This window comes from Punica granatum, chromosome 6, assembly GCF_007655135.1.
Source record: "Punica granatum isolate Tunisia-2019 chromosome 6, ASM765513v2, whole genome shotgun sequence".
In the NCBI taxonomy this organism is placed as follows: domain Eukaryota; kingdom Viridiplantae; phylum Streptophyta; class Magnoliopsida; order Myrtales; family Lythraceae; genus Punica; species Punica granatum.
Window position 1 is genome coordinate 7,272,016 of NC_045132.1, and position 144,179 is coordinate 7,416,194.

A 144,179-nucleotide genomic window follows, 5' to 3' on the forward strand; every position below is an offset into this window, starting at 1 on the left:
TTTTTCAAAATTTGTATCTTTCAAGGATCAATTTGTATGTTTTGTCCTTAATCCGCTCATCAGGTGCAGAATTTTTTTTTCCTCGGTGTACCTTGGTTTTTAGAAGTCATTTAGACTTAGACTAATTTAGTTCGAGCTGAATCGGCCCATTAAGGAGTAAAGTTCTCCCAATCATAGATTTTCTACATTAATAAGGACTCGAATCCTGAGACTTTGTTTAAGTGGAACAAACGTCGAATCATTTGAACCGACCAACATTGGTACCTGGTGCAGAATTTTTACTAACCAGAATCGGATACCTAAGAGCTCCCGAATGAAAGATCCATATACGTCCGAAAGCAACATCTTCAAAATACAAGTTTTCGGATGTATTGGCTTGCCATGATATTTTATAATTACAACATCAGAACTTGACACACTCATATAATTAACTTTTGAGTGCGAAAGAATGTGGATTTACTGTATTCACGGTATTACTTACTCAGGATTTTACGGTTGGAGCATTCACAATAAAGACCCAATTTGCTTAGTCACGAGCCCAGTTCTGTTGAATAGGTAAATTGGGTCGGCCCGTTTTGTGTTCCTCAAAAAAAAAAATCATGGGGGGACATCTCGCGCACCAGGTGGTAGGCGTGGTGCTACGCCTGTCATCCCAAATCTCCTTTAATTTTTTTAGGTTATTGTATGCAAAGAGACGTCGGCTCTGCGTTTTTTTTTTCAAAAGAAAAAACTAGCAGTTTTATTTTAAAATTTTTATATAAATATATGCGAAGAGCCGTTGGCTCATTTTTTAATCCGAAGTTAAGTTATAAAATTAAAAATAATTAAAAGATTATTTATTAAATATATAAAAAAACACGTGGGGCCACAAATGAGTCAAAAAAATGGGTCTTCCGATTGTGAGAGAGGGATTATTTTTCCTCTGGAAAAATTCAGGTGAAGTGCCACCGTGTGGCACCCTTCAAATTGGCAATTATTATTCGAATTGTCCCTCTCTATCGTGAATGCTCTTAGGCCACCAGCGCAATTGTTGATAGCCAATCAAGCAATGGCCTGTTCACCTGCTCAGGAAGCTCATCGTGGGGATGTGACCTGACTTCAAGTTGACGACGATGTCCCCATTTCCCCGATGACCTTTCTTTTTTATTTTTCTCTCTGAGTTTTTAATTTCAGAATAAGAAATTGTAAATATTAAAGTACATTAAAATGATTTAGAATACAATATTATATTTTAAAAATTAACTGAAATTTTCAGAAGATGGAAAAACTTAAAACTAATAAAAGTTTTATAAAATTACAACATATAAAAATTACATAGAAGACACTTATTGGAAAAAAAAATAACATAGAAATTTTTTAAAAATTAAAACATTCTTTCTTTTAATTTATTTGATCTTAATTTTTAGATAATTATAAGAAAATTTGGCAACAAATAAAATAATAGAGAAAGTTTGAAAAAGTACATTCAAAGTTTTAAGAACTTACAACATAGGTTTTTCTTAATTTTATTTCACCTTTCAATAGAATAAGAAAACTTTGAAACAAATAAAAATTGCAAAAGTTAAGAATACAGAAAACGAAAAACTAGATAAAAAACTTTTGAAAAGTTATACCAAATAAAAGTGATAAAAATAAGAATTATCCCGATAACTTTCTAAATAAATATATATATAATATGTACTGCAATAGAACCAAAATTTTCAGTAAAGTTAATATTTGAATAAAATACTAATATGAAAATTTTCACTACTTTGAATAATAATGAAATACCGAAATTAGACTATTTTAATGTATTTTATTTTTTAGATTAGTGTTTATATGTACTGACAAAATCCAAAATGTTTGAATGGACATACTCTATATATGAAAATTTCAGTACTTCAAGTAATAATGAAAGTACTAAAATTATACTGAGCTAAGTATTTTGCAACAAAAAATAGTACAAAATTTTCACATTTTAACAATTCTAGCACGAATTTTTTTTTCTTAACCTAAAAATGCACAAACTTTTGGTAACAATTCTAATACGGCATCAAATTTTCATTAATTTGGACGGAATCGAATAGAGGGCGCTGGCAATCCCAATCGGGGGAGAGGGCGTTGACGACCCCAATCCGGGGGGTGGTGGCCGAAGTCGAGGCCTCTACCTCCCAGAATCGAGAGAACCCTCATATTGGGGACTCTCCCAATTTTGATGGATGGAGCCGCGACCCGACCATCACCCCAACCCCTCCCCCCGGATTGGGGTAGCTAGCGCCCTCTGAGGACTCGATTCCATTCAAATTAATGAAAAATTTAATGTCGTGCTAGAATTGTTATCAAATCAAAAGTTTGTGCATTTTTAGGTTAAGAAAAAAAGTTCATGCTAAAATTGTTAAAATGTAAAAAGTTTGTGGTTTTTTATTTTGGTTAAAGCCCTAGTATTTTTAGTTATTGACCTTAGTATTCACATGTATGCACAATATACTAAACATCTGATTACAGTATCAAATATTCGAAAATTTTAAGTATTAATGAAGCATTGAGAGATTATAGTATGTTTATTGTTTAAATGTTAAGGTCAGTATTCACTTTCAAAATACTAAACGTTTGTTCCAAAATACTATATATTTAAAAATTCCACTACTTCAACTACTAAGTAGTATTGAAACTATAACAACTTTAGTATTTCTAGTTATCAAGTTTAGTATTGCATCTACCTAAAAGGTAGTAAGCATTTAGATTAAAATGCTATATTTTTTAATATTTCAGTACTTCAAGTATTAACAAAGTAACTAAAATTAGATCGATTTCCAAACTTTTAGTTGCAACGTGGAACTATAAGAAATACTGGCCTTAACTACAAGTGTTGAAATCGATCTAAGTTCAGTACTAAATTTCCCGAAATTTCAGTACTTCAAGTATTAATATAGTACTTAAATTAGGAAGTTGTTGTACTTCAAGAGTAATATATGCATACACTTTAAAGTATTAATTATTTTAACTAAAATACTAAATATTTGATAATTTTAGTACTTGAAGTATTAATAAAGTGCTGAAATTAGGCCAATTTCGCATGTTTAGTTGTGAAGCTCAGTACTAAATACCTTGTACTTTTAAAGTACTAAATATTTGAATCAAGATACTAAAATACGAGATATTTTAGAAATTTTGTACTTAAAGTACTTATACAGTACTAAATTGAAATACCAAATAATTAATAATTTCAGTACTCAAAGCACTAATACAGTACTAAAACTAAAATGATTTTAGTACTTCTCGTTATCAAGGTTAATACATATATATATCTACTTTGGAAGGGCTATATTAAACATAAGAAAAAGAGTATAATGCAATGGCATACGCCATTGCCTAGTAAATAAGAGATTCCAGTTTCCGACTTCGACTCTTATGCTGGGATTATTCATGTCACTTATTAGTTAGATTTATATTTTCTCATACTAGTGTCACAGGCCTCCTTATGACCGAAAAAGTTACTAAAAACTTGATCCAGTATACTGTATATCTAAACATTTCAGTATTTCAAATACTAAGAAAGTATTGAAATTTGACCGATTCTAGTACTTTTAGTTGCTAAAGTCAGTATCATATATATATATATATATGTATATATAAGCAGACAAGTGGAGTTCATAGAGTCGCATTCTGAAACCCTCAGCTCCTTATCAAATCTTGAAAATTCTCAGCTCATGGTGCAATGTCCCTTCGCGTTTCCTATACATCTATTGTATTTTTGGTACTTAAACAATTAATTTAAAATAATTAATTTCATTCATGATGATTCCAATGAGTCAAGGACATTGACTTCCACAATCCAAGATGGAGAAAGAAGAGGACATAAGGACTAATATAGATTACCTTCACGAACAAGTTTACAAATAATGACTTTTCGATGAAAACAAAGGGATAAAAATGTATTTTTTTTTTTACGCACAAATCAATCAGTCTCATTTCTGCCTCTTCCAACGTGTGGCCTCTCCCCTGCGAGTTTTAATTCACTCCGTCTCCACACATTATGCTTCAACGAGGTACGTCTCTCTCTAGATGTCTCTGTTTCTCTGTTTTTGGATTTTATGATCTGGTGGGTTTTGCTTAGATTTCAATGGTGTTTTCTATCTGATCGGGTAATAAAGAGAGGGAGAGGGAGAGGAGTTGGTTCTTTTGTTCAATCATGCTATTTATCAGTTGGTTTCAAATGCTTTGAAAAATCAGTGCGAGAGTCGGAGTTGGAGGAGTAGTATCTTTTCGAAGCCCCAGCCTCTGTAACCTCACTCTCTCTCTCCACTCTCAAACTCTTCAACTATGTGGAATTCATCCCACAGTTTGAAGTCTGCATTCTCACCGAAGAATATGTTTTATTGCTCATCAATTTACACAACCTTTGACAAATTGGCCACAAAAAACCTCTGATAAAAATTTGACAGTCAGCCCATCAACTTTACATTGGCATAGTTAAATTCATTAAGAATTGGTTTGTTTTTGAGCAAATTTTCGGATAGAAAATCATGATAATGAAAATCAGCTGCTTAGTATGATTGATTGCCGAACTTTGTGGAGTTTCACACTGATTGTTTCCGGCCAAATTAAGCCGAATCAATGTACGAGTGATTGAGTTGAACACAATACTAGAAGTTTGTGACGCCATGGAGGAAGAAGATGGAGTCGGGGCGTAAGAGCCAATCTTCCTCCTCCCTCATATCCCACACCAACATGCGCTAACACCATCCCAGAAAAAGAGAAATTAGGATTCTTGATGTCCACGGTGCATCAAATCAAAGAAAAGAAGAAGATGTTAGAATGATGTGTGGGCTTTGACCTCCGGTACTTGCAAAGCTGTTGGCTTTAATCATCATTATCTTTTTTCATTATGAATTATGGTATCTCAAAGTCCAATTGAACCCCAACTAATCCAATCGAGCCGGGTTGATCCACTAAGGGTAAAACTCTCACAGCGTGAATTTTCTACAATCACAAAGACCCGAGATCTTGCTTAAGCAGAACAAGTGACGAACCGCTTGAACCAATCAAACGTTAGTCTTTAATCATCATTATTGTTATTATTGTGTTTTTGCAAATTTACTTTTCTTTTGATCATATTTAAAATTCAAAGTAAATTTTCATGTGGCAGGGTTATTATATGTGACAGCATTGTGGCTCCAATCCAGTGATAGTTAACGGTGTTAAATTGTTAATATCATATGTACATAAATAGAAAGCATCTAAATGTAACGTATAAAAATTGTTCAAAAAAAAATAAACAAACCAAAATAGAAAAGTATTTAAATTTATATGATCAAAAGTATATTTTTCCCTTTATTTATTTATACAATATATACACGCATATATATCACTTTCAATCATCTTAGTCTATTTAAGATTTTTAAATTTTCATCAATTTAGAAAGTTATTTAGCAAAAATTATAATTATATGCTTTTTAAAATAAAATATGAAGTATGTAAATATATCTTTTCAAACCTATATTAAAATTCTAATAACTGTTAGCGCTTGCGCAACGCGCGGGCTTCAAAACTGGTTTATTTATAATTTCAAAATATTTAGTATTTATACTAAATTGCTAAATATTTTAAAGTCTTAAGTATTTTGAGATAAAGTACTAAAATTAGTTGTAATTTATTACTATTAGGTAAAGATTATTTCCATATATATATACTTTCCAAATACTAAATATATAGCTTAAAATACTAAATATTTAAAAATCTCAGTATTCCACGTGAAAGATTTCTTAATCGAAGTATTAAATGGTTGAAAATAGAAATAAATGTTTGGTTCTTATACTTTGAATCGAACTTTTAAATTTTATTTCTATTTTTGATGGAAAAAAAAGAAAAATTAAGGTTGAATTACATTTTAATTAAAAAAGTAATATCAATTTTTCTTTTTTTAAAGATGCAGGAGGATGCGGAGAAGGAGAGTGGGTGGGGTCGTCGCAGGCAGCCACCACCCCCACATCCGGGGTGGTCGCCAGTGACCCCAGTAATCATCTTGACGGACCATTGATTTATACATCTTCGAAATAATGTCGTGTGACATCTTCAGTTCATATATTTAATTTTACTCTTTCTCCTAGTTGGATATTAAGGCAATGACAGTAAGAAGCATATTCAATAGAGGTCTTATCGGGATCCTGCAACAAAAAAACTAAACTAGTCATGTGGCTCCCCCTAATTTACGGGTGCCTACATTATTTTACTTATAACTAATATATAATGAAAATCATATTATTAGGGTGTTTAACTTATTCTAAGCAAAAGAAATACACTAAAAATTAGTAGAAATTTACATTATATTTTTTTGTTAGATGGAGTGAATTTTTTATAGTAGAATTTTATGTTATATTTAGCACTAGAATATGTTAAACTCACTAATGTGAACCACTGGAACAGAAATCCAGTGATAATAGAGAAGATTAACATGAATATTTGTCATTATGGCTTACTATGTACAAATCATGTATTTTAGTCATGTATAGATAGCTTCCATACTTAGAACTAGTTTACATACTTCGAATTCTGTACAACGCTATTTATTCTAATGAATTTCACCTCACACAGTAAGTGAGGATTCAGCCAATACACTGTCCTTTCTTCATGGTATCAAAGCTTTTATAGGATAACTCCGATTAGCTCATCTGCTTCCGCTCTACTCTACTCTTTCTCTTCTTCTTCAATTAGTGACCATGGCAGGTACTGCATCCTCACTTGTTTCTTCCTCTTCATCCTCACCCCCCATTATTCAGACACCAACCACTATTCCAACAATTCCAATCAAGCTCAATGGCCAAAATTACCTATACTGGAGAGGTGTCATGACACCTTTACTGGCTACCTACGGTCTGCTAGACCATGTTGAGGGTTGGGCCACCGCCCCGAGCAAGACAATTGCTGGAGCAGATGGTGTCCAAGTCACTAATCATGACTACCTAAGATGGGAGTCAAGAGACAATTTTGCCCTCACCTGTGTAATGTTGGCAGTCACCGAGGCAATTGGGGTGACTATCCTCGCTGCCAAAACATCTCATGAGGCATGGACATCTCTGGAACGGGCTTTTGTTAATCAGACAGCTGCACAGGAGGATTTGCTCGATCAACAGTGGCATGATTTGAAGAAAGGCTCAAAATTGATGGCTGCATTTATCAATTCCGTGAAGGAACATGCTTTGAGGTATGCTCAAATCGGGAAGCCCAAGACCATGGCTGAGATTAATCGCCAGATTTACACCGGGCTCGGTCCCGAATGGGAACCCATCATGCTTGCTCAATTCGAACGCATGCTCACCATTAGCACGGATGAGCTTCAATCGCTGCTTGTTGGACACGAAGAGCGGCGTCTGTATGCAGCCACCCACGAAGCTCAGACGGTAAACTCGGCTTCCTCTGCTACCACTCCTCTCTCCGGGATCCTCGATGCTCCTCCGATCGAAGCTCACTATGTTGATGGCCGGAACAATCAAAATGGCCGCAACAAAGGTAAAAGTAAGGGAGGAAAAGGAAATGGAAAAGGAGGAGGCTCGGGCTCTTCCGGGGGTTCGTCTGATCGCGGAAACGGGAGAAAAATCCCTAATCAGGGACCGGGTGGAGAAGAAAGGTTCAGCTGGTCGGGTTATGTCAGTTTGGATGAGACCCACCCGCGTGTTCGCCCAATCACTCATGGGCCTTATTTCGGTGGTCGGCCCAGTCCAATCACTCCCTCCACCCGTGGGTCCTTTTTTCTTGGGCCGAATCAGCAGCTCGATCCAATACAACATCTCAAGCCCAGTTTTTCTGTTGTCTGTCAAATTTGCAACCAAGCTGGTCACACCGCGCCATCCTGTCAGTTTTCTGGGGCTCAGGCTCATCTAGCCTATGGATCCTCGCCGACACTTTATGATCCAGACTGGTATATGGACTCAGAAGCCACACATCATGTGACTTCAGATATTTCTAATCTCAGTATTCGTGATGATAATCAAAGTTTTGATCATTTTTTTGTTGGTAATGGTAAATCTCTCCCAGTTTTAGCCTCTGGTTCTTCTACCATCAAACTTCTTTCACGACCTTTACATTTGAATCACATACTTTATGCTCATGCTATTTCCAAAAATCTAATTTCCATTTCCAAATTTGCCAAAGATAATACTTGTTCCTTTGAGCTTCAGCCAAATTGTTTCATTGTGAAGGATCGTCATACGCGCCACCAGCTTCTGCGTGGCCCAGTTAAAGATGGATTCTACTGCTTCCACCCGAGAGGCAGGCGCATCAACCGTCCTCAAGCTCATCTCTTTGTGTCCAAGTCCAGCGTCTTATGCATCAACGCCTTGGTCACTCATCTTTTCCCATAATTTGTCGTGCTTTACGTACTTCTTGTTCTCTTAATAATGATCATATTGGTCATATTTGTTCTGCTTGTCAAGAAGGAAAATTAATAAATAACTCTTTTCCACCAACTTTTCATGCAAGCACATCTCTTTTTGAGCTTGTTCATACTTATATTTGGGATCCTGCACCAATCACTTCGCATACTGGTCATCATTATTATATTCACTTCCTTGATGATTACAGTAAATACTCTTGGTTTTACATTCTTTAATCTTGATCTGATGCACTTAGTGTTTTTCGAGCATTTCGTCTTCAAATTGAGAATCTTCATGGACATCGAATCAAGTATTTTCAATCAGATGGTGCAAAAAAGTTTCTCTTTGCAAATTTCCAGTCTGAATTGCAGAACAACGGTATCTTTCACCGTATCTCATGCCCTCATGTTCCTCAACAAAACAACTCTGCTGAACGTAAACACCGTTATATCATTAATATGGGACTCACATTACTTTCTCACTCTTCCATTCCACCTAAATTTTGGGATTTTGCCTTTGAAACAGTAGTATACCTTATTAACAGGTTACCTACAAAATCTCTTGGTTTCAAATCTCCTTTCGAGGTACTTCATGGTAGTCCACCTGATTACTCTAATTTACGGGTATTTAGGTGTCTCTGTTATCCTTACTTACGACCTTACACACATCATAAGTTAGAACCTCGATCCGTCCTGTGTCTTCCTTGGATATCCTTACCATTATCAAGGATATCGATGTTCGAATCCTATCACTGGTCGCATCTTTCTATCCACTCAAGTTATTTTCGATGAGCGTTCCTTTCCTTTCAAGACAGGTGGGCCTATCTCGGTGGATGCCAGTCGGTCCTCTTCTGGCCCTGCACTTGCTACTGGTATGTCTATCCCTTCCTCTTCAAGTAACACTTCCACTTATATTCCCATTCCTACATCTGTTTCTATGCCATTTCATGAGCCTAGTGGTTCTGCCACCCTACCTCTTGAGTTGCATGTTCCTGCTCCTGAAATTCATGACCAGTCCACTGAGTCTGGAGTTCCAGCTGAGGATACTGTGGGTAACGATGTTGCACCTGCTACTCAGAATACTCACGGGATGATGACACGGTCTAAAGATGGTACTTTGCCTCCTCCTCGATTTACCGTATCTCGCCATCCTTCTGCTTTCTCTATTTCCGCTGCCATGCAGGAACCTCAAACTTTTGCACTGGCTCGTAAACACTTTGTTTGGCGGGCAGCAATGGAGGAACAATATATGGCACTACTCCATAATCATACATGGGATCTTGTCCCACCATCTCCTGCGCAAAATGTAGTTAGCTGCAAATGGGTTTATCGCATTAAACAGAAGGCCGATGGCACAATCGATCGTTATAAGGCTCGACTGGTGGCAAGGGGTTTTAATCAGAGAAAAGGAGTAGACTATTGAGAGACGTTTAGTCCAGTCATCAAACTGGTCACCATTCCAGTTCTCTCTATTGCTGTCTCTCCCAGTGGCCGATTCGACAATTGGACGAGAAAAATGCATTTCTTCATGGGCATCTCACTGAGGAGGTTTATATATCTCAACCTCCCGGCTTCATCAATGCTTCTCGTCCTAATCATGTCTGTCGACTCCGCCGATCTCTATATGGACTCAAGCAAGCTCCCCGAGCATGGTTCCAGCGTCTCAATACCTATCTTCAGAGACTTGGTTTTTCAGATTCCAGAGCTAATCCCTCGCTGTTTATTCTCCGGGGACCTAATTATCTTGTCTATCTTCTCGTCTATGTTGATGATATCATCCTAACGGGAACACCAGGTGCACCTTTTCATTCCATAATTACTGCTTTACAACAGGAATTTGCCATGAAGGACCTCGGTCCTCTTCACTTCTTTCTTGGGATGGAGGCTCGCATTAATGATACTGGACTCTATCTCACACAGTCCAAGTACATTCATGATATCCTAACTCGCACTTCTATGTTGGAGTGCAAGCCTATCAGCTCTCCAGTCTCCTCAGGATCCTGGCTTTCTCTTCATAATGGGGATCCTTTTCAGGATCCTTCTCTCTACAGGAGTGTGGTCGGCAGCCTTTAGTATCTCTCGCTCACCGGACCTGACATTGCCTATGCGGTAAATCAGGTTTGTCAATTTATCACTGTCCAACTACTGCTCACTGGATGGCTGTGAAACGTATCCTACGATATCTCAAGGGTACAATCATCTACGGTCTTTATATTCATCCAGGTCCTATCTCATCTATTCATGGCTTTTCTGATGCTGATTAGGCCGGTAACCCTGATGTTCGTCGCTCTGTCAGTGGCTTCATTGTTTTTCTTGGCTCCAATCCCATCTCTTGGAGCTCTAAAAAGCAAAGGACAGTCGCCCGGTCAAGTACTGAATCTAAGTACAAGAGTCTCGCCAATGCTACTGTTGAGATTCTATGGCTCCAGTCTCTCCTTCAGGAACTCGGGATTTCGCAGTGTCACCCTCCGACTCTTTGGTGTGACAATATCTCTGCGATTTATCTTACGGCGATTCCCATCTTTCATGCTCGGACAAAGCACATTTAGATTGACTATTACTTTGTGCGGGAGCGTTTCATGCGAAAGCAACTATCTGTTCGCTTCATTAATTTTGATGACCAACTAGCTAATGTACTCACCAAAGGCTTATCTTCTTCTCACTTTGCCGACATTCGCTCCAAGCTTCACGTGGCCAAGTCCCCGTTCAGCTTGCGGAGGAGTAATAGAGAAGATTAGCATGAATATTTGTCATTATGGCTTACCATGAATAAATCATGTATTTTAGTCATGTATAGATAGCTTCCATACTTTGAACTAGTTTACATACTTAGAATTATGTACAATGCTATTTATTCTAATGAATTTCACCTCACACAGTAAGTGATGATTCAGCCAATACACTATCCTTTCTTCAGATTGGAGTGTTCCTTCCCTCGTAATTGATGCACATTAAATTGTACATGAGTATGAGAAAATAATAAATATATGAATAGTTCAAACGGACATTTACAATAACCGATATATATGATTAATAGAAGATACTCAAGTAGTCATCGATCGTGAGCTGAGCAGTTGAATATGCTGCAAACTGATCACATTATACTTTTATTTCTTGTTATTAGTCGAAAGAATCATCAATTATTATTCCAATCGATTTAGCTTTATCCTTGCCTTGTATTGGGGGAAAAATGTTAATTTCGATTCCTTAAGAAGGGTGCCAAATTTTTCAAAATGATCTGCATGAAATTCATAAACTGAAGGAAATAAAATGTTGATTTGTCCTACACGAAAGAGAAGTAGAGAATTAATGACTATTATTAATGAATTTCTTTATCATGTGCTTGTTCATCTTCGACAAGTATAATTGGGAGAGGGGGCTTGCTGCAAGTAAAATAGGATCATCAGAGATAATGCATGGGAAAGAGAAAGTCTGGTAATTTATTTATTTATTTTGATCAGTAGAAAGTTTGATAATTAAAGAATACAATAGAACACCTCCTTTTTACGTACCTTATAGATGATTTGTTTCAATTGTCTTCCTCTACCTCAGGATATACTTGTACTACCTACAATAATCTATCCTTTTTTTTTTCGATATGTAATAATCCATTGACTTGGTCTAGATAAATAGCATAAAAACTACAAGAAGTTTAGTAAATATCTTATCTTTTATATCTTCTCAGAAAAGAGATCATATATATGGAAACTTTTTTGCTCTAAACTTTTATTCAACAGAAATTGAATGACTGTGAGAAGAAACGTGTGCTGACCATCATTTTGCGGCACATTAGTTAGCCTTTTCAAGGGTTTGAATGTATTGGTCCGACAGATAGCAACAGAAGAAGATATAATATAGGGTAAGCATAAACTCCCAAGTAAAATGAAAATGAAACGTATTCTAAGTTGAATAAAAGTACATGAATTCAAGGCTGGAAGTGATAGATGAGGAACAATCTCCATATATATTTTAAGTGTATATATAGATATTGCATTTATCGTATTTGTTGTTGCGTGCCAAGGACCTCGAGAAGTCGTATTGCAAGAAGAAGATTCTTTGGGGGCTCTTATCGGTATTTCAAAGGGAGAGGTAAATGGTGAGAGGTTGAGAAAATGAGTCAAGCGCAATAGGAATACGACTGATTTTCAGACTAAGAGAGAGGGAGGCTTCATTAGATGAGGGGATTTGGAAGAAGTGAAGAGGAAAATCGCAGTCAGGCAATGGCATGGAGAATGAGCAGAAATCGTATATATTCATATTACTGAGAAATTATTTGATTATCATTATGGGGAAACGAATTTATTATAAAGATGAGTTAATTATAAAACTAGACTTGAGGCTCGAGCGTTGTGCGACTGCTTGTGATTTTTTTTTTTGTTAATTCGTCATAAATAAGTAAATAAAATCTTTATGTTTCTATGACTTATTATGTTTATAACTTATATGTAGTATTATATATTAGTAAATGTAACATTAATTGAGAGTATAGATTTGTTATTGTTATATGTTATGTTTTTTATAGAAACTTTTTTAATTTATTTATAATATATTTGTATAGATTTATTTATTTATATTTTTATAGAAACTTATTCAGAAATAATATACAGTATAATGCTAAATCCGATACAACTTTCCATATGAATAGTTATATTAAATAATACATATTTCATGTATCGATATTATAAAAATCGGATAATTTATATATTTTGTAGTAATATGAGTTATAAATTTGCAACTCTTATTTTAAAAGTTTGATATCCATATAACATATTGGATATATATATATATATATATCTCACTTTGCAGGAGCCCAGAAGGAGGAGCTCTGATTTGGTGTTTTTATTTTAAGGTTTAATTAATTAATTTTATTTTAATTTCTTATTTTTGTTTTACTCTTTAAATAATTTTAATTTGCAACCTATGAATTACCACTTAGGTTAAATTAAGGTGTCAAGTTCACATTAAAAATGTATTTTTTTGAAAAATAAAATATAAAAAAAAGCATAATAAAAATAAAAAAGTTGGATGGAAAATTTCAAACACAAGACAATTGACACAACTAATCATGTTTCTACCACTACAATATGCTCATCTCTCACATTCTTTATTTCTTTTATTAATTACTTTCGATGGATTACTAAATTAAAGAAAATGAATGTAAAGAAATTCAATTAGGATTTGAAAAATTACTCAAAAATTATACGTGGCAAACTCACATCACACGTACGAAGACTCCTCATCGCACAAACTCTAGGTGCCTAATTTAAATACCTATAATAATATATTCTTCCAATGAAAAATCAAATTCTTAACCATTCTTCTGGTCACGTGTCTTCTCAAGATAATATATTTACTGACTTGTTTTCTAGCTTCAAATTCCATGAGAGGCTCCCGAAGGTACACCAAGAGTCGATCAACAAGGAGTTGAGGAATTGCCCAAAAACCCGACATTGCTAACTCACATCGCACGAATGGAAGCTTCTATTGCGCAAATTAACCTTCTCAACTCCGAAGAATCAAAACCCTCTTTTACTATGTTCTTCCAGCTATCACAAGGGTTTTATGAGAAATTTTTATATATTGCCACTAGCAGAATCCTTCAACTGAAAAAAGTACAAACAAGCCAGATCACAAAATTATCGAGGTAACTCCTAAGATACCGCTCACTCCATGATCACTTTCGCTCCGATAGCTTTCATCTTCTCTATAATCTTCTCGCCTTCTTCCTTCGAGACACCTTTCTTGAACACTGACGGCGTCTTCTCCACTAAATCCTTGGCTTCTTTGAGACCCAGATCAGTGAAACCCCTCACTTCTTTAATAACCTTGATCTTTGCAGATGCTTCGTATGACTCCAATTTCACCTCGAAAACCGTCTTTTCGGGCTTCTTCTCCTCCTTTGCTGCTGCTGTGGCCTTCGTGGCCATCCCAGCAAGCCCCGCAGCTGCACCACCTTTCATGACCCCGATAGTGGGTGGTTCAGTCATACCCAGTCTTTTCATCATAATTGAAGAAAGCTCCGCAACTTCAACTAGTGTGAGTCCTGATATTTCGTCTACGAGCCTAAACACCCTATCTGTAGGAGGACTTCGATGCTCTGTCGGATCAAATGTTGCGGGGTCATAGTCAGCGGGAAGCTTCCTCTGGTCAATTTCCACCTCCTCTTCTTCTTCCTCTTCTTTCCTAGCTGGTTGAGAAAATCCTCGAGCAAATCGCCATGAGTATGAATTTTGCAGAACTCCCGGAAGAAGATTGGGACCCCCGTGCAACCCGTTTGCTAGATTGAGCCTTAGTCTTAACAAGAGGCTCATCTTTTTCATAAATGCAATCCCCAACTTCCACAGTAGAAAAATGATTTATGCTGACCGCATCCTGCAAGCTATCACATGGAGAGATCTAATGACCTGAGACACATTGCAGACTACAGGAAGATTAGGTACTCCGGCATAGAAATGACAAAGGAAACCCACGTTATAAGGTGCTACGACAGTATGGAGGCAATTACCAATCGAACAAAACAGCTAAGAAGTTCATTAATAAGCAATCCCTTTTTGGAAAATATTCGCCCTAAGTAACAGGAAATACAAATATCAGTTCTAGCAGTTACTTTGTTCATCAATGTAAAAACAAGAAAAGCATACAACAGCCAAAACAAGAAACCGAAACCAAGGATCATATCAGTAGCAAGAAAAGCACAACAAAAGGAGATAACAGGGACAAATTTGTTTTCTTTCACATTCGATAGCAAACAATTCGATGAGCCACCTACTCGAACATTGAGCTAATCCCCTAACTCAAATTCATGCCTATTTCCAAAACATCGCAGCTTCATTCTACATATGCACGGCATTCTTATTACACCATAACTAACACTAATGCTCATCCCAAAAATTCAAAGTAATGAATAAAGGAAAAGGCCAGATCCGATGTTCAAGTATTAATAATAAACGTCCTTTTCATTGTGTCCAGATTGCCCATAAAGTTGGGGATCAAAGGGAATTGCTTACATTCAATATGCAATACCTGAATCTGCATCAAGGTACTACATTCTTGCTTCCTACTGTTACCCGATTTATGCATTATACTTTTGGCGATTCTCAATGGTTATATTAACCTTCATTATCAATTCCTAATGCAGAGCTTTAGAAGAAGTCAACAATTCAATTTTCAAGGGCAGATTGCTGCATGTTATGCCTGCTCAGCGAAAAGGCCAACCTGAAAAACAGAAGTGAGTAGTGGTGGGCCGTCTTTTGTTTTCTTATCCATCTTTTCCCTTATTCTTTTTTTCCTTTTTTTTTTGTTGGTTAGGAGTGTCTGGTTCGTGGTTGTTTGGGTAAATATTATTGGAGGTGGACTGGGCTGTCCAGTAATTATAAAAATTTTATTTGGTTTTTCCCTGCTCTATAATGCAACTGCTCTGGACTATAGTGGTTGAGTTACTATTAACTTGATATTACTACTATACAGTGATCACTCTTCAAACCAAGCAGCAAAAACTTTCAAGCAACAGAGGGAAGAAGAAAGAAAGGCTTCTGAAGCTAGTGGATACAAGAGCATGGAATACATTGTTCATGCGCTCCGATACGATAAGTTTTTGTCTTACAACAGAATTGGTGCGTATATATCATCTCAAAGTATTGATTGTGTCATTTCAACTGAGCGCTGTTATTGACCTGGAGAAGTCATCTAACATTTGTCCTGTTTTGGTTCTGTTATTTGGGGCATAATGCCATTATAATTGTTAAATGCTTCTGTCTAGCTGCTTAGTCTTTTCTTCTAAAGTAATCATTTAAGAAATGAGTGTACTCAGCATAGCCTTTGATATGATGGGTTACAGAAAAATTTAGCGATCAAAAGATGCTCAAAGATTGCAAAAGAACCAAATTATGACATAATCTCTTTTATAGACTCCCCCGTCAAGCAGAAAACTTTAATGATGAAACTGATATGCAGCTAATTAGTATCTCCAAGCAACAGATTTCAAGTCAGGCAGCTATTCAATCCTTGTAGAAGGCTAGCTGGCCAGATTTAGTGTTATAGAGATTGCACTTATTTCTGGTCTGTTGCGATTTATTGCCTTGTAGCATTCACTACCTTAAGTTAAAGGTGAACTTGTCCTTTCAGATCTTGTTGATCCATAACTTCTGCAGCAAAAATAGATGTGTTTAGTTGCTTATATTATATATACTATTTAAAAGAGGCCAGGGTTTAAAGGTTTTATGTTGATTGTTGACAATAATGCATCCTGCTGTTATACTGGTTGAATTGATGTAGAGTTGAGACCATCATTGTTGGTGGCTCATCCATGAAATGTATTGTTCTTTCATGGTGTCATGCTTACAAATTTTTCTGCAAAATTTTATTCTAGGTTGTTGAAAACATAGCAAGGAAATTCAGTGTGAGCAAGAGTGATTTCCTCAAGCGGAGGCCGATGATCTTGCAGTGTGCATTGCCTTTGGGGAGACACAAGTAATTAATGAAACTAAGAAGGCTTTAGCAGAAGCAGGAGTTAACGTAGCAGCTCTGGAGGAGTTTGCTGCTAACAGAAGTGATTCTGCCAAAAGAAGCAATCGTGTTTTGTTGGTGAAGAACTTGCCCTATGGTTGTTCTGGAGCTGAACTGGCTAATATGTTCGGCAAATACGGTAGTCTGGACAAGGTCATTCTGCCTCCGACAAAGACGATGGCTTCGGTATGTAGTCCCCTGTTTGCTAATTTTTATCACGTTGAACTTCCATTGTAATTAGCAATGTAGTGGTTATTCTCTGGTGTGAGATTTCTTTCTTCTGTTCACTCATTACTCAACTGAATATTAAGTTTGCTTTTTATCTATGTTTTGCAAAAATATATTTCTGGACTTTTGTTGATTATTCATCGGTCTCCAATAGGCGGAAGATAACCCTCTTTCACTTGCATGGTATGTCTTTCAACGTGTGCATGAAATTTTAAACGGTATAGTGTATGCAGTTGCAAAAAACCGGGGTGGGGGTGGATTGGGCTTCGGAAAGTTTAGCCGTTGGAGAGTAGCTATGTCTTAATGAAAAGTGATGAGGACTCATTGTGCATTTGGACATACAATTCTAACTCCCATTGATACCCAAGCTTCTATCTTGCTCAATCTTAGAGAAGAATTAGCAATTCACCAGCATAAGCTGCTGTTCCTCCTTTGTTTCTATGAATAGTCTGTTAATCTCAAACCGGCAATTACAACAAAATAAATGGTACGTGATGCAACCTTAGCAAGATTTATATGCTTTGTCAGTAGAACAAATGCCGCATTTCTGTTTTATTTATAATGATAGAACATCTTTTCCTCTTAAATCCCCTGTTTATCAGAACTCTAATCTATTTTATTTTCCTTCATGATTACTTGACCTGCCTTCATCTCTGAAACCTCAACTAATATACGAGGGTGGTTTGCCTGCCAACCTTGATTTTATCTTACTTTCCTCGATTCCTCTTTTACTTGAGCAGATAAAGCAGCACAAGATATCTCTATTGCCGCTAATAGAGGATGATACGAAATCAACTTTGCCCTTACCTGCATAATGCTGGCGGTCACGGAAGAAATTGGTGTAACCATCCTCTCTGCTAAGACGTCCTATGAAGCCTGGACATCTCTTGCCACTGCCTTCCTCACCCAGACTGCTGCACAAGAAGATCTCCTTGATCAAAAATGGCGTGAATGGAAAAGGAAATGGCAAAGGAGGGAAAGGGAAAGGGAAAAGCGGCTCTGGGAAGAATTTTAACCGGTGAAGGATCGAGCAGTAACGCAGGAGGCTACCCTAATCAGGTGTCGGGTGGACAAGGAGAAGTGCTCGGGTCGGACAGGCAGTATAATCAGACTTTCGGGTCGGCTGTGTATTGCGGACCGGGTCGGCTGTTGTCTCACGTCTCTCATACTGCCCATAATGCCTCTATTATGAATTCTAGTTCTGCATACAGGCAGTGAGTCTTTTCATAGAGGATTCCCGAGGGTTCATGTTTTGCTTCGAGAATTTATTGTTTTTAAATTGTGGGTCAAGCTTAAACCTGTTATGGTACTCTAAATTCTTTTGATCAAGAGCTTGAGACTCCCGATGAAATTTGGAAGTCACACCGAGGATTTGCATTCGTGGAATTCGTCACAAAACAAGAGGCGAGGCGCAGAACGCTGTCAAGGCCCTGTCCAACACTCGCCTTTACGGCCGTCATCTGGTAACATTGCTAGTCCTCGTTCCTTGAAGATCGCCTCTGCTATGGCTTAGGCTTTTGTGGTATTATTAAATCGGGGATTATCCACAGTAGACGTCACTTACCTATTAGAAATTATGAAAAACACAAACTGTGAGATACTCTTTGAAAAGGGAAAAAAAAAATAAAAACATAAACTGTGAGATGATGTGATCGATAATTAGTGGAAGGCAAATGGTGTTTATTACTTCCTCTTGCATTCAAAAGAAACTCGTCTTACCTTTTTCAGTGAAATGATAAGGTGTCCTCACGCACCTATTGCTTAAGACTAGTCCCTCACTCCGACATATAACTTCCCTAACCATGAGTTTGAGTCCTTTCTACTGATGGATCAGATGATGGCTCTTCATCGTGATGGACCCAATATGTCCACCCTCCGATTCATCCATAGGATAAAAGTTTGACTCTCCGGGATTTGTGCTCAATTTCCCTGCATGACAATCTTGCTCGTTCCTACAGGTGAGCTCTTTCATGAGGGACTCATCCTCCCTCGCTTCTTTGGCAACGCGAAGGCCAGTGGGAAAGACGGAGTCTAAGCCCGGATATCATACGCACCTAAACTATCGGCAAGAAGCAACCCCAACCCCACACCCAGAAGGCAGAGAGGACAATCATCGAGATCGGTAGGATTACTCTCGAAGCGCTTCCATTTTCTGAGGTTGCTGTATCGATCAACAAGGAGCTTGATGTGAGCTTGATGTCTCCCAAAGCTTGATCCACGAGGCATTTATGCATCGCAAGAGATCCTTGTCTAATTCCAACTAGATGAATACAAAATGAAATCTCCTTTCGTAGTCCATTTAGTTGGAAAAATGAAATATTTTTCGTGAGGAGTCAATCTTCATTCTCTTGTTGAGTTAGTCACTGTTGTCATGATTGCAACTTCTAAACATCGAAAGCGAACCAGGAAAAAGCAGTGATGAGTAACACGAACAGCAGCGCTAGGGGCAGTATTACTGCTAGCCAGCTCGGAACCAGCATTTAGCAAATGCGATCACAGAACAGCAAGCATTTTGAGAACTCGAACGTTATTCATTGTTGTTTGACAGCAGAAAAAACAACAAACACAACACAAAATCTCCTTCTCCTACCCCGAGAACTCGAAAACTAAACAGTCCTTCTCTCACGAAGCAAAGAGAGAAACAAAGAGGAGATGCGTAACCCTGTCAATAGGAACGAAAATCTGATACTGGTCCTTCCCTCCCAGAATCCTGGGGCTCGTGTTGGATTACTTCCCGTCCAAGAAAACTGGCAAAGCAGAGAAGATAACCGTGTGACCTAATTAGAAACCGTTCTCTGAAATCAAGATATCCAAGAAAACCTTTCAAATGAACAGAGCGAGGTGTAACCAACGTGGAGCAACAACAATGAACCGTGATGAAATTTGTATCGAAGTGAAACGATGACAGATGGTTGGGGAACCATAGAATTGAAACTAAACCGTAGGAATTCGAGGAAACATCAGAGATACTAAGTACCACGATCAAACCACGAAGCTCTGCGTTCTTTTAGTATTTTGAATTACAAAACAAATGAATGCAACAAAATTACCGTAGAGCGAAACTAGTGGAAGAAACGGACAGTACCCAGAGCCACACATCAGAAAATCCTTCAACCAACGAACAGAATATGAATTAAAAACAGAAGACACGCAATGGAACCACTAAGAACTCTCCGCTTTGAACTTCGAAATCCAAAAACATAATCGAACAAATCTGAAGGAAATGCGAGCAAAGATTTCTGGAAATCAGAAGCATGCTAACCTCTGCCTCTCTCCCTCCCTCTCTCTCTCTCTCTCTCTCTCTCTCTCTCTCTCTCTCTCTCTCTCTCTCTCTCTCTCGCTCTTGATATATCTATCTCTGGGCGAAATGCGGCATGAGGGCAATAATGGTGAATGTGGGAGAAACTGCTGATTGGGTTTTGGAGATTATATAAGAAAGAGACGGGAGGGCTGAATTTGAGTGAAAACCGCAGGCAGGCAGGCTAACGAAGGAGATTCTCTTTTGGCTTTGAAATTCAAATTTCAGTTATTTATTAGCCGTTACGTCACATTAAGGAGGGAGAGGCGGTCGGTTAACTGCGCTTAATTCAGTTTGATTAGTTGATTTTGTTTTTATTAATTTTTTTTGCTGGTTCATTTTTTGGGTTGGCAACATATCAGATTCCGAGTTTGTAAATGTAAATGTAAATAAACTGGAGAGCAAAGAATTTTCAAATGCTGAGTTATCTATTCTACTTTTTGAACTCAATAAATTCTTACATCTTAAAGAGGAATTCTTAACAAATTAAAAGGATAATAATATTGATAGACTAAATTTGGTACAAAAATATATGAATGTTATTATATGGAAGAGGTAATATTTGGCCTTCTTAAAGTGATTGTATAGATATTGGTTTAAGAAAAATATGAATGTGATATTTAGAAAAAAGAAAAATGAGGTAAGTGTCGAAATTGTGATATTATAGAAAATTAAAAATGAAAAATTTGATAGAATAGGGAGACGCTGCAGACTACAGGAAGATTAGGTACTTCGGCATAGAAATGACAAAGGAAACCCATGTTATAAGGTGCTACGACATATGGAGGCAATTACCAATCGAACAAAACGACTAAGAAGTTCGTTAATAAGGATTAGGGATAGTAACTCTTTATATTGATAATCAAAAAATCAAAAGCCAGCAACCCCTTTTCGTAAAACATTCGTCCTAAATAACAGGAATACGAATATCCGTTCTAGCAGTTACTTTGTTCATCAATGTGAAAAAAAAAAGGCATACAACGGCCAAAACAAGAAACCGAAACCGAGGATCATATCAGCAGTAAGAAAAGCACAACAAAATGAGATAATAAGGACAAATTTGTTTGCTTTCACATTCAATATCAAACAGTTTGATGGGCCACCTACTCGAACATTGAGCTAATCCCCGAACTCAAATTCACACCTATTTCCAAAACATCGCAGCTTCATTCTACATATTCATGGCATTCTCATTACACCATAACTAACGCTAATGCTCATCTCAAAAATTCAAATTAATGAATAAAGGAAAAAGCCAGATCCGACGTTCAAGAACGGGAGTTAGCTGAGATTTTGGAGGTTCCTTCCATTGTATATCATCTAGCTAACTATCTATGTATCCATCTAATTTAAAACAATCATATCAATGTGTGAAATCCTCACCTCTTACGCTTCAAGTAGCAATAACAACGGCTATACAGAAGCTGGAGTGGTACTGGTAGCATACCTAGATGATGATGGCAGGATGGGAACGAGGTAGCAACAATGGTGGCAGCAGCAGGGTGGAAGACGAAGAGCATTCGATGTTTTGGACAGCCTATGAGATGAGTCTCTTATTGGCCTTGAAAATGTCGAAAGTTTGAAGTGGAACACCTGGACCGAATCTCGACCAGGTTCAAGTGAAGGTCGAAAATCAAATCGAACCGGATGGGAGCGCCTCTCTCTTCCCCTCCACCTCCATTGTTGCTCGATGGCTACTTCCGTTCCTTCTCTCTCGTCAGTGTTTACTGCTTCCGCCGCTCTTTCTCTCTCTCTGTTTCTCCCAAGCGGTCTTCTCAACCAAGGTTATAATTTTTCGATTGGGGTTGTCAGTCTGACAATTATAGGGAACGACTACGACATGTTCCGACCTCCAACGTGTAAGCAATGTATCTGTTGTTTGGTCTGCTGAGGATTGCATGTTGTTCTATGCTGCTTCTCTATGTTGTCTTTGTGCTACTTCTCTGTGCTATCTTTGTGCTGCTTCTCTGTGTTGTCTTTGTGTTGTTCAGTCCATTTTCATGGTTGTGCTGAGTTTGGGTTGCATTGTAACTTGTATCAGAGATGGCTTATGCAAGTGGATCTAGGAGTGCATCGGCTTGTAATACCGGAGTGGCCCAATCTAGAAAAAATGAAAGTGGAATTAGAGATGAACTGGCATAGGCACTCGGTTATGAAGTTTCGGGTGAGAGGCTAAAGTTTAAATGTAATACCGTGACAAGATAGTTTTTGGATGTCCCTATGGATTGAAGCATCACTTGGGATGTACCAAGATTAACGTGATACCTCATCCTGTTGTTCATGATGACGTGAAGAATAATATACTCACGATTTGTATGCGTTTAGATGATCTTGCAATGAAGAAAAAATAAGCTAGTAGTTGTGGATTGGAAAATGATGATGTTGTAGTAGACCTTGATAATGATGATGAAGATGCAAAGGCTGGTGCAAAGAGGAAGGTAAACAAAATAACTAGAATTTTTAGTTTGTTTAATAAGAGAAGTTTGAATAATCAAAGCAAACTAAAGCAACTAACAATTAATCAGATGATGAAGAAAGATTTGAAAGAGGATGTGTGCATGCAGATTGCCTTTTTTTTTTCTATACAAGTGCAATTCCATTTAATTGTGTGAAAAATCTTGAGTTTAATAAGATGTGTCATTAGATTGGGAAGTATGGCATTGGATTGAAACTTCTATCTTATCACGAGATTAGAGATAAATATTTGAGGAAAGAGGTTGATAATACTATGTCATTACTTGAGGAGCATAAAGTTGTGTGGAGAAAGTTAGGGTGTTCCATAATGTCATATGGTTAGACTGGTAAGAAAAAGAGGTCCATATACAATTTCGTAATGAATAACCCCAGGGGAACATTTTTTTTTTTTACTTCCATTGACACATTAGACGTCTCCAAGACTGCAAATAAAGTATTTGAGATGATAGATGGTATAGTGGAGAAAGTTGGGGAAGAGAATATAGTTCAAATTGTCACAGATAATGTTGTCAATTACAAAGTTGTAGGTGATATGTTAATGGAGAAAATGAAGAAGTTATTTTGGACTCTATGTGTAGCTCATTGCATAGATCTTATGTTGGAGGATTTGGAGAAGAAGATAGGTACATGAGCTGATGATAATGAAGGGTAGGAAGATCACGACCTTCATTTACTTGAGAACACTCATCATCACGATGCTGAAGCATTTCACCAAGGGCAAAGATTTGATTAGACCGGCCATGACTCACTTTACTACTACTTATCTGACTTTGAGATGCCTCTTCGATAATAGAAACGCTCTAAGGACTATGATTGCATACAAGGAAAGGTAGTCGATTTGCGAAGTTAGAAGGTGGAAAGTATGTGGAACGTGCTATTATGGATAACATATTTTGGAATAATATTAATACATGTTTGAATGCTGCATATCCTCTCATTAAGATGCTCCGCATGGTGGACTTGGATGAAAAGCGTGCGATGGGCTTTATTAAAATGAGATGGATAAAACCAAGCAAAAAATCGAAGCAAGCTTCAAGGATGATCGGAAGAGAGAAATTTATTTATAAGCTACTACATGCTTAGTCTTTAATTACTTATTCACCATTATATTTGAAATTTATAAGTATCCAATAATGGCTTGTTTCATGCTTTCGATTATGATCCTATTTGGAAGGTTATTGATGAAATATGGGAGGTTCAACTTCATAGGCCATTGCATGTTGCTGCTTATTATTTGAATCCTCAATTGCATTTCTCTTCTAAATTTAGAACTGATAGAAAAGCCATGCGTGGATTATATAAGGTTATACATAGATGCTAGACGATAAAGAGAAGGAGAAGGTTGATTTGCAGCTAGAGGAATTTAAACATGAAAGAGAGCTCTTTGGATTCTCATATGATAAGTCTAAGAGGCTCAAAAAGACACCGGCAGATTGGTGGGAGTCATATGGTGCCGATACCCCAGAGTTACGAAGATTTAGTATAAGGATTTTGGGTTTGACTTGTAGCTCTTATGGATGTGAGTTTAATTGGCTCATCGATATGTGTGTTTAATCGAATTCGGTGACCAGGCTGCTTTACTTGACTCCATGTTTGCCTAATGGAACTCCGCGGTGGCATAGTTAGCTTGTGAATATTGGAGGATGTCAATAAGCTAAGCTAGGAGCCACAAAAAGTTCTTCACGTCTCTTCGCTTGGAGGATGCTCTCTCAGTGATGGACATTATCGTGCCGGTGTCACTCACGCAGGGGGATTTGTCTTTGCACCAATCCAATCTTTGAAGCTTTTGTATTTATACCACTTGGAGGATTCTACTTTGAGGAAAATTGAGATCTCTGGGTTATGTGGGCACGTAGATGCTCTGAGTCGTGATCATTATGACTGGTTGATGGTTGGTTCCCATGTGGAAAGTCTGCAATCACTACAAGACCTTCGTATCGACCAGTAAGACACAACCCGCTTTTGTGCATTCGGTGTTTAGGCCGGATTTGAAGCTTGGAGTTCCGGGGCAGATAGATGGCAAAGACGGGGAATGGGACAACCTTCTTTTGATGTCAAAAGGAGCTATATAATGGAAACATGAGGATTTGGTACTTTTCTTCTTGGTCTTTTTTGGGCTTTAGAGAAAGAATGGAAGGGAAGGATTTGTCTGCAGATATTTATGCATATCAAATATGCTTGTTGTTTGAGCTTCTTGATTTGTTCCTGTGCGTCCTCTCTATCGTAAAAACAAATTTGTGTGCATCTTTTGATCGTGTATTGCGCATAATAACCTCGGCCTTTCCGGTTCTGACATCTACATTCTGGAGTTCAACATATATAGCCGCCAACCTTCATTCAGATCTATATATTATTTTCCCTCATCTATCGTTTTAGTTCGAGCAGTCGATCTTTGGCATTCTTCTGAACATAAGTCCCATGTAGTGTTTCATTTGGCCTGTTCGTAGTTTCATTAGAAAGTCACAGGATTGTTTTCTGATGCAAATTAACAGAGGCAGTGGATGCCGTGAATGAGAAAACGCTCCCCACCCCCCCCCCCCCCCCCCCCAAATCTATTGAGTTGTGTTCAATATCCAGATTCCATTCATTTTAAAGGGTCATTTCCTCCCATCCTCTTACTATAAGGCGGTGTTCAATGTGATCACCTAAATTAAGTATTTAAATTAATTCGTCAGCATCATAAGTTAAAGCATATCCTGACTTGAGTAAGAATCGGATGCCTAAAGAGAGCTATCGAACAAGGGATCTCTACATCCGATAGCAACTGCAACATACAAAATTACAGATGTATCAGCTTGCTATGATAATTTATATTGTTACAGCATTAGAACTTGACACACTTGTTGATTTTTGAGTCCGAAAGAATGTATCTACAGTAAAGTCTACTCAGTGTTTTCTAATTAGGCCTCCGGTGCAATTGTTGATAGCCAATCAAGCAATGCCCTGTTCACTTGCTCGGGAATTTCATCATGGGGACAGTGACCTGCCTGCAAGTTCACGACCGACGTATTCGGGTAGAACTCCTTGATTCGGGCCGCCTTAGCGGGGCCGACCCAAGGGTCAAGGTCGCCCCACAGCAGCAGCAGTGGGCAAGAGAGCTTGCTGAGGACACTGTCTAGGGTGTACCTGGTCTGATTCATCATGAACCGAGTCATTAATCTGCAAGGGGGGGGAAAAAAAAAAAAAAAAAAGGGCCAGGTCAAGTTCATAGTTTGAAAAAAAGAAATACTACGACAAAATCTTAAGCGTGATCGTCACATATACCTGTAGTATACTTCTCCTGCATTAGGGTCAGCTGCTGGCCTTGTAATCGATTCGACGAGGTAGTCATCTACATTTGAGGGGTTTATATAAACCTGAACAAGTAAAAAAAAAAAACTCCCTTATAACATGAAATACAGAAAAGAGCCAAGCATTAGATTAGTACTGTCAAGAACAGTTATTCAACTGGACCAGCCCGACTGGTGGTCCCGTTCATTCTGATTTTTCTATTCAATTGATGAGACTAGTTGGCCTGTAGCTTGGACCACTATGCCTTCGAATATTATTTACCTCCCAATTCCAGTTTAAAGTTCCTAACAGCCTAGGACATCTCTTGTTAGGCGATTCATTGGGGTCTCCATACCCCCTCTTTGTATGCTTTAATTTCTGTTCAGGCTTCAGTCTCTTTCTCCACCGAAAAAAAAAATAAAAAAAAGCAAGCTCAAATAGTTGAGTCAAATAGGAAAGTAGTGAACTTACACTTTTTAGGACAGATTCAATACGAGCAGGTTGTTTTGCTTGCCAAAAAAGAAACCCAAGGACGATCCGCTGGAAAATTTCCTTCAAAGGCTTCACTATCACCTTCTGTAGGACAGTTTCTTTGGGATCAGAGACCTTTGCATTAGGGTCCCCGAATTGGCCCGCAGAGTTTAATAGTACGACTCCTGCGACTTGCTCAGGCAGAGCAGCAGCAGAGACCAGAGCAGTAAAACCTCCAAGACTGAAATATTATATATCAACATGTAAGGGAAAATGTCATACTCATCTTACCATAATTATCTGAAAATTTCAAACCTATGCATGGTAGTTCCGGTTAAGTAACCAAGCCCAATTGATCCAAAAGTTAAACAAATCAACAGAGGTGCTTCATGGTGTGGTTATTATCAAGGGAAAAGACACCTCTTGCAGTTTCTGTGGCATTTTTTGTTATCTTCCTTGGCTCATGAAGCTGGACAATTGGCGGTTATCCTATTTGAAAAGCAGGAGGTGACTCGCACCCTTTGGGCAAATGACAGGAGATGCAAGTCAATTCAAGTGTCTATCTAAAGCTTCAAATCACATCTGAGTGTGAGCTATAAAAATTGAATGGATATGAGCAGATTAACCGGAAAAGAGATTTCAAACTTGAGATCTAATACCCACTCAAATTATGGTGGACAGAAAAATATTCCTGTTCTAAAAAGTAATAGGCCCAGACAAGCACGCTTAATTGTATTAAGAAGTGATATGTAGCCAAATTTTATCGAGACATTGTCAAAAGAGCGACTGAGAAGAGGAGAAAAACTGAGATAATGCAAGAAGCGGGTACTTGCAGTTAGCATATTACCTGTTGCCCACTAGAACTGCGGGCTCTCTCACTATCTCCTTCAGAAAATCCAGTACTTGGTCCTTCCATATCATTGCATCATACTCAATGATCGCTTTCTCGCTCCAACCAAATCCTAACAAGTCTATCGCGTAAACCTTGTATCGCTTAGCCAGTTCAGGGATGTTGTACCTGCATATATAAAGGGAAAAACTATACCGTGAACTGAGGATTGACAAAAAGTGTTACTCATTGAGGATTGACAATGCGGAAAAAAAGAATGGCACAGTATTAAGTTGCTTTTGTCTTCATCAACTGATAATAATTGTCTACAAAAAATTAAAGGTATTCCAGTAATATCCTAGAAAGTTTGCATTACATGGTTTTGCCAGAGAGTTTGATCAAACTACAATGGTTTTGTAATTCAGCAAAAGTAGAATTGCCACATATTTTGTTTTATAATTTTCATATCCCATTCTTAACCATAATTTCACGAAAAAGCGCAACATTTTCAGGATTATCAAAAAACTGGAACGGGTTAAAATTCCTTTTTCAAGTGATCTGCAACGGTTGAAGAGATCATTCAAACAAAGGTGAAGCTTGCAAAATTCCTTTTGTAGTAAATGTGCTAGTAGCATCACTTACTAGCTCCTACAACATGTAAGACTTACAGATCACGAACAATAGAGATTACTATCCTCTGCCCCGAAAATTTGCAGGAATCAGGGAATGAACAGACATTATAAAACTGCTTCATGAGAATGACCCATTTATTATTGTTCTTTGCAGTTTGCAGTGACGAAAAGAGAAAGAACGATGGCCTTAAATGTAACAACAAATCAAGAACTGCAAATCATGTTCAAATTGAAAGACAGGCTTAAACATACCTCCAGTGAAATGCCGAAGCTCCAAATCCATGAATCAGGACAATTGGAAAGCCTTCTCCTTGTACCACATAGTGGATCTTGTGTCCGCGCCATGTCCAGAAATTGTACCCCTCCGGCTTAAATGGTAACCTATCAACTCCTACAGAGCAAGTACACCTATATCTCAAGTTTCGTTTTAACCCAAATTCAACCATCTGAAGCTATCTAGTGAAACATGAACACATCTCCTGATTAGAAGATGCTCAAAACAAATTATCTGCTATACTCACACATTACTTGGCTAATTATCCATATCCACTCAGAAGAGGAAAAACAAGAACTAGGATTTTTCATCTGAACAAGGAAGCGGTATGATTCTCTAGTTCTCATATCAGGTGGCAGAACCACATGCGATACTTGTACTATAGTGGTAATCCAGTCAAAATTTTAATGCGACGGAAAGAAGATTAGAGCCAAAGAGTCATTTTTTTATTCAATGGCAACAGAGTGCAATAGCAAGAAATAGGAAAAGTCTGCTAATCCAAAAGCTGCCATATCATTTTCGCAGCACATCTGTGAGAACCGTATGTAATAAAATTGCATAATCAAACAAACCTTGTCCCACGTGAGAACCGTATGTAATAAAAATTGCAAATCCAAACGCTGCCATATCATCTTGCTAATCCAAAAGCTGCCATATCATTTTCGCAGCACATCTGTGAGAACCGTAAGTAATAAAATTGCATAATCAAACAAACCTTGTCCCGCGCTTCAAACTGCAGAGTGGAACTTAACGCTCGGTGTTACAAGATGATATCAACACGAAGAGCATCACCAAAGTAGTGAGCTTGGGCTCGCATTGTTCAGAGATCACTTAGGCAGCATTCTCACGCTGTGAAGCACTTAATAATCTTTCTTACCACTTCTATTTACGAACCGTGCTTGAGAAACTCATGTTACATTCGAACTAATGGGGCCCGTTCAAGTCACATAGACTCAACTAATGGGTATAGCCTGTATTCTTCGAGACAACTTCAACAGTTGAATTACATAACAAGACGGGAATGAGAGAGCTCGAACCTTTGGCGGGCTCGGTCATCACGGAAGAGCCACCGCCGGCCACTGTAACTCCCGAAGCAACAATTCCCTTGAACGTGAATCCCCTTCTACCCAACTGGCATTTGCCCCCTACCGAAGAAAACAAAGAAACGGTGAGGCCAGAACACCCACAAACAGTAACTTGGAATATCGCAGAGCACGAAGCTTACTCGGCTCGTGAACGGACGAGGTGGGCACGATGAACCTATGGGCAGCTGGACTCAAGAACTCCGTCGGTCTTGTGGAGGGCAGCAGAGAGCATGAAAAAGACATCGAATCTCGAAAACCCTTTAAACCTCGGAAGGCTTCTCAGGCGGTCTCGTGAGGCGGGCTGACCCTCGAGAAGCCGAATTGGAATGTTACACATTGGACTTTTTTCCTCTCCCCCGGGCCGATAGATTTATGAGAAGAAGTGGAGCTCTTGTGGCCGTGTGGGTTTCTGAAAGGTGTGGAGGGCTCCAAACCAGAGGAAAGATATGCGTAAGGGAAAAAATAATAATAATAATAATAATATTCACCCAAAGAAAAACAGAAAACGAAAAAAAAACAAAAAATGCATATTCTAGGAGTTTGTTTGTCCGACAGCAGGAAAGGAAACGGGAAATCTAAAGTCCCACATGTAGTTGTCATCTGAGGCACGATAACTGATCTCGAGCATGCATGAATATTAAATCAATGAATATTTTATTGATTTGCATGTGCCTATCGATGTTGAGAAGATATTCGGTGGATATTGCACAATCATGTGATTACGTAAAATTCAATCAACAATTGACACGTATAAGAAAGAAATATTTTTTTCTAAATTGTAAGTTTATAAGTGTTACTTTTATACATGTCAATTATTGATTGAGTGTCACCTGATTGACTAATAATATTCACTTGATATTTATGGTTGATATCATACACAAAGCTACTAGCTATTGGGTGACTGTAGACTCTACACAGGAAAACAAACGTGTATGTTTTTCAACCTAAAAAAAAAACAAAAAGAAAAGAAAAAGAACAAATCCTTGTCCACTCCTCACCATCTTCTTCGTGTTCACGAACGAAAATGTTCGTGCTGGCCTTGGAGCTCAATTCTCTGTCAGGATGTTTGCCTCAACATTGTAAAATAAGAGCACAAAAAATGGCTCCAGTTATTGTAACTGCGGCATGGGCACCAGTTCGATCACCTGTGTCTGTGCCCGCATCAATGCAATCCTAACATCTCCAATGTAAGGTAGTCTGTCTCATAGGAGGATAAATGTGTGCTACTATTATTTAGGGAAGAAAAAAAACATTGAGCAACTATAAGCTCCAACATTTTTAATCCTCAAGAACAAAGACACGGCTCTAGATTATATTCTAAGCATAGCGTTCCCTGCATATGCTGAGGACCTTAGCTTGTGCTTCTTCCCAGTTGGATAATTGGGGACGCAAAACTGCTGGCGATCCAGAGATGGCAGTCGGATTCCGTGGTTTTAAGGTCGAAGGACTCGTGAGTGGCAGGATTGCGTATTCTAATTACATAATCGTGCATGGAAGTCAAAGGCAATAAAATAAAAAGGCGGCCGATCGACCGGCTGAAAAATATTGCAATTTTCTGGGTTACGGATTGTGTCGTGTTAGGCCAAAGTTTTACCCCTCGGGGGATTCGGTTGATGTACAACTTTTATCTCAACATAATTAAGAACGACCAAACACCATTAGGGGATTCCCCCTTCCCCATCAGTACTGAACTTCTTCAATTCAGGGAAGAAGATTGCAACTTTGGATGAGATTTGTAGCGTGCACCGAGGGCCGGCCCAATCTCCTTCTGACAGAAACTACGTGGGCCGGGCCCAACAGAATCTCCGCCTCCGCCTTACAAGTTCTCCCTCCCAATCCCACCCGTTCGTTGGGATGGCAAAAAAGGCCCGATCCAGCCCGAGCCGTTTGGGGCGAAGCTTCATCATTTGCTTTGAACGCCTTTATTATAACCGATATTTCATATATTAAGTTTTATAAATTTCAGGCAAAATAATACAGTCATTTGGATGAGAATTTTACTTAATTAAGAATTTATAAGATTAGCTATAGTGCTTAATTTTTTTAAAATTAATTTTAAGTTTATAAGTATCAATGATTTTTTTATTTTCTTAAAATGATGAATATATTTGTTTGTTAATGATGTGATAATAATTGTTAAAATATTTTTTATATATTTTTTTATTATTTTATTTACAATATATACAAGATATTAACATATGAATTGACATTTTCTTTTATACCCCTATTTAATACATTAGATACAACTTTATCTAGATATATATGCATAGGGGTAAATAATCAAACATTGATTATTTTTTACGCATTGATTTTAGAAAATTAAATATAAGAGCAGGAGAGGAGTTAGAGACTTTGAGATTATATAGTAACTATCGGGAGAAGCAACATATTGTACTGAAGGTAAAACATCGAGAGGAATTAAACAATTTGAATTCCCAAATAAAGTATCGGGAAACTACTTTTAGTATATACTTATATCCCACATTTTACATAACTTCTAATTTATTTTCAGTAACCTTACAAGTAATGGAAATACGTTCTCTTCTGTATTATAATAAAATATGGTGGATCAATAGTAGAGATGTGTGATTAGTCTGTGTAACGTCGACAATGTGTTGATTTAGTGCAGCCACGGGTGTATGGATTTGCCTGCACCATAGGTGCTTTCGGGTTTGGATGGCAGCCCTTATGTAGCCCACCTGGCCGCTTGCATGGATTCAAGACTCCATAGTCCACATATCGACTCGCCGCAGCCTGTTGAAGCTCGGCCGCACCGAGGAGGACGAAGAAGAAGATGCAGAGGCATAAGCGTGTTGGAAGTTTGACCATAGCCATGGCTAATTAATTTTTCGCTAGTGTCCCTCTCTTTTCTTTATTTTGGGTTTCTTTGCATAGATGTTTGATTTTATATAATACCATCGTACGCTAATTTTGGAGAAATATTCGGTTTCAGTTTTCGTGGGACATCAAATTTGGCAAAATTTTGGTTCTAATTACGCGGTGAGAAATATTCAGTTTGCAACTACTCACATTTTTTTTTCTGGAGGGGATCCCCAACATTTATGACAAGAAGTCTGTCTAGAAAGCAGTTTAGTTGTTGGAGGATTATCTTTTGTACTCGAATCCTTTGACAGCTGTAATAGTTCTCACGCGATGTAGGAGTAAATGGTTCAAATTCTACTCAACTAGGTAACGAAGTCACACCTTGGATTAGCATATAGGTGATTGTGTGGCTATACATGACCAGAAGAAGTGACACATTTTAGGTACCTCATTTATCCACCAAATTCAATTATTTTCGATCTAGGACTTATTCGCCAAGAAACTTCTCATTAGAAAAAAAAAAAAATAATAATAATAAAATAATTCCTCATCGAATGATCTCCTCCGTGTTTGGGTAAAAGCGGCTAAGAATACCTTGAATATTTGACAAATAAGAATACATGTTGGCAATTTCTGTATATTAAGGGATAATGATACGGTACAAGAGGAGGCCAATTTATAGATCGAGCCTCAGAGATAGAATAGGAAAGAAAAGTATATTTTACAGTATCTATCTGTTGCCAAGTTTTCCACCCCATGCCATGTGACATGAATATAATGGGTCAACACATACGGGGTCACTAGTGTAATAAATAAAAGTCATGGACTTCTTTGCAATAACCAATAGGTTCATGACTTGAGCACCCCGTGTCGTCCAGCATAGAGGGATGATACGCTGCATTTTGAAGATGGGCCGAATGATATGCTCGGTCGAGCCATCTACGAGTAAGGGGTGACCGAATGGCACATTCGACCAAATTATTCTAAGTTAGAGAAGAGCAATCTGGCGAGAATTTTGAGTGGATAAAGATGAGAAAATGACACCTCAAGGATAAGAACACGTGGAAAATGTGCGTGGTAGACATGACCCAAACGGTTATTAACATATTTGCTTGGAGTGGGAAGCATACAAAGACTTTTCATAATCAGTAAGGAAGTTTGTTTCAACCACTTTGCACACAATCTCCACCTTAGAGGAAACCAACATAACAACAATGAGAGCTTGAAGGCCTATAAATTCCAGTTGATCTCCTGGGACTAACGCAACTCAACATACAACTATCGACATATTGCAGCTAAGCTGAGCTCAGCTCGGGAGCATCTTCCGTCTTATCTTAGGATTAGAGTAATGCAGATAACATAACTTGTAGTGATAGGGTTTATCCCTCAACGATTCAGGTTCAAAGTCTATGGTTGCAGAGTATTTCTCAATGATACGATCACGATTCCATCAGTCATGGTTCAAGAAGGTTGTGACCATCCCACGGTGTTTGCTTTCAAGCATCTCACTTGGTCACAATTCTTCCAAATCTTTGAACTTGGACAAGCTTGAGTCAAGGTTTTCAGAGCCTAAACTATCTTTGTCGATGGAAAGCAGAGTAGGCCATACTATGTAACTTTATTTTGAGTCTATTGTCTTTTGATATTCTAATTGTAATCTCCATATTGTTATTGAAAATTGCAATCCATTCTCGTTTAATTGCTTTGCAATTGTGTGTCTCTCTATCGTCACAAAGTTCTTGGACGCAAAGCATTACTTAAAAGAATCCGTAAGGTTTGGACAGGAAATAAGTTTTTTTATTGTTCCAAAAAAATTGAAAAATTAGAAACTGCATTCTCTAGTCTATTAAAATCCGGAAACAGTTTTTCTAGCAATCACAATGGGAGGTAAATCTTTAAGTCTTTAGAGAGATGCCACCTAGAAAGCACAATCGTAGCTCAGGCATGTAATAGGAGGATCACATTAATCCCCTCGGACCGCAGGAGACTGTAGCCTTAACTATAGATTGGGGAACCAATGTCCTTGTTAACCTTGATAGTGAAAAAGAACCGGAGAATTACCTTACTGTTTCTCAACTAAGGGTTGACCTTCAGTCAAAACAAGCTCCTCGAGGATCCATTCCCCAGGTTGATGTTGAAATTTCACCTTGTCACCGAGCAAAACAGTCTAGCGATAACCCGCGCCGCGGACTGAATCATCGGTTCCACATAATGAAATACGAGATTTACTAGAAAAATATAAATCTATGTATGATCAAACTTATCAAAGTATCTTGCAAGAGAAGAGTATTTCTCAAGATGAGATGCAAAATGTGTTGCGACACGTTCATTCAATGATCACATCCTAAATAGGTGGGGTCAGATTAGATCAGATCTAAATGAAGCGCTAGCTAATTTAACTAGAGAAATTGCCCAGCAAGGCTTTGGACAACCCACTGTTGGGCAAAACTCAATGGCTAGGGGGAAAGAACCTATGTTCGATCCCAGGTCTGTTAGTGCTTCATATCCCCCTCAAAGGATAGGAAATTCTAGTAATAATGGTCCTACAGTCAACAGTCGCCGAGTTCACTGCTCGAAATTTGCTCCGAGAGAGCTAGAGGCTTCATTTAGGAATAGTGGCAGTAGAGGGAGCATTTTGCCAAATCATTCTGCCTCATTCTATTTTGGTGGTGCAGACCTTTAATTTAGACCATTTGAGCCGACATACCCTCATAATGTTGGGTCCAACAGATAAGCTTATTCTCATGATGTCAAAACTACCTATGGTGATTTCAGACCTACCGATTACAAGGCTTGTAATAGGAATGGACTTTACACAATTCCAAAAGAGAGAATGCCAAACATTAGGGTTGATGCTAGGAATGAGATTCCTAGAGCAAAACAAACTACCATTATTTAAAGTTGCAACGTTTAAATTCTACGATTGCTTTATTATTTTATAAAGGGATTTTTACCTAAAATGGCCTATGATTTGTCCGTTTTGTCAAATATATCCTATGTTTTTTTTGTCAAATCTATCATATGGTTTACTTTTTGTATAAAATCTATCCCGGCATTATCTTTTTCGTCCACATCTAATGGTCGTGCTGACGTGGCACGTGGAGAGATAGTGGGCCACACTTGCCACGTAGGCGCCACGTCAGCACGCCGTTAGATGTCGACGGAAAAGATAACGCCGGGATAGATTTAATGCAAAAAGTAAAGCATATGATAGATTTGACAAAAAAAACATAGGAGAGATTTGACAAAACGGACAAACGATGGGTCATTTTAGGTAAATACCCCTTTTATAAAAGATGCAAATAAAAATAACTTCTACAATTTCGATATTGAAAATAAAAAATTTTCTTATAAACTAAAAGAATTTAATTAATTATTAATTTTAATTAAAATAATTTTGTTTATCAGATTTTAGTAATATTATTTTTAAAATATATAAATTGATTTTTTTTCAGTGAATAATTTGGTATTTTTATGTTAATAAAGTATTTAATATAGCAAATCAAATACGATGAATTTAATATTTTATGTTCAACATTATATTGACGATTATCAAAGAATTAATTTTATAACTATAAATTAATTAATATATTTAAAGGCTCTGTATAATTAAATATACAAATTTTCTCTCACAAATAACAATCACGTATAATGCGCGGGTGAAATGATTAGTTAAAGTAAATTAATGGCAAGAGCCCATATTTGGAGTAAATAGTTTGAATCCTAATGGAATGAAGGTTAAATGACCTATAAACTTAATAACGCTCGTTATGTCAAATACTTAAGATGCATAACATACTAGCCAAAGAGATATGTATGGGTAACTAGCTACAGGTTAGTCGTAGTTGAAAAAGACAAATAAAACAAAAATTGCTTTTAAAATTATGCTCACGAGTTTTGTACAATTAATCGATGCTCGATTTTCGGGCTTCAGACAAGATATCGTGGGGATTAGATGGGAATTTTAGTCCTAATGATTTTGAGTATCTCAATCTTATGTTTGTCGTAGATTTAGGTTTAGAATTAGAAAATTTACATGAAATGACCAGTATTTACATTAAAATAAATATTTTTAAATTTCAAAAATAAAATAAATTTTGAAAATACTAAAAATTGAAAAATAAGCACTGAGCAAGCAAGCAAGTAATGCAAGGAAGGACAAATTGAGGAAGGCGAGGCAACGACTTGATATGAGCTTCCACCTTCTCGATGAGGGTTGCCGACAAACTGTTAGGTCACCGGCGACCTTGCCGAGGCAGGCTAACCCGACGACAACCACCATTGCCCTAATCAAGGTTGTCGTTGATCTCTGTGACCACCGGCGACGTTATTGCAGCTATGGTCGCTGGAGACAGCTATCACAACCCCAATTTCTTTTCCTTCTCTCTCTTGAGGGACGACTTTGTGGCAAATGGTGAATTGACGTCAGCCACCACTACCTCAGGTGAGGTTGCTAGTGACCCATGAGGCTGTTGACCACCTCACTTGGGGCGGTAAAAGGCTATGTTATGCCACCGCCGCCCCTCTCTCTTCTTCATGAGTTCATTGGCAATTTTGGTAAGTTAAAGACAGTAATAAGGGTATTTTTATTTTTTTGGTTTCAAAATATTATCCCAATCCACCTAAACCCACTTAATATTTATATTGTGGAAAATCCCAATCCTAATTCCTGTCCCCTCATTATTAAGTATAGGTTTGGGGTTCAAAAATCTTATTCCCATCTTTATCTGGCCTACTAAATGTGGCTTCAAGGTAATTTATCTTTAATTGCTCAATTGAGGAGTACATTGTTCGAATACTCATCAGCGAGATGACAAAGTCCAATCTCGAACTATCACATATATAAAAGGCTAACAAGACCACAAGAAAGTGACACACTCTGGGTACCACATTTATCTGGCAAAAATAAATAAATACAATATTTATCTTCCAAATTAAATCATTTTTCACTTTGGTTTTGGTCCCTAAAAGATCACTTTGCCATTGTTTTGGTCCCTTAAAGATTTTTGCTACTATTTTCGTCCCTTAATCTCCAGTCCGTCTATTGTTTTAGGCATGTCGTCTTCTACGCGTGCAAAATTTTACGGAAATCCCATGTGGCGTATGAGTTGGACTTAACTCTGTTAACCGCCCCCTCCCCCCCAATTGGCTTGAATGGCGTCGTTCTCTTCCTTGCCTACTTGCTCGCCCTAAGATCGAACAAGTTCATCCATTCGCACCAAAATTAAGCCACAAACGTTGTCGTTTAGGGTTTTAGGACAAACAGAGAGCCCTAAATGATGAAATCGTTCTATAATTTGATTTAGGTTTGTTGAAATTAGGCAGACAAGTTCTGTTAATTGCACATTGAAGAGGTGGAAATTGCAATTGTGAAGGTAATATACTTGATCCAAGTAATTTGCTCTAGATTTCGTTTTGCTCCCTGCCAATCGGTCAGTCAAGATCCCTTCTCTTTTCACTTTTTGTTGCAGAAGTGCAATTGGAATATTTGGGACTGGCAAAAAGCCGACTTTGGTTGTTGTTCCATACCATTATGGAAGCAAATGTTGTCGAATGGCAATTTGAAACATCTAATTGTTGTCTGCTTTTGGTTCCTCTTTATTGTTACTGTTTCGATGTGATCCAATGATGTCGTTACTCTTTGTTGTTGTTTCTTTGTGGTCCTTTCTTATGGTCTTTTTTGTGGCTCATTGTTAATTTTTTCAATATTAAAACAACACATAGTATTGACAGAGCAATATGGCTATTTTTTTAATACATGTACAAATTATGAATGATGACTTGCACACATTGATTTTTCACCATGGGGGTGAGTTAGTCTCTGAACTCGGCGTGCAATATGTCGGTGGAGAAATTGATGTATGGGGGAGGGTAGATATTGATAGATATCATATCCAAATATTGAGGACTTATATGTTAAGCACGAATATAAGAAACCAAAGAAGATGTTCTAGTTGGTTATCGGGTTAGAAGTGCATGAAGGGCTGATGAATTTTCAAACAGACCAAGATGCTCACATATTGTATCCATCTGCTAGAAATGTGAGAGAAATCGAGTTCTACTTCATCCAAAATAAAGAGGAGACTATTGTTATAGCACTTGTAGATAAAGCTACTGAGGTTCTGCATTTTGAAGTTTCTGATGAAGATGATAATGACGGTGAAGGTGAAGATGAAGAACAAGATGAAGATGCATGATAGTTTGAGTATGATGGATATGAGGATGGTTTGATGAGTTTAATGAGGATGATTTATATGATGGAGATGAAGATGACGACTCTATTGATGATGATGATGATGATGTAGGGAAAGCTAGAGGGGGTGCATCAGAGGAAGTTGCAGGGGAAGTTGCAGTTTAAGAAGTAGTGGAAGAAGCAAGGGAAAAAGGTGGAGAATGAACTAACAAGGCTGAATCTTCTTGTGTGAGAAGACCTAAATGGAGAGCTTACAATGTAGTGAAGAAAATAGCAAGGGAAGAACTATCTCAACAAGTTGTTGATGAATTTATAGAGGAAACTAAGTATTATTTTGAAGATTTAGAAAGTTTGAAGGGAAGTGATGATGAAGAATGTGATAAGAGGCTTGCATATTTTAACCAGAATGCAGAATATGGTTAAATGCAGCTTCAATTGGATATGTTATTTTCTAACTTGCAAGTTTTCAAAGAGGCTATGAAAAATTACACAATTTCAATTGGGAGGGAAGTGGTTATGAAGAAGAATGATAAGATCATCTGTAGATTCAAGTGTCCACCTGGTTGTGTGTGAGAGGCATTTTGTCCTTAGGTAGAACCTTATGGGGCTTTTCAACTGAAAAAAGTTGATTCCCAATCACAACTGCTCTAGGAAGTTGCAGAATAAACAAGCAGACAATAAATGATTGTTCAAAAGCTGGTACAACAACTGAGAATGATGCCTAACATGACTGCAAGGGATGCATATAAATATTTATCTTATTTATTCTCCATTAAAGTGAGTAGAAGATATACAATGCCTTGCGCATTTCAAGAAAGCTTGTTGAAGGCTGTGAACGGAAGCAATATGCCAGATTAAGAGATTATTGTGGAGAGATTAGAGCAAGCAACCCTGGTTCCAATGCAATAATTGGACTTGACAGACCAAACTCGAGCTTCCCTCTTGTATTTGATAAGATATACATATGCTTTGATGCAAGTAAGAGGGGATTTCGAGCTGGGTGCAGACCACTCATAGGGTTAGATGGATGCTTCTTGATAGGCTACTATGGAAGCACTCTATTAGTTGCTGTCACTTAGGACCCTAACAATTCCTTCTATATAAATAGCATATGCAATTGTGGAACATGAGACTAAGGACACTAGGAGTTGGTTCTTGAGAAGGCTATTTGAATACATTGAAGATCCAAGGTTATGAGTTTATATTAGACATGCAAAAGGTGATTGTCTTTTGGTTCATATTGCAGTTTCATTTTCTATATCTTTGAGTATGGATCTAACTATTACTCTTTATGTTTTCTTTGACAGGGCCTTAGGGAGACAATTAAGGAATTATGGCCATACTCAATTTACAGGTTATGTGTTAAACATCTGGAAGCAAATATTTGAAAAAACGAGAACCGTATTGATCTTAGAAAAAAGCTATGGCAATGTGCTAGATCAAACACCATGGGAGAGTTTGAAAGGCATTTTAAGGAGTTTAGATATATTAGTGATGAAGCTTATAAATACCTAGGCTTGTTGGATAAGCATAATTGGACCAGGGCAGCATTCAAATCACATATCAAGAATAAGAGCTTGTGCAATAACTCGTCTGAGCAGTTCAATGCTGCTATTGTGAAGTATCGAGGAAAACCTATCATCACATTGTTAGAGGGGATTATGTTATATTTGATGAGAAAGATAAACTATAGTAGGAATCAGATTACAAGATACCGAGGTCTAATCACACCGACTACCCAGTCAAAGTTAGAAATAGCAAAGAAAGATAGTCACAAATGGCATGCTCTTCGGGCTGGAGACACACTGACCTTGCAAGGTTTCAGGTCCAACATATATACAGCAACAACCATTAGCATGTTGTTGATTTGAAGATGTCCACCAATTCATGTAGCGAGTGAGATTTGTGTGGAATCCCTTGTAAGTATGCAGTAGCATGTATGCAGTTTGTTGGCATTGATACAGAGAAGTACGTCGATCATTTATGTTCAAAGGCAACATGGGAAAAGATTTATGCTCCATATAATGCTCCAATAAGAGGTGAAGATCAATAGATGAAGCTTGGTCTAGAACCTATTGAGGCTCCAAGATTTGGCAAGGGTAGTGGTCATTCAAAAAAAGAAAAGGTCCAAGGTCAATGATGTGCCTCAAAACCCATATAAGTCTAAAAGAAAGTACAAACAAATAGAATGTGGAAGGTGTGGTGGGAAAGGACACAATGTGAAGACATGTAAGGGTACAATTATGAAAGATAAGCAAAGGAAGAAAGCTATGACTGATACCAGCCCAAGTGCATTAGCTTTGCCCTCTAAGACTCAGCTTATAGGACTTGAAGTGCAGGTATACTGACTTTAACTCATAATTGTCATATTTTTTATTGTTGGTCTATTAAATTGACTAACTATTACTTATAGGGAATGACATCAAGCATGGTTGAACAATCACATATCATGTCTCAAATATACCTCAACCTACCATCTCAGACTCGCACTCAATTGCACCAACAATGTTAGTTCATAATATTCTTGTGCATGTGGGTTTTTGCTCTTAGGTCCATTTGTGCTAGCGTGTTTTGGTGAAATGATGTACTTGTGCTGGTGTGTTTTGGTTAAATGATGGAGTTAGTTAGATTATGTACTTGAACTTTGCAATGAATGTCACCATCAATGTGTCAGTAGTTGACTTGTTGCACCTTTATTGTTCATGTTGATTCAACACCAAGTGGACCTAACAAGCCAGCAAACAAGTCTAAAAAGGTTTCAAGAAAGCCAAAGAAGTAATTTCAGGGGTTGGAGCGCTAGGTAGTCAAAGCTATGAATCATTTTGTTTGAAGATATGTCATTTTTGGAAGTATTTTTGAGACGTTTGTACTGAAAAGATAAGTTATTTGTGGCCATTGGCTTTTGAGAACCAATTTGGACCATACCTGCATTTTCGCCACCATTTTGGTGACTTTGAATATTGGCAAATGTTATATATGATAAGGTATATGCTATATGGCGTAATTCATCCTTTATGGCTTTCGGTTCCTCTTTTTTTTTTTTTAATTGTCGTATGGACTCCATTTTGGTGCATATGGTATAAAAACCATCACGAAATAGTTGCATATATAGATGGAGACGAACAATAAATTGCAAAAATTTCCAACTCATTCCTCTAAAATTAGGTGTGCTCCTAAATTCATTACCAGCAACATCTTGTAAAACAAATGGCCAAGAACCTGCTAATACATATGGACAAGAACTTGCTAAAATTTTCAAAGAAAGTTCATTACCACCCATAAATACACAACCAATGTTCATTACTTACACGAAATAAGTTGCATACACATACAGAGATGGGCAGTAAATTGCAAAAATTTCCAACTCATTCCTCTAAAACACAACCAAATTACCAACATATTTCAAGGTGAAAGCCTACAAAAAAACAACCCATAATCCAAGCTCAGAATCATTCTATTCCTAAGCTGAAAAACCACCCATAACAATCCTTACAACTAACAAATCCATTACAATGGTCAAAATCCATCACAGCCGAGCCAGCTTCTTCAGTTGAATCTCACACTCCACAATCTTGCTTTTTATCAACATCACATTCCTTTGATCTTGAGATATTCTTGAAGTTTTATGAAGTTGGTCTTCTCACCCGAAATACCCGCAGGCATGTGCTTCATCCTTCCATAAAGAATACCTATAAAATGGTCGATCAGGATTTGCAATGGTCTTGGATATCATTCGACGTGTTCTTCGCCCACAATAACAAAGAATCGACCCAGCTCCGGAGATTCTCGAACTGTAATTGGAGTGGCAGCTCATGCTTGATTTGCGTTCTTTCATCTCTTTCCTTTGCAATTGAACTGTAATTGGAGTGGCAATTGAGCCCCAACATCGAACTTTTTCCTTCTTCTACAAATGAGTGCTAATTGAGCATTAAGGTTTCAAGCTGGGGGTGCCGATTGTTGGGGCTTCAAATTGGGGATTTCTGATAAGAAGGGAGGGAACAATGAGAAGGGCAGCAAAATTGGGCAATTGTACGAGAAGGGCAGCAAAATGGTGCGTTTTCGGGGGTGTGCGGTGCAAGAACCAATTAAAAAATTCACGTTTTAACGGAGTTACATCCAGCTCATACTCCAAATGAGATTTCCGTCAAATTTTGCACACATAGAAGATGGCATGAGTAAAACAATAGATGGAATGGAGATTAAGGGACGAAAATTGTGGCAAAAATCTTTGAAGGACCAAAACAATGGCAAAGTGATCTTTCAGAGACCAAAACGAAAGTCTTCTCTTTAATTTGTCAAGAAACTTCTAACTAGAAAAAGAATTTCCGCAGTGAATGATCCTCCAAGTCAAGGTGAATGCCGCTAAGAGCACCAAACATCCCGTCCAAGATTTTCCTAGAAAGGGAAGGAGAAAGCAGTCATATCCAAAACCATCGCTAGTAGGACCCTTGCTGTCCAACTATCACACAAATATATTATAACCCCTCCCCCCACACCCCCCAATTCCCCCCTTCCTTTATAGATCTTATGAATATTGTTAAATCTAACAAGACTCATATATTGATCTATATGCGATAATGAAATATATAATTATTTTCTCTATAATTTTATTGAGATTTGTATAAAACTAAATATAAGAGCAGCAGAGGAGTTAGAGACTGCGGAAGCAACATATTGTACTGAAGGTAAAATATCGAGAGGGTTTGCATAATTTGAGTTCCCAAACTGTTGAGGAGTAAAATGGGATAAATCCCACATTAGAAAAGAAAAGGAAAATACATGGGTTAATATATGGTTTGGGTACCATCACTTATCAGCTTGAGCTTTTAAGTGGAAATGGACCCGAGCCCATGTAATCCCAATGAAAATTTAATATGGTATCAGAGCGAGTTATACTTCCACATGCCTACGCGCGTATGCGCATAGACTCACACCACGCCAGGCCCAGTATGTCCGAGTGCAGCCAAGAGTGCGCCTCGTGTTAGTGTCCCCCCTCGCCCGAGCACGGAAGATGAGCCCGGCTCGAGGTCAATTGTTGAGGGTGTGTGTTTAAGGGCACGTGACAACGTGTAGGTAGAAATAGACCACATGTTGCACGTGAGGGCGGGTGTTGAGGAGTAAAATGGGATAAATCCCACATCGGAAAAGAAAAAGAAAATACATGGGTTAATATATGGTTTGGGTACCATCACTTATTAGTTTGAGCTTTTAAGTGAAAATGGACCCGAACCCATGTAAGCCCAATGGAAATTTAATACAAACAGACCACATGAGATCTTGGAAAACTATGTTTAGTGTAGACTTATATTCCAAAGGAACTATATATTTAACGTAACTTCTAATTTATTTTCAGTAACCTTACAAGTAATGGAAATACGTTCTTTTCTGTATGATAATAAAATATGGTGGATCAATAGTAGAGATGTGTGATTAGTCTGTGTAACGACAATGTGTTGATTTAGTGCAACCACGGGTGTACGGATTTGCCCGCACCATAGGCGCTTTCGGGTTTGGATGGCAGCCCTTATGCGGCCCACCTGGTCGCTTGCATGGATTCAAGATTCCATAGTCCACATATCGACCCGCCTCAACCTGTTGAAGCGTGGCCGCACAGAGGAGGACGAAGAAGAAGATGCAGGGGCATAAGCGTGTTGGAAGTTTGACCATAGCCATGGCTAATTAATTTTTCGCAAGTCTTCCTCCATTTTCTTTATTTTGGTTTTCTCTACGTAGATGTTTGATTTTATATAATACCATCGTACGCTAATTTTGGAGAAATATTTGGTTTCAGTTTTCGTGGGACATCAAATTTGGCAAAGTTTTGGTTCTAATTATGCGGTGAGAAATATTCAGTTTGCAACTATTTTTAGCCTCTATTTTTATTTATTTATTTATTTTTCTGGAGGGGATCCCCAACATTTATAACAAGAAGTCTGTCTAGAAAGCAGTTTAGTTGTTGGAGGCTTATTTTTCGTAACCGAATCCTTTGAGAGTTGTAATTTTTCTCGTGCAATCTTAATATACTAAATCTCTTGTTTATCATGGCCATGTGTCGGACTATCAAATTTTTGGCTTTTGTATTTTTGATTTTTTTATATTAGTTTATAATATCATATAAGGCTTATATATATATATATTATAATTTTTAACAATTTATTTACCTAAATATAAAAAGTTTTATTTCAAGTCACCATCGGAATTTAAGTAGTTTTTATCGAAATATCCTAATTTTTTTCGATTAAATGTAAGGTTAATCTAACCTATTGAAAATCCTCGCTTGGATTGGTCATCATAGCGAGATGTTTTAAATGAATTCGAATACCACTTACAATTAGTGGGGTCTTCAATGATGATTTTTAAACGTGACATTGGAAATATCCTAATTTTTTCGGTTAAATGCAATGTTACTCCAGCCTATTGGGAATCATCACTTGGGTTCGTCGTGGTCGTGAGATGCTTTAAATGAATTTCAAATACCACTTACAATTAACATGATTCTCAGTGATGATTTTTAAATTGATTCAAACAAGGATTTTTTTTCCAAATAAGCTTTTATTTATTTATTCATTTGTGCCTTTTTATATTCATTCCATATACTATTAAGATGGATTTTGATCTTTTCTTTGCATTCACCTATACTTTTTGAGATAAGATTAATATTGATATTTTCAATTTAATTTTTACTATTAAAAATTACAGTAATTATAATATTTTGTATCTATTGATTTGTTATATTATTATTAGGGATTTTTATCTAAAATGGCCCATGGTTTACCGTTTTGTCAAATCTATCATATGTTTTTTTTTGGTCAAATATATCCCATGGTTTATTTTTTGCATCAAATCTATCCCGGTGTTATCTTTTCCGCCGACATCTAACGGCCGTACTGACGTGACACGTTGAGAGATAGTGGGCCACACTTGCCACGTGGGCATCACGTCAGCACGACCGTTAGACGTCGACGGAAAAGATAACGTCGGGATAGATTTGACGCAAAAAGTAGACCATGTGATAGATTTGACAAAAAAATATATGATAGATTTGACAAAACGGGTAAACTATAGACCATTTTAAGTTAATTTCCCTTATTATTATATGGAGCATCTTTCCAACACCATAATGCACCCCATATACTTTTTGCTTTTTTATACTAAATAAAAGTATCTTCATAATATTTCAGTACATCCTAACATGATATTATATGTCAAAAAGGTACCGGGGTCAAATGAATATATTGCATCTAATGAAAAAATAATATTATAGTAAGGATAAGCTATAACGGTAATATGTAAAATGCAGATACTTAATGAAGAGGAATTAGCTAGAGTTATATGCTAATACATATTACAAATAGATATGAATTAATATTTTAATCTTTATAAAATTATTATATCTCTAACATATATATACTATCCTAATTTTTATGTAGATGTTATTTAGTCACTATCTTTAATATTTCATTAAACTTTTGCCTTTTTATACTTTTCTTATCATATTATCTAATTAAGTTTCTCATTTCTTTTCCTCCACGTCTATACGTTTGTTAAACTATGACAATTTCAAATTTTGTGCGTCATATCAATTTTAAAATAAGTAATGCGATATTAATTTGTTAATATTTTATGCTTTTCAATGTTACTAATATAATTTCTTGTACTTTCATTATATGAAAATATTGTTGATTGAGAACTTTTTTAGAGACCCGCTGCATCACGCGGGCCACTATACTAGTGTAGGAGTAAATGGTTCGAATACTACACAACTGGGTAACAAAATGCATATTTTGGATAAGCATATATATGACTGTGAGGCTATATATGACCAGAAGAAGTGACACGCTTTAGGTACCACATTTATCTTCCAAATTCAATCATTTTCTATCTAGGGCTTATTTTTCAGGAAACTTCTCATTAGAAAAAAAAAAAAATCCGCACCGAATGATCTCCTCCATGTTTGGGCAATAGCGACCAAGAATATCTTGAATATTTGACAAATAACAATAAATGTTGGCAATTTCTGTATATTAAGGGATAATGAATACGGTACAAGAGGAGGCCAATTAATAGATCGAGCCTCAGAATAGAATAGGAAAGACATGAATATTTTACGGTATCTATCTATCTAGATTACAAGAACGTATCTAGACTATCCTATAAATATATATTCACATCCCTTCTCAAAATCAAGTGGGTGCACATCATGGGTTTGCGAACTGGACTGCGGACACGTGTCCTGGAGGATGAGACTTGGTGAAAATATCCACAGGTTTGCTATCGTGAATGAATAAATTGAGATGAGCCAATCCACTTAAAATATGCTCGGGAATGAAATGACTGTTCGTCTCAATATATTTGATACGTTCCTGAAAGATATCATTATGGGCAATTTGTATAACTCTGGTTATCACATTAGACTATCGTGGCCTCGTAATGATGGCTCTCATATCTACTAGGAGCCTTCTGAGCCATGGAAGCTAATGTCTACTAGAGCTCGGTACTCTGCCTTGGTATTCTACGAGATGTACCGAGAAAGGGAAAGAGAGGGTCGTCAGATGAAAAACCCAACTATCCATTCAAGCTCTCGCCCATCGTCATGGATTCTTTCATAATCGAAATATATTCTACAATTTTGATATTGAAAATTATTCTTTCAAAATGAATGGAATACATTTATTTTTATTAAAATTACTTAGTGCCTGTTTGGTTTCAAGATGGTATTTTAAAATCACAATTCTAACTTAACTCTACTTACTACAAAACAAAATAACTCATACAAAGTCAAAGAGTGGGCCCCATTTATACCACTTTTTTCCACAACAAAACAACATAACACATACAAAGTCAAAGGTGGGCCCCATTTATATCACTCAAAATCAAAATCAAAATCTGATTTTAAAATCCTACTATGAAACCAAACGCAACCTTAATGTTACAATGTTTAAATTCTGTGATTGATTATTATTTTATAAAAGATACAAATCGAAATAACTTATATAATTTCGACATTAAAAATTTGCTTAGAAGCTAAAATAATTTAATTAATTACCTTAATTTTAATTAAAATAATTTTGTCCATCAGATTTATGTAATCTTATTTTTAAAATATATAACTTGATTCTTTTTCATTGAATAATTTTTTTTATGTAAATAAAGTATTTAATGGAGCAAATTTAATGTGATGAATTTAATATTTTATGTTCATCATTATCTTGACTATTATAAATGAATAAATTCTATAACTATAAATTAATTAATATTTTAAAGGCTCTAATCTCTCACGAATAATAATTTCGTACAACGCGCGGGTGAAATGACTAGTTGAAGCAAATTAATGACAAGAGCCCAATTTTGGAGTAAATAGTTTGAATCCTAATGCATTGATATATTATTTTGCAGTGTATTGATATATTAACCAAAGTATAATAATGCTAACGCCCGCGTAAAACGCGGCCTATTTGACTAGTTTTACGCATAATTGAGAGTCAAAGACATGTTATGTCGTTCAGTAAGAAAAATTGTGGATGATGGGTGAAAAAGAAACTCTTCTTTTAATATGAGAGTTTGGCTCGGCGATTAAGTAGTCGTGTGTGTGGTATTCTGCACTCCCGTCAAGGTTCAAATGTCGCACCAGTAACTCGGTGAACAACCTATTCCTCGAGTAAATGTAAATGATCTACCTTAAAAAGAAAAAAAAATGTCATGTGCGTGGCACGGGGCTCATTTTGACTGGAAAATTGATCATAGGGGGTAAAGTGCCTAATCTCGTATAGATTAGGAGGCATTTTGCAAATTTTTTTCACTTTCATATATTTTCTCGGGCAGATGAGACTGAAGACGGCGACATTGCCGGAGTGAGTGGCCGAAGGAATGATCTCCGCTGACTTTATATATTCCCAGCACAGCATACACTCTGGTTCTTGAAATCCCCTTCTAACACCTCCATCAATGGAGGGTCCTGTCAGAATCCTCGGCCCCTCCGTCCTCAACCGCCGCCTCCTCCTCCTCCACAGCACCCCCTCCCTCAGCCGCCGAACCGCCGCCGTCCCACATCCGCCCCGCATCCTCTCCCTCTCCCAGACCCCAAGCCCAAGACCCTCCATATTCTTCCCTCTATCCCTCTCCGCCTCTCACCTCTCAACCCCCATCACCTCGTCATTCAATCACGACAGCAGCTCGTACCCATTCACCCCCACTTCGGAAACCGCCCATTTGAGCTGGCACCGAGCTCCGTTCCCCGGCAGCGGCTCGACCCCGCCTCTCTGGGGCCACCGGAAGGACTGTGAGGTCACGGTGGTCCTACTGGGTTGGCTCGGGGCGAGGGAGAAGCACTTGAGGAGGTACATTGAGTGGTACAACTCGAGGGGGTTCAATGCGGTGACGTTCGTGGTGGGAGTCAGAGAGCTGCTCTGGTTCGATTTGGGTGTTAGGGTTGAGAACAGGATTCGGGGTCTCACGGAGGAATTGGTGTCGTGGGTGTCTGGGCGAGAAGACGACGGGAGGGAGCGCGGCTTGCTCTTCCACAGCTTCAGCAACACGGGTTGGCTTGTGTAGGTTCGAGTCCAATTGTTTGATCAAACTCAAGTTTGTGACTTTCTGGGAAATGTTTTCGGGCTCTGCTTTTGCTGGACTGGTTGTTTCTTGGCAATGTTTATGCATATACAGAGAAATTGTACGAGAATTAGTTGTCATTGTGGGATTCGAACATCGTTACTTTGTCTCTTTAATGTTTCTATAAGTTAAGAGGGTTGGAGAAGTTTATCAACCAAAGCCAAAGGTTGCTGGATCACTCGATAAAGAAGTTAAATGGCGATATAGGGTGTTGCAACTGTTTTGAGTGAAAGTCAGCTGAATCCATTTACCCAAGTAGGCTGATTCCAAGAAAATTTTCCTTATTGAACTCATTTCTTGCTGGAAAACTACAGAATAATTAGTTGGAGAATTAGAATTGGCTCGAAAACTCGTTTTCCAGACATTTTCTTCGGTTTCAATAAGCAAGACTTTGAACATGTTCCATGTGCTTTTTTACGTGCTCTTTGGTGACACGGGTAGGCTGATTATTTCCGCCTTCTGCAGCTATGGTTCCTTTCTTGAGAGGTTGCAGGGCAGGCAGGATTTGTTGGAGAAGATTAAAGGGTGTGTTGTTGATTCTGGGGGAGGTGACCCGTTGAATCCTAAGGTGACAAATTGCTCATCTGCATTTCAGTTTCTATATCTCTGTATTGTGATGAGATTTGTAGGTAGTTGTTTCTCATTGACCACTTGTTGATGTTTCCCATTTGATAGTGGTTCAATTCAAGAGGAATAATTTTACAGGAAAACTGATTGAATTTTTGCATGGAATCCACAAGCATTTACAGCAATCTGGGTGGAAGCTAAGTTTTTATAGTTTTCTAAATTGCATCTTGTTCTTTTGTTGTGTTCTGGAAGCTTGTCTATTCCAATTGCATTCTATTTGAACATTCATTACTTTTTCTGAGCTTCCTTAAGGTATGTAGGATGGTTAGCTGCCATCAGTTTGCCGTTTTCTGCTTTCAACTTCATTTTATGACCAGAAATCAAGTTTTTACAGTTGAGATTAAGCTACTAAGCCATTGATGTTCACAAACTGGTTTGTCACTTATAAGGATTGCCTACAGAAATGACGGACTACTGGAAAAATGGAGAAATAATCGAGGTGTAAAGTATGAATTTATTCATCAGATCATTATCCTGATGTTAGATGAAATGCTATTTTCAATGTCAGTGATCTCACTCATGAATTTCGAGCCCACGATTATTATATAGATTAGGTGTGACATCTCATTGATCGGCTGCAATGAGTAATGATTCAATTTCTGCCTTAACTACCATTATGTGATAGCTGTTTAGGACTAAATTTCTTTAACCTTGGAAGGTCTGGGCAGCTGGGTTTTCAGCAGCTTTGTTGAAAAAACAGAGTTCTTCAGCGAGCCCTGCTACGGACCCCAAAAACTCTCAAGAGTTTGAAGATGATGTTAACTTAATGAAAATGCAAGGAAATGAAATGTCAATGATTGAAAGCACTCTTCTTTCATCTCTGGAGAAGCTGTTCTCTTACGTGCTAAAGTTACCTGATGTGGAAAGGTAAAATCTTATAGTTACACCAATGCAAGGATGAAACTTTTTTACAGTGGATGTTAATTAAATGGTCAATTTATTATTATAAATGCTTACACTCTGCAGGAAGCTGGAAAATATTGTCAATATCCTCTTAAAGAATCAACCCTTGTGTCCTCAACTTTACCTTTACAGTACAGCCGATAAGGTGGTTCCCTCCCAATCAATCGAGTTGCAGATGGAAGCCCAGAGGAGTATGGGAAGAAGAGTTTTCTCGTTTAACTTCAGGACATCTCCCCATGTGGATCACTTCAGAACTTTCCCAGAACAGTATTTATCGGTGATTGAGGGTTTCTTGAAAGAGTGCCTGGTCATAGTAAAGCAGAACTAACTACAGTGACATCTCCAAGGATTCCTCGATCTGTCTGTGCTATTCCAGTAGCAAGTAACATTGCAGAGTTCTAGTGTCATAGTTCACAAGTTATCATTGGGCAAAGAGGGGAAGAGAACATCAACCTTTTCTGTGATTGATGCTGCAAGATGAGGTTCTTCTGTTGATGCTCGTTCCAATTAATTTTTGGATACAATGGGATTTAAAACGGCATAATAGGCATTCGGCTCTGACTTGCATACTGAAGGTAGTTTTCTTCTATACGTGATCTCTGTTTTGGTCGCTCTTGGGAAGAGTCTATCACAGTGAGTTTGCATCTCGATCATATGATGGTGACGTTACACTGTTACAAAAGCATGATTCTCGGGAATATGCATGTTTCATAGTTCTGTGATTTTTGTGTTTTTCTATTTTCATCGTTCTTGGAGCTTGTTGGTCTTGCGGGTTGCGATATGGGGAAGATCAAAGTTGACAGAGTACCCTTATGCAAATAAGACAATGTCCGGTTGATATCTGGATTTGGGAAAACAGTTACCTATCCAAACAATTTGGTTTTAGTAATGAAAGTCGGGGGAAAGGAATAAAAAACAATTATTCGAGGATTATGATGTATTCTCAAAAAGTAGCTCATCTCAGTGGGTGCTTCATTGTTGGAAGTGGAATCGTGATGAAATGATAGAAGATCCCCCTACATGTTGAATTGCAGAAAATCGTTTGCTGTCGCTCGATTAATCTCTGCTGTATCTGGAACTCGCTTTCTAAAGTTCATTCTCTTTATGAATTCCGGTTCATTTTGAGTCCTACCTAAAACTAACATTACCATGATGTGTTTCAGCGGCAAATGCAAGGTCAAGACAGCAAAAAAATTGGGATTGGTTTCAACAATTAGGCAGAGTTTATCTCATGATTTCATTGAAGACAAAAAAAGCTTCTACTACCAAAAAAAAAAAAACAATAAAGAGTTATTTGTGAATGAAAATTCCGGCCCGAACTAATTAGTCTATATATCATGTAATCATTATGATATATAAGAGCTGAAACGTGTAAGATAGATGTTCTATATAAATTCAACCATAAAACCCTTAGCTACCCAACGACTATCCTTATAGTTCCATTAGACATATTTTGCCATATTTTTTGGTTGAATTAAGTTCAACAAATCATTTCTAGTTAGTCCATATTTTTTGTAAATATTAATTTATAATTAAGATTCTTTATTAAAATTTAAAAACTTTACTCGAGAATCGTAAAGGATATCCATAGAATTAATTTGAGTAACAATTTTTTTAAATAGAATATTTTTTTAAATTAAATTTATTAATTTTAATTATAAGGTAAAATAATATATTCTCTCCGTGCTTTTAATCTTATTAATTATAATCTTTTTAAAACAAAATTTGGCTTTATATTACACCAAATTTCCCATGCAATGACAAGTTATCGGGCTAGTGTTTAGACTATTTTCACGAGAGCTTCCAATTTGATTGGCGAACACGTCCTATGTAAGTCTTTTTCGTGAACCCTTATCTCTTGATGAGGTGTCCTTCTAGGTTTCTTTATTAATATGTACTTTGACTTTTAAAATTTTTATTTTCAAATTTTCGTAATCATTCTCTCATACTTCTTTGGGAAGTAATTTCTAATAGCAAATTCTTCTTCATTACTGATATATATATATATGTATAATTAATTATAATTACAATATCATTATTATGTAAATCAGATTCTTACTTAAGCATTACTAATCTTTTTTATTTTCCAATATTTATATATATCGCATACCATTATTTTTTTACGGAAAAGCATTTTTACCGATATATATTAATTAATTATAACACAATCTAATTATTTTTTAATTGAACCTTATTAATCTTTTTTTATTTTCTAATATTTATCCATATCACATACCATTATTTTTTTTACGGGAAATCACATTTCATATTCAAACTTTAATTATTTTACTCAAATTGCAAAAAGTTAGTTCTTTTTTCTATAGTATGTAATATTAATAATTATATCTAAGTATTGTAAAGAATTGTGATTTAATTCATATATTATTATTGTATTAGAGAAGGAGTACTAATGTAACTTTTTCAAAATTATCATTTCTCAAATTCGGTCAAAAATTACTATGCCATGTTTTGAGGATATATTAAAATTATAATATTTTACTTCCAAACATATTTATGTATATATATTAAAATTAATGAGTACCTAATTTTTGAACTCTTAATTTATTTGCATTTATTGTTAATTTAATATATTTACAATTTTGACACTATTTATTACATTGTATTCAACTCTATATAAAATTCGGTCAAAAATTGGTAGTCAAATTATAAGGATAATTTTGTAATTATTTTAAACTTTAAAAATTTAAAATTAAAATATTTCACGTCTAAGCATATTTATGCATATATATTAAAATTATTGTATTTTTATTTATAAACTTTTAATTTACATGCATTTATTATTAATTTAATCCTACATAATCCTATTTGCACATATTTACAATTATGACACTATTTCTTACACTGTATTCAACTCTATATATATATATATATATATATCTGTGTGTCTCAGATATCAGTATGGAAGTTTTTAGGGTAATTTTGTAATTAGCTTAAGTTTTGAAAACATGCTTATGAATATATATTAAAATTATTTAGTATTTTTATTTGAAACTCTGAAATTATATGCATTTATATTAATTTAGTCCAATTCAATCCTACTTATATATAATTACAATTACAATTACGCAACTATTTATTACATATATTCAACTTTATACATATAGACAAATGGGCCCAATTGGGATGCGATGCATAGCACATTTAGTTTTGAAAAAAAAATAGATAATAAGTTCAAAAATAATAGTCAACAAAAAATATATCCTTAATGATCTCTATGGGGATAAAAAAAAATTAGGGACAAAAAATAGAGGAAATATAAATAACTAATTACGTCAGTTATTTTTCCAAAATGAAGATAAATGAAGATCTAGTTAGAAATAAAATGATGTTTGTTCGAATCATGTAAATCATAATATTAATATAATATATGGACGTTCTTGTGGAAAAACTTTTATTTAAGTTGTTCGTATTATTGGTCTTTCCTCTACCTTCTATGAACGATCAAACTTGCGTAGGAAATTGTAAAATATATTAGAGCATGCAAAAAAAACTTTATTCCAATGAAAAAAAGATATCTTGCAATATCTATAAACAATTTCAATGAACATTCAATACCAGCATATTGAAAAGTGCCAATGAGATATCCCAATATGTTGAAGCTTGTTATTCTTCCCTTTATCAAGATAAACGGCTCCCACTCTCAATTAGAATTCTAGTACGGTTTCACTCATATATATTGCCTTCACAAATCTCGTCGAACATAAAAGATTGAAAAATCTCTACTCATTCTCAATTTTACTATGAGCAAAAAGCAAATAGTCACGCCACACCAAAAAAATTCTCATCCACCGCTCTACTTGACCCAATTCCCTCATCTCTTTTGCTAAAACCTCTTCATGTGATGACGATGGCGATGGCGACGGCAACAGTGATGATAATAAAAGTAAATATATGACTCATCTCCTTTAATTCTTTTAGTTTCTAAAGTGAGATGACAATATAATATTGTATCACTTGTCTTGCCTTTATTAGTAGTAAAATGAAAGGTCACACAACGAAAACCATGCTTTGTCCTTGTGATTTTTACTGACGCATTGTCCTGACTTTTATAATTATACATAGATTATATTGAAACTTTTTGAGTAAAGAAGAAACGCACATTAAAATAAAAATGAAATGAAAAAGAGAACTAAATAATAGGAATAATGGCCTTTTGTCCGTACATTTAAAATGTTTTTTTTCTTTTTGATATTGATATAATTACAACTGTTGAGAGTAATTTGGTAAAATCACAGTTGAAATAACTTTCATGGGACATCAAAGATTTCCATTATATAATATATAGATAATATAATATTTAAAAAAACAATGACATATTCGATAAATATATATCAAGTTAAAGAACTGCAAGAATAATAAAAGAAAATGCCCACAGGTAATATTTATCTCTCCAAAATGGATAGTGTACATAATAGGAAAAATTCTACTATACAGTAGGTTTGTCCAACTTTTCATGCTATAGCACAAACCGATTCAATTTTACCATACGATACATAAAAAGAAAGAACTTTTACAGCATAACACTCCGTCTATATTGATAGAAAAAATGAATGGAAAGCTGACGTCACGGATGTTTATGAACTTTACACATATTGCAACTTGTGGAATCTAAAAGGAATAAAATAAAGTTTTGAAAAATTCAGTTGGGATCGGAAAAGGGTGTGGGGGCACCCTTGCCAGCCACCGGCCCCCAATCGAGTTCGCCAGCCATCTTAGACCATTCGGGTGACCTTGATCAGGGTGTGGGCGGCTGGAGATTAGATGCATAACCGATCATTCAATTGCCCAAATATATAAAGTCATGTCCTAGACAAGATGCCAATACATAAAAATAAAATTAACCACATTCGGACCTTAGTTTTCTCTTCCTAACTAATTTTCTCTGCCTGCTCTGCTAGTACATAAAGATAAAATTGAGTAAAGGTTTCAACCTCAAAAGATTTTATCGGTTCATGAATAATGACAAGAAGATCCGCATTTGAAATACCTGCAACTGTGTCCATTTTATTACGGGAAGGAGGTGCATTATTTTAAAGAGAACACAAGGCAATGCCAGCATCCTTCAAGACAAGTTAAGAAAAGAAAATCTGAACAAGTGAAGAACAAAGTGCATGACTCCTTGAATGTAATTCGCATATCCTCCCTAGTTCTGCGCATCCTTTCCCACATCAGTTTTCAAGAAGCTCCTTGTGAATCACACGGAGTGCAGTTGCGACATCAGCGATGTTCATGCGGTCTCCGGGTGACTCGGAGGAACAAAGAACTCCTAGCCTGATAATTGAGACCAAGCACTCCTGAACTTTTTGGAGTCTGTTGCTATGCCTCCTTGCTCTCACGCTGTTCTGACTGCTTTCCACGCCTTGACTTTCCTGAAGCAGGAAGGGATCAACAACCTGAGAAACTTGTTCGGGCAATGCTGCAATAGCAAAGGAATGAAGGTTCAATCCATCCGTGAACATCTCATCGGTTGGCCTCTTCCCTGTGAACATCTCCAGCACAAGAATCCCATAGCTATAGACATCCCCATGAGTTGAAACCTCTCCTCCTGCCCCGTATTCTGCATTTAGCAATCAAACATTCTTCATTTGGTCAAATAACATTGCCCTGTCCTATGAAGAGAATGCATCTTGTTCTTGCGGAAAATGATAATAAAAAAGGGGGCTGCTCCACGTAAAAATCAGGTGTAAACGGGGGCATAATAAGCAACATAAGTCAAGAGTTTCATTAATTACCAGGAGCAATATAGCCGATAGATCCTTTCACTCCGATTGAGCTACTTGGATCAGCAATTAACTCCCTTGTGGCTTCTGCAGACAGGAACCTGACCAATCCGAAATCGCCAACATGTGCAGTCATTTCGTCGTCCAGTAGAACATTGCTTGGCTTTAGATCACAGTGGACTATGGGCACATCAAAATGATTATGGAGATAATCTAAAGCAGAAGCAACATCTATAGTGATGTTCAGTCTCTGGAGAAGATTTAACTGTCTTGGGGCCTCTTCCTCTGTCTCAATCATCTCGACTACTGGATGTAGCCATCTGTCTAAACTCCCATTCACCATGAACTCATAAATCAGGGCCTTGAAATCGTTTCCCTGATAATCAGTGCCGGAACATGCAGTGATTACCTTCACGAGATTCCTGTGCCTGATGTTTCTCAAGGCCTTGCATTCTGAAATGAAACTCTTGGCTGCTCCATACCGCATCAGGTTTAGAACCATCACGGCAACAACCGTCTGATTCCAATCAAAAACACCTCGGAACACTGATCCGAAACTTCCCGAGCCTATCAAATTTATGGAAGAGAAACCATTAGTTGCTTTCAATAGGCTTTGGTAAGAAACCTTCAAAAGCCCATCTCTCGAAAACTCGGACGCAGTAGTTTTACTTTGCCTTCTACACCAGAGAATATACAGCAAAACTAGAATCAAAAGCAGTCCTAGAAGGCCTGAAACTGAGGAAATAATGATAATTCTCACGACGCTCATGGTCCCCACCCTCCTCGGTTCTTCAGTGTTGCATTTGGGTAGCCGGAATTCAGCCAAGCCCCCGCAGAGATCCTTATTTCCGATGAGAGAGGTTGCACTTGCATTCCTGAAAACTCCTCCTGTTGGCACTGCGCCCTCAAATTCATTGAATGCGAGACCTAAACTCGTCAGATTTAGGTCCTCAAGGAATTTTGGAATTTGCCCATACAACATATTTTTTGATAAGTTCAGTTCTTGAATCCCTTTTAAGTTACTCAACGAGGACGGAATCGAACCTTCAAAAAGGTTGTCCTGCATGTAAAGAATCTCCATCATTATACAGCTTCCAAGATTACCAGGGATTTCTCCAGAGATTCTATTCTCTTCCAGATATAATGCGCCCAGATTTTTCAGATTCCCAACCTCCAGAGGAAGCTTGCCTGTCAGATTATTGCCAGAGAAGTCTGCGTATATCGACAAAGATGAGATTTCCATAATTTCAGGAGGTATGGCCCCACTAAGTTTGTTATCGGCAAGGTCGAGAAGTAATAAACTCCGACACTTGCTTAGAGATGAAGGTATTGCTCCTTGAAGACTATTGCTTGCCAAATTCAAGTAGGTCAACATCGACAAATTTCCCACGGTGTGTGGGATTTCTTCAGAGAATTCATTCAAGCTTAGATCCAATTGCTTTAGCCTTGCGAGATTGCCGATTTCAGAAGGAATGTTACCAGAAATGTTGTTCCCAACCACTTCAAACAATTCTAAGTTTATGAGATTGCCAATGGTACCTGGTAAGCCTCCGGATATCATGTTGTCGCAAGAAGAGAAAAGCTGGAGAGTTATCGACAGGTTAGAGATGCATTCGGGTATGTTTCCTTCAAATTTGTTGACTTTAAACTGTAATATCTCTAGCTTTGTAGAGTTTGTCAATGTGCAAAGGAAGTTGAGATCACCAACTTGCCGACCACCAAGATGATTGTCCCCAATGGCCATAGCACGAAGCTCATTCATTTTTTGGAAAGATGGAACCTCCCCAGTGAAATTATTTAGATTAATATTAAATAACGAGAGGTCAGACAAATTGGATAGTGATTTGGGAATAGGTCCTGTGAAATGGTTCACGGCTAAGGAGAGAAATTGGAGGGTTGGAAGAGTGAAGCCCAAGTCTGATGGTAAGCTCCCCACCAGATGGTTTTTGGCAACATCAAGGACTTCTAGGGATGAGATATTGAATATCGATACAGGAATGGTCCCAACGAAATTATTATCCCCGAGAGCAAGAACTTTTAGGTTTTGCAAGCTGCCCAATGTATCTGGAATCATGCCAACGAGTTCATTTCGTGATGCGCGGAGATCCTCGAGAGATGACAAATTTCCATAAGAACTAGGGATTGGCCCACTCAAAGCATTCATGTCCAAACGAAGCTCTTTGAGCTTCGACAAGGAGCTAAGCTCTGCAGGTAAATTCCCTTCAAGCATGTTGACATGGACGCAAAGTGTAATGAGATTGAAGCAACGAGACAAACTTGGAGGAATCGGTCCATCCAACGAGTTGTTATTAAAGAGCAAAACTCGTAGTCTATATAGATGACCAACTTCGGGAGGAATCCTTAAGTGGAAACTATTGTTTTGGAGGTTGAGGACCCTCAGGAATGTGAGGTTTCCAATACTGGGGGATATAATTCCTCCCAACTTTTGCGATTGCAAGTCCAAAGATGTGACCCTCTGGTGCCTTTTGCCGCAAGCAACTCCGTACCACTGACAGAAATGGATGGTGGTGTTCCACGAGTCCAAAACACCGAGGGGATCATGTAACGCGGCCTTGAATTCCAACAGAGCGAATTGGTCGGAGTGATTCCCCGGAATTCTGTTTGCACTGCACACAGAGCATGAGAAGAGAGCAACCATGATAAGTGAAGAGACGCACCCTAACACGAACGTAAAAAACCGACTTCCGCAGGGAAGATGAAGCTCCATTTGAGTGTGTGAAGAGAGAAGCAGATTTCTATGGTACGTTTGTGTTTCAGAGCACCGAGAGATAAATAATTTCAATCGCTTTATTTGCGGTTTATTCATCCTGTGAAGTTGGAAGTCTACTGCAAAAGACCAAAATAGCAAGTCTAGCAAAGCCCATAAAGGACGCTGCGTTATTCTTCCAAGTCTTCCATCCGGTATTTCTGCATAAATGTGGAACTAGACTGACAGTGGTAGAGCTGTCGATATTTATGGGACGGTATTATTTCTTACGTTTGCTTTTTGGAACTTTCTTATTTATTTATTTATTTATTTATTTATTTATTATTGATTATAAGGGAAGAAAGTAAAATAATAGGCACATAAGTTTCACTAATGAGGATCTAACTTGAGACATTTTGGTTTCGAATCAGCGTTTTGTGCTGCTGCATTAAAACCCAATACTGTTTGTAACTTTTTTAATTCATTGATGAAAACCCGATAGCAACCACAATAACTTATACAAGTTTAAGAAATTAGGATTAATAGTAACAATATCACAAACTATTAATCCTCGTTTGGCATGTACTTAGCCTTGATCATAAAATGCTTTCGATGCATTTCGAACATCAGATCTAAGTAAATTTTTTCACTTAAAATTAGTTAGGCCGCTTAATAAGACTTATTATATCGCTAGCATGGTATTCTAATTAGAAAAAATGAAAATTCAAGATAACATAGCAGAGAGAAATATTAATTTTTATATTGTATCACATTAGTTGGTATAATTTTTCTAGAAAATTTAGATTACTAACGAGCAGTATCAGAGTTCATGTTTTTCACAGAAGTGGGGTTTTATCGTTACTTCCTTCATCTTTACCAGTTTTACCGTTAGTTTCATATACTCTTATATTTGTTTATTACGTAATCTGATATGATAAACTAAAAGATTAAAAAAAGATTTTCTTATCCCGCGACATCGTGAGTTGTTGCTTCCTAGTATGAATTAGAATTTGGAAATTGGAATTGACTATAAAATAAAACAATTTAATATGATTGATCTCTATCTACATCCTAATTTCCAACTACAAGGAAAGGCTCCAATTTTCCAGTCTACTGGAATTTGCCCGGTCTCTCTATTTAGAACGTTCGGTTATCCAGAAATTCCTCTTACAAGAATAGCCCATATTGCCCGCAGGCCAGAAACGAGAAAAAATCGTGGGAAACTTACTGTTTCTCGCAATTTTCCCACTAAATTTCCCGCGGAACGAGAGATGTGGGAAATTCTGCTGTAAGAAAAGTTTGCGTGGGAAATTTACTACGCTCATTCCCACGCAACAGAGTGTAGAAAATCATGGAAAAATTACCACGCCTTGCCTGTGGGAAAAAGCGTATGAATTTTCCATGACCATTCCCATGATTGATGGCGTGGGAACATTCCTGGCAATTTTCCTGCGCCCTTTCCTAAGATTGTTGGCGTGGGAAAGGTCGAGTGAACTTCCGACGCCTTTTACCATGTCTTGGTCATGGGAAACGGCCCCGACACTCTTTTTCTATGTCCTGATCATGGGAAAATATCATTGGAAATTTTTACAATTGATACTATTATTATTTCGAATATTCATATTGTTCGAATTACATTTATTAAACCAAATTTATAATCATCAGTAGTAAAATTAAAATATTGAGTGATAAATTATGATAAATGCTTAATACTATTTAAAATTTAAAATCCATCACTAAATAAAATCTGACAAATATATAGACAAATGCACATCCTACTAGGCCTTGTTTGTTTTTCAAATAATAATTTTACTCAACTCAACTCTATTTTTCTCCAAATACAATAATATAATAATTATTGTTTTGTCTTTTTCTGCTATTTAATAATAATTTTCCATTCATATTTTTTCCTAATTATTTTTTTATAATCAATTTTTAATAATAATTTTCATATATACTTTTTATAATTAATTTTTTAATTATAAATTCCTTATCTACTTTCACATCTATATATACATAAATATATATAATCTCACACATTAATATATTCGTCAACACTTGCAACTCAACTTGATTTTGTGTTATGATTACAAGTGTTAACAAATGTATTGATGTGTGAGAATATATATATGTATGTATATATAGATATTTAAAATGTACTTTCTCTCCGTATATATGATGGTAGCTTTATGAAGTCATTTTTTACATTTATAAGTAATAATTAAAATCCTTGTTAATCTCCCTGTCAATTTTTAATTCACTTTCCCACGGTGCCCCTAAGCCCAGCACCGTGGGAAACATTTCATTTTATTTTATTTTATATCTTTTCTAATTTACCCACGACGGAAACCGTTGGTAAGATGTATATAAATTATTTATTTATCTTTTTTAGTTTCCCACGTCCGAGCGTGGGAAAGTTTTTTATGGTAAAGTTTTCCGATGATTTTGGTGCTTGGGAAGGCTGTGTGCTCCTATGGGTCTCGGTCGTGGGAAATTTGCGTGGGCAATTCACAAATTCATTGAAGTCCATTGTACCTCAGAAGAAGAAATTCCCCATGGCTGAACTTCATGGTAATTTTGGAGAAAACACAAGGGCATTAACGGAACTTCATTATTTAAATGGAGTGTACGGTAATCCTTGCCGTTCTCTCTTTGGTGCTTCCCTTTCCGCACTTCGCTTGTTACCCCCTCTCACTTGGTCCCTAAACTGTTATAACCGCACAAATCGGACAGGGTCCGACTGTCCCATCGCCGGAGAAATCCCATAGCTCCAAGTTGCCTGTCAATCGCTAGATTATCCCTTAGATGAATGCGAGCCTAGATTGCGGCATCTGTTCTACTGATGAAGCATATAACTACAGTGCTAAGGTTGCATCAAGTACCATTTATTTCGCTGTAATTACTGGTGTGAAATTAAAAGACTATTCATAGAAACAAAGGAGGAACAGCTGCCTATGCTGGTGAATTGCTAATTCTTCTCTAAGATTGAGCAAGATGGAAAGCTTGCGGATCAATGGGAGATAGAGTTGTATGTCCAAATGCACAATGAGTCCTCATCACTGTTCATTAAGACAGAGATACTCTCCAACGGCTAAACTTTCCAAAGCCCAATCCACCCCCACCCCAGTGCATACACTATACAGTATAAATAGGACACACCATTTGACTTTGTATGAGTTATTTTGTTTTGTTGTGGGTAGAATTAAGTTAAAGTAAGATTTTAAAATGCAACTTTGAATCCAAACGGAGCTATAAGAAATTGACCCGAACCGGTAAGGTTTTAGACTTACTTAGTCAAATCTCTCGATTAGGGCCTCTAGGTTTGGGTTGAATGATCACATCCTGCAAGATAAATAAACACCGGCAATGGGCCTTGCTACTAGGCAGAGCAAAGACCGCTAATTCCGTAGCACAAAAATCCCTCTCTCGTGCTCTCTCACTTTTCGGAAGCAAGAACTCTCTCTCAATCAATTCATCGTACGTTCACTGAAATTATCTACTTATATTCAAAGGTTACAGATCTGATACCGGATCCCACAAATATCTCTAGATATCTCCAGATAACCAGAGTCATGAGATAAATCGTACGACGCTCACTCGCACTTGAGAACCGACCTATTCATATTGATACTCAAACTGTCAGAGAAAGAGCGTTCATACAGGTTAATGGGCCATGTGACTGCCGAGCACACAGAAAATAGCTAGGAGTTCTACGCTAGAGACTCGTTAGAGCTACTCTCCAACGACTAAACTTTCCAAAGCCCAATCCACCCCCACCCCAGTTTTGAGCAATTGCATGCACTATACTGTTTAAAATTTCATGCACACGTTGAAAGACATACCGTGCAAATGAAAGAGGGTTATCTTCCGCCCATTGGAAACCAATGAATAATCAATAAAAGTCCAGAAATATATTTTTCCAAAACATAGATAAAAAGCAAACTTAATATTCAGTTGAGTAATGAGTGAACAGCAGAAAGAAATCTCACACCAGAGAATAACCACTACATTGCTAATTACAATGGAAGTTCAACGTGATTAAAATTAGCAAAGAGGGGACTAAATACCAAAGCCATCGTCTTTGTCGGAGGCAGAAAGACCTTGTCCAGACTACTGTATTTGCCGAACATATTAGCCAGTTCAGCTCCAGAACAACCATAAGGCAAGTTCTTCACCAACAAAACATGATTGCTTCTTTTGGCAGAATCACTTCTGATAGCAGCAAACTCCTCCTGAGCTGCTACATTAACTCCTGCTTCTGCTAAAGCCTTCTTAGTTTCATTAATTACTTGTGTCTCCCCTAAGGCAATGCGCACTGCAAGATCATCAGCCTTGCGCTCGAGGAAATCCCTCTTGCTCACACCTAATTTCCTTGCTATGTTTTCAACATCCTAAAATAAAATTTCGCAGAAAATTTGTAACCATAACACCTTGAAAGAGCAACATTTCATGGATGAGCCACCAACTATGATGGTCTCAACTCTACATCAATTCAACCAGTATAACAGCAGGATACATTATAGTCAACAATCAACATAAAACCTTTAAACCCTGACCATTTTAAATAGTATATATAATATAAGTAACTAAGCACATCTACTTTTGCCACAGAAGTCATGGATCAACAAGATCTGAAAGGACAAGTTCACCTTTAACTTAAGGTATTGAATGCTACAAGGCAATAAATCTGACAGAACAGAAATAAGTGCAATCCCGACAGCACTAAATCTGGCCAGCTAGCCTTCTACAAGGATTGAATAGCTGCCTGACTTGAAATCTGTTGCTTGGAGATACCAATTAGCTGCATCTCAGTTTCATCATTAAAGTTTTCTGCTTGATAGGGGAGTCTATAAAAGAGATGATGTCATAGTTTGGTTCTTTTGCAATCTTTGAGCATCTTTTGATTGCTAAATTTTCCTGTAACCCATCTTATCAAAGGCTATGCTGAGTACACTTATTTCTTAGATGGTTACTATAACAGAACAAAAACAGGACAAATGTTAGATGGCATCTCCAGGTCAATAACAGCGCTCAGTAATATCTCTCAGTCGAAATGACACAATCAATACTTTGAGATGATATATTCGTACCAATTCTGTTGTAAGACCAAAACTTACCGAATCGGAGCACATGAACAATGTATTCCATGCTCTTGTATCCCCACTAGCTTCAGAAGCCTTTCTTTCTTCTTCCCTCTGTTGCTTGAAAGTTTTTGCTGCTTGGTTTGAAGAGTGATCACTGTATAGTAGTAACATCATGTTAAGAGTACCTCAACCACTATAGTCCAGAGCAGATGCATTATAAAGCAGGGAAAAACCAAATAAAATTTTCATAATTACTGGACAGCCCAGTCCACCTCCAATAATTACCAGACACTCCTAACCAACAAAAAAAAAGAATGAGGAAAAAGATGAATAAGAAACAAAAGACAGCCCACCGCTGCTCACTTCTGTTTTTCAGGTTGGCCTTTTCGCTTAGCAGGCATAACATGCAGCAATCTGCCCTGGAAAATTGAATTGTCAACTTCTTCTAAAGCTCTGCATTAGGCATTGATAATGAAGGTTAATATAACCTTTGAGAATCACCAAAAGTATAATGCATAAATCAGGTAACAGTAGGAAGCAAGAATGCAGTACCTTGCTGCCGATTCAGGTACTGCATACTGAATGTAAGCAATTCCCTTTGATCATCTAAAGCGCAAGAAGTATTAAATGAGAGGACACAAGCTGAAACAGATGAAAAAGAAATTTACGTTGTGGTAGGTAGATTGCGAACGAAAAAGAAGGTCGCGTTGAATGGTTTCTTCTTTCTCATCTTCTAAGCTAGATAATCAGTTCCCCCGGTCAGCTTGTTCACCATCAGTTTCTGCAAGAGGGCTCTCCCCTCCAAGCTTATCAGGCAACACTGTGTTATTGTGCTCTTGAACAGAATCTGCAGCCTGATCATCTTCATCTGAGGAGCTTTCACTCGATGAATCATCTCCATCCTCTTTTTCGTCGTTACTATCTCCATGCTCGCTACTTTCTGAGTCTGACTAATCTTTCTTAACTTTGCTCTTGAAGTAGTCCAAGTCAGAAACCACTTCATCAAGCATAAGATTCCGCATACTCTTGGGAGCATCACCAAGTTCTTTTCCAACATCATCCAGATTTTCTGACTCCACTTTTGCTGAAGCAGATTTTTCTCCGTCTTCTTTGTTCTGAGTACCTTTTTCATTGGTTATGCCAGTCACCAGGGCCTCCAAGGTGTCATTTGCCCACAGCTTTGAATTCACCCTTGGTTGGACCCGAAGTTGTTCAGGTCCTTTTTCTTTCCGTTATGCTTCAGGCTTGACTGGCTGGAAATCTCACCACCAGATGAAGTCTTTTTCTCAGGGGCTTTCTCATCCTTCTTCACTGAGTAACGACTCCACAGTCAAGGAATATCTGGATCCCCAACTTTACCGGCAATCTGGACAAAACGAAAAGTACGTTTAGACTGAATACTAGAGCTAGAATATCACTCAGCTTGTCCGGATAAAATTTCTTCTGGAACAAGCGACATTCAAGCACAAGCACATCCCATGAAAATATAATGATACCATAAGAGCTAGCCTGCAAATCCAACCTTAAGCTGGTTTTCTGACCTAAAATTCAAACTTATAATATGCTATTAAATTGTTCTGCATTAAGTGCCTTACAAGATACAATCGCTTTTATCAAATTGGACTCGACCTTATACTACAACATGAGCCTATCAACTATCAAGAATAAGAATGCAAAATTATTACCAAACAAATATAGAAGATTCTTAGAAGGACAAGAATCGAACTGACAAACCTCACAAGTAATCTGGCAAGTATCAAGAAATGACTTGTTAAAGTACTTGATAGCTTCTTGGGCTTCCTGCTTGGTCCAAAAACCGATAAAAGCGAATTTCCGGCTCTGACCATCCCCGCCCAACAGACCCAACAAAAGAAAAATCTTCAGCAACCAAACAACCAACAATTCTTGTTGCCACTACGACACAAAGGCCGACTATCATCAATCAAATTAAGGAGCAAGTTCATTACTTGGAATGCCAGAGTCATTCCCTATAACAGTCGAACTTACAACCCCAATCGAAAATCGTCACCTGGGTTGAGAAGACCGCCTGGGAGGCACAAAAAGAGGTAGAGAGCGGCGGAAGCAGCAGACACTCCTTTCTTGAAAGTAGAAAAATGATATGCAATGGTACGGACCTCCAAAATCTCAGCTACCTCCCGTTCTTGAAAGTTGGATCTGGCCCTTTCCTTTATTCATTAATTTGAATTTTTGAGATGAGCATTAGTGTTAGTTATGGTGTAATGAGAATGCCGGGCATATGTAATGAAGCTGCAATGTTTTGGAAATAGGCGTGAATTTGAGTTTGGGGATCAGCTTAATGTTCGAGTAGGTGGCCCGTCGTATTGTCTGCTATGGAATGTGAAAGAAAACAAATTTTCCCCTGTTATCTCCTTTTGTTGTGTATTTCTTGCTGCTGATACGATCCTCGGTTTCAGTTTCTTTGTTTTGGCCGTTGTATGCTTTTCTTGTTTTTACATTGATGAACAAAGTAACTGCTATAACTAATATTTGTATTCTTGTTACTTAGGGCGAGTGTTTTCCGAAAAGGGGTTGCCGGCTTTTGATTGTTTGATTATCAAAATGAAGAGTTACTATCCCTAATGCTTATTAATGAACTTCTTAGCCATTTTGTTCGATTGGTAATTGCCTCCACACGGTCATAGCACCTTATAACATGGGTTTCCTTTGACATTTCTACGCCGGAGTACCTAATCTTCCTGTAGTCTACAGTGTGTTACACGTGATAGATTGCAGGATGCAGGATGCAGTCTGCGTAAATCATTTTTCTACTGTGGAAGTTGGAGATTGCATTTATGAAAAAATGTGCCTCTTGTTAAGAGTAAGACACAATCATTTTTGTTCTTATAGAGGAAAAATGTTGCTAAATTTGTTGTTGAATCAGCTGAATTAGTGCTCGAAGTTTGTGTAGTATCTTAGTTATTGGGCATGTTTGTTTCCATTGCACGACGGTGTTTATGGTTTTTTTTTTCTCTCTCTCCTTCTCTTTTTATAGCGCAATCCTTTTGGGGTTCTAAACTGAACCAGCTCTGAATTCGCCTATCTCAGCACCGAATTCATATGGGGCAGTTGTTCTTGGTGGCACTTTTGATCGGTTAGATGATGGCCACCGCCTTTTCCTCAAGGTCAGACACAGTCTCAGCCAATTATAATTTGTAGTTATTTTGCATTGCAACACGGTATATTTGTTTGCAATCATTTTACATGTTGAATTAGAGTATTTATGATTCAAGTTTGTTGAAATCCTGATTGTTCAAAAATATAATATAGGTAGCGGCAGGGTTGGCAAACAATCGGATTGTCATTGGAGTTTGTGATGGTCCTATGTTGACGAAGAAACAGGTAAAATTTCAGAGAAAAAGGGATTGAGGATCTACACAACTAGTTATGCAATATGAATTCAGTATCTTTTTACGTTTGCTTTGCTTGGCTATTTTAGAATCTTGAAAAGTTCATTGTGATGTTTATGATTGAGAATCTTGTCGGCTGGATCATAATTTTCAGCTTATTCATTTTAAGTTGCTGTTGAGACTTCACTTTGTAGATATGTTAGCCACTATTTTATTCTAGAGTTGATTGTTGCTTTTGTGTGAAAGAATGATTGAACTCAATTCTCTAGGATATTAGTGTTGCTTCTACCTATAGTGTAATGGCTCCTCTGAGTTTTTTCTAAGGTGCTCGTTTCTTCTTTACCATGAGGGAAAGTGAAATTTTGAGAAACATGTTAGTGTAGTGATGAAGAATCTATATTTTGGTTCTTGCAAGAAATGGTACTTTTTTCACATCAGGTTGATGTATAGTAGTAGGCTTGAGCTTTGGTTCTCTTAAAATTCTTGGATTTTTTTTGTCCATTGAGTCGAAGTAAAGTAGCAGAAATTGTTGGTTATCCCTCTAATTTGGAGGAAGTTGGGCTCAAATCGTGTTGGGCTTTTATCGGGATTAAATAGGCCAACAACCCACTTTTTGTTAGGGTTAATTTCCAGCAAAATAGCTGAGGAAGTGTGGCTGATCTGCAGAGAAGAACAAAACAGTAAAGCAGCAGAATACAGAGAGCAGCAGAGCAGAATTTCAGTGCAACCAGCTAGAGATCAAACCTCGGTCGGAAGGGTAAACGAACTCCGATTGGAACGAAATTTTGACACATGACACGTGGGGTTAAGTTCTGAACTGTCAGAATTTCTATTAGAGCTCTGTAGGTGCTGTTTCAGCTGGTTTTGTGAATCACCCGGTGTGGGTGACGAATTTAGTGTTTGGGTGATCTAAGAGAGTGTTTCTCTTAAGTTTGGTGATCCAAGGGTTTACCCTCGATGAAAAACATTGTATAACCTTCATTCATAGTGGATCATTGATTCGGAGTTGGTTCCGTGGTTTTTCCCTACATCGGGGTTTTCCACGTAAAATTCTTTGTGTTCTTTTCTTCATTGCTTGTTGGTTGATTTGATTGGTTCTTATCTCAATTACACTAGTAAGAGAGGAAGATTAATCGTTGCGTTGTTGTTTGGTTGAGCACACCCCTTCCCAACAAGTGGTATCAGAGTCTCGGGTTAGAGAAGTTTGAATTTTTTCAGTGTTTTCGAGATGGAGGAGTCTACGGGATCTATGTTCAAGTTGAAGGCAACCAATGCTCTATATGGAGGTCTCGGATGGAGGATCTTCTATTTTGCAGGGGCTTGTATGATCCCATTGAAGGGGATTCCGCAAAACCAAAAGATAAGTATGACAAGGCTTGGGAACGCACAAATCGGAAGATTATTGGTTTAATTCAGCAGTGGATAGATAATAGTATTTATCATCATGTTGCTCATGAGACAAATGCGAAAGCTTTATGGGATTAGTTGACAAATCTCTATGCGAGGAAGACACCGCAAAATAAGGCATTTCTCATGAAGAAGCTGGTTCATCTTCGTTACTAGGATGGAGGTGATATGACTGTGCACATGAGTAATTTCCAGAATATTGTTAACCAGTTGACGAACTTGGAGATAATAGTACCCGATGAGTTGCAGGCTTGTCTACTTTTAGGGACTCTACCGAATAATTGGGATACACTTGTGGTTGCATTGAGCAATTCTGCGCCAAATGGGAAGCTATCGTTGGCAACGGTGACAGATAGTTTATATAATGAGGAGACTAAAAAGAAAAGCTCTGGGATTTCCATTCGGTCTAAAGCTTTGGTTACTGAACAACGGGGGTGAAGTCAAAGCAAAAATTCCTCTTCCGAGCATGGTAACTCACGTGACAAATCGAGGGGTAGATCAAAGTCGAAGACGAGGAAAGGGGTCACTTGCTATCACTGTGGAAAAGAGAGACATTACAAAAGGGAGTGTAGAGCTCTGAAGAAAAATTAGAATGGCAACGGTGAGAGCAAGAAGGAAGAAGGCACTACAGCAGTGGCATCTGATGGAGCGACCTACGTCGTTTGTGATGAAGCCTATGTGAATTTCACTTGTCAGGACTCTACCTGGGTTGTAGATACAGGTGTCTCATTTCATGTCACTCCTCATCGGGATTACTTCTCATCTTACACTACCGGGGACTATAGTTATGTGAGAATGGGGAATGGACAGTCATGCAAGATTGTCGGTATTGGTGACGTCTGTCTAAAGACCGAGCTTGGCTGCAAGTTGCTTCTGAAGAAGGTGAGGCATGTTCCAGAAATTCGCCTTAACCTAATCTCGACGGGTCAACTTTATGATGAAGGCTACAGTAACGAATTTAGCAATGGGAGATGGAAGCTCTCCGAGGGTTCGTTGATTGTGGCACGGGGTCAGAAGACCGACACTCTCTACAGGCTGCGTGCCAGGCACAACTCCGGTCATGTTAATGTTGCTGAGAATTATCCTATCAAATTCTTGCTAGAAAGCAGTCTTTGCCCGTTAAAGGTATGCACTTGAGCACTTGTGATCACTATTTAGCTGGTAAGCAGAGGAGAGTTTCTTTTGTTAGAAGTCGGCCCTCTAGATGCGATCATATACTTGATCTTGTGCATACTGATGTTTATTTCATGTCGGATAGATCTCTTGGTGGTGCTCTCTATTTTGTGACCTTTATAGACGATCACTTCAGGAAGGTTTGAGCTTATCCTATGAGGACTAAAGATCAGGTGATTGAGATTTTCAAGAACTTCCATGTAGCAGTGGAAAGAGAAACGGGCATGAAGCTGAAATGTGTCAAAGCTGATAATGGATGTGAGTACAGGGGTACTTTCGAGAACTATTGCAGGACTTATAGGATCAAGCTTGAGAAGACAGTACCAAAGACACCGCAGCAGAATGGGCTTGCAGAGAGGATGAACCACACAATTGTTGAGAGAGTTCGTTGTATGCTTTCTCAGGCGAAACTGTCTAAGTCCTTTTGGGGCGAGGCAATGAGGATAGCAGTTGATCTTATTAATCTGACACCGTCAGTTGTACTTGATGGAGATGTACCTCAGTAGGTGTGGACCGGCAAGGAAGTATCGTACAAGCATCTCAAAGTTTTCGGGTGCAGGGTATCTGTTCACATTCCTCGATATGAAAGATCAAAGCTCGATGCCAAGGCAAAACAGTGCATCTTCTTGGGTTATGCACATGAACAGTTTGGGTACAGGTTTTGGGACCTTGATAGCAAGAAGATCATCAGGAGCAGGGATGTTGTGTTCTTTGAGGACCAGACAATCGAGGATTTCCAAAAATTAGAGAAGGTTTAGAGTAAGCAGTCCTCACGAGATCTCTATTCCTATACCGGTTGATGTAGAGCATCCAGTGGAAGAGGTACCTGGTGAGTCTGAAGAAACCACGACTGAGGGTGAGATTCCTCAAGTAGATGATGATGTGACTGCGGATGATACAGGCTCGCAGTTGCAGTTAGAGCCTGCAGATAATCTACATAGACGATCAGACAGAGTAAGACGACCTTCTACAAGATATCCGTCTCATGAGTATGTGCTATTGACTGATGGGGGAGAATCTGAGTGATATGATGAAGCTGTGGCACATGAGCACAAGGAGCTTTGGTTGAAGGCGATGAATGAGGAGATGAACTCCTTGTCTGAAAATCACACATATGACCTAGTGAAGCTACCACAAGGTAAGAGAGCATTGAAGAACAAATGGGTCTATAAGTTGAAGACAGAGAACTCACGGCCTCAATACAAAGCTCGACCAGTGGTGAAAGACTTCAACCAGAAGAAAGGAGTTGACTTCGAGGATATCTTCTCGCCCGTTGTCAAGATGTTATCTATCCGAGTTGTTCTCGCATTGGCAGCTAGTCTGAATTTGGAGATCGAGCAGCTCGATGTTAAAACAGCTTTCCTGCATAGTGACTTGGAGGAAGAAATATATATGGAACAGGTTGAAGGATTTCGAGTTAAAGGTAAAGAGCATTTGGTGTGTAGACTGAAGAAGAGCTTGTATGGGCTTAAGCAAACACCTCGACAGTGGTACAAAAAGTTTGACTCTTTCCTGTTGAGCCATGGCTACACTTGGACCACTTCAGATCATTGTGTGTTCGTGAAACAATTCTCGGATGGTGATTTTATCATTTTACTGTTATATGTGGATGATATGTTGCTTGTCAGTCATGATATGAGCAAGATTGCAGAGTTGAAGAAAGAGCTCAACAAGTCCTTTGCCATGAAGGATTTGGGATCGACGAAGCAGATTCTTGGGATGCATATTTCTCGTGATAGATCGAGTGGAAAATTTTGGCTTTCTCAAGAAAAGTACATCGAGAAGATTTTGGATTGGTTCAACATGGGTAATGCTAAACCAGTTTCATCACCACTTGCTTCTCATTTCAAACTTAGCTCGAAGCAATGTCCTACAAGTGAGAAGGAGAAAGAAGAGATGAAGACCAGATATTGCTCATTCTGTTGGTGTGGTTAGTCGTTTTCTCTCCAATCCGGGGAAAGAGCATTGGAATGCGATTAAGTGGATCCTGAGGTATCTCAAAGGAACTTCCAAGGTATGTTTACACTTTGGCATGGGTAAGCCGGAGTTAGTGGGCTACACGGATGCGAATATGGCAGCAGATATCGATTCTCGGAAATCCACTTCGGGATACTTGATGACTTTTGCAGGGGGGCTATCTCATGGCAATCAAGGCTTCAAAAGTGCATCGCTTTGTCTACAACGGAAGCTGAATACATTGCGGTGACCAAAGGTTGTAAGGAGATGTTGTGGTTGCAAAAGTTTTTGCAGGAGTTAAGCTTGAAGTAAGAAAAGTATGTTCTACACGGTGATAATCAAAGCGCTATTCATCTTTACAAAAATCTCACTTTCCATTTGAGGTCGAAGCATATTGATATCAAGTTTCATTGGATTAGAGATGTGTTGAAGTCCAAGCTAGTGAAGCTAGACAAAGTGCACATTGATGAGAATGAAGCTGATATGATAACAAAACCTCTTGCTAGGGAGAAACTTCATGTTTGCCGAAGTATAGCCGGTATGCTAGAAGCCTCCAAATAGTTGGGAGGGGTAGTTTGTTGGGTATCCCTCTAATTTGAAGGAAATTGGGCTCAAATCGTGTTGGGCTTTTATCAGGCTTTAATAGGCCAAGGACCCACTTTTTGTTAGGGTTAATTTTCAGCAAAATAGCTGAGGAAGTGTGGCTGATCTGCAGAGAAGAAAAAAACAGTAAAGCAGCAGAATCAGAGAGCAGCAGAGCAGAATTTCAATCCGACCAGCTTGAGATCAAACCTCGATCAGAAGGGTAAACGAACTCCGATTGGGACGAAATTTTGACAGTGGCTTCACGACACGTGGGGCTATATTCTGAAAGGTCAGAATTTCTATTAGAGCTTTGTAGGTGCTGTTTCAGCTGGTTTTGTGAACCACCCGGTGTGGGTGACGAATTTAGTGTTTGGGTGATCCAAGAGAGTGTTTCTCTTGAGTTTGGTGATCCAAGAGTTTACCCTTGATGAAAGACATTGTATAACCTTCATTCATAGTGGATCGTTGATTCGGAGTTGGTCCCGTGGTTTTTCCTCACATCGGGGTTTTCCACGTAAAGTTCTTTGTGCTCTTTTCTTCATTGCTTGTTGGTTGATTTGATTGGTTCTTATCTCGATTACACTAGTAAGGGAGGAAGATTAATTGCTGCGTTGTTGTTTGGTTGAGCACACCCTTTCCTAATAGAAATCAAGTAGAACTTTGATGGAGTTGATGGCGATTACAATGTTAAGAAAGATATGGTCAACTGGATGTATGTATGGCGATCAACCTGGATATATGTATGGGGATCAAATTAGAGTCTTGATTATGAAGTTTTGTGTTACAGTTCACGTTTAAAGTTCAAAAAAAATTCTTTTTTTAAAGTTAATGTTGATTGTTCTGAATCTAAAGGTTCAAATTCCATTTATTATATATTGGAACTTTAGCTGTAATGTGGTCTCCATTCCTCAGCTTAGACATGCTAAGAATAATACTTATTTGTTAAGTTTTCTCCAGAGTAGTAGGCTGCTGCTTTCTCCCCCCCTCTTTTCCTTTCCTTTATGCTCGAAAACCTGTAATAGTGATTAACGCGGACTGTAGTCTCACTATTTGTGGTGATGTTCCAGTATAATGGCCTGATTTACCTCACAATTGCAGTTTGCTGAATTGATACAACCTATCAAGGAGATAATCCAAAACGTCAAGGACTATATCAAGGTACATAATCCGATAATTAGAGTCCTCTATAACATATCTTCTTATAAATGTTTGTGCATTTTTATTTGGGTTAGTCTCAACTTCTGGCATATATCCTGTAAAATTTGACAGCTTAAGATGGGCAATTGAATGTCCATTATGCACTCTTACCTCTATTTCTTTGTCATAACCCTTTCCTGAATGTACCCAAAATTTCTTTTCTTTTCTTTTCATTGTTTGAACACGGAGAAGAGTTTTGGTCAGGGTAGACAAAAACAAGGACTACACCTCTCTCACAGTTTTTGATGATGTATTTCGTGTGATATGGGTATTTCAGTTGTTGACTTTTGATGTAAAGGATGAGTTTTTTTTTTTTAATAAATATTGGGCAGTCCATCAAACCGAAGCTTGTAGTGCAAGTTGAACCTATCACGGATCCCTATGGGCCTTCAATTGTTGATGAAAAATTGGAGGCTATCGTTGTGTCAGGTTTGTTTTACTAGAGACATCCTATTCCCCGCCTTCTTGAGTTTGACACAAAGTGTTCCAAGGCATGCCCGATTGTGGTGCTTAATTGTCTGTTTATGAGGTTGTGCTCCTATTGCATAATGTGATCAATTTTCTTTTTATTTTCTTTGGAGGCATTTGATATAATTGGATTGCTGCCAAATCAAGCCCTTTTAATGCCATAGAGAGCTATTATTCTAGACATTTTATAATACTTTGGATTTCTGACTGAAATTGATTCGAACCTAAGAGTTCAACTTTGTTGTGTACATTTTTTTTTTCAATTTGTCCACAAATATTTCCCTTTATGTGCTGCAAACTTTCGTAAGCCTATTGTGGTTTTTATAAGACTTATTAAGTAATTTCGTCGAAATGGCAAATTTTTTATTGATTATAATTTGCCTTGGTTAGCAAAGAGACGGTCCCCGGTGGAATGTCTGTCAATAAGAAGAGAGTAGAAATAGGCCTCTCCCAACTGAAGGTTTGCGACTTTCTTCTATCTAATTTCTGCATAAACTAATAAGTTGGGAAGTGTTAAAATAATCATATTGTTTCGCATGTCGGGAAATTGGCTTAGATCGAAGTGGTAGATTTATTATCCGAGGGCTCTAGTGGAAACAAGCTCAGCTCTTCAGCTTGAGGAGGCTCGAAGCTGAGAAGAAGTTTGCAGCAGATCAAGAGACATCACATACGTAGTTATAGCTCTTTGGAAAAGCTATGGAAATCCCAACAAAGACACACCGAAGCATGTGCGACGCCACAAAATTATCTTCAAACAAAAGTACAGAAGATTTTACACCTGATCATTATGAAATCCTTTAAATTCATTACCGTTGCCCACGGGTGTTTTTGCCTAAGGAAGGTTATACAAGCAATTCTTGTATAAGATAATGGTGTATTGATGTTTGCATGAATAAAGTAAAAGGATTCAGTTGCATACTTAGAATCACTTTGCTCTCTAATTCTAACCACAAGGTGTGCACTTAAATTTAGTAGCAAATTGCACATGGATGGGCGAAATTTACGTGTAGTTCGAAAATCACTAGAAGTATCTTGTGATCATAGGCAAGTGCATGTTGTTGTGGAGAATGGAATGATAGGAGATAGTTATGGGAATAGGCTGAGATATAACATAACAGTTCATACCTGACAACCTTAGTAGAGGTATGTGAGAAAGTATCTTATTTTTGGTCACATATTTGGTAAAAATTATTCTTGATTATTCAGATTTAAAATTGAGAATCTCAAACATCAAAGTTGTCTTTAGATTAATTTGTCATTTTCCCGATTTTAAGTCAACCAATTAATGTGAAATGATTTATTTTACTGCATAAAATTTTTGAAGTTTTGATGCATTGAAATTGCCAAAATTGGAGAACTAACAATTATAACGCTATGTTTGGCTCAACGATGGAAGAAATAACATTATTTTTCATCAAACAATCGACAAAAAAGAAGAAAGCAATGAAAATGTCAACAATCAACAAAATCAAGAACACAAATCCCATGCTCATCACCATGAGGGGCGTCCCGTTTTCAAGTAATGGTTAGATTATATGGAATATTAGATTGTAAATCAGGTTTCGGGAAAGACTTTTGGAATCGCCTTTAGTTGTAGATTTTATTCACTCAAAAGTACCTAGTAATATAATATTTTAATTTTTTGCATACAAAAGTTTGGCGAAAAACATATATAAATTTACAACATTGTGAACACCTATATTTTTCGTATAGACAAACGTATAAACATAAATATATACGCTTGTGCATTATAAGTATATATGTATATGAATTGGGCTTATTAAATGTTTCATGGGCTTAAGCCCAGTGAGCCCATGATATATTTCCTTTTCCTCCTTGCATTTCCACCGCCTTACTTATATTCCTTTTCTTTATTTTATACTGTTGTGGCTGAGTTGTCGAAAAGAAAAAGGAGGAAAGAGGTTGCATGGCCATCTTGTCTGAACAACAGAGAGAGAGAGAGATTGGAATGAGCTTAGAACAAAATCAAATAGAGGGAGAGTGAGAAGTATAGAAATAGGAAATATTCTTACAAGGAAGAGCTCGAGTTTGCCCTCGGGTTCAATTATCTACCAATTTCGAGTACATAGTGTGAATTTCGTTTTTGCTCTGTCAGTAGGGATAACTTAAACGGGAGTAAAAGGAAACAGAGAGAGTGAATTTGTTGTAGCTCTAAGTAGAATTGTACAAGACAGAAGTAAGGAACGGAGTAGAATGGGAATCGGGAAATGGTTTGAGCCCTGCAAATGTGGAACTCAGCTTGCTTGCTTAGTTAATTACTCCAGTTTTCTGTATATTTTTCACCGAAATTACTCTGAGGGTCGTCCATGTTGTTAGTAGTAGTAGACTTGAAGTTGTTTATTTGTATTTGGGTTGTCCTGTTAGCAATTTGCTTGGATATTCTCTTGCTTATTCTTGCCTACCTATGTGTACAATGTGGAGTTGGTTGCGAAGATGGTTAAAGCAGGACTGATTTTTGCTTCTTTGATGTCTTCAATTGTGTTAGGTTCCTTGTATGAATGCTAAGTGGTTGTTATTATTGGGTTGATTATATCCTTTCCATTTCTTTGATCATTTTAAGGTCAATTCAGTGTGAATTAATGATTTATTGTATGAACATCATGCATCTTATATATTTTCATCTACATTATATATAATGTGATATGTAAGAATGCAAGGAGGGGAAGTTGTACGGTGTGAATTATCGAATTTGGAGAATTAGATGAGATAGATTAGTTTTAAGTTTTGGAATGATGACTAGTTGAGATGAAAATTAGGATATTGGGAACTAAGGCAATTGAAGCGTAATAATTGCTGTTAAATTTCTTGTGTGAAGTGCTAATAGGCTGTTGTTATTATTGATGATTATATATGTTGGTCTCTTTGATCTTTTAAGCTTAATTTGATTGTCGGGGATTTATGGACAAAATAAGATTGAGACATATAAGTATATATATACACCCATTTCTACTTGATTTTCTAACCGTGTTTATAAGTTATAGGAGCCGAGAAGACCGAGACTATACACCCGGAAGGCTCGACTCATTGAGTTATTTTTTGGGGGTCTTTTTGAGTATTTTTATTCCACTATAAAATGAAATTAAATCTTAAATAAGGGGTTTTTACTTAAAATGACCCATGATTTGTCCGTTTTGTCAAATCTATCTCATGTTTTTTTTGTCAAATCTACCTCATGGTTTACTTTTTGCATCAAATCTATCATGGCGTTATCTTTTCCGTCAACATCTAACGACCGTGCTGACGTGGCACGTGGAGAGATAGTGGGCCACACTTGCCACGTATGCGCCACGTCAGCACGGCCGTTAGATGTCGACGGAAAAGATAACGTCGGGATAGATTTGATGCAAAAAGTAAACCATGGGATAGATTTGACAAAAAAAAGCATAGGATAGATTTGACAAAACGGGCAAACGATGGGCCATTTTAGGTAAATACCCCCTTAAATAATTATATAAATGCTTGTTTCAATGAGATAAGTTGAATGAAGATAGTATGAGGATTTTGAGGATTTATTCTAAATGAATTCGGTTAATTGCGGTGTGGTGAAATTATTGTTTATAGCCATGGGACTGGATCCGGCAGTATATAAAAAGGGACGCCTAAACCGTTGATCCGGCGGGATACAAAAAGGGATGCCTAGACCGTTGATCTAACAGAATATAAAATGGACGCCTAGAGTCCTACTGCCGGAGGATAATGGGTAGCCCCCACTTATGAGAAATGAAATGAGGAGTTTGTGGATATGAGTGCGGGGTCACGATATCGTCAAAACTCTGTCGCGAGGATTTGCTACCTATGGCTACTATTATTTGTTGCTTAAGAATGATTGCTTGAGTTATGAAATATTGATTTGGCTAATAAGAGAAAGGTTCAAAACTAAAAAATAGGTATATATAACATTAGAAATTTTGAAGCAAAAGATATTACTGTAATTGTTTATGTGAATGCATACAAAAGTTTAATACTTCATTTTATTGTGGAATTTAATACTCACTGAGATGCAGCTTACTCCCCTGCAAATATTTTTTTCAAATGAGCTAGGAGCTAGACTAGCCACACAAGATAACATTTTAGAAAACGGGGATCAGCGTGGAGGATTTTTGCAGTTAGGCCCACTCATAGTATAAGTAATAAGTTCTTGTAGAATACTATGATTTTGTTACGACCTGAAACTTTTGTTTAGTTGGTTTAGAGATGTGGTTAAAAAGAAAATACTATGTTGAGATGTATATATTTATTAGAATCTGCTGGATTGGTCATATGTTTTTGGAAGATGTGAGACGCGGGTTTATATAAATAGTTTATGTGATATTGGATATTGAGGAAATACAGAGGAAACTCTGCTAAATTTTCGGGTCGTGACAAGCATAATGTTTTTAAGTGAATAAAATAATCAATGTTAAATTTGAAAACTAACACATCAAAATCTATCTTTCAATATCTTAATATCGTTATGAATAAAAAAATTATTCTTTTATTATCAAGTGCTTATAAATAATTATATATCTTAAGATTATACTTATAAGTAATAACACCTTTTTATTGTAATATATAAAAAAATATGAATATATATGAAAAAAATTTACTTTAAGATAATAAATTTAAAAAATATAATATTAAAAATAATATCTTGACCCTCTTATTCGAAGGTAGAGGGTCAAGTAATGTGTGCATGTGTATATATATATACACATATATATGTTTTGGGGAAACTTTTCCTTCAAAAGTACATCTCTAGTAAGGACAAACTTACTCCTCTGAGGTCATCGGCAACATTTGAAGCTACCGTTCACCCTAATTAGGGCGATGGTAGCCGCCAAGGAGGGCCGCTGTTAGCCTTCTCCCCTTCACATTTTTTTTTTTAAATTTGTAGCAACGGCATTGCTCTCACCATCACTTCTCTTATTGGCTCACCGGTGACAAAGAGGTCCCCGAGGCCGAGGACTCTGTTTGGGAGGTTGTGTTAGCCTCATCCCCTTACCTTTCTTCATGTCTTTGAATTTTCTTTTTCATTTTTTGATTTTAAAATTTTAATATTACTTAAATACTTCATGGAGCCCACTATATAGGCTTTGTATGTGCAGTGATAGTGCCATGCTAGAAAAATATGTTAAAATCGACGAGGAAGTGATAGTATGCTACACATCTCATAATTTGTTAATTTTCTTTACGTTTGAAAGAAAAATCGTGCTAGAAATAATGAAATGAATAAAATTCTACTTTTCAAATAAAATAAAATTCCTACTTCATTGTTGCGTTATTAACCAATTATATATATACATATATATATATATATACACATATTTATATATTAGTTTAATTCTTTCTTATTTCATTTAAACAATTTTTCAGCTACCTTTTGTTGGTTATTTATTTTTTGTTCCCCCACCCCTCTATTCTATCAAATGTTTCATTTTTCATTTTGTATAATATCACAATTTCGACACATACCTCATTTTTCTTCTTTCTAAATATCTCATTCATATTTTTCTTAAACCAATATCTACAAGATCACTTTAAGAAGACCAACCTCTTCCATATAATAACATTCATATATTTTTGTATCCTTAAAATTTAGTCTATCAATATTATTATCCTTTTAATTTGTTAAGAATTCCTCTTTAAGATGTAAGAATTCATTGACTTCACAAAGTAGAATAGATAACTAGCATTTGAAAATTCTTTGCTCACCGGAACATTTACATTTACAAACTCGGAATTGATTTGCATTTACAAATTCGGAATCCGATATGTTGTCAACCCAAAAATTGAACCAGCAAAAGAAATTAAGGGAAAAGTACAAAAACCCCATTGTGATTTGGGATCGAGATAAATTGCATAATGTATTTTTATTAGGGAATTAGCCCCCCCTATGGTATATTCCCTTAACCATAGGGGGTTACAACAATAGTTTTTTTCATTTTTGGTTCTCGATCTTTAAAATTTTAATCATTTTGGTTCTAAATCTTTTTTCTTTTATCGTTCCTATCCTCAACTTTTCATTTTACTCCTCAAAAGAAAATCGAAAGGGAAGGAGGGGTCGGGGCTGCCAATCGGCTACCTCGACCCACCAGTGTCCTTCGTGGGTACTGGCGACCGCAGTGGAGGGGTCGAGGTCGCCGATTGGCGACCCCAGCCCGCGAATCGATCGGGAACTCCGACTCGGAGTCCCCGAGAGATTGGGGGCTGGGGTCGCCAATCGGCGACCTCGACCTTTCCACCGAGGTCGCCAGTACCCACGGAGGACGCTGGCAACCGTGTTGGAGGGGTCGAGGTCGCCGATATGAGGCCCCAACCCCCCAATCGACGGGGGACTCCGAGTCAGCGTTCCCGATCAATTCGCGGGCTAGGGCCGCCAGTTGACCACCCCGACCCCTCCATCGAGGTTGCTGGTACCCATGAAGGACACTAGCAACCTCGATGGAGGGGTCGAGGTTGCCAATTGATGGCCTCAGCCCGCGAATCGATTGGGAACTCCGACTCGGAGCCCCTAGTCGATTCGGGGGATGTGGCCGCCAATTGGCGACCCCAACCCCTCCATCGAGGTCGCCAGTACCCGCGGAGGATGCTGGTGACCTTGGGGGAAGGCCGCCCCGACCCCTCCTTCCGTTTTGTTTTTCTTTCAAGGACTAAAATGATAAAAATAAAAAGTCGAGGATAGGAATGATAATAAAAAGATTTAAAATCAAAATGATTAAAAGACTAAAGATTGAGGACTAAAATAAAAAAAAAACTGACTTGGTAACCTCCTATGACTAACGGAGTATACCACGGGGGGCTTATTGTCTCTAAAAAAAGGCATGGTGCAATTTGTTCCGACCTCAAATCACAAGGAGGATTTTTGTACTTTTCTCAAAAATTAATGAAAACAAAATCAAGTAATCAAACTGAATTAAGCGCAGTGAACCAACCACCTCTCCGTCCTTAATGTGACGTAACGGCTAATAAATAACTGAAATTTGAATTTCAAAGTCAAAAGAGAATCTCCTTCGTTAGCTAGCCTGCGGTTTTCACTCAAATTCAGCCCTCCCGTTTCTTTCTTATATATTCTCCAAAATCCAATCAGCAGTTTGTACCACATTCAGTATTCAAACGCTAATCATTATTGCCCTAATGCTGCATTTCGCCCGGAGATAGATTTATCGAGAGCAAAAGCGAAAGAGAGAGAGAGACACGAAAGGGACAGACGTTAGCATGCTTCTGATTTCCAGAAATCTTCGCTCGCATTTCCTTCAGATTTGTTCGATTATTTTCTGTTTTTGGATTTCTCATCTCTTCTGTTTTTAATTCATATTATGTTCGTTGGTTGAAGGATTTTCTGATGTATGGCTCTGGGCACTGTCCGTTTCTTCCACCTGTTTCGCTCTACGGTAATTTTTTGCATTCGTTTGTTGATTCCATCATCACTCTTTGTAATTCAAAATACTAAAAGAATGCAGTGCTTCGTGGTTTGATTGTGGTACTTAGTATCTTTGATGTTTCCTCGAATTCCTACGGTTTAGTTTCGATTCTATAGTTCCACAACCATCTGTCATCGTTTCACTTCAATACAAATTTCATCATGGTTCATTGTTGTTGCTCCACGTTGGTGACACCACGATCTGTTAATCTGAAGGGTTTTCTTGGATATCTTGATTTCAGAGAACGGTTTCTAATTAGGTCACACGCTTATCTTCTCTGCTTCGCCAGTTTTCTTGGATGGGAAGTAATCCAACACGAGCCAGAGGATTCCGGGAGGGAAGGACCAGAGTCAGATTTTTGTTCCTATTGGCAGGGTTACGCATCTCCTCCTTGTTTACTGTCCTGACCTGAGGTTTCATTTCATATTTTACTGGGCTTGGTTTGCAAGTAGTTAGGTAGTCAGTGTTTCTAACCAGTGTACCCCGTTTCGTCTTAATCCAGTTTGCTGGAGAAGCAGTAATTCAAAGAAAACCCGAGGATCTTGAAAGACTGTATCTCGAAATTTCATTCTTCACAGAAGGGTATCCTCCGTTTCTTCTGTTTCGTGATTCGAAATTGAGTTTTCACTGTCTTTAGTTCTTCATCACCCGTCCCTCCCGTCGGTTATCATCAAACATTATGGCTGATCAGTTTCTTTTTTTTTTTTTTTTGGGCCCCGTAAAAGATTGCCGAGCCTCTTCAGTTGTTTTGATCTTCTCATTATTCACTGCTACCTTTATGTGGTCAACTTTTCAATGATCCCTCAGGTCGGTCAAGTGAAATTCTCGCAAAGATGAATTATCTGATGACAATCCTTCCTAGGTTATACAGAACTGAAGAAACAGGCCAGGAAGGACCTCGAGTCCAAGATCTACAGTGAACTGGAAGCCGGACAAAGACAACCAGACTCAGCTGTGGAAGGCAGCCTCTCCCAGTTCTTCCAGGAGGTCTCCATGATCAAGCTTGAGATGGAGGATATCTCGAACCTCCTGCTCGACCTCCGTGCCCTGAATGAGGAGTCGAAGTCAGCCCTCAGTGCCAAAGTGCTCCGAGGTCTGAGGGACCGCATGAAGTCTGATTCAATCTCGGTCCAGTGGAAAGCCGTTTCTGTGAAAACAAGACTGCACTCACTGGATAGGTCCAACGCCACCAGCCACGAAGGAGCTGCGGTTGGCCAGACCAGGGCATCAGTCACGAATGGGCTGAGGACGAAGCTGGCTGGGATGATGAGGGACTTCCAAGCACTGAGGGAGAAGATCAACTCGGACAGAAAGGAAGAGCTCAGAAGGAGGTACTTCAATTCCACGGGAGAAGAACCGAGTGAGGAGATGATTGAGAAGATGATGGCCTCAGTCTCGGTCTCTTCGTCCTTCTCTAGGCCAGGGGAGAAGAAGATTGAGTTTCTCGATGGAAAGGAGAAGGAGATGAAGGACGATCACAAGGCAGGGATGGAGATACATAGGAGCCTGGAAAAGCTGCACCAGATCTTCCTGGACATGGCAGTGATTGTTGAGGCGCAGGGCGAGAAGGTCGATGAGATCAAGGACAACGTGGCAAGTGGGGGTTGGTATGTAAGTGGCGGGACCGATAGCCTCTACTATGCAAATCAGATGAACAAGAAGAACAAGAATTGGGTTCGTTGGGTAGGGCTTGTTGTACTGATAATACTTCTGGTCTATCTTGTTTCTCTCTTTGCTTCGTGAGAGGAGGAGGAATGTTTAGTTTTCGAGTTCTCGGGATAGGAGAAGGAGATTTCGTGTTGTGTTTGTTGTTTTTTCTGCTGTCAAACAATAACGAATAACATTCGAGTTCTCAAAATACTTGCCGTTCTGTGATCGCATTTGCTAAATGCTGGTTCCGAGCTGGCTAGCAGTAATACTGCCCCTAGCGCCGTCGTTCATGTTCCTCATCGCTGCTTTTTCCTGGTTCGCTTTCGATGTTTAGAGGTTGCAATCATGACAACAGTGACTAACTCAATAAGAGAATGAAGATCGGCTCTTCACGAAAAATATTTCATTTTTCCAACTAAATGGACTACGAAAGGAGATTTCATTTTGTATTCATCTAGTTGGAATTAGACAAGGATCTCTTGCGATGCATAAATGCCTCGTGGATCTAGCTTTGGGAGACATCAAGCTCCTTGTTGATCGATACAGCAGCCTCAGAAAATGGAAGCGCTTCGAGAGTAATCCAACCAATCTCGATGATTGTCCTCTCTGCCTTCTGGGCGTGGGGTTGGGGTTGCTTCCTGATCTGATAGTTTAGGTGCGTATAATATCCGGGCTTAGACTCCGTCTTTCTCTCTGGCTTTCGTGTCGCCAAAGAAGTGAGGGAGGGTGAGTCCCTCATGAAAGAGCTCACCTGCAGGAACGAGCAAGATTGTCATGCAGGGAAATTGAGCACAAATCCCAGAGAGTTGAACTTTTATCCTCTGGATGAATCGGAGGGTGGACATATCGGGTCCATCACGATGAAGAGCCATCACCTGATCCATCGCTAGAAAGGACTGAAACTCATGGTTAGGGAAGTTATATGTTTGAGTGGGGGACTAGTCTTAAGCAATAGATACACGAGGGCATCTCATTATCTCACTGAAAAAAAGTAAACAAGCTTCTTTTGAATGCAAGAGGAAGTGATAAACGCCATTTGCCTTCGACTAATTATCGATCACATCATCTCACAGTTTGTGTTTTTTTTTTTTAAATGAGTATCTCACAATTTGTGTTTTTCATAATTTCTAACATATAAGTGACGTCTATTGTTGAAAATTGACATAGAACAACACCTAACTGTGAATTTCTAACTGGCAATTGTGTAAGAAAAGAGAATTGATTAGTGTAATTCCATGTGATATTTTTATCGAATAAAATTATGAAAGAAAACGAGACCTTGCATATGGAGACTCAATCGAATTTCTACTCTCGCTTGTTCTGTTGTAAGATATTCTACTTTCTCATCAAATTCATGTCGGTACTCCTGTAAGTAGGAAACAAAGAAGAATCATGGGATGTTCTAAAAACACGCAGGGAGACATCAGATATTGATTGCTGCAATAGAGATATCAGCCCCCGAACTCGGAAGGAGTCATCCACCTGGATCATTTATCAATAACTTATCATTCTACAAGAATAAGCGAACGGTCTACGAATCCATTAGTGGCACTGAACAAGCAAAACTGTGCCTTTCATAATTGACATAACTATATAAAGATTACTATTATGATTACATCCAGTCTACGGAAGATTCTATTCTAAGGCAATAAAGCACTTTGACACGATCAAAGTTAATCAGCAATTCTCTCAAACTTCACTCTGCCCTCATCCAGAACGGCCATGTGTTTCCTCTTCCTCGACAACTTGGCTGGATTTTGGTACCCATTTTGCTCGTCAGTGAATTGAGCAGCTGTCCGAGCCCGTAACTCTTCTAAGCTCTCTCCTTCTTTTGCTCTCTCCAGAACCTGAAAATTACAGTTGGGGTTAATCCCTGATTTAATAATACCACAAAAGCCTAAGCCAGAGCAGAGGCAATCTTCAAGGAACGAGGACTAGCAATGTTACCAAATGACGGCCGTAAAGGTGAGTGTTGGACAGGGCCTTGAGAGCGTTCTGCGCCTCTTGCTTTGTGACGAATTCCACGAATGCAAATCCTCGGTGACTTCCAAATTTCATCGGGAGTCTCAAGCTCTTGATCTAAAGAATTTAGAGTACCAGAACAGGTTTAAGCTTGACCCACAATTTAAAAACAATAAATTCTCAAAGCAGAAATGAACCCTCGGGAATCCTCTATGGAAAGACTCACTGCCTGTATGTAGAACTAGAATACATAATAATGGCATTATAGGCAGTATGAGAGATATGAGACAACTTATTAAGCACTAGTTGGAACTTCGAAACGGGAGATCACTTTTCCATTACCAAATGTTTCCAAATATGCCCAGTCTAACCTCACTCTATGTTATCCAAAAATCTCAGGTCCCATTGAAAGTACCTATGACAACCAAATTAAGTAATCACACCCAAAAGGAGGCAGAAGAGAAAACGTTTTACCTTCCCAAAGGGACTGAACAGCTTTCTCAGATCTTTCTCGGTAGCCTCAAAAGCAACATTTCTTACGAGCAATTTGGTTGAACTCTTATCCTTCTCTGCCTTGTTTGAAACTTCTTCCTCCTTTTTCACTTGACAATGTTGCAACACAAGGGCATGACCATCTAGAACAGTGCCCTAAAAGGACGAGAACATGAGGGATATAATTAGGTATGTCGTAGGTCTGAGAAGAGTTGACATATAAAGGGACGAACCAACCTGTAAATCCTGACAAATGTTTGTAGCAGTCTCCACAGAATCAAACTCTACAAACCCAAATCCCATCGAGACATGCTTGCCATTTTTCATGTGCTGCTTTATCTGCTCAAGTAAAAGAGGAATCCAGGAAAGTAAGATAAAAGAATTGCAAATCATTGAACAAGTTTCTTAAAGTAATTGAGAGGACTGGAACGCAAAATTGATTACCTTAACGCTGAGAATTTTTCCGTTCTTCATTTGTCCACTCAAATGATCCCTAAGGGTCTCATTGGTCGTCTTAAAATTTAGGTTCTTCACAAAGAGAGACCGTGACTGCAAATAACAAGCCATAAGTAGTCAATGGACAAAATATAGCAATTTTAGTGGGAAATTAATGTCTCTCATATACTTAAACAAGTCAATTTTTTCACAGCTTTCTTGTATGTTGCACACGTCACAACCAAACGCAGCTAAATCACCTATCAGGGCATTACCACTGGGATAATATATGATTATCGTAAAATCTCAGAATCACAAAGTACAAGAATGGCCTCTAAGCACAGCTTTATGTTATACCTTATATTTTATGACCTCAGTTGTATTGCTGTTTACCTCAACTAGGTGCGATCAGCTAAAACGTTGGATTCAATCATTTATATGAGAAGGTTGCATGTTTCAGATTTACTGTTTCTAAACTAAAAACAAGCAGAACATCTAAGCAACTAACCAGCACAATGTAGATATTTCCCACATGAAACAAATATAAATCAAGACGGAAATAAATTATATATGGCCAGCAGCAACATGTTTATGAGGGAAAGAAAACAGAAACTGATGAAAGTGAGATGCCAAACCTCCGTTCTGTCAGGATCAATATCCACATCTGACAGTCCTGCATGTTGCTCCAATAGGACTCTGTTAGCATCACGGTCACCTACCAGAGGACCATTATTTTGATTGCCATCTGATGGGACTGGATTCAGAATATTGCCAGGAGCCCATTCCAAGTACAACGGAGCATCCCTGTATAGTGATTAGACTTCGATTAAGGACATGTGATAAGCACACCAATCCGAATAAGCATGGAGAAAAAGTCAAAATTAGTACTTCATTTCTTATTTAATGAATGTGAGAAAACCTTCCTTTAGGGAGTGTCACACACTGTTATGCTAAACCCTTTGGGGTTGACAATCCTTGTATTATGAAACTAATTCTTCCTAGAAGCTAACTTTTTAATCAGATATACATTATAAGCATCACTAGAAGGATTGTCAACCTATGAACACCAAAGAGAGCACCAAAATAGCCTAAAAGGAATCTAAATGTACATCTGGACCCATTAAGTAAGCTCTTCCTAATAGACAAGAAAGCCTGCTGAAAATAACTGACGCTCAAAGCCTAAAAGGTCCAATTTGGACAATGTAAGGAATGGAAAGAACCGCTTACTTCTTAAAAATAATGATTGTATTCAGAACAAAGAGCATCAGATTTAGATTTCTATGCCTTCAAACACCACATTTAATGAATATAAAATATAACCATCTCTGACCTTAACTTAGAACAAAGCTAAGTTCGAATAACTGTTTTTATGCTGTGTTTGGTTTTAGAGTTAAGTAGAGTTGAATTTTGATTTTAATTGGGTTGTAATGATTTTTGTTGAATTATGAAAAAGTGTGAAAATGTAATGAATAGTTGAGAGAAAGCAATGGTGTGTTGTTGAATTTTCAAAAAAGTAATGAATAGTTGAGAAAAAGTAATGATTAGTTGAGAGAAAGTAATGATTGTGTCGTTGAATTGTGGAAAAAGTAGCGAATAGTTGAGAGAAAATAATGATTGTGTTGTTGAATTGAAGATAAGTGGAGTTAAGTGGAGTAGAGTTAAAATTAAGGTTAAAATTTGTTGGTGAAACGAAACAAAGGTAAGTCAGAAGACTTCACAAAGAGAAAACATACTTGTATCGTTTGTATGCCAGCCCTTTAAAAGCAGCTCGTGCCTCAGACGGTTCAAGGAAAACAACCTGAAAATCAAGGTTGGCTTCAGTAGAAAGGAAGCAACTATTAATCCAATTGCAGGCAAACCGCCCTCGTATATTAGTTGAAGTTTCAGAGATGGAGGCAGGTCATGGAATCATGAAGGAAAATAAAATAGACTAGAGTTCTGATAAACAAGGGATTTAAGAGGAAAAAATAAACTATCATTATAACTAAAACAGAAATGTGGCATCTGTTCTACTGATGAAGCATATAACTCCTGCTAAGGTTGCAACAAGTACCATTTATTATGCTGTAATTACTGGTTGGAGATTAACGACTATTCATAGAAACAAAGGAGGAACAGCTGCTTATGCTGGTGAATTGCTAATTCTTCTCTAAGATTGAGCAAGATGGAAGCTTGGGTATCAACGGGGGTTAGAATTGTATGTCCAAATGCACAATGAGTCCTCATCACTGTTCATTAAGACAGAGCTACTCTCCAGTGGCTAAACTTTCCAAAGCCCAATCCACCCCCCACCCCAGTTTTGAGCAATTGCATGCACTATAATGTTTAAAATTTCATGCACACGTTGAAAGACATACCATGCAAATGAAAGAGGGTTATCTTCCGCCTATTGGAGACCGATGAATAATTAACAAAGTCCAGAAATATATTTTTCCAAAACATAGATAAAAAGCAAACTTAATATTCAGTTGAGTAATGAGTGAACAGCAGAAAGAAATCTCACACCAGAAAATAACCACTACATTGCTAATCACAATGGAAGTTTAACGTGATAAAAATTAGAAAATAGGGGACTACATACCAAAGCCATCGTCTTTGTCGGAGGCAGAATGACCTGGTCCAGACTACCATATTTGCCAAACATATTAGCCAGTTCAGCTCCAGAACAACCATAGGGCAAGTTCTTCACCAACAAAACATGATTGCTTCTTTTGGCAGAATCACTTCTGTTAGCAGCAAACTCCTCCAGAGCTGCTACATTAACTCCTGCTTCTGCTAAAGCCTTCTTAGTTTCATTAATTACTTGTGTCTCCCCTAAGGCAATGCGCACTGCAAGATCATCGGCCTCACGCTCGAGGAAATCACTCTTGCTCACACCGAATTTCCTTGCTATGTTTTCAACAACCTAAAAGAAAATTTTGCGGAAAAATTTGTAATCATAACACCATGAAAGAACAATACATTCCATGGATGAGCCACCAATAAATGATGGTCTCAACTCTATGTCAATTCAACCAGTATAACAGCAGGATGCATTATAGTCAACAATCGACATAAAACCTTTTAACCCTGACCCCTTTAAATAGTATATATAATATAAGTAACTAAGCACATCTATTTTTGCCACATAAGTTATGGATCAACAAGATCTGAAAGGACAGGTTCACCTTTAACTTAAGGTATTGAATGCTACAAGGCAATAAATCACAACAGAACAGAAATAAGTGCAATCCCGATAGTACTAAATCTGGCCAGCTAGCCTTCTACAAGGACTGAATAGCTGCCTGACTTGAAATCTGTTGCTTGGAGATACCGATTAACTGCATCTCAGTTTCATCGATAAAGTTTTCTGCTTGACAGGGGAGTCTATAAAAGAGATGATGTCATAGTTTGGTTCTTTTGCAATCTTTGAGCATCTTTTGATTGCTAAATTTTCCTGTAACCCATCTAATCAAAGGCTATGCTGAGTACACTTATTTCTTAAATGGTTACTTTAGAAGAAAAGATTAAGCAGCTAGAAAGAAGCATTTAACAATTATAATGGCATTATTCCCTAGATAACAGAACCAAAACAGGACAAATGTTAGATGCAATCTCCAGGTCAATAACAGCGCTCAGAAATGTCTCTCAGTCGAAATGACACAATCAATACTTTGAGATGATGTATTCACACCAATTCTGTTGTAAGACAAAAACTTACCGTATCGGAGCGCATGAACAATGTATTCCATGCTCTTGTATCTCCACTAGCTTCAGAAGCCTTTCTTTCTTCTTCCCTCTGTTGCTTGAAAGTTTTTGCTGCTTGGTTTGAAGAGTGATCACTGTATAGTAGTAATATCAAGTTAAGAGTACCTCGACCACTATAGTCCAGAGCAGATGCATTATAAAGCAGGGAAAAACCAAATAAAATTTTCATAATTACTGGACAGCCCAGTCCACCTTCAATAATATTTACCCAAACAACCACGAACCGCACACTCCTAACCAACAAAAAAAAAGAATAAAAGAATAAGGAAAAAGATGAGTAAGAAACAAAAGACGGCCCACCACCACTCACTTCTGTTTTTCAGGTTGGCCTTTTCGCTGAGCAGGCATAACATGCAGCAATCTGCCCTGGAAAATTGAATTGTCGACTTCTTCTAAAGCTCTGCATTAGGAATTGATAATGAAGGTTAATATAACCATTGAGAATCACCAAAAGTATAATGCATAAATCGAGTAATAGTAGGAAGCAAGAATGCAGTACCTTGCTGCAGATTCAGGTACTGCATACTGAATGTAAGCAATTCCCTTTGATCGTCTAGTATCTTTATCAACAACAAGATGGACCTCTGAAATTTTGCCACACTTACTAAACAGCTCCTCCAGGTCCTCCTCACTGTTCTAAAATAAAAACAAATCAAGCACAAGAAGTATTAAATGAGAGGACAAAAGCTGAAACAGATGAAAAAGAAATTTACGTTGTGGTATAAGGTAGATTGCGAACAAAAAGACGGTCGCTTTGAATGGTTTCTTCTTTCTCATCTTCTAAGCTAGATAATGGGTTCCCCTGGTCAGCTTGTTCACCATCAGTTTCTGCAAGAGGGCTCTCCCCTCCAAGCTTATCAGGCAACGTAGTGTTATTGTGCTCTCGAACAGAATCTGCAGCCTGATCATCTTCATCTGAGGAGCTTTCACTCGATGAATCATCTCCATCCTCTTTTTCATTGTTACTATCTTCATGCTCGCTACTTTCTGAGTCTGACCAACCTTTCTTAACTCTGCTCTTGAAGTAGTCCATGTCAGAAACCACTTCATCAAGCGCAAGATTTCGCGTACTCTTGGGAGCACCACCAAGTTCTTTTCCAACATCATCAAGATTTTCTGACTCCACTTTTGCTGAAGCGGTTTTTTCTCTGTCTTCTTTGTTCGGAGTGCCTTTTTCATTGGTTGTACCAGTCACCGAGGCCACCAAGGCGTCATTTGCCCACAGCTTTGAATTGACCCTTGGTTGCATGACCTGAAGAAACTCCTGAAGCTGAGGGTCGTCATCCTCACTTGTCTTGTTCAGGTCCTTTTTCTTTCCCTTATGCTTCAGGCTTGACTGGCTAGAAATCTCACCACCAGAAGAAGTCTTATTCTCAGAGGCTTTCTCATCCTTCTTCACTGAGTAGCGACTCCACGGTCGAGGGATATCTGGATCCCCAACTTTACGGGCAATCTGGACACAACGAAAAGGACATTTAGACAGAATACTAGAACAAGGATATCACTCAGCTTGTCCGGATAAATTTTCTTCTGGACCAAGCAACATTCAAGCACAAGCACATCCCATGAAAATATAATGATACCATAAGAGCTAGCCTGCTAATCCAACCTTAAGCGGGTTTTCTGACCTAAAATTCAACCTTATAATATGCAATTAAATTGTTCTGCATTAAGCGCCTTACGAGATACAGTCGCTTTTATCAAACCGGATTCAACCTTCTACTATAACATGAGCCTATCAACTATCAAGAATAAGAATGCAAAATTATTACCGAACAAATATAGAAGATTCTTAGAAAGACAAGAATCGAACTGACAAACCTCACAAGCAATCCGGCAAGTATCGAGAAACGACTTGTTGAAGTACTTGATAGCTTCTTGGGCTTCCTGCTCGGTCCGAAATCCAATAAAAGCGAATTGCCGGCTCTTACCATCCCTGCCCAACAGACCCAACAAAAGAAAAATCTTCAACAACCAAACAACCAACAATTCTCATTGCCACTGCGACACAAAGGCCGACTATCATCAATCAAATTAAGAAGGAGCAAGTTCATTACTTGGTGCGCATGAGTTTGGCATCGGTTATCTCCCCCTTCTGAGAGAAGACCTCCCGGAGCCGGTCCTCCGCCACGTACTTGGGCAAGTTCTTCACGCATATTCTGGACCTGTCAATCACCCAAATTTCTATTCGATTCAGAACTGTACTCCGTCACTGAGAAAGGAACTTGCAGGCTTCTGGCAAACGAAACTCACATTGCTTACACACTGGAGGTCGGAACCCGCCGGAGTCGTTCCCTATAACAGTCGGACTGATAACCCCAATCGGAAATTATCACCTGGGTTGAGAAGACCGCCTGGGAGGCACAGAGAGAGAGAGAGAGAGAGCAAGAGAGCGCCGGAAGCAGCAGACACTGACGAGAGAGAGGCGGAACGGAAGCAGCCACCGAGCAACTATGGAGGTGGAGGGGAAGAGAGAGGCTTACCCATCCGGTTCGGTTCGGTTTTGTTTTCGGCCTTCACTTGAACCGGGTTGGGGTTCGGTCCGGGTGTTCCGTTTCGAACTTTTGACATTTTTCAAGGGAGAAAATGACACTTGAGATCCTATATGTTTGCCAATTTTTGACATCGAATCCTAAATGTTTCAGTTTGGAGAAACAAATCCTAAAAGGTTTGGAAAAGTGACACTTTTGGTCATATCCGTTACTCCCGTTAACAGAATTCCAACAAGGCAAACGGTCCTCCACGTGGCACTTCCTGAGTGGTCAGGAGTTGGTTTGAATAGTCGGGGGTAGAATCAGGTCGGGTTCGGGTCCGGATATCTCCTTCTTCACCCGACTCCCTCCCCATGCGCCGCCCCTGCACTCGAAACCCTAACGCTGCCCCTGCAACCGCCGATCACAGGCACCGTAGCACCTCAAGCAGCCCCGCCTGAGCCCAATCAATTCCATCAACGAACTCCTCCTAGTCGGATCTGGAAAATCTGAAAGCTCGTGAAACCCCAAGCAAAGTTCGAGTTCTAGGTTCGGAAATGAAAGAAGAACAAACAGCGAACAAGCAGCAAACACGCAAGCAAGCTCTTGAAACCCCAAGCAGAAGCTCGTCGCCACGATCCACACCCTCGCGGCCGCAGCCGAAGCTGATGATCATAGATTTATTTACAGATTTTGTTGCAGAGCTTTTAGTTCTGAAGATGAGATTTAGTTCACCGAAATAAAATCAGAAGTTCACCCAAAAAAATAAAAGATAAAACAAAGGGATCTATTTACAGAGCAAATATATGAGATCATCGTTTCCTTGAATTCGAACTGGAGAATTTACCAACAACAAAATCGGATTCCCATTCTTTCCCCAATTCAAACCAGGAACCCTAAATTCCCAAATTCCTTGAAATCCAACAAAGCAATTGAAACCCTAAATTCCTAAATTGTTGCTTGTTCTTCTTACCTATCCTTTCATTTCCGGCAAGCAAAACAATGATCTGTTCTTGTTCTTGAGTTCTTGAGCTTTCAGATTTTCCAAGCGGGTGGGGGCTTGCTCTGCTTGGAGGAGGGTTTTGGGCATGGGGAGGGAGCCGGGTGAAGAATGAGACATCCGGACCCGAACCCAACCCGATTCTACCCCGACTACCCGAACCAACTCCTGACCACTCAAGAAGCGCCACGTGGAGGGCCATTTGCCTTGTTGGAATTCCGTTAACGGGAGTAACGGATATGACCAAAAGTGTTACTTTTCCAAACCTTTTAGGACTTGTTTTTCCAAACTGATACATTTAGGACTTTATCTCAAGTGTCATTTTCTCTTTTTCAAGGCCAATATGAGTCTTATCTCATGGGCTGTCCAAAACATCGAATGCTTTTCATCTTCCACCCTGTTGCTCCCTCGTCCCGTCCTGCCATCATCATCTAGGTATGCTACCAGTAACACTCCGACTACTAGGTATGCTACCAGTAACACTCCAGCTTCTGTATAGCCACTGTTATTGATAGCTGAAGCATAAGAGGTGAGGATTTCATACATCGATATACTTGTTCTAAATTAGATGGATAGGTAGATAGTTAGCTAGATAGATATGCAATGGTACGGACCTCCAAAATTTCAGCTACCTCTCGTTCTTGAATGTCGGATTTGGCCTTTTCCTTTATTCATTAATTTGAATATTTGAGATGAGCGTTAGCGTTAGTTATAGTGTAATGAGAATGACGTGCATATGTAGAATGAAGCTACGATATTTTGGAAATAGGCGTGACTTTGAGTTCGGGGATTAGCTCAATGTTGGAGTAAGTGGCCCGTCGAATTGTTCGCTATCGAATGTGAAAGAAAAGAAATTTGCCACTGTTATCTCATTTTGTTGTGCTTTTCTTGCTGTTGATATGATCCTTGCTTTCAGTTTCTTGTTTCGGCCACTGTATGCTTTTTTTTTTTGACATTGATGAACAAAGTAACTGCTAGAACTGATATTCGTATTCCTCTTACTTAGAGCGAATGTTTTCCAAAAAGGGGTTGCTAGCTTTTGGTTGTTTGATTATCAAATGAAGAGTTACTATCCCTAATGCTTATTTACGAACTTCTTAGCGGTTTTGTTCGATCGGTAATTGCCTCCACATTGTCGTAGTACCTGATAACATGGGTTTCCTTTGACATTTTTATGCCGGAGTACCTAATTTTCCTGTAGTACGCAGTGTGTCAGGTCATTAGACCTCTCCACCTGATAGATTGCATGATGCGGTCCGCGTAAATCATTTTTCTGCTATGGAAGTTGGAGACTGCATTTATGAAAAGGATGAGCCTCTTGTTAAGACTTAGACACAATCTAGCCAACAAGTTGCACGGGGGTCTCAATCTTCTTCCGGGAGTTTTACAAAATTCATACTCATGGTGATTCACTCGAGGATTTTCTCAGTTAGCAAGGAAAGAAGAGGAAGAAGAAGAGGAGGAGCTGGAAATTGACCAGAGGTGGCTTCCCGCTGACTATGACCCCACAACATCTGATTCGACAGAGCGTCGAAGTCGTCCTACAGATAGGGTGTTTAAGCTTGTAGACGAAACATCGGGACTCACACTAGTTGAAGTCGCGGAGCTTTCTTCGATTATGATGAAAAAACTGGGTATGACTGAACCACCCACTATCGGGTCATGAAAGGTGGTGCAGCTGCTGGGATGGCCACAAAGGCCACAGCAGCAGCAAAGGAGGAGAAGAAACCCAAAAAGACGGTTTTTTAGTTTAAATTGGAGTCGTGATCAAGGTAAAGAAGTGAAGGGTTTCACTGATCTGGGTCTTAAGGAAGCCAAACATTTAGTGGAGAAGATGCCATCAGTGTTCAAGAAAGGTGTCTCGAAGGAAGAAGGCGAGCAGATTATAGAGAAAGATGAAGGCTATCGAAGCTAAAGTCATCATGGAGTGAACGGTATCTCAGGATGTTACCTCGTTCCTGTAATTCCGATAATTTTGTGTTCAGACTTGTTTGTACTTTTTTTAGTTGAAGGATTCTGCTAGTGGCAATATATAAAAATTTCTCATAAAAGTAAGGATATTTAACCATTGTTTGTGTTAGTATACGTCTACTTTTGATTGAAGAAGGTCGGAAATCGCCTGCTCTTTTTGGAGTAGTTCTAATCCACTTGATCCCGTTCTGCCCATTAGAAAAGAACTACCCGACGTTTTGCACTTATTAAATATAACTACCTGGAAAGAAGTGGGAAGGAAAATAGTTCAAAACATATGATGTTATCAAGGCTAACATTCATAGTACATATAGAAACTATTCTGCTGCAGCTGCACCAGTTTCCATTGTGACCAAGTAGATTTTGGTAGTTCACAAGCATCACAACTTCATTGCCGAAATTGATTCCGCCTAATCTCAAGAGACGTCTATAAGCACCTCGTTCCAGCCCTGGCAAGGATCAACGTTTAGGGAGTACATCAAATCAGAGAACCGACAAAGCACCTGAGGATCACCCATAAGAAGATGGATTATCGAGAATAAACAAATGGTCATCGAGTGCTGAGTATTTAATTTTGACAACCTGTGACTATTTTCAAAATTTATATGAGTTAATTGGCAATATTTCTTTCCCCAGGATATGTGTATAAAACAGATTTCAAATACGTGACACTCACTCTCTGGAAACCTTTGTTCAAAATCCTATTGCTCATATTTTTCACGAACAAAAGGCACGATACATTTTCTTTGAGTAAAACCCTTTGATTTATATCTTTTATTCAAAAAGATAAGGGTTTGAGACAGAGTAAACGATATTCTCACGTAGCAAAAATATTCATGTCGGGATGGTTTTCTACTTAGAAGATATATTTTCTAAACCCAAGGATATTTTCTGATAATTTTTCTCCGTTCAAATGTGCTTTAAAATCCCAAAAATGGTAAAAATGAAAGGTTTTTGAAAGTTTGAGGGCATATATGTTTATTTTTAGGGATAATTACATCAATATCATGAACTTGCACCATTTTTCCAAATATAACATCAACTCTCAAATTTCCCAAATGTAACAGGACGTTATCCCCGTCAGACCAAAAATGTCACCCATCAATAATTTTGTCACGGTTCGTAATGTGGCAATAAACAGCAGCCAATGTGGCCTAATGATTTTTAAACTCTAATAAAACAACGATAAGTAGCACTCTTCACCTAGTCGATTTTTCAAAAAAATCCATACTTTTTCTTTTTTGAAATTTTGGCCCAAAACGTTTTTGGAAAAACCCTAGGGGGGAAGGGCCGCGAGGGAGGAGGGGGTAGGGGCCCGACCCGACTAGGGGCTCCCACGCCGGCCTTGACCCCTCTAGTGAGGTGTCCCGAGTCCAGCCACCTTGCCCGAGGGGTCGAGGGTCAGTGATGGAGCCCCCATACGAGTCGAGGGGCCCCTCCATTATTTCCATGTTTTCTTATAGAAAAACGGGGGAAGAGGCAAGTGGGGGGCCCGACCCAGCCTGGGGCTACTCCGCCAGCCCTCGACTCCTCGGATGAGAGGTGGCTGTCTCTCCCAAGGGGTCAAGGGCGGGCGGGGCAGCCCTTAGTGAGATCGGGGCCCCTCTCCCCTCTTCCCCTATTTTTTTTATAAAAAAATAAGAGAAGAGGGAAGGGAGGCCCAACCCCGCTTGGGGCCCTCCCACCGGCCCTCAAACATTCTGGTGAGTCAACCACCTCACCTAAGGGGTCAAGGTCGGCGAGGGAGCCCCTAGTCGGGTCGGGGCCCCCTTCCCCTCTTCCCCCGGTTTTCTATCAGAAAACAGGGGATGGGGGCCCTGACCCAAGCATGGGCCTCCCCCGTTGGCCCTCGATCCCTCCGACGAGGTGGTCGGACTTAGGCCACCTTGCCTAGGGGATCGAGAGCCGATGGGGAGCCCTCAGTCGGGGAAGGGCCATTGCCCACTCCTCTAAAAACGTTTTGGGCCAAAATTTCAAAAATGAAAAAGTATGGGTTTTTTTGAAAAATCGGCTGGGTGAAAGAGGGCCACTTGTCGTTGTTCTATTGGAGTTTAAAAATCATTAGGCCACATTGACTGTCGTTTATTACCACTTGTCGTTGTTCTATTGGAGTTTAAAAATCATAGGCCACATTGACTATCGTTTATTACCACGTCACGAACCGTAACGAAATTATTGACGAGTGACATTTTTGGTCTGACGAGGTAAAGTCCAGCTATATTTGGAAAATTTGAGAGTTAATACTATATTTGGGAAAACGGTGCAAGTTCATGATATTTGGTATGATTATCCCTTATTTTTATCCAACCAAATCAGTTCAATTCAACTGGTTCAAGTTAGCTCCCACCGAGGTGGAAATTTAGGACAGGGGCATGGTTAGCTCTTGCGTCCCTCTACGGAGGCGCGGTTAATAACCGTGCCCATAGGCTAGCTGTCCTAACGAACAGATTCAGACAACTAGACTCGTTCGGAGCTCTTAAATTTTCAAATTAAAATTGTATTTTGGCCCCTCAACTGTCGAATTTTACAAAACAACTCTTGGTTCCCCTTTTCAAATAAATAGAAGGTCATTTGCAGATTTAAAGACTTTTGGTAAACTTCATGTGCTGAGGCTCTGCCAAATTACTGACCCAAAATCCATTAATTAAGCCTAGGTTCCCCTAATTAGTAGGATAATTAAGAACTTAAACCTCGATTTCGCCGAATTTGAGCTCGATGATCCTAAAACTCCTTGGAACCAAGGTAAAATGAGGTCCAAGCCTCTGTCCAAAGCTAGAATCAAGCTATTTAGTTTGTACTTCGATGGATGTTTGTTTAATTAGAGTGATTATGTGTAGATTAGACTAACAGGTTGGTAATTTACGTGATTTAGAGCCTAATTAGGATTAATCAGATAGTACCATACTTAATTAGGACCAAACTCGGCTAATTAACTTTGATTGTCTTCGAGAAAAGACTAATTGCATGTTAATTGGACTTGATTTGGTGCTAATTAAGTTAATTCTTGTGTAATTAGGTGGAATTAACCTTTTTTTCGATGAATAATTCAAGATATTAATAATGAAGGAGTGAGTCTACAAGAGACCTGAGGTCAAGGTACCCTTCAAAATACATAGAGACTGAAAATTGGACCTCAAGCCAAGTTGGCTCAGGTCATGAGCAAGGATATTATCCGACCTAGTTATCTAGGAACATAACTGTCACGACCCGAAATTTCAGCTGAATTTCCCCTATATTTCTTCGATATTTGTTACTACATAACTATTAACATAAAACAGGTTTCAATATACTCTCAAAAATAAAATAAAATAAAAACCAATCCAGCAAGCTCTAATATGGATATACATATCAAAAGAGAGTAATTTTATTTTCTCAACCAATCGCTAAACCAAAACTAAACAAAAAATTTAGGTCATAACATATTCAAATACATTCTATACAAAAAGAATATTTATCAAATAACTAAGGTTCCTACCTAATCTTCCGAGGTAATCCCTGATATCAAAAAGTGTTTCTTTTGCCCAGCTAGAAGCTTATCTGGAAAATTATATGCAGGGTATGAGCTGCATCTCAGTGAATACTATATTCCAAAGTAAAATGACATTATTAAATAAATATTTAATTGCAAATAACTAAATATACAAATAACTAATATAATCTCATCTAATCCAACTATCAACTCACCCGGCATACATTCACGGTATATATATATATATGTATATACAAACTATAATAATAATTATATCCAATATAATAACTAAATTTAAGTTCTACTAACCAATTCACACAACCTTTCCAACCGTTTCTCTAATACCCAATATCACATAAACATTAAACATCCATTCATTAACATTCTATAGCAACTCACAACACAATCAATTGACATATCAAACTCTAATGACAACACGGTTTTCATAGAACAACTACAGACAATCTCAACAATCATCACATTTCCAACAATCTCAACAAACAACACATCTCCAACACTCATACCAGCCAAACAATATACAACACAAACCAATCAATATAGCCATAGGGTTGCATTTCCTCGCAACAGAGTTGTGACAGTACCGTGACCCCGCACTCATATCCACAAATTCTTCATTTCATTTCTCATAAGCGGGGGCTGCCCATTATCCTCCGGCAGTAGGAGTCTAAGCGTCCATTTTATATCCCGCCGGATCAGCGGTCTAGGCGTCCCTTTTTATATCCCGTCGGATCAGCGGTCTAAGCGTCCATTTTTGTATCCCGCCGGATCAGCGGTCTAGGCGTCCCTTTTTGTATCTTGCCGGATCAGCGGTCTAGGCGTCATATTTATATACCGTCGGATCAGCGGTCCCATGTCTATTATCAAACAACAATCACAAGCATAAACAATTACAACTATGCCATCGCACTTCATATATCATCATACACAAGCACAATCTCAATCACATTACAATGGTACCACATTATTATCACATATCTCATACACAATCAGCATACACAATCACACTGCAACGATGCCATCTAATATCATATATCCACACAAAACCTTTATTCCCAAATTATCACAATATTTCCTTTAATAATAACATTCATACAATTCATGTCTCATATAAAGACATCAGAATCCATCACTTATCCTATATCCGCATAAATCAATTTATAAACTTCATACAATTATTACCAGCTAAAGCTCTTGCAATGATAACAACAATTGCATACCCTCAAACAGACAACTACAACACAAACAGAAAACGTCAATTCTATTAATCACACATCATTACCATGTACTTAACATGATATATATGTATATATACATATATATATATATATATCACTTCACAATAGAATAAGGTACTCACCGACTACCCAAAAATATTTCACCAACTTAACCTTCAGGGTGCACATTCAATGTCCTCAGCTCCTATCAATCATGAGTATAGCCCGAAAAACAAGTTATGCCTGACAATTATTTCCTCCACTAATTCTCATACTACATCATCCCTCAATGGCCTTGGAGGATCAACGTAGCTAATATATAAACGCAACAATAGCACTAGCCACCAAACACTCCATATGAGGCAGAAACAAAATTCTTATTATCAGACTAATTTAATATTAAGGTAACAATTCAAACTAATTAAATCAACCCCACATATCCTAAATATACGAAGAAAATACTCTCATCATACTTAAAAATAAATCTCAAAACCAGACAAGCTCAGATGACGGCACTTAGATAAACGAAAAGAATTAATTCTAGGTCTCCTACTTGACATATTTCTTTTTATCACTAAAGAGACAAGTTCTTATAAATTTCCATACGTGAATATTAATAAGATTATAAGCACAAGAATAGTGTAAGTTATCATATTCCTTTACCAATAATTCATTTCTCCTAATAAAAAGGTACCGAACAACACCCGTTTTGACCCCAATAAGAAATAAATCACTAGTTTACTCTATTAGCTAATTATTTAATTCTCTTAAGATTTTTTTAATTTTTTTAATTTTTCTAATGAAATTACCTAAAATTCTGAAAAGCAAGACTAGCAATATCTAGCACCCAACCTATCAATAACTGAACCGAATTCAAGCTCAACTCATGTCTTAAGTGTGACTACAATAAAGGATTCGAAAACAAGGAAAATCTGAAGTTTCACAAGTCCAGATTTATCAAATTCCCACTCTATATTTCTTTTCAATAGATTAATTGAAGAAATTTGTAAATCCATTATTTTATAAAATCAAACCAATAAATAAGGAATTCTTACAGTAAAATCTAGAAAATCAACTTTCGGTACTCAATTAATCAATATTCAACATAAATCCAAACGTGAACAAGTCCTTAATCCACACGTCAACATAACAGTAGCTCTACCCCAAAATATCAATTTCCTTTAATTATCACACCAACTAAAAGTAATACCAAAAGCCCTTGAACCCCAGCAGTCAAGCATTTCAGCACAAACCACCATCTAAAATTCCCAAAAGCTATTCTAACATTTCCTAAATTAATAACCAAATGTTCTTACTACTCAATTCATAATCAAATTAGGAACGCGAGTTCAAAAGAAGATGATCTTATAGTATAAAACCTATAAAATCAATCTCACATACCTAGGCATATGGTGAATTATCGAAGGCACTTCAATTGGCTAAAGAATATTGATTGGCCAAGCAAAACAGCTAAACGTTGGAGAACAAGCTCGGCTCTTTACTCCATAACCAAAACAATATCCATTCCCATATTACTTCCTTCAAGAATAACTCTCATTTCCAGCTAATTGCACCACTTTCTGATCATATAACTAACTCAACTAACTGATTTCAACATAACCTTAACCGGAAGGAACTCACAGATGGCTCTCCTCCTCAAATAAGCTCGACAACAAACCCGACCTTAGGCTAAGTTGAGCTGAAAACAAACCTAAACCTACCAATACTAATGTTTAAGTCATGAAAATCAACTTACAAATCAAGAACTCCAAGCTTAGTCCTCTTTCTCCTCCGTGAGCTTCCCGAGCTCTCAACTTTGTTCACTCCTTCTAGCGCCCTCTCTCTCTCTCTCTCTCCCTCTCTCACCCTCTTTTCTTCTTCGTTCTTCCCCCAAGTCGAACATAATAGAAAAGAGAGGTGGGAAAAATAAATGAAATGGGTGGTAAGGCAGTGGAAAAGGGGTTGCTAAGGGGGAGGATGTTAGGCCACGTGGAGCCATGCTCCCCTTTCAATTTTTTTTTTAAAGCAGCGTGTATAATATATATAATAGCATATGTATGTATAAGTATATGTATGCATGTTTTAGGGAAAAAAATCAGGTGTTACAATAACCAAACAGAGAAAACTTTAAACACCGAGAGAATATCAGAGACTATGTTCCTAATCTCCCACTGACAGGAACTAGGGTTCAAAATGGCTTCAGAAAGAAGTAGAGCATCGCAACGTAGCCAGATCTTCTTAACTCCACTTTCAGCTGCTATGTTGAGGGCCAGGAGCGCTGCTTTAGCTTCTGCTTGGAGAGGTGTGTCTTCATGCGAGATCTGAAACCATGACAACTCTGGGGGTTTGTTCGGCTAGTGCAGGATACCGGCAAGACATGATCTATAGCTGTTCGAAGCTGCGTCCGAGCTGATGATGCTCCAGTCAGGTCCTGAAGGTGTTTTTGATAAATCAAGCTGTAGAGCTGCTTCGGGGGAGATCTCTTCTTGACACCCCAAGCCTCGACCTCCCTTGGAATGTTTTGCAAAGTGATTCTTAATGCTCTTGATGGTTTCATGAAGATCGGCTTGTTTTCCTACGTACACAACAATGTTATGTGAGATCCACAATTGGTATAGAGAAATAGCAGCATACAAGGAAAAGTTAGCCTTATCATTTGCATTCATTAGCAAGGAATGTGGAGGACAAGCAACAAAGTTTATTAGATCCTTCATAGTGGAAGCTGGGACACAATTTGATTGAATATTCCAGGGTGATTCCCTCCAAGTAACATGATAAAAAAGGCAATCGCCAAAGAGATGCCCTGGTTTATCGGAGCTGGTTTGGCAAAGAGGGCATGATGAGCTTTCTTCGCTGAACTAGGGGAGGCATTCACAAGCTATTCTCCAAAGATGGAGTTTGAAACGTTCATGGATTTTTAGATTCCAAATAGCTCGCCACATTATTCCATTATGATCTTGGAATCTATGATGTTGATCAATAAGGTAGAAGGATTTAACAGAATGCTTCCCTGATGTGCTTAGGGTCCATTCTACAGAGTCCTCGTGATCTTCCTGAGCCACGTGGATTTTGAGAATTTTCTGCACGGTTCCTTGCTCAAAGAGAGTTGTGAGTAGAGAAGTGTTCCATCTCTTTGGATGGAGAAGCATCAGATCTCTTACCTTTAGTGCAGGACTTGGGATTATACCTGTTCTCAGGTAAGGTTTATGATTTTGCGTACCTGGGATCCATGGGTCATACCATGCAGAAATGGAGGAGCCGTTACCTATCGAGAAGCATGTATTTGTCTGGATGGTCTCCTTGCACCATTGCAGGCCTTTCCAAATTGGTGAGGAAGAAGTGCGATTGGACGAGTTGAGAAAATTGCCATATTTTGCCTTAACAGCCCTACCAGCAAGGCTATTGTTATTTCTTGTTAGTGCCCAGGCTGTTTTAGAGAGTATTGCTTTGTTCGAATCTTCTACTCTTCTGAATCCCAAGCCTCCTTTTGACCTCGGTTGGCAAATGGTATTCCAACTCTTTGGGGCAAAGTAACTACCTTCGTCCTTATCAGTGCCCCACCAAAATCTTCTTGTGATTTTGTCAATTGAGTTTAAGGTGGATTTTGGGAGCCGGAATAGTGACATTGTGTAAATTGGGGTACTGTTGACAACCAAGTTGATGAGGGTGGCTCTTCCCGCCCAGGATAGCGCTTTTGCCTTCCATGCTGACAGTTTGCTCTTGATCTTATTAATGAGGAATTTGAAGGATTCTTTTCTTTTCCATTTTAAGAAGAGCGGATTACCCAGATAATTGGCGTTGTCTTTAAGTTTTTTCATGCTAAGAGTGGATTTGACAATTCTCCTCAAATCTGGAGAAGTATTATTGGAAAAGAACAGTCCAGATTTTGCGTTGTTGACTACCTGGATCGATCATGAATAGAACTTGTCGAGGATAGCCTTTATATTTCTGATATTCGCTTCTGAAGCTCTTGAGAGAATGAGAAGATCATCTGCAAACATTAGATGAGAGATTTGTGGTCCGCCTCTACTTATTTGGATCCCCTTGATGTCTTCGTTAGATTCGGCCCGATAGAGGAGTCTTGGTAGGATTTTCATTGAAATGACAAAAAGATATGGTGAGATGAGGTCTCCCTGACGAATACCTCTGGAGGGTGAAAAATGACCATGCGGTGAACCATTGAGCAGGATGGAGAAGGTGGTTGTGGAGATACATTGAGAAATCCAAGATATAAAGATTGGGTGAAAGCCTAGCTTTTCTAGTATCTTGGTGATAAAGCACCATTCCAGTTTGTCGAAAGCCTTCATGAAATCGATTTTCATCCCGACCCATCCTCTTCTTGCTTGGTTTTCCTCATTGTGTGGAGGATTTCTTGGGCTAGAAGTCCATTCTCGTTAATCCATCTTCCTTCAATGAAAGCGGTTTGATACAGGGATATGATTTTGCCAAGAAGCGGTTTGATCCTATTTGCGATGATTTTAGAAATGACTTTGTAGCAAACATTGCAAAGGCTGATGGGCCTGAAGTCCTTGAAGGTGAATGCTCCTTGACATTTTGGAATGAGGCTGATGAAGGTGTTGTTCCATTCCTTTAGGATGAAGCCTGAGATAAAGAAGTTTTTTACCGCTGATATGAGTAAAGACTTCACCGTATCTCCATAATGTTTATAGAACAGAGATGGCATCTCGTCGGGACTAGGAGCTTTGAGATTTGGGATTGAGTTGAGGGCCTCCAAAATTTCCTGATCATCTGGGATTAGAATTAACCTATCATTTTCTGGTTCACTGATGATATGGTCGATAAGACCTTCCATGTCTTCTGGGAGATCTGGGTGTGAGGAGTTGAAGAGCTCTTGGAAGTTCCTAAGGAAGTATAGGCCAATTCCATCATGATCTTGGCACCAATCTTCATTTTCATCCTTAATGGCTGAAATGTGATTTGCTTGTCGACGAATGATCGTAGAGAGATGGAAGAATTTAGAGTTCCTATCGCCTTCTTTCAGCCATAGTTCCCTTGATTTCTGCTTCCAAATAAGATCCTTTCACAAAAGGTTTTCCTCAAGCTCTACTCTGAGCATTTCTTTTTGCTTTTTGGATTCAAGAGTAGGGGATTTTCCTTGGATTTCTCCGAGTTTCTCCATGATCCCTGCGATGTTAGTATCACAATATCCAAATATCTCTCTGTTCCATTTTCTGAGATCCTTCTTAACAACCCTAATTTTGGAAGAAAGTTGGAGTGCTCTACTTCCATTAATGTTTCTATTCCAGGCGTTTTTTACTATGACCTTACTAGTATGATCACAATTCCATGCTGCCTCAAAACAAAATGGTTTTGGTTTGCTCAATGATTTCATCCACAGTTTAACTAAAATGGGGCTATGATCTGAATGAATTTGTGGAAGGTGGAGAACCCCTGCTTTAGGAAAGATAGTTCTCCATTCGTCATTTGCAATATCCTTATCAAGACGTTGTTTAATAGAGGCAAGACCTAATCTCTTATTTCTCCATGTAAAAGGATTACCCGTAAAATCAAGATCAACGCATCTAGAGTGACAGAGAAAAGTATCCAAATATGATCTAGAGGATGAAGCAAAATTACGTCCACCTTGTTTATCAGAAGCAGCACAAATTTCATTGAAATCTCCCACAATCAACCAAGGTTTGTCAATACTAATGGCAATATTAGATAATTCGGACCAAAAGATATCTTTTGCATATATGTATGGGGGACCATATATAGCAGTAAGAATCCAAGGGGCAGGCAAAATATGGTGTTTAATAACAGCATGAATATAATAACGAGAGGATTTTTCGACGGTTACCTTTAATTCAAAATGCCATAGGAAACAAAGGCCCCCGCTGTATTGGTGGAGTCAATCAGGAAGATGCCGTCTAAGTTGCAACGTTTTGCTATTTTACTACATTAACTGGCATTGCATTTAGTCTCTAATAAAAAAATTATGCTAGGACGGTGCTTCCGAGCGAGGAGACGGAGGGCTCAAACTGTCGATTCTCCTCTTATACCCCGACAGTTCCATGCAAGTAGACTCATGGCTTCTTTGGGGGCTTGATAAGGCTCGCCTCCTCGGCCATTTGGAATTCTTCGGGGGTTGATTCTTGCTCCACTTCTGTCACCACACGGTCAAGCTTAGGCATTGGGCTGAACTGGAATTCCATGGAACTGATTGCAGGTTCCCACAGTTGACTACTGTATGCGTTCCAGTCTTCCTGCATTACTTCGCCAATGGTCCGTGCCATTTTGTTGAGGATTTTGGCATAAGGGGCTGAGAGGTGTAAGAATTCATCCATGGAGATATCAGTTTTCCTTTTCCTCTGCCGGATATTGATCATGGAATTTTCTTCGATGGATATGCTCTTTCCAGTATTGATTTTATTTGCTGAAGGGCGCAATTTTCCAGGGCTTGGATATGGGGTTAGGCCTCCATTCAGATTTGGGTTTCGGCCTTCTATTGGACTGGGCCTCATAGGGCTTCTGGCGGGGATGGGCCTCGGATGGAATTGGGCCTCTACTTGGAATTGCTCTTTCAATATAACCCGAGTATAAGGTGTCGGTGAAGATCTCCGCTCCACTAGACGACCTGGTGAGGTGGGGAGTTTCCAGGTGGGACCGGTGCAGGAAGTCATCTTCATTACTTCCTATCAGCCTTTCAATGGTCGGAATGAGGTGACCTTTTGCAGGGTCCGTCGCCTAGCGTCTGTGCTGTCCACTTTGTTTGTCAGAGAGGGTAAGCTGTCGAGGTGGGTGAGGGTGATCTGATACTGTTTGTTCTTGGATTTTGCGCTTCTGCAATGGGGTGGGAGGGCTGGGTCGACTTCCAGTTGCTGCGGGATGTCAATGGGTGTTGGTAGTGAGCGAAATTGGGGAGATTGTTCAGGTGATTGAGGAAAGGATGGCCGATTCAGTGGGGACAATGAAGTAGTGAGTTGTGGTGGGGGAAGGTCGGATTGATGGTCAAATTGGAGCTAGGACCATAGAGATTGGGGGGTGGGGGGGCAGGGGCTTCGGAGGTGCAGTGAATTTGATCATGTCTGTGCGCACTCGAATTTCCATTTCGTCGGGGCACGCATGCGCGCGCCTAAATGCAACGCTGCTTGGGAGTGTCCACCTTCCCGGGGATGCGCGACAGACGCACGTGAGAAGGAGTCGCCACTACCTGTTTACGACCCGAAGGTCGAGGGCCGGTGAGTCGCCCGGGTCTAGGGGTATGGGATACACCTAGTATGTTAAGGCAATGGTCTGTACGGAACCGGAAATTCCGAATTCGGGGGTTCTATTACGTGAGGGCCAATATCCCACACACCCTTTCGGTACTCTAGCTTGCTAGGCTTGCCATTTTATTTATTTACCGCATGATTTAAGGTTGCACTCGACTCGCCCGTTTTGATACCGTAAATTCGAATAGACACTAGGACCGTTCACTCTCCGACCGGGATTATTACATGAATAAATATGCATCATAAAATCCTTACATTGTTCTCTCAAATAAAAGATAAATTACAATGACTGAATCCCGATCGATTCGCGTTCGGCCGCTATTTCACTCATGCTCACCGTATGGTTTTGGAAAAGATCGAAAATTAAATTAAATGCGCACTCGGTGTATGGGGGGATTGAACCCCGTGATCGACGGTTAGGGCGTTGGACCCAGTGTGAATCAAGTCCTAAAGGATCGGGCTCGATCCGCATAACAAACAAGTGCAAAAATGTAACGAGCTAGCTCAAATAAACAAACAATGAGGTTTCTTGTTATAGCCGAATTTACGTGAATTAACTGATTATTAACAGGGGTATATTGGCATACAAATCCTACCTTAAACAAACAAAAGGGATGATGGGTAGGGTATGTGGCATTCGGCATTATTTTAACGGACCCGACAGACATGATGTTTGTAGTCGAGTCTCGAATGTGTGGGTTGTTTTTAGATTATTCTGTATCGTGACAATACGGCTTTTACAGATTAAGAGTATTTTCACCTAAAACCCAAAAGATATAACCCTCTATTTGACTATTGCCCATGTTTGATTTAAGCCGAGTTTGAAATTAATCCGTTTTTCCATGTTTTAACCCGTTCTAAACACAAACCTACACTAGAGTGACGGCAGGGCAAGAACCAGTATTCATGCCATTGAATCGGTAAATATGTGTGTGCATAAAATCAAGATTACGTTGCACGTATCTCGGTGCTTTTGAAATTGTGAATTTTGAAAAGGGCATGATTAACAGTTCTTGAACTGTCGATGCGATTACAGATTATTAACCGGTTCGTGCAGTTTATTTAAAAGAGTCAAGTGATTTAATTTAGCCAGATTTTAACGTCCCGATTATCCCGTATGTAGAATTTTAGGTTAATTAGAAATTTGCCGAATACCTTAATCTACGGATTTCGAATCGTCAAGATAGCCATTAATTGACCGCCCGATAAACTCTAATTTCCGACATGGTCACATATAATTACAAAAATAAAATATTTGAATGGGGCACATGCATTGTCGGTGGGTGATCCAAGTAGGAAAGTGTCGGATATTTTTAGAAAATGTCCAGGGGACTGAATTGAACGATTTTAAAAGAGCAGGGACTTATTTGGAAATTTCAAAAAAAAAATGGGGGCTGATTTGAAAATTCTAAAAAAATTGGGGATTGATTTGAAAATTCTAAAAAATGGGGACTGTGTAAAAAATTACTGAAAATGTCCTAGGACTTATTTGAAATAAATTTGAAAATCTGGACTGATCTGAAAACAAAAAAAGGCCCCGGGACTAAACTGAAACAACTCGGAAAGTTCTTTGGTATGCTTGAAAAATTCTGAGGATTCCAGGACTGATTGGAAAATAGTAAAATGACTGGGACTTGATTGAAAAGAATTTTTGAAATTCGGGGCAGATCTGAAAAGGGTGAAAAATGGTCCCGGGACTAAACTGAAACAATTTGAAAAGTTCTTTGGGATTCTTGAAAAAATTCGGGAAAATTCGAGGACTGATTGGAAAATAGTAAAATGACCGGGACTTGATTGAAAATAATTTTGAAATTCGGGGTAGATCTGAAAAAAAATAAATAAATAAAATGCATCATCTGGACTGAAATGTGACGAAATTGAAAGTTCGTAAAATCGAGTTCGGGACAAATCCGATCACCCACGCGACCCAAGAACACTCATTTCACATTATATCCATCAAGCAAGCATTAATATTCAGGAAAGGAGCCCTAATCATGCCACTAAGTCGAGATAATATACCTAATCCCGGTTCAAACCGGAAATATGGCGGTCGAACCGGCAGGAGGCGGTCTGCACAGTTCATGTTGGGAATTGGTGTATGCCCTAGAGGCAATCTATAATCAGTTCTGTAATATGATATCTATTTCATTATATTACGAGGCATATTTGTTATTGTGTAGATTGCGCTAAATATGATTTTACACAATAATGTCCTTGGAATAGTATGTTCAATAGGCATCAAGTGTGACTTGATTGTGAGATCCTATAATTACCGAACATTATTCCTAAATGTCCGTAGTCAAAGTATTATCGTTAATTAGGACAACGATAATACGGTTAGACTAGTGTGGGTGTTGATTGATGACCAAGTCTCACAGGTCATGGATATGGAGATATCAAATCACACCACATGTATACATTAAGAGTAATGTGTATTGGACTGATCCGCCATGAGATTGCTACATGGGTTGTTACGTGACTGTCATTAGCATATCTCAAAGTGACTATAGTGTAATGGTCCTTTGACTTGAGGTCACCATGGATTCCTACATGTAATGTCGTATATTTTGATACTGTCAAACGCCACCGTAACAGGCTGGTTATAAAGATAGTTATTGGGTATGCCACAAAGCATGGAAAAGAATGTGAGTGACCAAGATAGGATTTGTCCCTCCTACGAAACGGGAGTGATATCTCATGGCCACTTGGTGGTTAAGTCTAAAAGTGTATGCATACCCAAATGAGTCGATATAACGATATCGAGCTCATTTGTTCTGATAGACTTACCCGGTAAACCAAGAAAGAGAGATATTGAGCCATACAAGGATGTCATCGACCATGCCTTGGGCTCAATAGAGATATAGAGGACAATGGATTATATTACACAGTAATATAGGTCACAAGGTTCGTCGAGAAATTGACTTTCCGATTACTTGAGTAACAGTGATGCATTGCTAGATGCCGCTCACTGTTTATAATATTGAAATAGAGATTTCGATATTATTATCAACGTAATTGGGAACCTACAGGGTCACACACTACGACTAAATTGACGAGATATTTTGAAATAATAAAAACGTCTAATTGAGATTAGATGATTTATGGTGCGACCGATTAATCGGATATTTAATGAGATTAAATTTGTCGATTAATTAGACTCGATTTATTAGATTAAATGGACCAAAATTGATGCACGATTAATACGGTGACACATGGCTTTTATGTTAATAGACATGTGTATGGACACATGTCATGTGAGGAGCAATTTAATGCTAATCCCACATCGGTGGGAACTTCAATTTTGTTCCCCCCATATTGCTTATATAAAGGGGATAGTGTGCATGTACTGATATATATAATGTGTGTGTGAATGTATGCATGTATGTGTGTATATGCATATACTTTTATATATATAAAAGCACACACATATAATTATATGTGCAGAGACATATATGTGTGCGTGCATATATGTGTATGCATATAAAGTATAAATAATTTGAATTGAATTGTTCAATTCAAATTAGGTCCATTAGTCTAAAAATTTCGGGTGTTGCATCGGTATTTCTTTCGAGTATTGGTCGTTAGCACCGCCGATCTCGAAAACTCGTCGACAAAGTCGGTGTGGATACCAGTAGAGGCGTCACGCGTGGGACGCTCGGTCGACAACTTTAAATATTCCAAGTACGCTTTTATTTACTCTTATTCTTCTAGTAGGTCTTGGAATTAGTTTCACGGGTAGGAAATTTTGAATTTTTGTTCCTTTTCGCTTCCGTTGACCCCGTGGAACTAGCAGTTCAGACCGACTGGGAGGGCATTGGGCCGGTAAGCTGGGCCGGGCGCCGGAGAGCTGGGCCGAACTCGCGGGGACTGGGCAGCGGAAGGGAGCGTTGGGCCACAAAAGAGCACGGCTGGGCCGGACTGGGCCGTGCGTCTGGATCTGCCTGTTCCGGGCCAATTTCCGGGTTGAGACCGAACGGGTCAGGCGACAAACTGGGTCGGATCGTCTCGGATGGACTGAACTGGGCCTAACGGGCTGGACCTACACAAACCGAAGGAAAATGGGCCGAGCCCGTGAGAGAGGAGATGAACGGAGAAGATGACGATGGGCGAAGGGGAGGATTCCGGCCGCTGCGGACGGCGGTTCCCGCTTCGGGGTGTCGCAGCGACGGCGCGAGAGGACGCGAGAGACGGCAGCAAGCACTACCTGGGCTACGCCGTGCTCGGGATGGGCGTCCCGAGAGTCGACATGGTCGGAATCGAGGAGAAAAGTCGCGTTTTCCGGCGAGGGTTTCCGAGATCTCCGATCCCAAAATTCCTCCAAACGAGAGCCCCCCCTCGTTTTTTCTTCCTGGGTCCTGTTTGTAGCTTCCCCAATCGTATTTTTGTTGCCATTCCATTCCCTTTCCGTTCGGATTTTGGCCGATTCGGCGGAAATCGCAAAAATCGCGATTTTGGGGAATCCTGGGCCAGCGGGGTCGCGGGCAGCCGGCGAGCGTTGCCCAGCCTTGCCCGGCCTGCCCGAATCTTTCTTTTTTTTTTTTTTAAATAATAGGCCGGTGGGGTCACGGGCAGCCGATCAACGCTGCCCGGCCCCTGCCTGGGACTTGAAATTTTTTTTTTAAAGAAAAGGTGATAAATTAGGAAATGACAATTTTGCCCCCCTCGGAGCCGAAGGACCGAAATTAGGTGCTGACAATGTCCTAAGATTCCACAATCATAGCATAAGGTTTTTAGGAATTCGTACTTGAAGAAGACTCAAGTTGCAGGTCCTGATTTCCTATTGATGAAGCTTCCAGGACATATGGGTTTTGTGACTGGGACTCTCACCAGGGCTTTCGGGGTAATGTACCACTTAGGTAGGGATGGAGAGTCTTTCCAGCCAATTTCAACTACCCTGTCTGCTCGCATTGCAAGATTGGTGATGTTGCCTGCGGAGAGAAGTTCCGGCGGAATTCCTATGATTTGAATCCAGAAAGAAACGCTGTCAAATTTGACTTCTTCCAGTGAAAGGCCTCTATCCCAGCGAGAGATCATCAGATGAGCACCTTGTGCTGACCAGGCACGCTCTCGCTCAACAGATTTTATATCCCTTTTATCCTTGAAAAGGCAGATTAAGAGATCTTCTGCATATTTTTTCGGAGCAATAATAACCCCTTTTTTTGTGTTCCAGGCTTGCAGAAGACGGGGAATGATGGCCTTTGGAGGTGGAGGCTTGAAGCCGAAAGGCTTGATGAGGAGAGTCAGAGGGATAGTGTCTTGCAGTACTTCTTCATTTATTGGAAGTTCCAGGACAGCTTGATTGTGACTCCAAGTCATGCTTGTGTTGAACATTTCAGTAAGAGAGCTGTCGAGATCTGTGGGATCCATTGGAGATGGTAGGATGGCTTGTGTTTGCAGGTAGGATTTTGGGGAGGGGGCAGGTTGGTGCTGTAAGTGGTTTCGGAGCGATTTTGGTGGGGTTTCTTCTGAGATGGAGAGGAAAATGAATATCGATAGTAAATGTAGGTAAGGAATGTTAGGGAATGGAATGAATGTGATGCAGTTGAGACTGTCATTTTCAGTTGGAAGTCGGTGATGAAAATGGTTGATGCAGTTGGTAGCAGTAATTGCTAAGTTGATTGAGAGTTGTTTTCGTGGGGAAATGGTTGAGCTGAAAGCATAGGAGATTGATGACGGGCGAGGTAGTTGGAAGTATTTAGTGTAGTGGCCATTTGGAGATCTTGTTTAGTTGGGAGTTGTTGATGATTCTTTGATCAGGCGGTCTTGCTAGAATGAGGAATGTAGCAGAGAAGGGGAAGAGGAAGGTGGAGAAGAAGAACAAGCTTCCAACAAAGGGAAGGTTTAGAGAGAGAAGCTCTCAACTAGGGGAGAGAAGTTACGTGGAATTAGCTTTAATTAGCTTGTATATGTGGTGATTAAGTTCTATTGGGTCTAATTAGGCTTAAAATCATGTGTAATCGGCTTAATCGCGAACTTGGCTATGAGTAATTAGGCTTGAATTAGTTTAATTAGGTGAAATTAGCATAAAATTGGGCTTTGTAATATTCTATAATTTTCTATAAGTTAAGCTTAAGGGAGCTAATTTGATGATTTGTTGTTCGATTAGGCCTCATTAGGTGCGTTTGACTTCCTATTATTAGAGATCTTGCTTGATTAGGTCTAATTAGTCTTAATTATGTCACGACCCGAAATTTCAGCAGAATTTCCCCTATATTTTCTCGATATCCATTATCACATGAATTATTCACATAAAAATCTGTTTTCCATAACTCCCAAAAACATATAACCAATCCAGCAAGCTCTCTCTCTCTCTCTCTCTCTCTCTCTCACACACACACACACATATATATATATATATTATAAGAGAGTCATATCACTAAACCAACTAAATAAAAATTTTAGATCGTAATATATTCAAATACATTCTATACAAAAAGAATACATATTAAATAACTAAAGTCCCCACATAGTCCTCCAAGCTGATCCCTGATATCTAAAAAGTTCTCATGTGCAGCTAGAAGCTTATCTGGAAAAATATATGCAGAATGTGAACTACATCTCAGTGAGCACAAAATTTTAGAGTGAAATGAACTATTATTAACTAAAATATATTTCTAAATGAACAAAGATAATATATTTTTAAACAACAAACATTCATATATATAATACTAGCATACCCAAGTTCGTCATTTAATTCACCAACACAGCATATTATATCATATATATAAATAATTATTAAATCCATTCGTAAACAATCAATTATCAATATAACTATATAATAATATTAGAATTAACCATTAACTCAGCGCCACCTAACACTCATACACGGACCAAATCAAGCCTTAGCAAACAACACAACTTTCACAGAACAATTTCAGATAATCTCAACAATCATCACATTTACAGCAATCAAACTAGACAAATAAATATAGCCATAGGGTTCCATTTCCTCGCAACAGAGTTGTAACGGTACTATGACCCCGTATATCTCACTCGTATCATTCTTAACTCTCAATATCCATATCTTATGAGCAATGGCCGCCTATTAACCTCTGACAGTAAGAGTTGACTTCAATTTATATTCCGTCGGGTCTGGCAACCGTTCGGGCTCCTTTTTTTATTTCGTCAAGTCTAGCGGCCGTTCGAGCCCTTTCTTCTATTCGGCCGAATCTAGCGATCCCATTGCTATAATCAAACATTATCAATATACACAAGCATATACCCAATCACATTATAATGTTATCACATTATCATCACATATCTCATACACAATCACACCGCATATCTCAAGTCAAAATGAAACATAGAAGGGCAATACCTCTTAAATCATTTCATACGACACAGGAAGATTGATTTATTAATCTAACTATCACAATATTATTCTTAACTAATTCATATAACTATAATACATCATTTCACAAGGGAATAGAGTACATATAGACAACCCCAAAAAAGGTAGCTTGCTGGGTCGAGCCTTCAGAGTGCAAGAATTCAATCTCCTCGATCCATATTATTTACAAGCATTAGATTAAATAATAAAAATATAGCACCATCACGAAGACTTTCAATACCTCCCACACTCTTCTTTAGAGCTTATATTTCCAATAAGTCTCGATTTATATGTATGTATATATCATATTCATTATGTCCATTTCTCATCTATGTCAAAAACTACTTACATATCTAGTTAATACAAATTAAACAACAATCATTATTCTTCAGCTAGCTCCCAACTTCCCCAGATTTCGACATCAACTGTCATTCTAAAACTCAATTTTTGATCCATTTCATCTAATTCCCCAAATTCATTAATTCATTTAGATCATAACTCAAGCAAATGAAATGTGTTCTTAATTACTTCACAAACCCAACTCCCATTTAAATTAATAAACTAACTATAGAACACTGAAGCAGCAGCTAGCAGCAAATGAAAAATCGAATGCCTAGAAGTTCCTAAGACCCCGAATAAGCTATAAATCCAACTTATTAACTAACTACTTGAACATATTTTCACTTCATAGCCTACAAAAACAGTTAATGTTAAGTAAAATGGAGATCTAACCAAATGAAAGAAAATAATAATTCAGCTATATATGTACCCAAACTCTATGAATATCCAACCGAAAATGCAATACTCTTCCTTGTGAGATGACTTCTATCTCGGTAGTTCTCTCTCCCTAGTTGTTCTCCATCTCAATAAGACTAAAAAAATTACTTCCATGAAAAAGTCCATTGCTTATCTATACTTATGCTTCTATAAGAATATAAATGATAAGAATGAAACTTCCCCTACCTTTCACTAATCTGTTTACAGTACTTTATCTCAAACAAATCTAAGGATAATGCTTCTTGCAATAACCAACCAAATCAATATCTAGTTCACAAATTTCAGCAGCATCAATGTGGCCTAACTTAGTTCACTAAACGTTCAAATGTACTAGTCTAAGTTATTCCATCAATTTCTCTAATTTAGTCATCCAACTAACTTGTTTCTAAATCCATAGCAATTACACAATCAAATAAATAAAGCTCAATCGAGAAGAATTGGCAACATACCTAAGCTATCTCGTAACCTCATTCGATGCAGCGAAGCTTTTCCCCATTCGATGCCTCTGTCATCCGCGAGCTCCTCGACATCATAACGAATCCAAACTAGCAAGAATAAGCAAGAGGAACACCAAATCGTCAATGACGAGGAGCTAGAGAATCAATTAGAAGCTCATGAGATAGAAAAGAGAAGCACGGATGAGCTTGACGAAGCTCGAGAAGGTCGTCAATGGCGGGCTCTCATTCTCGTCTGTCTATTATTCTCTCTCTCTCTCTCTCACCCTTTGTTTCTTTCGTTTCCCCCCCAGCCCCAAACATAACAAGAAAAAGGAAAAGAAGAAAGTCAATGGCGGTGGAAGATCAGGGAAGAAATTAGGGCCACGTGGAGCCCATGCCTCCATCCCTTTTTTTTTTCCAGCAACATAAAAGTCCAATATATATAATATATTTCTATATATATGAGTATATGTGTATGTATGCATATTGAAAAATATGCCGGGTCTCACAAATTAGCGCTAAATTGACTTCTTAAACATGCTGAACAATTTTCGCTGAATTGATCCGAGTCCTAATTGATTGAATTAAGGGTCGATTTGGCCAAACTAGGTGTTAATTATGTTGATTATTCATTATTCTTGTGTAATAAGGCCTAATTGTGGCCAATTCCTCTAATTTGTGCTTCAATTGATGTATGGAGCTCATGAATGTATGAATGATGTATAGGGCCGAGTGGATTACGATCCAATTGAGTCTGATTTCGCTTAATTAGAGTCTAATTAGGAGTAATTAGATTAATTTATGTGAAATTGACTTAATTAGGGTTTCGGCCTTAGGAATCAGAGTCTAATCGAGTCTAATTGGATGTATTTAGGCTTGATTAATACGGATAATCACTCTTGTGAGTGTCAGCCGAACTTGCATGTGTCTAATTGAGTCAAAATCAATCAAATCGTGAAATTGACATGTAAACTTGTAATAATCATTTATATTTGACTTATTACATGGGTCTAAAGGTAATTAGATACGATTAGTGTGTCTTAGGACCTATGAAGATCTTAGTGACCTTGAGGGCGGGTCATTAGGACTTGAGAATTTCTTAAACCGGATTAAAGTCAACCACTCGACTTAATTGGAATAATAATTCGATCTTTTGAGGTAAATCGGTTGAAAATGGATAATCACGTATATTGACACATATCACGGGATTAAAGGTAATTACCCGTTAATTGAGTCCTAGGATCCAAATTAAAGGTCAAATCAGCCTTGAGGGATTATGATTATTTTCGTAGAATTTCGAGAACAATTGACTAATTCATGTAAATATGGCCATGTAAATAAAATCGGATAAAATCATAAAGCCGTGAATAAAATATGTAAATGTAGGGGATTAACTTAGAATTTTTCTAAGTTAGGGGCCCTAGGCCCATTTTCCTTTCTTTGGGCCTTAAGTCCATTTGTAGATCCACTCGGGCCACTTCATGGAAGTTAGCATGAATGTATGACCCAGGTATACCTAAAGGTATGGCCCATTTTGCTTTTCTTGGCCCGAATGTATGGCCCATATTTAGAGTCGAACTGTATAAATATATATAAGCATATGTATTGTGCGAAGTCTATAAATTAACTCTTTATTCCTTTTGTATATCTGAACAAAGACCTCGACCATAGGTTTAATCAGCTCGGCTTTAACGAATAAAAAGTGTTATAGTTATTACGAGCCCATGAAGGTACCGAAAGGACGAGTTATTGACTTGCGGGCCTCTAATCGTGTAAGTCGTAACAAACCCCGAACTCATTTCTCTGGTTAAAAAGACCGAGTCAAATATAAATCTTTAGACGATTAATCTCCTGACCCCGTAGGTGTCTTTAAGTGGCTCACTAGTCGAATAAAACGGTGTAGTGGGGACTCCAATTTCAATTGGGTCCCAGGCCATGTGACTAACAGCACATCTCGAAGTCGGTGGCGGAGGCCTACAAACCACTCCGGGCGACAACCTCGACATCTGAAAGAGAGTGACTTTTGTTACCAAACCAACCAAGGCGCAAATGCACACTTTTTGTCTTCCCTGAAGCGCACAAAAGACAGGGTTCATCGTGAAAATTGAGAAGTACCATAAGCCACGAATGCGATTCACCATGAATGGATCTGCAAAAGCTGTATCCTTGGAGATCTTCGCCTACTGGATTCAGTATGCAGTACTTACTACAGAAAGGGATTGGAATTTTGATGCTCTCTCCATGGTCCTATCAGAGAACATCATAGGTATCAATTAAAGGATTGCATGCCTTTAAGCATGTCCTCTTCCTCGGACATGGTAGCATGAGGACATTCATCGGATGGTAGATTTCAGACGGTCAGCTTTTAACTTGCTACCTCCAAGGGGTGATACCATCTCCAAACCACTCTGGGACAATCCCGTGCATTTACACTTTCTGTGGTCAGCAGCTAACTCTCTTGCCACGGCCCACTCCCTTGTGCTTCAAGGGATGAAACATCGATTCGGCATGCATAGCCTCTGCTAGAGTGAACCAGAGACTGTCATGCACCCGCTTCGTGACTGCCATGGTGCTCACTGCTTTTGGCAAAGTCTCCTTATCCGTACTAGTATCACTAATTTCTTCGCCTCCGGCTTGTAATCTAACTGGTTCGAAACCAACACGTCCTCTGCTGAGTTATCGAACCTGCAGCTACCATGGGGAGTAATCTTTCTCCCTTGGTCTGTGGGTTATTTTTTTTAAATAAAAATTAAAATAAAATTATAGAGCTGATTTCTTTATAATCGTAAAATGAAAAACAAAATGTAAAATAATTGTAAAATAAGCAAAAAAAATGAATATTGTAAATAAATATTTTTTTGAAATAAAGTATTAAGTTTAGAATAAATATTATTTATTGTAAATAAAAATCGTAAAGTTCAGAAAAAATAAAATAAAATAACGTTGAGACTTTTTCTTAAAAAAAAAAAATCGCAGCACTGTATTGACAAGTGTAAGTTAATGCAATTTTCACTAACTGTTTGTTCGGAACAAATATTCAATTTGATTATATTTGAATGTGCGACTATGCCAATCATTTCACGTGGGAAGGTTTGACTCATAATCAACCATGTTTATATATTGATATGTTGAACGGAGTGATTATGATTACTCATACATTTGGTAAACCGAAAGGACACATCTGACCCGAGTTTGCTTCCTTACACAAGCACAGTTTCCTCCCTTGCACTGAAGCCATTGACAAAGACTCCATGATTCACGCTCTTTGGCAACTTCGCAAATAGTGTAATACTTTCATGGATGACCTGTTTGCCTGGAGAGGTGCATGAGGGTACATGATTTTCCTGACGACTTTGCTGTGAAAGAAAACAAACATTTTTTTCTCCTAAAAGCTTAATCTTTGTATGACGATACGAAAACATTGTTATGTCTCAGATGGTTTAACACTCTCCTCGTGTCCAAACCAGGCTAGAGTCACGCAAACAGAACTGAGAAGCGTCTGAGGGTCCTCGCCCTGGAGGCGTCGGTGAGTGCGAGGTTTATTCTGTGGTTGATGAAGAAGTGAAGATGGGCCTTCCAAGGGGATGGGGAGAGAGCGGCGGAGGGAGAAAGTGTGAGCCAAGGAGGAGAATCTGGGAAGATAGTGGCAGGTGATCGCTTTGGCCGAGCTGAGCTAAAGCTGAAAGCTTCTGTTTTTAGTTGACTTACCTTCCCGGATTTATTTTCCATCGTTGGTCATCACCACCGACACCGGCGACGTCGATCCATTTAGGGGGTAGGGCTGTGGCCGGCGGTCACCACCTGGTGTGCCTTGAGGCCGCCAAGGACATTACCCCGTGTGGTGGCGGCTGGTGGGGATACCCCCACTTTGCCTTTGCTTGATCGTTGTGCGTGTTTGTTTATTTATTTTTCTTAAATTTGGTTTATTATTATTAAAAGAATGAGGTTGATTAGCTACAGCAGGTCACCCATAAAAATGACAAAAACGAGTTACGATGTCAACTTAAAAGGACCTATCTTAATATTATATAATATAATGCCGCATGCTAGACAACAACACAGAACATGTGGAATTTTGCATTTATGCAGCCCTTTCAAACAAAATAGAAAAGAAAAAAAGAAAAGAAAAATTTTGCATTTATTAGCCAACTAATGAGAAAGGAGAAAGATCCCATTCAAGTGAAAAGTTCATCTTCATCTTCATCTTCATTGCCGAGCAAAAAAGAAAAAGGAGATCTCATCTTCTCCTCTTCCAGATCACCATTCCCCTCTGATCCATATGGCCTCCACCACTCAAGTCATCTTCGACATGGACGGTCTCCTGCTCGGTAGATATTCCTTTCATTCAACACAATTTATTCATTTACAATTTTATATATAATATATGTGTGTGCATGTTTTATGGGAGATAGCTTTCAGACCTGCCATTGCAAAGCATTATTTTATTATTTCTATTTTCTTTCTTGCCCCACTTGTCGTAATTTTCGGGCGACAGCTTCTTTGTATATTTTATTTTATATTTATGTAAGTATGCATACATATATGTATGTATGTAGCTTCCGGATCTGTATGTGGATGGGAAACATTTTGTTTGGTTGCTCTGAATTTGATTACTGAGGGTTTGTTAGTGATCTTTAGTTTGTCAGTCTGTATGTTTAGTGATGACATTGTTATGTTACGTTAATAAAGATGGTGAATGATAATTACAACTAATACATGAAAATAAATTACGTAAGTTTATGGTTGACCAATATAATAATTATAGGTTGACTAAAAAAAAAAGATATATACATACACACATATATATAATATGTACGACAGATATTATACTATACTATTATTAATAACAAAATGGGACTCATTTGAGGGGACCTCAAGCAAAAGCTTGAGCAGCCGACCCCTGACTGTAATGAGTAGGTAAAGGCATTGCATGTTCTTGTTCCGGTGGTGCCATTATTTACTTGAGACCTAGTTAGTCTTGGGAGGAGTTCTGGTTTAATTGCCCTCTTTAGCTTTTCCAAGATGAAAGTCCTATTCGCGATACAATCGAAATGAATCCTTGGTCGGAAGGTTCATGTTTTGTGATAGGCTCTCTTGTCTCCTTCAGATACCGAGAAGTTCTATACGGAAGTCTAGGAAATTATACTCGCGCGTACAACAAAACTTTTGATTGGTGTCTCAAGGCAAAGATGATGGGCAAGAAAGCAATAGAAGCTGCCCGGGTGTTTGTTGAAGAGACTGAAATCGCTCTCTGTGTCTGCTGAGGATTTTCTCATACAAAGAGAGGATTTATTGCAGACCATATTCCCCGGAAGCTGAGTGTCGTGGTAGTCTAGTCTCCCACGGCCCCTTGGTTCGACAAATTACTCGTTCATTAAGCGTCTTTTCAAGTATTTTGCAGAAGTTGATATGTGTTCCTTCGTCCTAATGAAATGCAACATGTTAACAACTGCAGGGGCAAGTTGTTTGATCAGACATCTTCATGCGAAAGGCATACCAATCTGTGTGGCTACCGGGTATGATTTTCTAGTCTGTCTATTATTAGCATTATTAGGACTACAGAGGGGACCTGAAGTATATATGCAACTTTACACAGTTAACTTACTCTACGCTATTCCTTCTGTGCTGCAGCTCCCACGAGGTATTACAAGCTAAAAACACAGAGGCATCGAGAGTTTTTCTCGTTGATGCATCATGTTGTGCTTGGCGATGATCCTGAAGTCAAAAAGGGCAAGCCTTCTGCAAGAGATATGTCGGGTGAGGGCTTGCCCAGTTTGACATTGGGATCATCGCCAAGCACAACGTGTTGCATCAACGAGAAAAATTCCCGATGCCTCTGTGTTTTCAGCTTGTAATGCCTCCGGTGGGAGCTGCAGCGCAGATGGAACAACGTAGAGAGTAAGTGAACTGTGTAAAGTCACATATATACTTCTAGCCCTCTCGTAGTCCTAATGCTAATAATAGACAGACTAAAAAATCATACCCAGCAGCCACGCAACTTGGTACACCTTTCGCACACAAGGTAATCGCGTACACATAGCATTTGCAGTTATCAAACAGATAATTAGCTAGGGATTTGCAGGTCAGGTACCTTGTATTTTTCGTGATATCCAGACCCTACCTTGTATTGTAGAGGATAAGTTCCAAACTTTTGGAACCAAACCCTACTCTATTCGGATATGGAACCAGATCCTACTCGAAACTTATATTATACACATAGTTTCTGAGTACCCTATAGGAACTTGTATAAGCAGGTCGACAACAACATACAACCCAAGATAAAACAGATTTAGGTGAAAAACTTCATTATTGTCAACTGGTTTGGGGGGAGGGCTCAGAATTACACAGATTATACATATTCAAACCTAAAATTATACAGATTTAGACCTCAACAGAGGCTCTTGAAGGGGTACAGCAGCAGCTCACAGTGGAGCAGCTCGTCCGTCAAGCAGCAGCAGCAGCCGGTCGTGCTTAAGCAAAGGAGTAGGTCACGAGGAGCAGCTGGAGCTAGAGCAGAGCAACTGAGGTCGCAGGCCTCGCGGCTGCCTACTAGAGTAGAGGAGCTAGTCTTGAGAGGCGACGAATTCATGGAGCTTAGAAGCGGAGGCCACGAGCAAAGGAGAAGGCCAAGAGCTTGTCTTGTTCAACGTCGAGCGGAGGAAGGCCGAAGGGGAACATAAGAGAAGAGATGTGGGATATTAAACATCCAAGGGGTTGGACCTATTTGCATTCTAAAAGTTCAAGCTGATAGGATGCGAGACTCAAACCCCTTATAAATCCAGAATTATCTTTGTATATTTCCAATGTGAGGTCTAAGGATCATTGACAACCACCCTCATGTGCAAGGTGGATTCATAGCCAGGATGAAACCGAACGAGAAGCGAAGTCAGCATGCTAGTAACCCTAATAGCGCGCCCTCATGTGCAGGGTGAATTCATAGCTGGGATGAAACCGGACGAGAAACAAAGTCTGCATGCTAGCAAGCGCAGTGACGCCCTTAATTGCGACCCATACGTTGCACGTGTGCCCTTAATTGAGGTGCCCTTATTGGCATGTGCCCTTATTAGCCTCACTCAAACATATAGGGCTTGGCATGGTGCGAACGCACAAATGCATGGAATTGTGGCTCTGATACCATATTAAACATCAAAGGGCCTACAATGGGTTAGATCTATTTACATCCTAAAAGCTCAAGCTGATGGGATGCGAGGTTCAACCCTCTTATAAACCCATAATTATCTTTGTATATTTTCAATATGAAATCTAAAGATCCCTGGCATGGGAGAAAGCGATTTAGGGTTTTTTTTTCGATGTGAACCCTAATATCTGAAAGCCCAATTACACCCCCGACTAATTCAGTTGAGCAGGATCGGCTTACTAAGGGGTGAAACTCTCATAGCGTAGATTTTCTGTATTCACAATTCATGTCTATTCGAGCCCGATATCCCACTCAAGTCACGCCCTCCCAATTGTAACCTAAAGGTTCGGGTCCAATTAGAATTAATAGGCGATTTAAGTCAAATATAAGTGATTAGTCTAATTCGTGTGGGTTCAATTTGCAATCAATACAAACACTCACACAATTACCATGATAGCACTCATAATCACACACATGGGCTTCTAATTTTTTAAAAAAATTGTAGGCCCTTGAACCCTTAGTCCATATTCACACAAAAATTCATCTTTAGCCCAGCTAAATCTAATTGAAGCCCAACCCATTAGAATTCCAATTCTTGTGGATTTATTCTTGTGCAAATCAAACAATTTTAAGTCCACTCTTTAATCAGTCAATATTCATGTGTGATGGATTCATTAAGCAAATCAACTCTGATTGCAAGACCAAGGTCAAGATTAATTTCGATTCTAACATGCGTAGGGCGGCCACTCAAGGGAAAGCAAAATCACATCGTCAAGACCTAAATATGATACTAAGATTCGGGCTTTATACCGACCAAGATTGTAGGATAGTGAACCTGAGAACGTCGCGCCAAAATACGACGCCCTTCTTGTCAATTGGCCCTTGCCCCACGGACATTCTCCATGTCAATTGGGGAAGTGCATCTATCGATCACGTCGGTCCACAATCTTCTCGCGCATTCTCTGGCCTTCTCTTCTCGTTCAGGACGACATGCAAGACAAGTAAAGAGAGGCAAGGAGAACCAAAAAACAATATGCAAGCACTTACTTATCGAAACCGGATCGATAGGACCTATTCAACCTCCAGTATTCGATAATCTTGTCACACCATCGATATTGAATGTACAGAAGAGCAGCCTATTAAGACCTAAGTGCCGGAAGACCCTCATTACACCTCACAGATAATCAAATGAGCCTCCAAGGCTCTCAAATCACCTCTGTCTAGAATTAAAACAAGCCTTAAATTGACTTAAAACAGACCAAGATGACATGTAACACAACGAGGAAGCAGTTTTAAGGTAACTAGACCTGAGAGTGATCTGCCTTATGGCATAAGAGTGACCCGAAAAAGCAACCAAGACCACTAAATGAGGTTGACAAGCACAATGAAGCGTTCCATGTCAAGCACGAAACAAGAAGATTTGAGGTACCAAACTGCTAGAGGCATAAATTCTCTTCATGCTCAAAATTCAGAGAATCGAGTGAATACCATTCTCACATCACCACACAATTGAGCCATGAAATCAAATATGAGAGAAAAGTCATCTAGATCAAGCCGAACTATGACGAATCGAACAAACAATGATCGTATAATTCAGCCTACACAACACACATGTTTTTGAGCTGACAAAACTATGCTAAACATGGCCCAAATCCATCGAAGGTTCCCCACACAACTCAACCATTCCATTAAACACAACTTCTAATCACAAAATGTATACTAGACGCACTTGAATTCTTCGAATAATCACTGTATAGCTCAGCCCGCACAATAAACATGATCTCTCTTCAATGTCTTCATCGATATCGCGCAAAACATGTTCGAATCGCCCCCATTTGCGCCACTATACAGTTCAGTCTAAAGCTCAACAGAAACTTAAAGCAATCAAAATTGAATAGAATGTGTACGAACCGGTCATGGAATCAATGATCATTGCAACCACACATAAACAAGCCAATTTGAGACTTAAGAAGCTCACCGAGTCCTTTCTTGAGGGAATGGTTATACTGCTGACCAGAGAAGGATACAAGGGATGGAGAGCTCGTCATCAGGTGGAGGAGCCACTGCTGCTATTCATGAAGGGGCTCGGAGCTGCAAGAAGCAGCTTGGAAGGGCAGAGATGGAGGAACGCTTAGCTGCTGTTCAGGAGCGCAGGCTCGAGCCAGCTGCTGGTGGCTTGACCGAGAGGAGGAGAGGAAGGAGGAGCTGAGGTGGGGCTCAGGTCAGGAGCGCTGCTGAGGAAGGAGGGGAAGAGAACGGCTGCTCTGTTTTTACCGCTCAAAGGGGAGGGTGAAGAGAGGTTTTTTTTTTTTTTTTTTTTCCTTGCAAGGCAATCAGATTTTCAGACCTTTCTTCATGTATCTGGCGGCTTGGGTCTGGATGGGGAAGGTTTCCCCTTAAATATCACGATTCTATGGTGATTAGAATGGTAGAACACTTTGATCCAAAGGCTAGCAACATTTCCTGACTCCTAACTAGGGCCGGGGGTTTCCGCGAATTTAAGAAAATGTTTAGCGTTTAGTTTCAAAATAATATTTTAAAATCAGATTTTGATTATAAAAAAAAGTGATATAAATTGTTATGTATGAGGTCCACCCTTTGACTTTGTATTAGTTATTTTGTTTTGTTGTGGGTAGAATTAAGTTAAAGCGTGATTTTAAAATCACACTTTGAAACCAAACAACCCATAATACCCGAACCCAAGATAGCATTTTATATGAAAAGACACGTTCCATTAAAATTTCAGATCGTTTCGGTTTCGGGAAGCATGTCAAAAATTCATCCCTCGATACGGTTCGTTTCTAGACTAATTTAAAATAATTGACAATTTTGGACGAAATTCCCTTAATATCACCCTAATATTTTTTTTTAATAGACATGTAGTTGGAGGAGTCAAGAGTCCATAGAAGTTGGCCTTGCACATAAATACAACTCAAGCAATTTTAGAGGAATTATTTCCCCCGACGTCCTGAGCTTGTCTACTTTTCATCATTGCGCATAATTCACTTTTAATTTTGTTCTCCCAGCTTGTTTAGAATCTGGGGGTGGGATACCCACCAAATCAATTCTAACTCGATTGCGCTCGTCATGGCCTCTGGAATTGCTCCATTTGGATCCAAATCGAACCCGAGATGTAGGTTTATATTGTCAATTAAGCTATCTCGATTCCATTGTTTAAACATTCCGAATTCCAGGAATTTTATCTCCCAGCTCCGATCAACTCTCAGGGTGATTTTTGTGCCCGAACGTCAACGACTCGTCCATTTTTAAGGAAAAAATACTTTTGGCCAGAATTCCTTTTGTTGAGCCAACTAATTACATCGATTCCTGAAGTATAGAGAAGCAATATTTTTGGTCATTCTTTCTTGAATCGGGAATTCAAAAAGTCATATCTCAAGATCCGAGATGAGTTGGGGCGCCGCAAAATTCCAGAGTGGATCTTTAGGTGTGCTCTATATACCATAAAAATTTCAAGTCGATCTGAATCCCGATGAGTGAATTGCCCGATTAAGATAACAATGTTTGACCAACATTGACCAATGTTGACCTCAATTGATTCGGCTTCTCCAATTGATCTTTTGACTGTCCTTGACTGAACCATATCGGTTTCCGATTGTCAAAACAGCACGTGCTATGAGTCTTGCATTGGTCAATCGTGACAAATGGTTGAGTCTTCCAGTTATCAAGTTTGACTTTGACTTTAACCAAAGTTGACCATTGACCCTCCTTAGTAAGATAACAAAATGGCCCTACCCGACAGGTACCCGACCTGGCCCATCCTGTTTGGGCCGGATTTTACCTGACCGTTTTACAAACAGGGCAGGCATGGGCAAAAGAAAGGATGCCCGAGCGCGGGCCAGGTCGGGCATGGAGATGATGTTGGGCCTGGCCCGACCTGGCCTGTATATCTTTTTTATTTTTTAACTATATTAAGCTGGCAGGCATGATCTTTCCATTTCCCAATATCTTTTCATTAATTTTATTTCCTGTCATTATCAAAATCTCCCGAACCCCCACTCTCGAAAACAATCTCCCAAACCCACCCTAGCTCCCCCCCGGCACACGCAGCCGCTTGGAGCGCCTTCACTGACAGCTGCTCCGGCTCCGCCTCCGCTGACCGTTCCTCTCCTGCTCCGGGCCGTTCCAGTCCTGCTCAGCAGCTCAGCCTTCGCTGACCGCTGCTCCTGCTCAGCCTCCGCTGACCGTTCCTCTCCTGCTCCGGGCCGTTCCAATCCTGCACAGCCTTCGCCTCCGCTGACCGCTGCTCGAGTTGTGCGTAGCTCACCCTTCTCATTGTGGAGACAAATCTGCTGCTCCTTGCTCGAGCTGCTCCCGTCTCTCGTTGAGCCGCTGCTGGTTGCTCGAATGGTAATTCCTTGCCCGGGCTTTTGATGTGTCAAGTTCAAATGAATTGATGGAGAAGGGACCTGACCTATCTTCTCTCTCTCATTGTCAATAAGATGGACACGGAGAAGACCTCTCCTACTGCGTTGAACAAACCACAGATCACATCATGTCGAAAGAAGAAGGATGATGATGCAACCTTTCTGGAGGATCTGAAGGATCACATGGATGAATTTATCAATGCATCCATGGATGAGCACGAGAGTTGTTTCAAGAAGACTGTTCAGAAGGTCCCCTCCCCTTGTTCCTATTTCAAACTGATAATACTTTCACATTTGACAGTCTTCCTCCTGCTGATCCGGGACCTTTACTTGCAGATGTTTGGAATGTCCAAGGTGGTTGCTGAAAGGAGTACTGCTGCAGAGGAAGTCGAAATCTCTCTCCCGCTTAGAACAGTAGTATCGAAATAGAACAATTTCACATTTCGGTGGTTTTGTCAATGTAATATGATGTTCTTGTGAAAAACTGTAATAATGCCACATGGTTCTCTCCGACTTTTACGTGGCCTGGACCATAATCTATTGAGTGTTTTTGTTCAGACGGGATGGCCACGGACAGATTCCAAGCGAGCTTCCGACCAAGCCCTCTCTCGTCTCTAAGTAACAAGGCGAAGAAGAACGCTATTGAAGGTGGAGGATATTCGAACTTTGAATTGGAAGAACAAAGCCCTTGTTTCTCTGTGTCATCAGTTATTTTTGTTTAACTTTAAAGCGTTATCATGTTTACGTTAACTTCTAGTATGTTAATGCTTACTTTATAATCAACATGAACTATTTCTCTCTTGCTTAGGATTACAATTAATGGAATATCTAATTTAAATTTGTGAACTCTTTTCTTTATGTTATTATCAGTTTCTAATTTGTATTTGTGATATAACTTTTCTATTATTTGATCACCAACTTCATTAATTGGTATAGAAGTACCGAGAAAAAATTGGGATGTTGATTCAAGGATTTGCCAACAATGGCTAAGTTAATTTTAGTTGGAATAAGGGCTAATCAATGAAAAGCAAAAGAATATATCAGAATATTGCCTCGTGTGGCTGGCCAGACTAGGGATTTAGTTCATGATGGATTCCCACCAGAATGAGTATTTAGCTCCGAGAAAAATAGGTTTGTTAGTGTCAATCCCTGGGCCGGTCTGGACCTGGTTAGGGTTTGTAAGCATGGTTTGTGCTTTATCAAGTAAAATTGTGAGCTTAATTCAGATAGTTTGAATTTGATTCAGATGAATTTTGATGTGTAAATTCGGTTTGAAGAAAGTAAAAACCCCCGAAGTAATTAATTTGTACAAAATGAACTATGAAAGCCATTGATTCAGATTATTATTATTATTATTATTATTATTATTATTGTTGCTGCAAGTTCTTAAGTTATTGTGATAGGTCAATTTACGCTCCCTATATTGTCTTCCACGTTTTCTTTTAAATTATTACGAATTAGAGAAGGAAATAGTTAGTCTAACTTTTTTTTGAGTAATTTATTGTAACTTTTTCTTTTCAAATTCAGTTGCAATATTTGAACGTAACTAGTTCGCAAAAGAAACTACATCTTGCAAAAATTAATTAATTATTTAGCAGTTTTATTTAGTACCATTTTCGTCAATTGAGCTTTGTAACCGATAAAAAAAAAATCATTCGTTTGTTGCAATTCTATTGATCCTTCTTCGTTTGACATGATGAAATAGGATTAATAAAATAAAAAAAAAGAATGACTCTCAATTGCTAGACTTTCTTTTTAGTAAACTTTTTTTTTTTTGCTGATATAGTAGACTTGATTATAATTAAACTTTCCCCTCACATTTGGGGAAAGACCTCCTCCAACTAAACAAGATGGTATTATCTTATATATGACACGGAGATGTTAAATAATTTTTCTTGGCATTAACATCAAGAGAAAAAAATCAATAAAATTATTTCATCAATCATGCATTGATAGTCTTATAAAAAGTAGTTATGTTTAATTATATGAAGTAATTTTGTATTTCAATTAATTATTCAAATTCAGTTGCAATTATTTTAACGTAACTAGTTCGCAATAGATTCTACATTGTACAAAAATTAACAATTATTTATTTAGCAGTTTTATTTAGTACCATTTTTGTCAATTGTGCTTTGTAACCGAAAAATAAAAATAATAAAACAAGCTTTAATAAAACTACTAGAAAATGTTACATGACATTAATCGATATTATTATAGATATGAAGGTAATTATAATTTTCTGCAATATTATCACACTATATATATACATCATGTCTGGCCTTTCTTTTTTTTTTTGCCCTTTTTGTTTTGGTAAATCATCATGGCTTGTGGAAGTAATTTGGGCCATCCTTGCCACATCAGTAACTCCATTAAGCATTAACGGAAAATCTGACGCCAGACTATATCCGGAACAATATGCAAATCATGAGCCTTTTTAAAAGAAATATTGTAGTCACACATATTCTAGTTTAAGAATGAACAAATTAGAGGTTTGATTCTTATTAATAGGACCATATGCCATTTATTTAAATTTAAATTTTTTATATTAATAAATTCATGAGTATTCTTTGTAAAAAAAAAAAACCTTACTATATGTGCTACTTTCGTTGTAAAATTAGTTTTGAGGATTTTCATCTCAATTCATGAGGGTACTTCTATAGTATTCCAGAGGTGTTTTACTAGCGTCCTAATTGCCATTTGATTGCTCCTCTCCTCTCTCTCTTTTTCGGCAATCAGGCGGTATGAGAGGACATGACTTGACCGTGCGGATCGGATGATATTCCTAGAATTTTCTCGATTCATGAACACGTTTGGCCAGTCACCGTCGTCCAACTAATTCCAGCATCTAGAAAGCTAATCGAAGAGACAGAGAAAAGTGTAGTGCAGTACTCCCCAATATGGGCCCCCTCCAACCACCTTGGGAAACAAAAAAACACTACCTATCAAATGCAATGATGTTCCTCAGCTCAACGGCGTGCATTGCACCTAATGATTAGGGATGGCAATATTTCACACCACACGGATATGATACGAAATTAAACGGGTTTGGATTGGACATTTTTGATAATCGGTCTAAATGAGTCCAATCCGTTTAAACACGATTAATAAGCGTGTATTACCTAGTTGAACTCGTGTAACCCGATTATACACAATTAAACCTGTTTATTTAGACATGTTTAATCGTGTTACTATAATCATGTAATCCGTTAACCCGTTTATGTATTTGGATTTACCAAAATATCATTATATAATCCTAACTTCCTAAGTCCCTAACCTAATATCCTTTCCTTTCTTTCACCCAATCCAACACAGCACAACCGTACTTCGACTTTGACTTCTACTTCTCTACTACCCTCCCTCAGATCTCATATACGATTTGATTTCCTTCTTCTCATCCATCAATGGCGAAGTTCTGCTTCTTCGCTCTCATTGCTCTCCTCTCGGTGCACCTCCATTGTCCGCAAATCCACCTCAGATCTCGCCCTCCCCTGCTCCCAAGCTCGCCGCCGACTCCACTCCCACCATCTCCCCTTTGAAGCCCATCGCTTCGCTGGCTCCCGCTCCAGCCAATGCACCTCATGGCTCGATCTCATCCTCACCGTCGTTGTCTCCCTCGGATGCGGCTCCCACCTCTTCCCTGTCCACATCCCCCTCCCCTCCATCTCAATCTTCGTGTTAACGTGTAAACATATCGTGTTAACGTGTTTGGGTAAACGAGTTAATCGGATTAACATGTCGTGTCAATGTATCCGACTAACTGAGTTGATCGGATAAACAAGTTGTGTTAACATATTCGGATAACGTTTATAATCGTGTCGTATATACGTGTACCTATTATGACACGTTTCGATAAACGGGTTTAAACGTGTCTAAACGGGTTGACACGGATAAAAACGTGTCGTGTATGGGTTTCCAAAACCTGACCCGTTTAATAATCGTGTCGTGTACGAGTTATGACTTCGATGACACGAATCCGTTTAGACACGACACGATACGAATTGCCACCCCTACTAATGATCTTTCCTAGTTGATCTCCATTTTGATGGATCCGTTCTATCTTTGTTTTGTTGCTTTATCTCTTCCACTTACTAAATGTTTGTTCATGCTAACAATTGCATATTATAGCCAAGTACAGAGTAAGACATCGTTTGGATTGAATCAGGACACGGACATCGCATCCGATGCTAGTAATGAAAACTTAACTCATGAGGAACCTATACATATTTAGTAAAATTGTCTACAAAAGAAATCAATACCACATATAATAAGTATACTTGAAAAGAAAAAAGAACAAGAAGATATATTACAAAAGATATATATAGAAAAAAAAAACTAAGTTTTTTCTCGGATTAACAATTACCATATTTATGAAATTAAAGTTTGAAAAACCGAAAACTATGAAAATTGTTAATATATTTTAGATGTTGATAGAGATATAAACAAAATCATGAAATGTCAATTGCGATTTGTGATATATCTAAAATAATGCAATAAATAGAAAATGAGAACAACTTATAGCAAACTAGCTACCGACTAGCGTGTTGAGCGAATTTTTGTGAGAAAATTAATTAAGCTTGATAGTTTTATTTTAATCAAAAGTTTAGACCATCTCCAACCCATGTGTCTCCGAATTGGGCCCACACTCATTGTTATCAGAATTGAATTAGACCGGCCGGTTCGACCAGTCAGATCGGGAACCGGCACCATGATCGATCCGGTTCCACCTTTTGACCGGAGATGCACAATTGAATTGCTAAACCCACATAATCGACTGGTTTGAATCTAAAAATCCACTAAACTCGGCGGTCCATGGGTTCAATGGTTGAATAAATATATAAACAAAATTAATTATTGACAATCAATGGTTTTGAACCACTAACCTCTCACTTTATGTGCACACGGACTAACCAACTAGGCAACAATTGTTTGTTGCTTTATTTCTTGATCAATTAGTTTTATTCCTAGATATTATGCATTTAATTATCATTAATACTACTTTAAATGATAAAATATTATGATTAATTAAATATGCGGTCCGACCCATCGAATCCCCGATTGAACCCACAAACTCATGAACCCATACACTATCTTGCTCGACGTCTGGTCCGGTTTTGATAACACTGCCCACACTGTCACATGGGCACCACGTAAGATAGAGACAAACTACAAGAAAAAAAGAAACACCTATTCCAATGCAAGTCTCTGAACTCAAGTCTCCAATGTAGGCCCACATACATATTATATTAATTAAATGGATATAACTATTATTACATATAATTAATATATACAGTTAATATTTTTAATTAATTTATTAATATATATTGTTAATAGTTTTAATTAATTAATTTAATTAAACATAACTAAAAATTAATACGAAAATTTAAAATATCATTTAAATGAACAATAAAAAAATATGTAAATTAATTAAAATTCATTACAATAAAATAACATTACATGACGTTAAAAAAAGTACGCGACGTTAAAAAAAAATTACAACCCATTAAAAAAATTTAATACGAACGAAAATTTAAAAAAATTTACACCCCGAAGCGGGTATGGTGAAATTACCATATATGTTCCACTAAGTCCGCTTGTAATTTGAGGTGAAAATGAAGTGGAATTTATAGGAAAAATTTTTGAACAAATTACAAAAAAAATAAAATCAATTTGGCCACTGGTCGGAGACCAACTGCCAGATTTCAGGGTGTTGCTGCCATTGGCAACAATTTATTTATATAAAAAAAAAGATGGGGAAAGAAGGATTCTGCGTGGGGCCAAGCCGACATGTGGCAGCCAGCGATTCGTCTCAGTGCAAAAGCACACGGGCGTGCCTCCCATTGCCACGCGGCAATGAGAGACTCCACCGGGAGCCCGGTGGAGTTGGTCTTACTAAAATTACATTCAAAGGGAAGTATTGACCAAAGCAACTCAACTGAAATTGTGAGGAGATCTCGACTCGTGGTGGAGTAACTAATGGCATGATGATAATCAATGTACAAATAGAAAACAAGATACACCATAATAAACAAGATTGAAAGTGTTACTGAATGGCGTAAAAACATTATTTATAAAACATCAAAAAGTATAATGAAATTACTAACTTGTAATCATCCTGAAAATCAGGATCGAGGCCCTCTCTTTTGAGATGATGTTGCACCACGGCACCACCTACAGTATCAGCAGGAGATTTCCAGAACCAAATGGATGGGGTCGACCTTCGGTTCTATGTGGGGATGGGCTTCTGATTAGCTTCAATTGCAGCTTAATGGGAGGATGATGTCTTCTAACAATATACCACCATCAAGAAAAGATTGAGTGATTTATAAAGAATCCTAAATTTTATCATGTAAAGAGAACAATACTCGAAACCATCTCAAACTCTACATCCCTTATAGTTTTAGTAGCCTCGCCCAATATTACTCTTCCAAGTTTGCAGTTCGAGGACCCTAATGTTCCATTGTCTCCCCGATCAAGGATTGACGCCTTCCTCATCTCTTGTACTTTGGAGCCTCGAGCTTAGCTTCGTAATCCACTAATAATAATACAAGGCATGCAAGCTTAGAAATATGAATATTTATAGGACATTTGGTACTTTGAATTTGAAAAGAACTTATACATTAAGAAATCTTTTTCAATTATCGAGAAAATCTTTTCATTTTTCGACAAATGCGTTAATTGCATATCACTCCATATGAATAATATGGACAAATGTTCAACATGCATTGAATATAATAGGAAGATAGTGTAGTAAGAGTAAGTGTAGTAAAAGTTCATTTAATCGGAATCGAAAGGTCAACTAAACTTAGAGCTACAAGTTTATAATTCGAGCGCAACTACTATCTATTTCTTTGCTTTTATATATTACTGGATATCCTAAATTCATATGATATGAATAGTCTAATTCATGAACTATGAAAATGAACAAATGCATGAACCTTAATTAAAAGTATAGTGGATGTGTGTCAAATCTAGTGACTAAAGAGGTACCAACTGAGGGCTATTGAATTAGATGATTCGAGCCGCTCACATTTTTTAATCAAGAGCTGAGAGTTATGTTTCGCTCTTCAGATTTTATATTATATATAGATTAGGTTTTGTCGATGGAGTAACACATATCATAGAAAAATTACAACTTGTAAAGTAATTGAAAGCTATTATGAATTAATAAATCCCATTTATATGATAATTTTGATTCTATAATACAAAACTTTCAACAATACGGCATGTAAATTTGTGGTTATGTAATACATCGATGTAAAATATTGTGATAAATGAAGAAAGAGAACAATAAACTTCGGGTCAAGAAAATTTAAGGAACATTTTACTTATTGCTAAGGAAAAAGGAGACGCAATTAACCAAGGCATTTGCTTTAAGCCTCTCTTAACGTGATCTTCACATCAAGCTATTAGTAGTAGGAGATATTACAATAGATTTGACTATTTCCCTAAAAGTCAAATTTATTAGATAATGTCAAGTCACTATGTGAAATTATGAATTTAAAAATCAAAGTGTGCTATTTTATTTGGACTATACAAACCATCAAACCACGTTGATCGTACAAATATGACCCATGTAATGTATGGAATAGATGACTAGTCTCATTTGAACGTGAGGGTTCAGAAGATTTATTAGGTTGACAGTAATAAGGTGGTTCAAAAAATCATCATTCATACCAATGTGGGTTAGTTCAAGCGGTTTGGCGCTTATTCCGCTATACAAAGTCTCGGGTTCGAGTCCTTGTGAATACAAAAAATTTATGCTGGGAGAATTTTATTCCTGAGTGGGCTGATCCGACTTAATTAGATTAGTCGGGGCGCAATTAGGCTTGCGGTATCAAGGTTTACACCAAAAAACAAAACCATCATTCATAATAGATTGATAAATGGAAGGTTTTCTTGTCTTAGAACTTGGAAGAACCAAAGATAATTTTTGTTGAAGGTGCTTGTATCTATTAAAAACTAGACAAGTAGATGAATAATCAGTAATTTTCCCATTAATGTTCTCTTGCTAACTTGCCCACGATGAAGTTAGTATATACGTTAGTTGTTACCTATCTCTACAAGCATATGAAAATAGGCGTTAGCTAATGAATTGAAAACACTTGAGGTTTCACTAGAAAAAAGTTATTTTGATCATATATATATATTTTCGGTTACAATATTTTCTTATTGATATTGTTGTGAAAGATGCCAAATTCGAGGAACTTAGATCGAGAAGAGAGAAGAAACAACATCGGGACATACATGGTAAAACCCTCAAAGAGAGGGAAACATCAACGGACAAAGCAGAGAGATTCCACTAGATCAATAAACCAGAGATTATACACTTGAGATCACATTCGTGTTTTTCGGCCCTCGTTACAAGACCCAACTGAGAGTAGCCTCACAATCCTCTCAATTCTCACCACTCTTTTCACTCTGTGAATCATAAAGACTCCAAGAGAGTAAACCCGAGAATTCCAAGAAGATTACCCGTGATTCTCACACAACGTATTGTGTCGATACAATATCGTCTCCCTTTTAAATAGATGCAATACCTTCCAAATATCTTAAAGGTATCTTAATATAATTCTATGATATTTTCTGCTTTAAAATCTCCTAAATATATTCTAGAATTATCTCTAATATTCCCTAAAGATAATTTTCCTATTTAAAGATATAAAAGGTACAACCAAATCCTATAAAATAAGAAATATAATCTTAGAATAATCTGAGATCTCGCCCATTCCTTTTTTGTCCAATCTTGTCATCGCTTCCGGTCTTCGGGTTCTCCACTGAATACGAGACATATTCAACAAATCTCCACCTTGGCTCGTATTCCACCGAGGCCACATCAATCTAGACTCAACCTTCTTTGTCACAGTCCTTCACGAGCTCCACCTCATCTTGTACGATCGCTCAAATCTAAGTCACCATTGGACTTCTCTGAGGTGCCGGGCTTCTTCAACTTCACTATGGTGCACCCTCTGAAGCTGACCTTTCGACAAGTTGTATTCCTGCCTTCAGCATGACATGAGACGACCAACTCCACAAGCCCACAACATTTCTTCGGACTTAATTGCTCGCTCTATTTATCTCCCTCTTGCAAACTATTCCACCGGAGAGAATTCGGTCTCCATTCATATCTACCCTGAATAATCTCTACGCAAAGCTGAGTTACCGGAGCTTTCGACCAAAGCTCCACCTCCAGGCTTTTTCACCTGTCCTCGGCATGGGCTCTCGATCTACTTGACCAAAGAAAGAACATTAAAAGTCACATTACTAAAAAGGAATTTCAAGGACTTACCATACGAGTGCAACCTATGCTTTTCCACCTTATCAGTCACGAGCAAGTCACCACCATCCCCACGTGACTCCAAGTACTTTTCTTCAGGAACCGAACACTCGAATGTTGTCATTGAAGTCATTCCTTGCAGAACATACATGCCCTTACAATCCCATCATCACCACGAGAGGGCCTTTCGAGATTCTTATGACTCCACCTTGGTATCTGTATTTATAGCCAAACTTGTCAAGTGTATATAATGAGATCAAAATTTTCTTTGACCTTGAGACATGCCTAATATCCGCTAACAACATCTCACTACCAAATATATAACTTGATCCGCACTTTATCCATCCCGACAACATCACACATGTCACCATTAGATATGGACTTTCTCACCTTTTATGGACCGATAAGTAAAAAATAATCCTCTATCATGGAAAACATGAAAAGTGTTTCCCGAATCAAGAATCCACGTGATACATGACGTGCCAGAAGCAGTGAAAAATTTGGCACCTATATTCTCGACACATGCCGCTGTTAGAATATCTCCTCCCTAGTGACTTTCGCTTTTCTTGCCTCTTTGCCTTGGATAGTCCCTCTTGAGATGGCCTTCCTCGTTGCAATTCTAGCAAATTGACTTTCTACTGCTTGACTTGCTCCTGCCACGAGACTCATTTTGGCTCGATATGCCCCTTGCTACTAGGCCTTCACCGTTGCTTCTAATGTGCTCCATCACCTTCTTATGCAACTCCTTCAAGTTCAACGATGCCTCAATATTTTCTAAGGTGATGTTTGTCCTACCATATAGCATGGTATCCATGAAACTCTCGTATGCTTCCGGGAGAGAACACAACAATAACAAAGCCTGGTCCTTGTCTTCAATCTTGACCTTCGGGTTCGCAAGATCCATCACGATCTAATTAAAGAAGTCTACGTGATCACCTACGGAGGTCCCCGGAATCATCTTCAATTAGTACAATCTCTACTTCAAGTACAACCTGCTCGTCAAGGACTTAAGTCGATATAGCGATTCCAGCTTCTCTTACACTTTCGGTGTTGAGTCTTGATTGCATACCTCCTGTAATCGCTCAAAGCCTTCGACATCACCGTCTTCTTCTCCGCCGGTGATAGGTCCACGAGCAGTTTCTTCTCTCCTTCTAATGCTCCCTCAGGGCCGTGCTACACCAGCAAAGCCTTCATCTTGATCTTCCATAGCCCGAAATCGTTCGATCTAACAAACTTCTCCACCTCGAACTTTGCTCCTGACATCTTCACCTGTCCTGGGACCGTACTCTAATATTAATTTGTTGTGGAAGATGCCGAATTCGAGGAACTTAGACAGAGAAGAGAGAAGAAATAACACCAGGACATACGTGGTAAAACCCTCAAAGTGAAGGAAATATCTACAGACAAAGTAGGGAGATTCCACTAGATCAATAAACATGAGATTACACACTTGAAATCATACTCGTATTTTTTAGCCCCCGTTACAAGACCCAACTGAGAATAGCATCACAATCCTCTCATTTCTCACTCCTTTCTCACTATATGAACCCCAAAGACTTCAAGAGAGTAAACCCGTAAATTCCTAAGAAGATTACCCGTGATTCTCACACAACGTGTTGTCTTGATACAAGATCCTCTCCAGATACAATGCATTCCCAATATTTCAAAAATATCATAATATAATTTTAGGATATTTCCACTTTTGAAATATTCTAAAGATATTTTAGAATTATTACTAACACCCCCCTAAAGATAATTTTTCTATTTAAATATCTAAAAGATATAACGAAATCCCTAAAAAATAAGAAATATAATCTCAAAATAATCTGAGATCTCACCCATTTCGTTTTCGTCTGATCTCGTTACCGCTTCCGGTCTTCAAGCTTTCAAGTTCTTCACCGAATATGAGATATACTCAACAGATACTTATCAAATTTGCCTTATTGAGAATTGAAGTTCAGATCTATATACGCAAGATTAATGGAACTCACTACTATATAATGCAAATAAAAGAAAAAAGGTATGCAAGTTATATTGTACCCCGGTTGTTCTGCCGTAGTAATTTGCATCTCAGCTGGGAGATGCGCAAGACGTGCCTATTTCAATGAATGCCATTTTTTTTTTGTGAATAATGCCAATTATTTTGAAAGGTACTAAGAAAATGAAGTCCGTGTATGGTAAACAGTAAAAGTGTCGATTTGGACCGTCACTTTTGCGTATTTTAAGGACTCAATGTTGCTTTATTTTATTTGTTTAATTGAGATCGATCGTCAATTAATTTTTCTTTAAGACCATTTATATGTTATTTGATATATTTCACATAAAGTACAATTTTAAATACTAAAAAGATTTTCAAAAAAAAAAAAAGAAGATCTGAACGTGGAAGATAGGTGAAATATTTGAGGTAACTTCAAAGGTAACAGTCTTCAAACCTTTTCTCACTTTCATCCTAAATTAAAATATGGTAAGTCGTAAAAGTGTCTCTACCAAAAAAAGAAAAAAAAGAAAACATACAAAGATTAATTTGAAAAAAAATACAAAAATCTCCCTTGTGATTTGAGTTTGAGACAAATTGGACTATATGATTTTTGTAGGGACAAATAACACAATGTGGCTCATTTCGTGAGATATAATGAACATCATCATTACTTTTTTCATCACTTTTTATCCTCAAGCTTTTCTTTTTATCATTATTACCCTCAAACTTTTAACTTTTTTTTTTTCAATTTGGTCCTACAATATCAAAAAAAGGGGGAAGGGTTAGGCCCGCCGATCGGCGATCTCGATCCCACCACTAAGGTTGCCGACACCCATAGAGGACGCTGGAAACCTCGAGAGTGGGGTCGGGGCAGCCAATCTACGGCCCCGACCCCACCTCCATGATTGCCATCATCCTTTGTGGGTACATGCAACCTCAGTGGTGGGGTTAGGGTCGCCGATTGATGGCCCCGACCCCTTCACCTTTTTTTTTTCGAATTTTAGGATCAAATTGAAAATAATGAAAAGTTTGAGAGTAATAATGACAAAAAAATTTGAGGACCAAAAGTGATGAAAAAATTAATGGCGAGGTCCATTATGTCTCACAAAGTGAACCACGTGATATTATTTGTCTATAAAAAAATTACAGGGTCCAATTTGTCTCAATCTTAAACCATAATGGAGGTTTTTGTACTTTTTCCTATTAATTTTTCAGTTACATTTAGAGGGATGGAGGTTTTTATACTTTTCCCTATTAATTTTTCAATTACATTTAGAGGGATGGGGGTTTTTGTACTTTTCCCTATTAATTTTTCAATTACATTTAGAGGCTTATAAGTCTAGAATAATGAAAGAAAAATCCTAAAAGCTAAATAAATGGGTACACATGGTTCTTAACGATTATCGAACCTGAAACTTCTTGGTTACTAGACGAAGGCGTGCACCACTCGTTATAACTTCTTTGTTTAAAAATATTGGTTGTTACTTTCGCGTAATTTTCTCAATAAGGCTACAATCTTCATTTTAGTTAAAATGAGATTGTTACTTTTCATTAATGTCATTTTAGGTCGTTTCTATTTTATTTTATTTTTCTTCAATTTATGATTTAAAGTACAATTTTAAATATTTACATATATTTTCAAATTATTTTAAGATAAGATGAAGACCCGAACATAAGATAGGTGAATTAATCAAAGTCACGTTAACACTTTGTTTGTATAGCATTTTATGAAGGTTATGGAGGGATGGGATGGAGAGGGTTATGAAGGGATGGAATTATGTAGTTTATGGATGGATTCTTTAATTCTCTATAACCTATGTTTGGATGAGCTTCATTAAAGAGTGGAATGGGACAATATGAGAATTCAAAAAATATCTTGACCCTTAATTGTCTTTTGTAATATTATATCAATGGTTGATCTTCTTATCCATCCATAACATTCAAATTAGCGGAATTAAAATATAGAGGTTATAAAGAATTATTGTGAGATTAATTATCAAAACTTTTTGTCACTTCTATCCAAAATTTTTGTTTTTCTTATTTTGGTTCTTAACCTTTCCAATTTTTGTCATATCAATTTACTAATTAAAAATTTTTATTTTCTATTAAAAATGATCAAAGAAAAATAGTGGACGTCCTGCCAACAGCCACCACTCCTAAACCGATGTCCACGACAATTAGTGAGCATGGTTGTTAGAATCGTGATTCTACGACCAAAGGGTTGGGTAGCTATTCTGATTTTAATGGGGGGGGGGGGATCGAAAATGCTAAATCGGAATGGGATCGCGAGTCGAGTCGATGAATCGTAGGATCGGTTCGACCTGGACGATCCTATAATTAAGCCCAAAGCCCGCAAAATTGGCCAGCCCATTCACCAAGTCGGGTCGAATTTCTTTTCTCCCCCTCCTTTTCTAGGATCGAAATCGCTTCTTTGATCGAAAATAAACAAAGAACAACTGTCTTTTGCCCTAATTTCTCCTTCGTTCTTCTCGTGCTTGTCCCCGATTGTAATCCTCCTCCCTTTCTTCTCCTCCTTTTGTTCTCTCTTCTTCTCAAGAGCTGCAGACTTGGAGCTGCTGTGGAGGGATTCGTGGGTACTACGTTCCATTGAGCAGCGAGTTGACGGACTTGTGGAGGGTCAATCAAGGCTACTACATCCTCGAAGTCGAAGCTGTTTGCCGGATTGCCCTTTTTCTCTGGGTTTGAGCTGCTCTGGTTTGGTCACTGAAGCGCAAGGCTTGGCTTCGGTTTGTTAAGGTGAGTCGCTACTTCTCTGTGCTGTCTGTACTACGTCTGTACTGCGTCTATGCTGCTTCTCTACCCTTTGTGTCTATGTTGTTCGGTCTGCTAAGAATTGCATGTTGTTCTTTGTTGCTTCTCTGTGCTGTCTTTGTGCTGCTTCTCTGTGCTCTATCTGTACTATTAGATCCATTTTCATAGTTTTGCTGAGTTTGGGTTGCATTGTAACTTATATCGAAGATGGATTTTGCAAGTGGATCTAGGAGTGCATCGGCTAGTAATGCCGGAGTAGCCAAATCTAGAAAAAATACAAGTAGAGTTAGAGATGATTTGGCATGGGTCACGATTATGAAGTTCCGGAAGAAAGGCTAAAGCTTAAAAGCAAATACTGTGACAATATAGTTTTTTGAAGTCCCTATAAATTGAAGCATCACTTGGGATGTACCAAGATTCACGTGGCACCTTGTCCTACTGTTCTCGATGATGTGAAGAATAATATGCTCACGATTTGTATGCATTTAAAGGATTTTGCAATGAAGAAAAAAAAACAAGGTAGAAGTTGTGGGTTGGAAGATGATGCCGTTGTAGTATACCTTGATAATGATGATGAAGATGCAGGGGCTGGTGCAAAGAGGAAGGCAAATGAAACAACTGGATTTTCTAGTTTGTTTAAGAAGAGAAGTTTGAATATTCAAAGCAAGCAGAAGCAGTCAACAATTAATCAGATGATGAAGAAAGATTTGAGAGATAAAGTGTGCATGCAGATTGTCAATTTTTTTCTATACAAGTGCAATTCCATTTAATTATGTGAAGAATATTAATTTTAAAAAAATGTGTTATTTGATTGGGAAGTATGACATTGGATTGAAACCTCCATCTTATCACGAGATCAGAGATAAATATTTGAGAAACCTCATTAGTAGTGAGGTTGCCAAAGAATGCTTCAAATTTGGGTTGTGGCCGCTGCTTGTGAGGTCCTCTTCACCCCTCATTGTCACTCTATTCCATTCATCCATAATTGTTATTATAAAATTATCTTTTGGATGAAAATTACATATTTTGACTCAAAAAGTAAGGTTTGAACTAAAGTGACAAAAATGACACAGATGGATCAGATGGGAAATTCTCTGGACCTCAATAAACACCACTGCCCACTCCAGGAGAAAGTCTTGTATGTAATGAGTATATTATCTGACAATATCACAAACCAATCAGGATTTACCATTTTAAGTTTTAGTGCTATCACAAAATTAACAAAATTCATTGTTGACATAAATAATTTTTTTATGTATTTTGTGACACAATAGCACGTGATATACCTGTTACACACAAGATCTTCTCCTACTCTAAGGCCGATGGCTATGAACTTTGGGTGGGCCCACATTAAGTCTTTCTCAATGTATCATCATAATATTAAATAAAGACCATACAAAAACACTGAAGAAAGCCAATTAAAAAGAATCAAATCAAACTTGACATATCTTAATTTTTTTTATTCAGCAAGAAAAATCTAACACACTACGTTACTTTTTCTAAAATGGGTTTGCGTAATAAATTTTTAAAAAGAATCAAATCATACTCGAGATATTTTAATTTTTTTATTCAGCAAGAAAAATCTAGCGCACTACGTTACTTTTTTCTAAAATGGGTTTTTTCGTAAATAGATTTTTAACTTTGTCAAACCCTAATTGGTGATTATGAGATTTTGCCCGTTAATCATGAGATGTGCTGGAGATTAGAGGTTAAGACCTTATAGGAGATAGAGAGGGCTCGGAATTCTATCTCAAAATGTGTCCCAAACTCGTGAAACTAAATTATTACACTACCATTTGTATTTAGTCGCATTAAAAAATCATTTATAATTAATATCGTTGTCGCTGGGTACTTGAATTTAGTCAATTTGGTCCTTTCCTTATTTATGCTGAGAAGTGGATTCTTCATAAAACTTGTTGAGGGTCACGATTTTTTTTTTGATGGAAGGGTTATGAATTTATAAATGGTGTCATTTAGTATAACGACTATTTTTTTCAAAATTTATATTTGACTGTTATATATTACCGTGAATATCGCAAAACAAAGAGAGGAGTCATGACTCAATCCTTCACATACCCCTCGACATTAATTAAGCACTTTCACTTATGACATAGTTGACATTTATTAGCCCACCATACTAATCAACCACCACAGTGATTGAACCATGAAAATTCTTAAGAAGAATAAAAAAACATAACATTATTTAATCCATGATATTAACAGTGTTTTTGGTTTTAAAGTTGAGTTGAGTTGAGTTTTGATTTTAATTGATTTGTAATTATTGTGATGTTGAATTATGAGAAAAAGAGTGAAAAAGTAATGAATAGTTGAAAAAATATAATGATTGTATTGTTGAATTGTGAAAAAAATAATTAATAGTTTAGAGAATTTATTATTAAAAATTGAATTGAATTGTTAAAAAAATTGAAGAAAAATGGAAAAGTAATAATTGTGTTGTTGACTTTTGTTGTATAGAGAGTATGGTTAAAATTATAGTTAAAATCTTAAAATCAGATTGCGAAATTAAATAGGCTTTAAATTACTCCATGCACAATATGATATAATTATTATTAATGATCTATATACAAAATGATATAAAATATATATCCGAATAATAATCTCATACAATGCACGACTGAAATGGCTAGTTTTTATACAATTTTAGTGTTAACTTTTTCTATTTTAAAATTTGTAAAAACTTTAGTGATAATTAAAAAAATGGAGATTTAGTGCATACCTGTTA

The 144,179-nt window shown here is 38.3% G+C and overlaps 8 protein-coding genes, 1 long non-coding RNA gene and 3 pseudogenes across 17 annotated transcripts; 6 read left to right on the plus strand and 6 right to left on the minus strand.

The window, feature by feature from the left end:
- Window positions 1-13,843: 13,843 nt before the first annotated feature.
- Window positions 13,844-18,241, minus strand: LOC116211703 (50S ribosomal protein L7/L12-like). 8 transcript variants are annotated; one of them, XM_031546191.1, is made up of 4 exons: window positions 18,100-18,241; window positions 17,891-17,994; window positions 16,445-16,494; window positions 13,844-14,771 (listed from the first exon to the last, which is right to left on the minus strand). In XM_031546191.1, exon 4 carries the CDS (start codon window positions 14,668-14,670, stop codon window positions 14,014-14,016), a length of 657 nt encoding a protein of 218 aa, XP_031402051.1. In that variant the 5' UTR covers window positions 14,671-14,771; window positions 16,445-16,494; window positions 17,891-17,994; window positions 18,100-18,241; the 3' UTR covers window positions 13,844-14,013. The 8 variants fall into 8 exon arrangements, with proteins under 8 accessions (XP_031402051.1, XP_031402052.1, XP_031402045.1 ...); XM_031546192.1 differs by having other exon boundaries at window positions 17,891-17,997; window positions 18,100-18,239; XM_031546185.1 differs by lacking the exon at window positions 16,445-16,494 and having other exon boundaries at window positions 13,844-14,754.
- Window positions 18,093-19,379, plus strand: LOC116211705. Its single transcript, XR_004157721.1, has 2 exons — window positions 18,093-18,546; window positions 19,042-19,379. It is a non-coding gene; the product is annotated as an uncharacterized LOC116211705 (long non-coding RNA).
- A 6,178-nt stretch (window positions 19,380-25,557) lies between these two features.
- On the minus strand, window positions 25,558-29,836 carry LOC116212420 (pheophytinase, chloroplastic). 2 transcript variants are annotated; one of them, XM_031547023.1, is made up of 7 exons: window positions 29,558-29,836; window positions 29,370-29,477; window positions 28,311-28,449; window positions 27,445-27,615; window positions 26,598-26,838; window positions 26,121-26,212; window positions 25,558-26,015 (listed from the first exon to the last, which is right to left on the minus strand). In XM_031547023.1, exons 1-7 carry the CDS (start codon window positions 29,658-29,660, stop codon window positions 25,757-25,759), a joined length of 1,113 nt encoding a protein of 370 aa, XP_031402883.1. In that variant the 5' UTR covers window positions 29,661-29,836; the 3' UTR covers window positions 25,558-25,756. The 2 variants fall into 2 exon arrangements, with proteins under 2 accessions (XP_031402883.1, XP_031402884.1); XM_031547024.1 differs by lacking the exon at window positions 29,558-29,836 and adding an exon at window positions 28,905-28,980.
- An 18,421-nt stretch (window positions 29,837-48,257) lies between these two features.
- LOC116211900 (transmembrane protein 53) lies at window positions 48,258-51,499 on the plus strand. Its single transcript, XM_031546439.1, has 4 exons — window positions 48,258-48,980; window positions 49,507-49,609; window positions 50,327-50,535; window positions 50,635-51,499. The coding sequence occupies exons 1-4, from the start codon at window positions 48,379-48,381 to the stop codon at window positions 50,897-50,899; spliced, it is 1,179 nt and encodes a 392-aa protein (XP_031402299.1). The 5' UTR covers window positions 48,258-48,378; the 3' UTR covers window positions 50,900-51,499.
- Window positions 51,500-55,760: 4,261 nt separating this feature from the next.
- LOC116212109 (probable LRR receptor-like serine/threonine-protein kinase At3g47570) lies at window positions 55,761-58,971 on the minus strand. The gene is made up of 2 exons (XM_031546689.1): window positions 56,325-58,971; window positions 55,761-56,149 (listed from the first exon to the last, which is right to left on the minus strand). The coding sequence occupies exons 1-2, from the start codon at window positions 58,969-58,971 to the stop codon at window positions 55,761-55,763; spliced, it is 3,036 nt and encodes a 1,011-aa protein (XP_031402549.1).
- Window positions 58,972-62,634: 3,663 nt separating this feature from the next.
- Window positions 62,635-66,088, minus strand: LOC116212110 (annotated as a pseudogene).
- Window positions 66,089-66,858: 770 nt separating this feature from the next.
- On the plus strand, window positions 66,859-75,114 carry LOC116212111 (annotated as a pseudogene).
- Window positions 75,115-82,511: 7,397 nt separating this feature from the next.
- On the plus strand, window positions 82,512-83,553 carry LOC116209928 (syntaxin-112). The gene is given in 2 exon segments (XM_031543686.1): window positions 82,512-82,528; window positions 82,530-83,553. Coding segments are annotated over 2 exon segments (909 nt in total). The 3' UTR covers window positions 83,422-83,553.
- Window positions 83,554-84,758: 1,205 nt separating this feature from the next.
- On the minus strand, window positions 84,759-92,424 carry LOC116209916 (multiple RNA-binding domain-containing protein 1). Its single transcript, XM_031543674.1, has 15 exons — window positions 92,218-92,424; window positions 92,022-92,129; window positions 91,786-91,900; window positions 90,678-91,417; window positions 90,464-90,595; window positions 90,275-90,364; window positions 89,918-90,038; window positions 88,799-89,122; window positions 87,951-88,015; window positions 86,853-87,021; window positions 86,227-86,331; window positions 86,020-86,121; window positions 85,765-85,938; window positions 85,276-85,407; window positions 84,759-85,175 (listed from the first exon to the last, which is right to left on the minus strand). Coding segments are annotated over exons 1-15 (2,553 nt in total). The 5' UTR covers window positions 92,220-92,424; the 3' UTR covers window positions 84,759-85,001.
- Window positions 92,425-94,713: 2,289 nt separating this feature from the next.
- On the plus strand, window positions 94,714-95,366 carry LOC116212112 (annotated as a pseudogene).
- A 16,610-nt stretch (window positions 95,367-111,976) lies between these two features.
- On the minus strand, window positions 111,977-116,213 carry LOC116209938. Its single transcript, XM_031543702.1, has 2 exons — window positions 115,902-116,213; window positions 111,977-113,871 (listed from the first exon to the last, which is right to left on the minus strand). Exon 2 carries the CDS (start codon window positions 112,710-112,712, stop codon window positions 112,101-112,103), a length of 612 nt encoding a protein of 203 aa, XP_031399562.1. The 5' UTR covers window positions 112,713-113,871; window positions 115,902-116,213; the 3' UTR covers window positions 111,977-112,100.
- Window positions 116,214-127,091: 10,878 nt separating this feature from the next.
- Window positions 127,092-128,258, plus strand: LOC116209943. The gene is made up of 4 exons (XM_031543708.1): window positions 127,092-127,395; window positions 127,488-127,661; window positions 127,749-127,872; window positions 127,971-128,258. Exons 1-3 carry the CDS (start codon window positions 127,393-127,395, stop codon window positions 127,839-127,841), a joined length of 270 nt encoding a protein of 89 aa, XP_031399568.1. The 5' UTR covers window positions 127,092-127,392; the 3' UTR covers window positions 127,842-127,872; window positions 127,971-128,258.
- The last annotated feature ends 15,921 nt before the right edge of the window (window positions 128,259-144,179 follow it).

What these genes read in the sequence shown, in the direction of transcription:
- LOC116211900 (XM_031546439.1), top strand. Translation starts at nt 48,379, where the DNA reads ATGGAGGGTCCTGTCAGAATCCTCGGCCCCTCCGTCCTCAACCGCCGC. An exon ending in AGCAACACGGGTTGGCTTGT is followed by an intron (nt 48,981 to 49,506) that starts GTAGGTTCGAGT and finishes CGCCTTCTGCAG; the next exon opens with CTATGGTTCCTTTCTTGAGA. An exon ending in GTGACCCGTTGAATCCTAAG is followed by an intron (nt 49,610 to 50,326) that starts GTGACAAATTGC and finishes TAACCTTGGAAG; the next exon opens with GTCTGGGCAGCTGGGTTTTC.
- LOC116209943 (XM_031543708.1), top strand. An exon ending in TCAAGAAGACTGTTCAGAAG is followed by an intron (nt 127,662 to 127,748) that starts GTCCCCTCCCCT and finishes CTTTACTTGCAG; the next exon opens with ATGTTTGGAATGTCCAAGGT.
- LOC116212109 (XM_031546689.1), bottom strand. Translation starts at nt 58,971, where the DNA reads ATGGTTGCTCTCTTCTCATGCTCTGTGTGCAGTGCAAACAGAATTCCG. An exon ending in TATCGGCTATATTGCTCCTG is followed by an intron (nt 56,150 to 56,324) that starts GTAATTAATGAA and finishes TGCTAAATGCAG; the next exon opens with AATACGGGGCAGGAGGAGAG.
- LOC116209916 (XM_031543674.1), bottom strand. An exon ending in TGTTCATGCGCTCCGATACG is followed by an intron (nt 89,123 to 89,917) that starts GTAAGTTTTTGT and finishes ATTTTCTTTTAG; the next exon opens with GTTGTTGAAAACATAGCAAG. An exon ending in ACCTTTACGGCCGTCATTTG is followed by an intron (nt 85,176 to 85,275) that starts GTAACATTGCTA and finishes TGTAATTTTCAG; the next exon opens with GTTCTGGAGAGAGCAAAAGA.
- LOC116209938 (XM_031543702.1), bottom strand. Translation starts at nt 112,712, where the DNA reads ATGGATCCCACAGATCTCGACAGCTCTCTTACTGAAATGTTCAACACA.
- LOC116211703 (XM_031546185.1), bottom strand. Translation starts at nt 14,670, where the DNA reads ATGAAAAAGATGAGCCTCTTGTTAAGACTAAGGCTCAATCTAGCAAAC.
- LOC116212420 (XM_031547023.1), bottom strand. Translation starts at nt 29,660, where the DNA reads ATGTCTTTTTCATGCTCTCTGCTGCCCTCCACAAGACCGACGGAGTTC. An exon ending in CTCGTCCGTTCACGAGCCGA is followed by an intron (nt 29,478 to 29,557) that starts GTAAGCTTCGTG and finishes TTTCTTCGGTAG; the next exon opens with GGGGCAAATGCCAGTTGGGT. An exon ending in GCAGTTCTAGTGGGCAACAG is followed by an intron (nt 26,839 to 27,444) that starts GTAATATGCTAA and finishes ATAATATTTCAG; the next exon opens with TCTTGGAGGTTTTACTGCTC.